At 34.2% G+C, this 144,179-nt stretch overlaps 1 protein-coding gene across 2 annotated transcripts; it reads left to right on the top strand.

The window, feature by feature from the left end:
* Nucleotides 1-34,497: 34,497 nt before the first annotated feature.
* On the top strand, nt 34,498-118,054 carry LOC118197227 (clavesin-2-like). Of its 2 annotated transcripts, XM_085827116.1 has the most exons (6): nt 34,501-34,823; nt 39,944-40,106; nt 53,335-53,577; nt 60,403-60,593; nt 75,383-75,493; nt 117,243-118,054. In XM_085827116.1, the coding sequence occupies exons 2-6, from the start codon at nt 39,953-39,955 to the stop codon at nt 117,438-117,440; spliced, it is 897 nt and encodes a 298-aa protein (XP_085683242.1). In that variant the 5' UTR covers nt 34,501-34,823; nt 39,944-39,952; the 3' UTR covers nt 117,441-118,054. The 2 variants fall into 2 exon arrangements, with proteins under 2 accessions (XP_085683252.1, XP_085683242.1); XM_085827126.1 differs by lacking the exon at nt 75,383-75,493 and having other exon boundaries at nt 34,498-34,823.
* The last annotated feature ends 26,125 nt before the right edge of the window (nt 118,055-144,179 follow it).

The raw sequence follows: 144,179 nt of genomic DNA on the forward strand, positions 1-144,179 counted from the left end.
TGTAGTGATTTTACAGGTGATATATTTATTTTAGAGTTCGATTTCCGCGTGACTCCGAATTATCCTTAATTTATGAACATGAGTGTAATATCTAATGCATACATTTCTTCGAGTATATATGACATTTAATTTGTTATAAACATCATACATAGTAGGTAAACCTAATTCTTTTAACACAGCATAAAATTCATTTTGTCCAACAAGTGGTTTTTCTTATTTCTTAAAAAATGATTGATGAGTGTCACAACATGAGTCCCTGGAACGACTTGATCCCGATAAATGAGTTGACCTCCAGGTGCTTCTTCACATGATGATAAATGTCGTTTGCTTGAGACTTGTATTTTAAAGGAGCCACATTCACAACTTTTTTCTCAAATGGATCTTCCTTAGGAATTTCTTCTTTCTTCACCAAAGTGTCTTCTTTCTTTTCCATAGGTTTCTCTGTTTTTTCAACGGATGGTAGGTAATATATTTCTGGAGTACTTGCAGATACAAAGCTGCTTTTTCACTTCATCAAGGTCTTTTTTTTTTAAAATTCGATCCATTTTCTCATCCAGTTCGGTAAGATGTTCCACCGTTTGTCGTCTTTCTTCTGGTACGATGAGAAGTTTTTTACTGAACTCCATGAATAAGAGAACCAATGACAGAAATAGCCGCAGGTAAGAGAACACTTAGAAAACCTTCCCCTTTTTGTACAAGTAGTCTTCTTTTCTTATAAAGAGGTACTTTTTTATTGCCGAGTTTTCGTAAACTTCGTTTATAAGGCGCTAATTGAGCCTTTCGCTTGGGGGAAATGGCAAGATGACCTCGAAGCAAATTTAACGCACACTCACACACAGTTTTTATGACACTATTGGGGCACTTGCGAAGCAAATCACTTGAAAATTTACTTTTCGAGATGAGTTTCAGTTGCTCTAATTGGTGCTGCTAACAGTTTGACATTTTATACACGAATGACAGGAAAGAAAAAAGTGTTTGGCTTTTATAGAGTCTCTATGAAGCGTGCATAAGCGGCGGCTTTTTGCACAGCACAGTGTGAAAAGTTCTTCACATGCAAATAAAGGCAGACTATTTCTCTTGGAGGTAAGTCACAAAAACGGGGACAGTTTACATTATCCAAATTAATCACTTCTTTTCTGGTATGATTTTGAAAAAATTTCTTTTTTCCAGACCTTTGACATATATTTTTTTAAATGAACGAAACAGCATCTGAAGGACTAAATTTAAATCTATATATGACATTTCTCCATATGTCCAGTCCATATGATGCATATTCCGAGATACCCACGAAAACGTGAGTTGTGTTTTCTTGCTGAAATCTACAAAGGGACATAGGAGTTGAAAAGTCCATCTGCCGCGGTACGTTGGGTCCACTACCGCAAAAGCTGCAAGTTCTTTAATAACAAACTGTCTTGAAGAGTGTTGGAAGCCTTCAAAGTCGATCACCACAGACATCTTCACTCGTTGACAGCTCACCAGCAAATGACTAGCGAGGTTGATAGACGTAGTATTTATAGTTTGGAAAAAGCCCCGTTCTCAGACGCATGGAGTCAGATGTTTCAAGTTTGAGATCAACCAGTAAATAACTGTAAGGTTTAGATGTAGCATCCTGATACACTTCTTGAAAAAACTTGTTCTTTCCTGGCCTTCCCAGATGCATAATTTGAGACATGTTTCTTGTATTTTTAAAGAGCGCTAAATAATTAGCATTCAAAGACATTTCCCGAATACCTTTATGAAATAAATTTTGTACAATGAAAATAACACTAAGATTTCGGTGATGAGATCCTTTGGTAAATAACTTAGTTAATGTTACATCATTTCTGAGTTCCGACATAATATCATTAATAATAATCACAGAATTTGATAAAGTGTGGATGTTTTCAGGCAAACCATCACAAAATTCAATATGATTCATCTCATCGTAAAGACTTTGATAAGCACCATAGCACCAAATAATTTTAGGAGGAAAAGGAGTGATTATTTGGTGGTCCATTAATTTTTTAATAAACATGGTTTTTCCGCTACCACTAGGACCAGCAGCTAACATCGTAAAAGGATGCTTTATTTTCAACAGTTCCACCTTAACTAAGTTCTTATTCGAAAAGCAATTCTATTTATAGCTTTTGCAGTACATTTTTAATTTTTCTAACTTTCCATTTTTTGATGAAACTAAAATTAATGTTTCTAACTTGTCAGATTAATTATTGTAACTTGACTAAAATATTCTAACGTGTTAAATATTTTTCTTAAAAACCTTCAGAGAACTCTCTCTTTACTAAAGACTTAGTTTTTTAAAGTGCAAAACAAGAAATAATATATTTAAATAAACATTTATTAAAGTTTGAAGACATATCATTACACTTATTTACATCAAACATTTCCACAATAAAATACTTTTAGAATTTTGATTGAATGTACAGAGAATTTTGAAATAAAATTATTCAAACTAAAAATTATATGGCATAATGTCCGTATGCATAGGACGATATCCCATCGTCTAAAAGATACCGTTTCGTATCGAAGGGACACAAAGTAGCTTTCGTATAGGCCACAGTCTTTATCTGATGACTGTGGCTAGCAATATGTTGCGCATGGGCAAGGCCGCATTGTTGTTGTAAAAGACAGTTAACGTAGTCCACATGACGAATCTGTCTTCTAAGGATGGTTTTCGATACGACTTAGCAGTTTTTTTCTCAGTAGAGTTACTCAGTAGGCTGTACATTTTTGGCTTGAGTTCAACAAATTCCTGGGCAATTTGTCCAGATAATTCAACTTTCATTTTACTGATCGTCTTTTTATTGGTAAGGCTGTAGAGGGGATGATTTTCTGGGTATCTAATAAGTTCAGATTGTTGCCCATGTCTTGAAAAATATCATCAGTTTCTATTTCGTAACAAAGACTGTCGGTGTCTGTGAATAATAAACGGGCCTTTGATGCATATGTTTTCTTGATATATCCATAATGAAATCAATACATCAACGTTTTTGATAAATCCAAGATGCTGAGGCCTACATAGATAGGACGATTCAGAACTAAACTGGTTTTCCGTCGCTCAATGGCTGCCATATCGTCAGTGGTGATCTTGAAGGAATGAAATGCTGGAGCAGCGACTAACTTCTTGGCTCTTTTCTCTCGATGAACAAGATCAATGCAGGTGCGTTTTCTGAGATTTTCCATTGTCTTTCCGAAAACTGAATTGTTTAAGAGTTTAAAGAAATCTTTTTCGAATGAAGATTTAGCCAGTTTACGTTGCCTAGTGTTGAATTCAATGTATGTTGAAAGCCAAGGAGATTGTTTGAACGTCATCACTCGATGGATCTTGGTCACGTGAAGCCCCAGTGAAACATACTGCTTCAGATTTCGGTAATATATCAGGTACCGATGCTTAGGTCGCCGATTTGGCACCAGTCTGGTAGAACTGCTCGATGGGATTTGGAATTTAGTTGCCAGGTCTCGAGTGTAAGGTGACCACATATCAGGAGTCACGACGACTTGTTCGGAAGCAAGAGGATAGTCCGAATGATCATCGTGAAGTTCCCTTGGATACTCCAGATCAACTTCTAGGATACATCCTTTCCGCATCGTCAGCTATCTCCATGAAGTTAAGAGGTTCGTCATGCCACCTGAAGTCATGGGTTGGTAAAGCTTGGCTCATGGCCCATCTAAAAAGATAGAATAAAAATAATGAATATCACAAGTAAATAATAGAGAAAATATTACATCTAAACACTTGAAAGGTTACTTACCCGTAAAGGTTATTGGCATCCAAATACAGAATATAAGATGACGGCTTCGTTGGGTCATAATTTTCCATATATTTATTATTGGCTTGGCTGAAGCGATGTAAAATCATAGCGATGCCACCTCGAATTCCCTTTTCTATAAAGAGATACATATCAGGATCGGTGAGTAACTCCAGTTCGATACCGGACATGCGCAGAGGAGCTTGCCAAGCCAGACCAGGGGCTGTGTAAACGTGTGCCGGATCCAGTTTGTAAAAATCAAGGCACATTCGTCTGAAATTTTGAAAAATATCCGCCAGAAGCAAAACATAACTTTTTACATAGAGGTCGTGGTAGTCTTCTAGATGATGTAATCCGAATTCTTTCCAGACTCTGTTCGCATGTTGGTAATCCTCATTGCTGATATTACTCTCTGTTAAATGGTTGTAGAAGGCAGAGAGAGGTGGAAGGTACGGCTCATCAAATCGCTCAAATGAATCTAGGTAATTATGATAAGGAATCTAGGTAAGAATAAGGGTAGGCACCTGGAAAAAAAATTTTAATATTGAGATAAAAAACCTATATAAAAAAGTAATAACACATTATCATATATAAAATGTTATAATATAGAAGTTATCATTACCTTTTCGAAGCATCAGATCTGTTTCTTCCCGAAAATAGGTTCTTGTCAGTTGGAGTTGTTGTGGCTCCCAATTAGCCGTGAGCTTGTCTAAAGAAGCATTCAGAAATTGTAGAGAATCGATGAAGCGTAGACAACTCAAGGAAACAGAAATGAATTTTTCTGAGTTCTGCGGAATACATTCTGTCTCCTCGTCTTTGAATTTTCCCACAGCTTGCATCAGGTGGTGAGAATCATATCCCTTCAGATTATGGAAGACCACAGGTAGAAAATTTCCAAATTTGAAATTGATGTTGCATGCATTATGAGCTGCTCCTCTGTAGACTCCCATAAGATGGCAATGGACCCCCACCTGGGGAGAAAAATTAAAAATTAGTTTTAAAAACACATTATTATAAATGCATATTACTGAGTGAAATTATAATATTCAAATAATGCTTACCTTATCTCCATTCAATGGCTTCTCATAAATATGACATTCAGAGGCAGATTCGTAGGGCCACTGATTTTCTTGGGTGAAAATCATGGGTTCTACACTTTTCAAAATTTCGAAAATGCCCCTTTCTTCTTCCAATAAAGCTGCTAGAAAGTGGCTGACGGCATCTTTTCTTCTATAGACTTGAGGTTCACGTTAAAATGAACCGTCGGGTCCCACGATCACGTAACAGTATCCGCAAGAAAGATGGTCCACTACAGGGGTGTTTGAGGACTTCGAAGGATCCGGTAGGCAGGTAGCTTGCTTCATTAAAATGTATTCGAAGTCGGCTTAGATAACATAAGGCACTGGAAGCTGAAACTGGTGCTTGTCAAATTTTAACTATTTATTTTCTGGCATTTTAATTTTTTGTGCTCCATGCACTTGACAGTCTTCTACATGCGCGTCGAGAGTCTCTTTCTTCATGAATCGGTGAAGGCAATAGTCACAATAAAATGTTTCATTGCTATGTTTCGTGAGTCTGGCAAGAAGACGAGACATGTTCTTAATGAGACAATAATGTCTTTTCTCGTCATCGGAAATGAACAGCAGATTGATATGGCGATCACCTAAAAAGAAAAATATCATTCCATAAAATACTTTTCAAACTTAAAACATGTCTATTAAAGTTTACAAAATAAGAATAAATTTCCTTTTTGACTCCTGGTGATCCGAAGAGGTAAAATCTCATTGTTTTCCCAATCGAACACGTTGATCAATAGGTTGTTCATTTTCTCGAACTTGTCCAGCTGGTAAATGGGGGTGGGAAAAGACAAGCCATCCACATTGATTCTCTTTCATATTTCTTGTAATGAGATACTCTGTATGCATGTTCTCGATGATCTTCAATGGGAACAAGGACTGCTAACACACTCCAAAAGAGACATTTGTGGTCCTCATTCTGTATATTGAGAACAGCCATTTTACTGGCTAAGGCTTTACGTAGAGGTATGTAAGAAGAGGCCGCCAGGGGTTTGTAGACAGCGGTCTTGAGCTCGAGGTATTGCACGGAGTCTAAAACCCATCCTGAACCTTTTTTCAGAAATTTGTGCAAGGAATTCAGCACCCGTAAAACATTTCATGAGTGATACTAATTTTACACACATTTTAAAATAAATTAAAGTTCAAATAAAATCAACTTTCTTACCTTTTTAATAGCTGCTTGCACTTCGGGCATTTCTCCCGTGAGCGTAGTGCTGCATCTGGACCGAAAGTAAGGGGTGCATGTCTCCTCCTCGGTCTCTAACACTTTTTTGACCATCTTCACACAAACATTCAAGTACCATTTGATCCCCTGGTGCTGTGCGGCAGCTTCTTGAATCTTGCTCACGACTTCGGTTTTTGACAACTCTAAAAACACTTGTAAGTCATTCTTGGTGTCTTCACTAGGAGAAATGATTTCCGTAGCAAACGTACCAAGGCAGGGTGGACGCTCTTGCCTCGGTCGTTTAGGGGCAGGCATGGTGGCGGGAGGAGCTGATCGTTTCACTGAGCGAGATGGCGTGGATTTCGGTGGTTTAACATGAATCATCATATGATTATTCAGCTTATCGGAGCGTCGAAACTCCTTTTTGCATATGGCGCAAATGTTTCTTGGAATTGAATGCTGCACTTTAATATGTCTTGTCAAGCTTCTCTGGTGTGCAAAGGTTTTATTACACTCCGAGCAAGTTAAATTTGGGGTATCAACGAAAGGCGAATCCAACTGTGATGATGTAAGATCACTAAAATCCGTAATAGCAATCATTTAATCATCCAAAGGCATGTCTTCATGTTCGAAAACATATTCAGGATCCATCTAAAAAATATAAGAGAACAAAAACAAGTATTATAACTCAAAAAATTCTCAAACATATCATTTTTAAAAAAGAAAGATACTTACACTGCCTTGTGATTTAAAAACATAGCCTCAGATGTATGTTCCATCTGAAAAAAAAAAGTAGAGAAAGAATTCAATTGTTTATGAAATAAATATGACTAGGAAAGTTAATAATATAAAATAAAAACAAACTCATTTAAAGATATATTGTAGCGTTAAATAGAAAGAATGCAAAGGGCAAATCATCAGTCCTTTGAAAAAAAAAGGAAGGAAAAAAATAATATTTAAACAAAGTAGAAAAGGAGTTGAATATTTTTTTTTTAATTTGCCTCAGACCGGCAAATCAAAACTGTATCCACGGGTCGGATAGAAACTTCCGGCGGGCCGTAGTTGGCCCATCCCTGGTTGTAGGAAAAAATGTTACCCTGAAAAAAGGAACGGAAAGAGAGGCACCGGAAAATAAGGAAACGGAAAATAAGTCATCGTTCGTCTGCTATTGGGAATGTAAGGAATGTTTCGAAAGATCGCCAAGCTGGGAGATGAATGTTTTATCACAGCAACCGTAGCTTCGGATAACCAGAAACTTCTAAGAATGATTGAAAGAAGATGTGCGTGCTACTTCTTCTCCCTTATAGCAAAAATAAAGTGGTGTCCAGCGGGCACTAGCGGCGGGTGTCATTGTCAGGTCATTAGTAATTGCTCCCCTCGCACCCCACGTAGTTATAGCCTTAAGCTGCGGTTTAGTGAAAATTGATTGTCGCATAATTGAATTCATCTGAGCTTTGGTATGAAACAGTATTATAACAAACAGTTGTAGATGCTATTTAAATTCACGGTTTGCGATAAGAATAGTACTCAATTTTTTAGCTAATTAATTGTCGCATATTTTTTTCTCATTTGATTTTAATTAAAAGTAACGTATTTGCACAGGAAACAATTGTTTAATTTCGCATTTACGGCTGAATAGGAAAAACAAGAAAATCATAGTTATTAAAAATTAAGAGGTTTATTTCAAAATTATATTAAAATTTCAAAATATAATTAAAATGGATCCTATAATCATCTGATCTGGATTTAAACATTTAATATACAATGAACGCTCTTGTGGCGACCTCTTCCAAAAGAATTTCCCAGAGTAGAAATAAACGCTTGTACTGAGCATTATCTCTCTAAGACGACCACCTCCACCGAAGACCAAAATAATTGGAAATGTGGATGATGGTCTAACAGAGGATTTTTACAATGCACCAGTGCATGATCCACCTAGATCTGAACCATCTATTAGCCCATAAACGATTGGCGACCACCTCCCTAAGACGATCACTTCCAAAAGTGACCAGCATTTCTAAAGATATAAATAAACACCTGCATTGAACATCATCTTTCTGAGGTGATCACCCCCACAGAATACCAAAAATCGACTAGAAACTTGGATAATTATTAGATTTTTATTCATAGTAGTTACATTCATTACAATTACGTGTAAAGCTTAAGGAAATTTATATGCGGCCGAGCGGTTAGTTAGACCTGGACTCGATTCCTAACAAAGCGGCTTTTCATGGTTTTTCCCGCATATAACGTGGTTACGATCGAGTTTTCTTTAAAAAGCCCTCCCTCCACGAAGACAACTCTTCTCTTAGGCAGATAGCTTAGCTTTCGTGCGCTTTGTTATAATTCAACCCAAATTAAAGAAACTTATTCATTTTACTCCCTAAATCGCGCCCCAAATAAATCATACGTGGGAGCTTTTCGTATTCAGAACCTAAAACGTATCAGAACGGAAAATTAAATAAATTTAACTATTTAACTTGGTTATGCAGAATTCCAGTTTTTAATTTATCCCTAGTTTCCAAAAATCTGAGCATGAATAATCATGTAACAAACATAATCGATAACATGTAATAAAACATAGATAGAAATTCAGAGAATAACTTTGATAACCTTCGACCACTAGCAACCGAGAGGTAAAAATCTTTGAATATTGGTAGTTCGACTGACGTTCAAACCATGGCGGATAGGCTGCTTACAAGGAAATTTTCGTGGTTTTCTCCATGTGTAACATAAATACGAGTCAGTTTCTATCAGACGTATGAAATAATTTTTGTATCAACTCCACACTGTAAAGAGTCCTCCATAAAGGCATCCATTTCCTCTCGGCAGATAATCTTAGGGTACTTTGACATAACCTAAATAATCTGATTTGATGATCATGCTAATCTACTTTCATACTGAAGCTTGTGATGCTTTAATTAATGTTTTGTTTATCATAGACTGTGTTAACTACTTTAAATTAACCATTTCAGCAACTTTTCTATTAGATTTCCTTTTTTTAAATTTTGACATCATTTTAGAAGCCTAAATATGTCTGATCGTTTTAGTAAGCCATATTGTTTGTAACTGTTTTACATATAAGTACAGAGACTCTCATGACGACGAACTCTAAAAGTGTTTCCTGCAACATAAATCAACAGGCTTTTGTACATTTCCTCTCTAATGCAACCATCTATATAAGTGGCCAAACTCGCTTGAAGTCGTTAGTGGTCGCATCAGAAAAGTCTCATTATATTGTTATGGTATTGAACTATTGAACAATATAGAACAATATAACATAAGATATTACTAATATTACTACCAACTATCATCACTGTATAATTGAATAATCATGTTAATACCTATATTGTAGTAGGTAAATATGTAAATATGTGCAACATTAAAAAAAAAAAAAATTTCTAGCAAGAGTACTCAAGGTGAACATACATCATTATAATCAGACAATATAGATTGCGTTGTGAAAAAAAACATTGCAGGTAACCCATTCTATGACCAAGGTCCAGTGTAAAATTAATTAGAATAAATTACAATACACGGTAGGTAAAATCAAACTAACGTTTATTTATGGTGATAAAGAGGTTTGGTTACATTGGCTGATAATGTCAAGATAATCACAATTTTCACTACAATTATTAAGAGGTGGCTGGTTAACAACTTTAGCTGAAGAACACAATAAAATAAAACATACCTTTAAAAACATGGTCAGAGGGGACCCCCACAACCTCAATAGAGTAAAATAGAACTATTCACACAAAATCTTGAAAATACATATGCAGTTAGTTCTTAGACATCTTTACAAGGCTTTCAGCATATCTGTTGAAAAGAAAAGAAAGGAAAGAGGTAAGCGAAATAAATAAAATCAACCAAAGATAACATCAACGACGAGGTCTGTCTCCAATTTTCCGTCCAAGGCAGACTTTCCGACAGGATGGTTCAGTTCGTCTAACGCTCCGGAGGCCATCTCCAACGTGGAACAAGGATCCGGACTTCTATTTTTGCTCGACTCCAATTATGTGTCCATCCGTTCACCCTGAAGCTCTCGGGGTTCCGCCATGCAGAAAATAGAAGTAGGTATCATTTTGTCGCTGCAGCTCCGTCAAAAAAGGTCTATTTTTTAAAACATTTTCTCCGTCGTCAATCCACTACGCAGCCACTTTAATAGCTGGCGCGCTTTTCAAAAATTTGGCGAAGAAGGTGATCAGCAATGATGCCAAGCACAGCAACCCAAGCAGAAAAATAATCACGGGAAGGGGTTACCCGACTACCAAAAGCAGCCAACAAGCGCAGTTCAACCATTCGGCCTCCAAGGCCACTCCGCTGGGTCAACAACTCTCTGCAGATAAATCAAGGAGAGAGGAGCTAGCCTCGCTCGAGGTGCAATCCAACATGTAGAGCTTCCTATCTAATGACTTTTCCCCTCTCTCAAATAAATCGCTGTAGAACCTTTCCCTGCTAGAGAGGTCACCAAAACCGAGGTCCCGGTTATGCAAAACTGACGAGGCGCTGATAACAGAACATGTGTTCTATCGTTTGAGCGAAAGAATTTCGGGGTGAAGTAATCCTCTGATAAGGGATTCTGAGAATGAATTCTAAGCCGACGGTTGGGGTGAGAAAATTCTTCAGAACCAGTGAATGTTACGAATTTAGGACATTAAAAATTAAACTACTACATAACAATATAATTCATTAAAAAATGTCAGCACAATATAAATTGTTTCTTCAGCAAAAATTTAAGTATACACACTCATTATCCAGATTGAGTTTCAATTATTATTGATTTACCTTACCACCTGTTAAGTCCCTCTGAAGCCAGATGGCGCTGCCATCGTAACTGTTTACAAAAAGAATGTGAATTACTTTGGAGTTGGCTTCAATGGCGAAGCGGAGAGTGATTGTGGGAGCTTGAGCATCTTCCAAAAATTAGTATAATAAAGATAAAGATATGTTACAGAGTAGTTTGTTAATTAATTTAATTGAGAGTTACAGTCCATTTAGAATTCGCCGGACCATATGAGTGGTCCAGTAGAGCCGCAGGGTTATCAGGCTAAATAAATAATCTAGTGTAAAACAGTGAGTTTGCCATTTGTTTCTATGGGATTTGTGTTTGTGAATTATAGCCAGTTGCTGAAAGAAAGGGTAAGTAAAAAACCCTTGACACTCTATTTATTATTAACTGTTGCATTTAGTAAATTCTGAATTAAGTTTGTGTGATAATTTGTTATTGATAAGTGTAGCGAAAGTGGCTACGAAACTGAAAGATGTTCTCACTAAAAAGAGAACTCAAAAAAACTATCTTATCGAAGTTGCAAAAGAAACTTTGTGAGCCAGATTTAAGTGTTGGTGATTTAGAATTGTTAAAAACTAAATTTAACAATCTGCAAAATGAATTTGATAATATTTTTGATTCTATAATCAATTTAAGTAGTGAAGAAAATATCGAAAAAATCTTCAGTGAGCAAGATGAAATCGATAGTAGTATTATTGATATAGAATTTGAAATAAATAATAGATTGTCGAACGTTGTTAAAGAAAATAAAGTAGAAAATGCAGTAATTTCTGAAACTACTGTTGTTCGTTTACCTAAGATTTCATTACCAATATTTTCAGGAGAAATGCATTCTTGGCTTTCCTTTAAGGATATTGTTAAAGCAAGTATTGATCAAAACCCAAATTTATCAGATGCTGTAAAATTGCAATATTTGAAATCAGCACTTAAAGGAGTTAAAGGAGATGCCTTCAGAATTATCCAAACAATAGCTATAACGGATAATAATTATAAGTTAGCGTGGTCTCTCCTTGAAGAAAGATACTCGAATCCTAGAGAATACGTGTATGCTCATCTTAAGAGATTTATGAGTATTCCCGTTATTCAAAACGAGTCAGCTTCTGCGATTGTAAATTTAATTGATGTTACAAGTGAAGTTGTAAGATCGTTAAAATGTTTAGAACAAAAGTTAGATGGGGTTTCATCCGCTATATTTGCCTTTATTCTTAGCCAGAAACTTGATCAGAATACTAAGTTATGGTGGGAAAGGAATTTAAAGAAAGGAAAAATACCGAACATTACAGAGTTATTAGAATTTCTAAAGGATCGCGCGAGGACATTAAACGCTTCTAGAATTCCAGTAATGTCTAAATCAAAAGCTTCAGTAAGTCAATCAAAAGTTTCTTCAATGGTTTCATGTGTGACGGAGAAACGTGCTTTAATTTGTAAACTGTGTAATGTGGAACATAAATTATTTAAATGCCCTAAATTTCAAAAATTCAGCTTAAAGGATAGAGTCGAGTATGTTAAAAAGCACAACTTATGTTTCTGCTGTTTTCGAAATCATGGAGTGAGAAATTGCCCTTCAAATTACTCTTGTAGGCTATGCAGAAAAAAGCACAATTCCTTACTGTGTTGTGAGCGAGAAAAAGTTTCGATTACCCCAAATAGAGAGAGTTGCGAAATCGCGTCTCTGTCGGATCAAAAGTCAGACGCCAGTTCGTCTACGGAAGTAGCGAAACTGAACTGTCACGCAAAGCCATTTATAAATAAGGATAGCGAGTGTTTTATGACAGCTAATGTAAATAAAAATTTTAATGCAGTTAATAGAGTCCTGCTATCGACAGCGATTGTTTATATTGAGGGAAATGGAGGAGAAATATTTCCAGCCAGAACTTTGCTTGACAGTGGAAGTATGATTCATTTTTGTTCATCGGAATTAGCTGAAAAGCTTCGTTTGCAAAGAGAAAATGTAAACGTATCAGTAGGATGTTTATCTGGGATTTCAACAACGGTGAAATCAAAAATAAGTGCAGTTATTTTAAATAGAGAAACCACATACAGTCTTAAACTAGATTTTTTCGTAATTCCGAAAATTACTCATTTGATGCCTTCTAGACAAATTGATGTCTGTAATATTCAGATTCCACAAGGAGTTACGTTAGCTGATCCAGACTTTAACAAACCGGGTAAAATTCAATTACTTCTAGGGTCTGAAATATTTTTCGATTTGATAAGATCCGGGCAAATTTATGTACCAAATACAAATTTAGTGTTACAAAACTCAGCATTTGGGTATTTGGTAAGCGGTAGCATTGAAGATTTACCACATGAGAAACAATTAATGCATTGTGGATTAATTTATGACAATGTCGAAGCACAGTTGAAGAAGTTTTTTGATTTGGAATCAATTGGTATTAGAGATGATCCCAATTCTTACGATGAAGATAAAGCATTAGAGATATTCAACAAAACTGTTAGTTTCAAAGATGGTCGGTATATTGTTAGCCTGCCTTGGAAGAAAAATTGGGAACATCTAGGCGACAATTTTGGTGTCGCAGAAAAAAAGAATAAAGATCCTGATGAGGAAAATGCAGCATGATAATGCATTATACTTAAAATATAGAGAAACTTTAGATGAGTACCTAAATCAAGAGATAATAGAAAGAGTATTAGATTCTACAAAACCAGTAAACAAGCCAGTTTTTTATATGCCGCATCAGGCAGTTTATGGAGAAGAAAGCATTACGACAAAAATGCGTATTGTATTTGATGCGAGCTCACATGAAATAGGTAGTTTGTCCCTAAATGATTGTTTGTGGCCAGGTATTAATCTGAATCAAAATATATTTCACTTGCTGATATATTTTAGACTTAATAGAGTTGCAATCTTAGGAGATATCGAAAAAGCATTTTTACAGATCGTGTTAGCTGAGGAAGATCGAGATGCAGTTAGATTTTTATTTGTTAAGAATATTGATACACCTTTGAAGAATACCGAGGATCAGCTAGAGGTGTATAGATTTAAGCATTATCAGGTTCAATGTTCCTTCTAACCTTCTTCGGGAACATACAAGGACCTGACTAGGAACAGAGAGCTTACTAAAGCTATGTTCACTAATTGTAGTAAGTAGACAGGATACAGACGAAGGGTATACAAAACCCTTTATTTTTCTCTATATACAATAACTTCCGTACTTCGGAATACAATGACCCGCCACTCGGGGTCTAACGTAAAAGTAAAAAAATAAAACTAAACTCTAATTTAACTTTAGAATAACACACGTGGAAGATTGGCCTTATAATAACAGGAAGCGTATGTAGCACAGAGACTGTGAACACTACAATACGTTTAATTTATCAAGAGGATTAAAACCTCTGGCCTGGAAGGCAAATAGCAACTGCGTAACTTCTAAGGTAAGCGGCCTGCTTCGAACTCACTGCTTCCTCTCTCTCGCTTGGCAAAAAGGCCACACTTAAATACTTGGCGTTCGCCAGACAAACTTTGCATAAAAACCTTCACGCTTATAATTCTGGCTGGAAGTAGAAAATAAGAAGTGAGAGTAAAGATTTAAAATAAAATAAACGTTAGTAAAACTTAAGATCCTTACATACTTCCCGCCAGAGTTAATTAGTTTGAAACTGAGGTCTAAAACGACCTTGTTGAAAACTTTTAGCTCTAGAATCTAACGCGAGGCCAACCTTTTACAAACATAACTTTGTTAGAAACTAGAAAATTTAAAAGAAAGAAATTTGTTACAATAGCAGCTCCCAGGATATACAACAATCTTTTTTTCATCTGTACTGCATCTAAACAGGAGCTTTATTCAATTCTGGTTCCTTCCAGAGATCTGGAAGGAAAACTAGTTTAATGAAATGTTACACAATGACATGGCAAGTAACATATAGAATTATACTGCTCTTAACATTCTTATTTCATTCATGACTATTTTAATTATCTCTCCCCGTGCTCTCTGACATGTGTTGTAAAAGAACACCAAACACGAATGTGTTTCTGTCTACGTGTGCCACACTTCCTCCTACAATCCAAACACTAACGTGTTAAAATTCAACATAACGAGACCTCTTAACACACCCTAATTTCAACTCTAAACCCTGATGTACTATTCTAAAAGTGGCTAACTCTAAAGTGTAGCGTCAGAGAGCCTAACTACATCATTCAACCTCTAACACATATTCGCCATGATTTAATCTTTACAGTCACACGAATAACAAATTTTTAACATTACTTTCACTTTTACCATATCACGGTATTTCTTAACATTTAAAATAACAGTTCACATGTATATAAGAACATATCAACATGACGTTAATTTTACACATTTGAAAACATACATTAGTAGTACATTCTTAACTTCTATTCTTTTCAAAGCAAGTGCCAATTCCTTCTACATTGAAATAATACTACATTTCAAAAAGTCTTTCAGACTAAAACTTCTTTCTTGCTAGAATGTTTTAAATAAAATTTATACAATAATTTTTACAATATTTAAGTCTTTACACAACGCTATTATATATCAACTTTAGTTTTACGCAAGAGTAATTTAAAAACATAATAAGAAAATCAGTCACAACTCATTTCTCGCCCTTTTGGCGATAAAGGTAGACCTCGCATGAGGTAAAACTTCTTGAAATCTGCCACTTGCAGTAAGAATGAAAGATTAACTTAAGTTTGCAAAGTAACATAAAATTTTACTTATCTTTGTAATATTCGGACATCCTTTTCTGGGCCCAGTCTTTAAAGGTACTGCAGATAGTAGCTTGGTTTATCCTCCTTCTTGCACGGGCTCGCCCTTCAGTGCTTTCCTCTGGAAGCTTCCTTTTTTCACCAGTACGGCCACCCTTGAATACTTTCCTTTTCTCCTCTGCTTGTGGTCTTTGCCACTTTGATGGCAGCTGGTCTTGGCGGAACCTGGAAATTTCTTCCGTGTTCTTGCTTGGACCTCGTTGCTGGCCGTTCAAACTTTCCTTGAGCTTTTTCCTCCGCCGCTGATGGCCCTTCCGCAGTTCGGCGACTTTTGCTGCGGAGAGTTCTGTCGGATGAGTAGATCTTCCGTTTTAAAGCCGGGTTATAGTTGCCGTCATTTCTCCTGGTCCTCTTCACATACGTCGTCCTTCTCCCTTCTTCATTCTGGGGGTGTTCGTGAACTCTGTTTTCTGGACGGTGGAACGGCTTCTTTTTCTTGTTACCTTCCATTTTTCCGCGGGGCAATTTTCTTTTCACTTGCTTCTGTCTCTCATTGGCTTGCCCTTGTACTTGTCGTTTTTTCACCTCTGGAACTTGTACCTGCGGTGTCTGCCGTGCCGGATCCTGCAAAAGATCTGAAAAGATTTGCATTTTATTACGATCGAAGTAGGGCTTGATTTGATCAATGTTTGCGGAACAGGTTTCACCATTTCTGGCTTTTAACACTACAACAGCGTGAGTTATTTTTTCTATAACATATGGTCCTTCAAATCGTGGAAAAAATTTGGCAGTTTTATCTTCTGGTGCTGAAGAAAGTGAATGCTTAATTTTTAAAACTTCATCCCCTACTTTATAAGTTACTCCCCGTCGTTTCAAATCATAATATAATTTCTGTTTTCTTTGTGCTACTTCCGTATTCTTTTTTGCTTCTTTTATTAGTTTTTCTATATCACCCATTTTAAATTCTGGGGCTCTTTGTTGCACATAAAATAGTTTATCTAACGGTGTTATAATCTTTCTGCCTAGAAATAACTCAGCAGGAGTTTTGCCCGTTGTATCATGTTTTGCGGTCCTAAGGGCGAAAGCAAATTCATTGACATAGTTATCCCAGCTTTTATGAAAATTTTTATCATAACTACGGATAATTTTCACTATATTTCTGTTGACCCGTTCCGCTATATTTGATTGCGGCCGATACGGGACCATTTTTAAATGACGTATGCCCAGTTTTTGGCACATGTCTTCAAATATATTACTTACAAATTGAGGACCATTATCCGATATAACTTTTAGGGGCGCCCCGTATTTTAAAATATATTTATTTAAAATAGAATCGGTAACCGATTTCGCGGAGGCTCGTTTTAAGGGAACAATTTCGGTCCATTTACTAAAATGATCAACCATAATAAGGAGATAGCGACTTTTATTTAACTGACTTTTTGGAAAAGGGCCCAATAAATCGATGCCAATTATTTCATTTGGAAATTCGGATTTAATACTATTTAGAAACCCGGCCGGGCGGAAATTAATATAATTAACGGCTTGACATGTTGGGCAGGACTGGACATACGCCCTTGTTAACTTTTGCAGTTCAGGAAAGTAGACTGCCTCGCGTACGCGTTGGATAGTTTTTCGAATACCAGCATGAGAAGCTAAAGGGCTGTCATGGAGCTCCTGCAGGATATTTAATCTAAGACTAGCTGGGATAACAGGTCGAAATTCGTTGTTGGAATTCGTAGTTTTTGTGTAGAATAATAGACCATCTATTAGTTCGTTATGGGCCGCCCTATTTCTTATCGCCACAATATCTTGGTGGCTAAAATTTTCAGGATCCTTCAAATACTCATAAATACTTCCAAACTCAGGATCCTTACCCAGTTCTGTTATTACAGTTTCTCGGAAATTTATTGTACACGCTGTAAGCATTGCAACTTTTACGGTATTACCCTGTTGGTCTAATTTAATTCGTGATAGGGCATCTGCTACGATATTTTCCTTTCCGGGGGTATGCTTGATTACCAGATTATATTCTTGCAGCTTGAGTGCCCATCTTATTAACCTTGGGGATAAATTTTTCCCTGAGTACAATCTAGTTACCGCCGCATGATCAGAGTATACTGTTATCGGCGCCTTTCCAAAATAGACTCGGAACTTTTGCACTGCTAACAGAACTGCAAGTGCCTCTCTCTCGGTCGCGGAATAGTTTCTTTGTGTTTGATTTAAAGTTCGGCTAAAAAATGCCACGGGCTGCTGATTTTGCGAAAGTACCGCTCCTACCGCATAATCCGAAGCATCCGCTGAAATTTCTAAATTTTCATCCTTTTCAGGAAATTTTAACACAGGGGCTTGCGTTAATGCTTGTTTTAATTTTTCAAAAGCACTATTGGCTTCGGCGTCCACGAGAATCTTGCCTTTTTCCTTTTTAATTTTAACAATGGCTCAGCGATAGCTGCAAAATCTTTTATAAAGGACCTATAATATGAACAAAGTCCTAGAAAAGAAGAGAGCTTCTTTGCCGTGTTTGGAGTCGGATACTTTTGTACAGCGATTATTTTTGCTTCATCTGTCTCGATCCCTTTTTGAGATATTTTGTAACCTAAATATTTTAATTCAGGGGCTGCAAATTTGCACTTTTCGACATTAACTTTTAGACCGGCCTCATTTAATAAAGAAAACACCTGTCTTAAATCCTGTACATGTTGGTCTAGATTATCACTAGTAATAATGATATCGTCTAAATAGATAAATGTGGACTTTCCAAGAACAGGTCTTAACACAATGTCCATGCATCGCTGAAATGTTGCTGGGGCCCCTGAAAGGCCAAACGGCATACGCAAAAATGCATAAGTGCCAGACTTGGTTATAAAAGCAGTCTTAGGCACGTCCTCAGGCCTCACCCCTATTTGAAAATAACCAGTCGTTAAGTCTAAAGTCGTCATAAATTTGGTTGGTTTCATGTTCCTTAAAATTTCTTCTATGATCGGCAACGGATATACCGGATATTTCGTTATGGAATTTAATTTACGGTAATCAATAGCGAATCTCCACCTTTTTGGATGCTCCAAAGGATAATCATTATTTTTCTTACATAAAACCACCGGGCTAGCATAACTACTTGAGATGGGCGTTATGATCTTTTTACGTAGCATATCGGTAATATGCCATTCTATAATTTTTTCCTTATTCTTATCATACCGGTATGGTTTTTGACGAACTGGCAATGCATCTCCGGTGTCAATACTATGGTTAGTAACCTGAGTAAATCCTGGAATATCACTAAATAACGAAGCAAATTCACTTACCACTTGTCGGATTCTATCTTGCTCGTCATTAGGCAGGTGGTCAAGATTTAACCTTGGCGGTTCAACCTTTTCTACACGCACTGGTTTCATTGTCAGCTTAAGGGACGCTTCATTAAAATCCAGTGTAGCTTGTACGCCTGAAAGAAAGTCTATTCCTAAGATCAAATGTGCTTGCAGATTCTTTACTATCAAAAACATCACCTTTACTTGTTCGTCCTTGATACGGATATACAAAGTACTTTACCTACGCACTTACATTTTTCTCCTTGCGCCGCTAATACTGTCGTATTATCCGCATTATATATGCGGTATTTGCGAAAATACTTTCTAAAAAAGACTTCTGCCACACAGGAACACTGCGCGCCGGTATCCAGGAGTGCGGTGGCCGGGATATTATTCACCAAGACTTCAATCTTCGGAAGAGTCAAATTTTTCACCATTACTGTATTTAACTTGTAGGAAGAGGGGTTTTCGTGGCCTTCGGATTTCCGCACCCTCTCGTCCGCAGAAATCCGTTTTAGTTTAAATTATTTTTCCTTTCCGTGCTTTCCTTCTTTTTCCCCTGGCCTTGAGACTTTTTTCCTGGGTTGCTATTGAACTGTCGACGTTCGCCGGCTGTTTTTGAATGCTCGGGTTTCCTTGCCCACTGATTCGCTTTTTCTCCGTAGCCGTATGCTAGAGTTTGCTGTAGTCTTGGCGTACCAAATTGGTTTCGCTGTTGATATTGGCGTCTTCTTTCGACGTCCGCCGTTCTTCTACTTTCAAACTGGATTGCTAGCTCAAATAACTTTTCCAGTGTAGTCGGATTTCTTAATTCAATAAAGTCTTGCACTTGGGGCAGTAACCTCGGCAAAATCACTTGAATTATTTCAGGATCCGGACGGTTTCCATACAAGAGCTTGAAAACGTGAATTTTTCTTAAAATAAAGCTCGAGATGTTTTCGATTCTTTGTTGATATATACTAAAAAGTTCCGTTTCTAATTTCGCACGATCCCTTACAACAGGGAAGGCTTTTAGTAGGGCAGTCTTGAAATTTTCGTAAGTATAGGTGGGACTTCCTGCTTGACCCAAGAGACTTCTGCCGATACATTTGAACCAGTTAAGAGCTTGGCCCCTCAAAGCGCTGGTAGCTAAGGTAACTTTTTGAAACTCGTGCACGGGGTAGAGCATGAAGTGGTCATCCAATTTTTCCAAAAAACTGGTTACCGGTGAGTTTCCGTTAAACGTTGCTTCTGGTTTCATCGAAGCGCGCATGGTCTGGACGATGTAACCGAATCCTTCCAGGGCGGCAGCTGGCATTTCTGGATTCTGAGCCGTTTCTGCAGGCAGCACAGGTTCTTCTTGAAACTCGGCCATGGTTATTCTTCTTCGTTGGGCGCCACTATCAAGTTCAATGTTCCTTCTAACCTTCTTCGGGAACATACAAGGACCTGACTAGGAACAGAGAGCTTACTAAAGCTATGTTCACTAATTGTAGTAAGTAGACAGGATACAGACGAAGGGTATACAAAACCCTTTATTTTTCTCTATATACAATGACTTCCGTACTTCGGAATACAATGACCCTCCACTTGGGGTCTAACGTAAAAGGTATAAAAATAAAACTAAACTCTAATTTAACTTTAGAATAACACACGTGGAAGATTGGCCTTATAATAACAGGAAGCGTATGTAGCACAGAGACTGTGAACACTACAATACGTTTAATTTATCAAGAGGATTAAAACCTCTGGCCTGGAAGGCAAATAGCAACTGCGTAACTTCTAAGGTAAGCGGCCTGCTTCGAACTCACTGCTTCCTCTCTCTCGCTTGGCAAAAAGGCCACACTTAAATACTTGGCGTTCGCCAGACAAACTTTGCATAAAAACCTTCACGCTTATAATTCTGGCCGGAAGTAGAAAATAAGAAGTGATAGTAAAGATTTAAAATAAAATAAACGTTAGTAAAACTTAAGATCCTTACAGCATGTGCTCTTTGGTGTTAATTCCATTCCTTTTTCGTTAGCTGCAACTATAAAGCTGCATATCCAAAAGTACAGAAATGTGTATCCCGATACCTTTCAAATTCTTGATATATGCATGTATGTTGATGAACTTGTTACAGGAGTAGATGATGTATCAGAAGCCTTAAAAACTTCAAGGGAAGCAAAGGAAATTATGCGTGGAGCTAGGATGAATTTACGCAAATGGGTGACGAATGATTATCGTTTAGCTAAAAAATGGGAAGAAGAAAATTTCCACATTCATCCCCTAAGCTCAAATGAAAGGATACTGAAGGTATTAGGAATTCAATGGAACATTCAGGAAGATAGTTTGTGGTGTGGTGTATTTAATTATGGCAAAGCACACCAGGGCTATTTGCCTAACAGGAGGGATGCCTTCGGGGAGGACTTTCTAAGGGAAACTGGCTCGTATACACGTTACACATGGGGAAAACCACGAAAACACCCATGCAGCCAGCCCGTTCGCGGGATTCGAACCTCGGACCGAACTACCAGTGTTCAGCGACTTTACCGCTCGGCCGCTGGTGGGCGAAGATAGTTTGAGTATAGAGACTTTATGTTTGAAGGAAATTTCGAGGAGAAAGAAAAGTACCAAACGCTTCATCCTCCAAACAGCTGGAAAAATATATGATCCTCTTGGACACATCACACCATTCACTGTTAGAATAAAACTTTTACTACAAAAGCTATGGTTACGTAAATTACCATGGGATGACGAGCTTCCTTCTGATTTGAACGACGAGTGGTCTCAGTGGTGTAGCGAGCTTTCAGAACTTAGTAACATTAGTGTTCCAAGATTTGCTTTGGATTCATGTGATGCAAAATATAGAGATCCATGTTTTTTTCTGACGCAAGTCAAAAGTTGTATGGTGCAGCCGTTTACATAAAGGTACAGAATCAAGAAAAAATTTCTGTGAATTTGCTGGCTTCCAAGAACAGAGTTTCACCTGTCAAAAAAGTTTCCTTGCCTCGACTTGAATTGCTGGGTGCACTGATTGCTGCAAGATTGGGAACGGAAGTTAAAAAAGTTTTAGATCGTAAAGGTTCATCTAATATCTTTTTTTGGAGTGATTCTAAAGTTACACTGTATTGGATCAAAGGATCAAGCAGAAGATGGAAGTCTTTCGTTCAAAATCGCGTTGACGAGATTCAGAAGTTGACTAATCCAGATTCGTGGTTTTATTGTTCAACCAAGGACAATCCAGCCGATCTTCTAACGCGTGGAGTTAGTGCCTCTTCTCTAGTGAACAATTCTAAGTGGTGGACTTGTGCAGAATTTTTTACAGAGCCGAATCTTCCCTACAAGTGCTTACAACCAATAGTTCCAGAGGTTGAGAACCTAACACCAAGTGAAAGGGAATCCTTTGTGCAAGAAAGCAAAAGTTCTAGTGACATTAATGACATTTCTCAGAGAACTATGTTGATTGAGATGAACTCTAACGTTTTAGACGAACTCTTGAATATTAGTAACAATTATTATAGAATGATTAATGTTCTTTCTTATATTTTTAGGTTTATTTGTAATTGCAGGAAAGGTGGATCAAGAAAGGTAGGCCCTCTTCAACTATAGGAGGTAAGAATAGCTGAGGAAATGCTTATTAAGCATGAGCAGAGAGTTCTATTTTGTAAAAAGAATATAACAGGTAATTTAAAAAATTTACATCCCCTTGTTGATCGTAAAGGAATAATTCGTGTTGGTGGCCGGCTTGAAGAAGCTTCTTTACCATTTTCTCAGAAATATCCTGCAATCGTACCAAAAAATTCTAAGCTAAATAAGATTTATTTTTCTAGTGTGCACGGAAGATTATTGCATGTTGGCCCCCAAGGATTATTGAATGCAGTACGTTTAAAATTTTGGCCATTAGGTGGTAGAGATTTGGCGCGAAAAACAGTACATCTTTGTGTGACATGCTTTAAATGCAAACCGATTTTGTCTTCACAGATTATGGGCAATTTGCCATACGAGAGAGTTAATAGATAACCCCCATTTAGTGTTTCAGGTTTGGATCTATGCGGTCCCTTTTATGTGACTTACAAGCATCAGAGAAAGGGCGTGCTAAATAAAATTTACACTTGTGTATGTATATGTTTTGTGACACGAGCTATTCATCTTCAGCCTTTGTCAGATTTAACTTCTAGTGCTTTAATTGCCACTCTTAAGCGTTTCATGGCCAGACGTGGCAAATGTGCGAAAATATTCACTGATAATGCCCCTAATTTTGTAGGAGCAAATTCTCTGTTGAAGAAATTTTACAATGTGATTAATTTTCCTGATAAAACTTTGGCCTCATAATTCACGTCCGAAAGAATAGACTGGAACTTTATACCTCCCAAGTCCCCTCATTTCGGAGGGCTATGGGAAGCCGGTGTAAAATCCGTAAAGTATCACCTAAAGAGAACGATAGGAAATTTGCGTTTTACATATGAGGAGTTTGAAACTATAATTGTGCAGGTAGAGGGAACACTAAATTCGAGACCTCTTACACCTATTTCCAATGATTTTGATTGTTATGACGTATTTAACCCCAGGTCATTTCTTAATAGGGAGATCAACACAGATGATTCCGGAGCCAATGATAATAGACGTAAATGAAAATCGGTTAAGCCGGTGGCAGAGAACAACGAAAGTAGTTCAGATTATTTGGAAGAAATGGTCAAATGACTATTTAGAAACACTGCAGCAGAGAAACAAGTGGATGATAGAGAAGGAAAATATTTCTGTTGGTACAATGGTACTCGTCAAGGAGGATTATCTGCCAATTTGCAAATGGATATTAGGTCGAGTTATTAAAGTCTATCATGGATCTGACAATAAAGAACGGTTAAAATTAAAACAAAATCAGGAGAATTAAAAGGAGCGATAACAAAGATCGTGGTTCTTCCGATAGAAAACTGAACTGATATTATTGCATATTGTTATAGTATTGTAATAGCTGTAGTTATAGTAATAATATATTATGTTGTTTATAAGTATATTAACTTTGTTTAAGAATGTTTGTATAATTTCTTGAAATTTTGTAATTTCAATCCGGGGGAGTGTTAAGTCCCTCTGAAGCCAGATGGCGCTGCATCGTAACTGTTTACAAAAAGAATGTGAATTACTTTGGAGTTGGCTTCAATGGCGAAGCGCAGAGTGATTGTGGGAGCCTGAGCGTCTTCCAAAAATTAGTATAATAAAGATATGTTACAGAGTAGTTTGTTAATTAATTTACTTGAGAGTTACAGTCCATTTAGAATTCGCCGGAGCACCACCAGTCAGAAAATATGTATTCGATAACTTTGATAGAAAGAGGGTAAAAAAATTAAGTTACCTTAAGTTTAAAAAAAATTAACACACCAAAAGTGCAGCAAAAAAACTTTAAAATAATTAAGTTAAAAGTTAAACAACCTTAAGGGTCAGAAACAAAAGTACAAAAACAAGTTAAACTTAAGTCCCTAAACTCAAATTAAAAACTAAACAACTTCAACTTAAGAAAACTTTTAAAGCAACCAAACCTAAATTTAAAGTTTACAAAAGTTACAGTTTCACCTTACAACTAACTTTAAACAAGCAAAAAATTAATAGCTTCAATTAGTGAACAAAACTGAATTAAGTAAGCAAAATTTAAGCTTGAAAATAATAACAATTAATACATAGCAAATCCTCAATTGTTATGTAGAAAAAAAATTAATTATTTATTACCTTTTCTCATTTAACTAACTTTTAAACTGCTTTTTTCCTTTAATTGCCGCGACAAAAAAACAAATAAACTAAAACTAAAACTAAACGTAGTACTTACTTCTCTCAGACTCAAAATCTTAACACTTCAAAATCAAAGGAAAATATCCTCCCTGGTGTTTTGGTAAAATAACGATTATTTGTCAAAACCAAAATGCGAAAAATGCACTTCGGCAACAAAATCTTCAATCTCTTCAAAACACCGGGGTAAGATACATTTCACATTTAAGAAGTCTACTCATCAAATCCAAAATAAATTAAGTAAATGATCGTATAGTCACAACTCATAAAACTGATTTTTCTACTACAACAAATATGGTTATCCAAGTTCGATAGAATAACCATGTTCCGTAAGGATCACATGGGGTGACTTACAGTAGACCACAATTAACTCAAAGGAACATACAATAATAAACACCTTTATTGAATATTCCCACACATTATAATTTAAGATAGCTGGCTCAAAAGAAAAATACCCTAATAAAAATAATAAACACATGTATTGAAGATTCCCACACATTATAATTTAAGATAGCTGGCCAGACTATCCCTACAAAAATCTTTTAAAAGTTACTCATAGATTTTTTTTTTTCATATCAATCTCATTTTAAACATTATTCCATTAATACAAAAATCATAGTGAAACACCTCATATTAATTCTTTAAATATGTACTCAATTTAAACTCATGACAATTAATTAAACATTTCAAACATAGCTAATACTTTCTCAACTATTTATTTGATCTATTAACAGCAAAATACAAATTTTAATCTAAATAAAAAGTCGGCCAAGGCGTTAGAATTTAACTCTTTCCAAATCCTAACGATTACTTATAAAAGAAAAGCAAAATAAAATAGAAATGTACACTTACGAATTCAGCGTAACACAAGTCTGAGCGACTCGAGGAGCAGCGATCCAGTCATAAAACGTCGAAACAATTACTGCCAAAACTTCGTCGTTGTCAGGAAAACCGATACTGAAGTCAGTTCAACGGGAAATTTTCTCCAGTTCAAAATAGTTCCAGCACTACTCTGTCCGATAGCATTTTAACTCTGAAATCATCCTTTGAAATATTCGTGCTGACGCTGTGGATAAAAACAGACAAGAGGAGATGACGACTGTCAATAATCTGCATCTTTAGCGTGAAAGCTTCGATAAAATACTTGAAAAACGAAGCCATTCCCTTTATTCAATATTATCATCACACTCTAACGACTCTACAAAGCGGCACATTCGTGTTTGATTCGCTTTGTATAAAAATGAGGTCAGTGCTACGAAATCTACTTGTTGGGATTTGTTCCATTGATCAGTAAGATTTGACACGAATAATGCTTTATAACTGAAAATATTCCACTATGAATGGGTAAAATTTTAAAGCAGGAAATATGACTCGGATATCTTCAGCTAAGTTTCGCATCATGAATCCTGAATTACCAGTTGACGTTGTTAGTGATGCAATATGTTATCCTTAAAGCATATAATTCAATTATTTCATAGAATAATTAGGTATTTCATGAATTAACTAGTTAAGTCAAATAAAGTGTATAATACATTAATAAGTCACCCAACCGGGATAGTGGTTAGTGAAGCTGACTACCGTATCGAAGAACCTGTGTTCGAATCCCGGGGAAGGCATGGATGTTTGTAAATGTATAGTGTCTGTGCGGCATGGGAGCACTCTAAATGTGAGGCGAGCCGAAAGGCCTCTTGAGAGGCTGGTTGCAGAGGGGAAGCGGTGGAAAACCCGCGGACCTGTCCCCCCCCCTCAGGATGCCTTCCTTCAAAATTTAGGGTGGAATTGAGCAAAAGTCGTACTGTCAACAGTAGAGCAAGGCTTTTGCCAACGACAGACGCAATCTTGCATTCCATCCAACAATGAATTTCGTGGGCTTGCTCTCATGTTACTGCCAGACAAGGGAAATACGTCACGACAAAAACAACAACAACAATGGATTAATAATTTCACATTTTCTAATTGTTCTATAAAATAAATAGCTATTCTGTAGATTAACTAAAGATAGATTGTTAAAGTAAAAAATGGATTAAAATCAAATCCTTTGTTTTATAAAACAACTGATAATAACTGATAATGATATTCTCTCGAAAAATGCATTTCATATTACGGATAGATTAACTGATAAATAATAAAATAAAACAGAATACATAAAAAGAAAATCTGAAAGATTTCAGATTTTAAATTACGTCCAAAGGGGCGTTTTTTTAACATTTTACCTTTATTTATTAAATATATGCTCTTCGCTCTTAAACACTAAAATTCAATTCAACAGAAATATCGCAAAATAATTTTAAAATGAGCCTATCTTTAGAATTTCCGATACACAGTCTCGCGCTCTGGAGGCAAATTCCCTCCCCCCGTACGGTGTTGCCATTCCTCGTTTTAAAGTTGTTGAGTTTGTTAATCAAAAATTCTTCAATATCTCACAAAATATTAAGTACATAATAAAACAAATTCGAAATTAGAGCTTCCAGATGCTCATATTCGGTGGAGGATTACGCTGTTCAAAATTGGATGGCTCTATGTACCGTTGTTTTAGCACAATGCGAGGAACATACATACATTTATGCAGATTCTTCATTATTTAATTTCTTTAAATATAACACAAAGCGATAATATTTGGTGGCCACGGTTTGGAAAGAGAAACGGACATTCAGAGCGATTCGACGCAAAATCGCAAAACGAGAACAATAGTCCCTCAGGGACAAAGCCCCTTTGAACTAATAATAAATATTGTTGCTATATTAATTAAACAGCAATAAAAAATAACAGACTATACACTGCACCAATAGTTATATTTATATTTTTGCAACTTATAAAAATAATTAGGCTACTTCAATAAAGCAGCTTACGCGTGCCATCTTTTCTAACGTTCAAGCATTTTCTAATACAATAACGAAGGTATTTACTAATACTTCATAACGATTAGGCTATCATTATTCTATAAAATAACTAGTTATATCGCAGAATCCAATAATTTTATATACTTTAACTGATTCATTAAGGTAATTCATGAAATATAGTTATTTTATGAAACAGTGATTTCCAGGCCTTTAACGGCAACGTAAATTAAGGGACTAAATCAAGCTTTGAACAAACTGATAGTTTTCAGTCCAGTGGCGTAGCTAGGGTGGGGCAAGGGGGGGACATTTGTTCCCGGGCGCAGCATCCGGGGGGCGCCAAATTGATGTTACGGAATTTTTTAATGGAATGTTTTCCCATTTGGCACACATTAAAGGGGCGCAAATTCTTCAGTTGTCCCCGGGCGCTGGAATCGTAGCTACGCCACTGTTTCAGTCAGTGACAGATGAAATCTTTTAGTTCCACAGACGGTAATCATTAATACCTTAGAGTAGAAAATTGTTTCCCCATTGATTCTTTTCTTCCGGAGGACCTACCCTGAAACTGGATCTCTTTCCAGAACGGTGTGAAACAAAGTGTGGGAGAAGTGGAAAAAATGAGATCTTCCCAGAGGGCATCTTGAAAAAAAACCTCTTTTCTAAGTGACTTTGGTAAGGTGCAGCTAGCTCAGCGTTTTACACTTAGCACTCCCTCAAGACAACCCGCTATAACCCTCCTGGTTAAAAGAGAATTTGGCTGTTTTTCCCAACTCGGATTGGCGATATTATTTGGCGAGATTTTAGAGTTCCTTTTTTTTCCGTTCCTTATTTTCCGGGGACATTGTTTCCCTTTCCCTTTTTTCAGAGTGACATTTTTTCCGCACACCGGACCACCACATCTGGCCTTAGGAGTGGCTGATACCGGCATAGGTAAGTGCCCGCCATTGGAGGAAAAATGTTCAAGTTTTTTTACTGTAAATGTTATGTTAATAAAGTGATTGTATGAAAAAGGATCGTAATATGACTCATGATTCAGAACAACGCCGGCGGAAACGAAAGACCTGTCAGGTAATGAGATTTATTATTTGTTTATTTAAATAAACGAATACATAAATTAGGAGTTTTGGAATTTCCTCACGGGACACTTAGTTTCTTAACCGCTGATAGTACGTCATTGAGTTAATTGGTCATTTTGATTATAATCTTTTCCTTTTATCATGTTTTTAAAAGCTAAAGATATTACTCTGTTTATTTCATATCATAAATGAATTTTTTATACTGATTATGGATAAAACACAGCTTTTTTCCCCATTCCTGCTTTGAAGTATCACATGCAGTATTTACCAAGAAATGTCGGAATGTACACAATTTCTGAAATCGATTTCAATGAGGACTGACATGTGAGCGACCTGAGGTCGCTGTCTCTTTTCAAATTACAATGCCTGAAAATGTTAGAATAATTAACATAGCTGCAATTAATATCCATTTTATAGAAAGTAAAATAATAGTTCTTTACAAAGGCGGCTTTTGATTCAGCATGGTATTAAATACATAGAGACGGATTTCTAACAAAACTAAGGACATTCAAAATGCTGACAATCATCTTATTTTTTAAAACTTGCAGTTTGTGCTTATTTTTATCACTTGTCATTGTTCAAACAGAGGAAGCATTATTAGTATTGAGACGGATGGATGGAGCAATAGAGAGTCTTCTAGCATTCAAATTCAGTGCGTAATCACTGTATATAGGTGTTATAGGTGTTTGAAAGAACACGCTGGGTATGCGCATCCTAAAAGAATACAGAGTGAAGATTACACAGACATAATTTACTTTGCTGGTTCTGTTCTGAAACTTTTTTCGTGTGGAAACCACTTTAATAACTTAGAATATTCTGCAGACCACCTATACTTATCCCCTCCAAAAACAATTTTTTGGTGTATATTATTACCAGTGTACTTATATTTTTAAAATATTATTAACTTAACAAAAACATTAAAGGTATTCGCAACGAAATGATGAGTCTTCCGATTCATGCACAGCTGTTCTATGCTCGTATATATAATCGTATGCTGCTATGCTCACGTTTGAGATCAGCACATACGCCAATTGATTTCAGTACTTTGTTTCTATTTAAAATGGTGATAGAAACCTTCTCTTGGATAGATAGATAGAAGTAAACAACATAATTATAAATCCCTATTTGATTGCTAAGACTAGAGTTGGAAGTCTCTAGAAAAGAATTAACCGATAATAAATATCACTAAATGTCGGTCTTGGGAGGAAAAGTGTTAGATGATTGTCATATGTAATTTCTAGTCTCTAAGATTTTCCACTATTAGTTTCATATAAGCATTTTAATATACGAATAATGTGATATACTCAATTTGAATTTTACTGTTTTGAAAAATCTAAAAGGACTGCAAAGGCAGGCTTCGAGGACCAATCGCGGTCAGGGAAACACAATTTCAGAAAAGTTGATCTATCTAATTATTTATTTGCAGCTTGTACACATAACAATAAATGACATGCAGTTTGGATTTGCTAGGTAAAAAGAAGTCGTCTAGAGCAAGCACCAGTTCTTAGCATTGAAGTCCTGAAGGCGAATGACGCATAAGTGGAATACAGACAACCCAGCACCAAAACAAATTTGTTTAAAAGCCTAAGAAGTCGTTGGTTTTAATTTCAAGCGTTGGAAAATCTATGAAGTCCTATTTGGTCTGTTGTTCCACCTTTTTATTTGGCAGATATGAAGGTGGTAATGCATAGGCTTCAAGACGGAGTCTTTGAGATATACCAATCCTTACATTCTCTACGTCTAACTAAATTTTCCCTCGTCTATGGGCAAAGCATATGGTGGTAAGGAAATATCTTATACTAAGAATTAAGCTTATATATAAAGCTGTTTCTTTCAGATGCTCGAGAACTTTTGTCAAATCAAGCAAGGGAGTATCAGCGTATTATTGATACAGGGTATCATCCACTAAACAAACAACACCCAACTCGTCTGCCGATAACTAAACAGGAAGATGTAGGAAAACTTTTAAAGAACATGGTAAGAAAACAACGTTATAGAGCCTTCAGCAAGTTCATAATTTCATTCCTCCCATCGTCCTGGCCAGAAGGAAAGGCGGTTCAACTAGATTTTGCGTTGACTATCACCGATTGAACGAGGTTACGAACAAAGGCAGCTACCCTTTTTCTAGAAAGTATACATTCAGGACACTTTTTCTAGAAGCAATTAGTTTTCGAAGCTTGATTTAGAGAGTGAATATATGCAGGTACAGATACATCTTGGTGATAGAAAAAAGATGATATTTACTACAAGTACTTTGGCAGTTCGAGGTGATGGCGTTTGGATTACGTAATGGACCAGCAACATTCGAACGCCTCATGGAGACCGTGTTGGGAGATTTTTCCTTTGAAGCCTGTCTGATATACCTGGATGACATCATTATCGTTGAGAAGAATTATGAAAGTATACAAGAAATATTGGCAGGGTACTTCAGAAATTGAAGGAATCCAATCTAAAATTAAGTCTCTCCAGATGTAAATTGTTCAGACAAGAAGTGATCCGAGGTATACCTCGGACATACCATCTGCTAAAGCTGTGCGTATGGATCCAGAAAAAGTGTCAAAAGTTAAAACCTAGAGATGACCCGAAAATGTCCATCATCTGAGAAGTTTCCTGACGCTTTGTACCTACTTCTGGAGATTTTTGAAGGACTTTTCTTTCACAGCAAGACCCACTTCACAAGTAGGCAGGCACAGCAAGCAAAAGCTCTTGTGGACAGGAGAACGTGAGGTTGTTTTTAACAGAATGAAGGAAACTTTAACATGTATGACAATCCTGAACGTATCCTCTCAGCTGGACAAACCATTTATTCTCGACCCAGGTGTGAGCAATGAGACTATCTGTGCTGTATTGTCCCAAGAAATAAACGTTTGAGAACAAATCTTAGTATACTGGAGCCGGTGTCTTTCCTCTCCACCAATCAATGGTGGGTAATAGTTCGTTATAAAACCTTGATTGGTAGACTGAGGGTCGTTGACTTCCGTTGCGTTTGAATCGAAAGATGCACAAAGGGGCTTTATGACAGAAGTCAAATTTTCAAGAAGCAACAAAAAACAATCCCATTCCTCAGAAGAATATCAGAAGTCAACAACAAAAAATGAGATCAATGTAAATAAGTTCCGTGTAATTCATTCTTTTGACGAACGGGTTAGTTTTTTATTGCATGCCTTTTGTCATAGCCCCTTTTTTTTACATTTTCCGATTCAGTTGCTTTCAGATAATTTATTACGCGAGAAATTCTTCTCACGTACTTGTGAAGCAAATATTAAAAACAAAATCGAACTGTATTTCGTATATCTCAAGTTCAACTTTAGACAAGGACACAGTCTACATTTGATTGATTCCTCCCGCTCAAACTCCTTTCGTTTGCACCACTTGTTTAATTGTATAAAAAGAAAATGATGAAAAACATGATCTAAATTACAAAATTTTGCCCTTATAAAATACTCACTTTGTGGCGGAAAAATAATTTCTAATTCTTCTCTTTCCCCACTTTTTTCTCTTGAGATTAAACAAAATCTTCCCATTTATTAACTGATCAGTCTATGGCACCTCACATGAATGATAACTGTGTTGTCCAAGATAACGTATTATTCTGATCAAACAGTGAGATGTATCACTTCTTAGACAGCACATTTTTCATATCTTTAAAGACATATTCACAGATGACATTCCAGTACATTCCGGGCCATAAGAAATTCAAACGACGCATACAAATCCAGCAGCATTCCTCATTCTACTATAATGAATCTTCACTAACAGGTTTGAACTTTGAAAATATAGAAAAAGCATTAGCACTACATAAAATTACTCGGCAGGACATACAGATAATTGCATTAAACCATACGTATCTTTTCCTCCTGCTTCTGCCCTTCCTCAATCAAATAGGAAGAGCTGGTATATTTTTCCAAAGCATTTAAAACGGCAGAGATGATCTTTTTTCTCAAAATGAAAGATTTTTTTTTAATTCTTCCTATTTCAGGCCGATTTGCCTTTTATTTGCTTTAAGTTAAGTCTTAGACAGCATAATAATGCGGATTCTAAATCACCAAATCTATAAAAACCATTTATTAAACGAGCATCATTTAAGGGTTTAGGATAGGTCTGTCTGTCGAACATGCATTAAAACGATTGCATGGTTGCATATTGTTATTACCGACAGTAAATAAACGAGCTTTGATGCTTTCATTAAGGCGGAAGACAAACAGGACAATAATGTAAATCTTTGTCCAGGCAGAATGTTTAAAAATAAACTAATTGATATCAAATTATCCAAATCCATCCATACTGCAGCATTCAAGCTACCGTAGGTAGAGGAAATCCTCTCAGGTTTTGTCAGTTCTCAACCTTATTACGGAACGTTCTTCCAGATTCTGCTTTATTAGTTTTCGACGAAAATAAACACCAGCATATCCTCGCATAAGCCGATGACTTCTTAATTATTGCTAGTGATCAAAGCCGCAGTTCTTACTACAGGCTTGTTCATTAGGCAATATACTATGTTATTATAGACTGGGCATCTGTCCACAAGCTCACGTGTCCAGCCAACATTATGCGTACATTAAACAACATACGCGCTATAGAGTAGAGAACAATCCTTTAATTTGGCAACGGTCCTAGCAGAGCAGTGGTTAACATGGGCATTGTTGTTACATGTTTGCTTAATATTTTGTTCAAAACATCGAGCAATGCATATTGCAGTTTGGGAAATGCTATGAAACTTAGTGCACATAACGTAAATTGTTTCTAAACATATAACTGTACACCATGATTTTTAACGTGCATATGATTTATGAATAATATCTATTTCAGCCTAATAAATGATGTAGAATGTTTATTTATTTATTGGAGATATTTAATTCTTTTAAATATATGCAAATGTTCAACACTGTACATATTGTTGTGTGCGTACGTGTTCGTAATAAATTAAATGCACAAGTCCGATGAAAAGTGAATAAAATTTATTATTATCACAACAAATAAAACAAAACGTTTAAAGTTCCTCAGATATTTGTACAATATGACAATATCTCAGAGTAGTTATATTTTAAACTACTAATGCGTTCAACAGAACTTAATTTAAGATAGAGAAAGCTAATCCGATTTCACCGCGAATTCGCTACAATCATACAATAAGAAAACAACTAAATTGAGATGTTTTGCTCCAGCTTTTATATGGTTTTTAAACATGCACGAGAAACTTCTCGTATTTTCTCGGTTTTTCTGGGTAAGCAAAAGCGTACAATTACGAGATATCTATTTATTGAATGCGCGTGCTCCGGTATTTTTAATTTTTCGGCATAGCTTTCTCTTCAAATAAGTCTCGTGCTGCATTGCATGGGAATATAAAACAATTTTAATTACAAATTCTACTAAAAAAAGCTAAGTAAATACAAAAACCGTAACAATATTATATCCTTAAATATTATAATATTTCTTAAGTATTCACCAATTATGTAACCGCATAGTACTATTAAATATTGAAATATTTGTCAGGAATTTTTAGCATATAAAGCATGTAATTGTGAGGTATATTTAACTAAAGAGTATCTACTACTACGTATAACTGCACAATATTTAAGTATTTGAAACTTATACTGCATGTAATTATCAAGTAAAGTTGCAAAATATTATATAAATACTGTTGCAAAATATTATATATATATTACTGCTTCATAAAATATTATCTCGAATACGTAGCTCCTCGGCATATGTTCCCATTACGTGCAGTGCAAGAGTTTTCTGCTAGCCATCTTTATCGCGCTATCTTGTTATAATAGAAAGCACGTAGACTTCTTCTGTTAGCTGGACATAATGGCTAAATATGAACATGTGTAATACAGCCCTTTACGTTCAGTCAATACCAGCTGTACTGTCAAGTACGCAAAGTGGAAAAAGCTAAGAACTAAAAAGAACTAGTTTTTGTCCCGCGCCAAAAATAAAATTTTTGTGTATCATACAACGCAGTTCTCTTATATCTTATATTTTCTCAAAAAGGCTTTTTTTAAAAGGAAGAGAATTGAGAAAGTCCCCTCCGCCCCTAATTTTTTTTTTTATTAGCTTGTACTAGAGTTCGTCTTTGACACGATAATTAGATATGTAAATGAGAAGTAAAAAAAAATAAATAAATAAAGATTTGAGCAAACAAAATCCAAACAAGAATTTTTTAAACAGCTCGAAGTTTATTACCTTTTTTCCCTATTGCATCATTACATCTGTCCTGGCTAAAGGATTACTGAAAATTTCCTCAAGGTTAAACAGAATTTTTTACATAAACAGAACGCAGTAACATAATTTTCTCTTCGCTATTCGTCAAAACAATATTTAACATTATTTCCCCCCCATTGTTATTAAACGCTCCTTTGGCGAAACTCCGTGAAGCTGAGGTTCGTTGTCTATTAAAGAAGTAAGTTGATTAATACTTTTTTTAAAACTAATTAATATTCTGCCGCTAACTTTTGATACGCACCTACATAATGAAGAATGCTTAAAATAATGCATGAATTTCAAATAAAAGAAATTAATTAATTATCCTGAAATGCAAAATTTTGTTTAATTAAAATTGAAAGCCTAGATAGTGTTCCGTAATGAGAAAAAAGTAGCAGCTGAAATAACACCTTGTAAAAATTTATTCATAATTTAAAGCTTTGTTATTAATTATCTTTTCTGTTTTGACTAATTACAAAAAATCGTACTTTTAAATAATTAAGGTTCTGGAGAAGTCGGTCTTTGTGCTAATATTGTCAGATTTATGTATCTTTTCCAATAGAAATCATAAAACTTTTAATAAATATGAAGCTTCTATTAAAAGTAAATGAACGTGTTTTACATATTTCATTAGTATACTTTATTCTGATTTACAGAAAGTTAAAATATAATTTTTTATTCATGATTTATTAATTAAAGGCAATTTAAAATAAGTTATTTTCATTAAATCCTAGGTCCATTAAATTCTTAATTAACCAAAATAAAACAATATAAATTAAAATAATATAAATTAAAACAACAACTTTTTTTGCTGAAAATATACCTTATAAGGTTTTTCGTAATAGAATCTGTGAAGTATCTTCACTTGATGGAAAACAAGCCAGCATCTTTTAAAACCCTATCAGCAAATATAATATGAAAATTTTAAGATCAGTTCCAAAGATGTTATGTTCAATTAACAACAAATATTTACTGCATTCTTATTAGTCTTATATTTGTAAATGTGCATATGGAAATAATTTTGATGTGAATGTAAGGTTTTCTGTAGAGCATGTTGGTGGGACGCAAACTATGCATTCAATAATATTTTAAGAGCTGGAAATTTAAATTTTCTGACATTTCAATCCTGTCAAAGCATTCGATTGCGAACTTATGGGACTAAAATTTTGAATTGTTACATCCGACAGGAAAGTTCCTGTTCTTCTTCAAAATCCTTTGCTATAACAGAGTACTGAAAATAATATCTAATCGTCTAATATCTAATATAAGAAGTCGCCAAACTTTTTCTAGCGCTTTTATTGCATCAAAAACTGAAACATTAACAAAACAAAGAAGACGTTAACAAGTCTTTGTTACCCTTTTCCAAATTTCTTAAAACAAGAAATTTTCTATAACGGTACTTGAAGCTCCTAATCATCCCGTGGTCCATACATTAAGATGCAAGGAAACATTCTTAATCCGTTCTAAAGTTTCGACCTCTGTGTGCGCAGTACAGTTGCCATTCGAGAATATAACGTTTAGCTTTTTGACTAAAAGTCTTCATCCTCTTTCGTAAATCTTCAGCTCAGACGATATCCATACCTTATGATTAGCTTTCTCGAAAACAGGAAGAATTTTCATATTTTTTAAGAATATTGACTTTTAAGATATTCCATTCAACAAAAACCTTCGATTCACTTCAGACTGGCATACACAAGTATATGATTCGCAGTTTTGACAATTTTTCGTCTGCGAATATTTTATCTTAAAATTTTAATGTTTTTTTTTTATTCTAAACCAAGGGGATGAGCAATAACAACAACTTTATTTTTCATTTAATTTGTCACAGATATACCGTATTTACTCGCATACTTTTCCCTTTCGCCTATCGCCCCCATAATTTTTTCAGCAAGTGACTTAAATTTCTGATTTATTGTAAGAATGTAAATTGTAGGCACGAAAACAAAATTATTTCGTGTGCTTGTAAAAAGAATATTATTGAAATTGGTAAGATTTTGAAATATATAAAACAATACTATTAATGTTCCTTTATGTGTGTTCTTTAACGTTCTGTATTTATCACAGAATCTGTCTCTTTAAAGATACTCTATAATTGCGTATTTTTCCCTTGCCGGTTAAAAGAAATCCTGAAACAAGAAGACTTAAAAATATATATAGTAGTTTGCATTGTTTTGTGTGTACCCTATAGCTTAGTTAAATGCAATGCAGTTATAAAATGTTTAATATCGATAGCGTTAAATTTAAATATGCTTTTGTGCATGTTTTCCTTTTATCAGTTTCTGTTACATTATGCACAATATTTTGTCCCAAATTGCGTCTAATTCAAAATTTTTTGCTGTTGCTATTTTACAAGGAATTTCAAACAAGAAAGGGCAGAATGCATAAATTTTTACATCACTTTATTATTATGCAGTTGAACAACTAATTGTTTAACAGCAAGTAATTGAGTTTGAAGAGCAATTAAGCAACTGAGTTTAAGGATAAAATAACGGCATTGATATATTTGAGTAATTAAGAAGATGCCAATTCTGGTAAGTAAAAACCTGCTCAGGACAGCTAAGTATTTAAATAAATGAAAGGAAGTATTACTTTGTTTCGATAAGAAGAAAAGTGCATTTGATGCTGCAGCTGTACGTAAGGTTATTCGTGTTAATGGTATAGAGTCATTAGGATAATTGGAAGCAGAAAAGATGAAAAATATGCAACCGCCTTCGGCGGGAATCGAACCACGGACCTCTGGAATACCGGCCCAGCGTGCTACCGTTACACCACGAAGGCCGCTTGGAAAGTGGAAGAAATACCTTATATACTCCCCTTTTTAAAGGGCGACTACCGTTTTAGGGGACCTAGTCGCCAAATCCTGAGTGCGGAGAATCATCATCCACAACCCTTTCAGTTCGGGCGCCACTTGTAGAGTCATTAGGATAATTGGAAGCAGAAAAGATGAAAAATATGCAACCGCCTTCGCCGGGAATCGAACCACGGACCTCTGGAATACCGGCCCAGCGTGCTACCGTTACACCACGAAGGCCGCTTGGAAAGTGGGAGAAATACCTTATAATGGAATACCTGTAAATGACACTGAATAGAATAACGTTGCGTGATACATGATAATAGATAAAGTATTTTTCGTTCTTGTTATATGAACGTAAATTTCATTTAAACACGGTAAGGAATTCATTTAAAAAAGGAAGGATTCTCGGAATGTTTTCTGCGAAAGATCTGATGAAAGAATATGGATGAGTATTATTCACAGATGCTTTGATAAATTACAAAATAGGCATAATTTCCAACGTATATAAAGAAAATAACATTGACATTAATGGAATTGTAAAAGAATGCAAGGATATTATGAAAATATGAAGAATATTTCCTCTCAAGAATGAAATGTTTCAAAAGTAGTTAAAGGCTGAGAATGTGTATGAAACGTTTGCTGACATCAGATACGAAATCATGCGTGTGTAATTCATTGGGTATTATTGAGGGATATTTCAAAAGTAAGGCATTCATAAAATCCTAATCTGAAATTAAAACAACATGGCTAAGCAGTGCTTGCAGTGGATTCCGTCTCATGTGAGTGTTTATGGAAAAGATATTGCTGATCTCCTTGCTAGAAAGGGTAGTAAACTCCTCACCGCCCCTTCCTCCAAATTAAGAGCCTCTGACGTCCATTCTCTGTTTTTGACCAATGTTAATAACACTGGGATGATGAACTATGATAACAAATATTTTGTTTTTTCAGACAATGTAATAAATTACGAAAGAATAATGATTTTCTTTGTTCCTCAAGCAAATTAAATCTCGATTAGATCATTGAATGGATAAAAGATATAAATTTTTTCCAGTTTTAGTTTAAACGGCATTCACTAAATAAATATAGCCTTCAAAACTAATCTCCATCAAGTAATAATCGCTATACACGGGTGAAAAATTATGCAAACTCTGAGTGCATGACACATAAACGTATTAGAAACATAATTTCGTTTAACTTTCTACACAAACAATAAATAATGGTCAAGTCTGATTTGGTCAGGTTTGACTTTGAATAATAATGTTAGTTGTTCGGTGGCAAATTGGCAATAAGTCTCTAACATTATGCATTTGACGTGTTTACTGAAAGGGATTTTACTTACCTTTATTGTAGCAGAAAGATCAATTTCTGCAGTCTCTTTAAAAAGTTGAAAAGATTTGACATCACATAGTCGAAAAGATTCTCTTCAAAGTCCAAAAGGTTCGTTGGAAAGACCAATGCCCTTAATTAAAAGAACTAAATGTTTATGGGTTTTTTTTTTTTTTTTTTTTTTTAATTTGCCATTAAAATTCACATTTCGAATGTTACAAATTTAGTACTTAAATGTTTTTTAATTTTCTCAGTTTTCCATAAACAAATTTATTTTAGACGGAAAAAGAGAAATATCAGTCTCATTTTCTCCTTTAAAATGATTCATTTTTAATTTTTTTATTACACGCGGTCACTTTCTAAAATCAACTCTACCTTCGTATAGTCACACAACTGTAAAATTTTGGAGAAATTTAAGGAGTCATACTCTAAAATTAAAATCATAAATAAATAAGTAATGAAATACAGCCTGGAGCTTCAGATTACAGTCACTTTTTAATTTCATTTTTTAAATATTTTTAAAAAGTAAAAAATATCAAAATAGTAAGATTAAAATGCAAATGTTATCTGATCTTGGTATGAGGATTTTAATTTAATCTGAAACAATTTTAAACTGAGTAGTTAAGATAGACCTCTCTACTGTAGTTTAAAAATTAGTCTGCCAAAAATTAAAGTTGTAGAACATAAAATCTTATATTTAAAAGGAGGTATTAAAAATGGTAAAAAACAAAAGTTAGAAAAAATTGCTATTTTTTCCTTGTTATTCAACGCCACGTAGACACGTGTGTTTATTTAATAAGGGAAGAAGCTAAGTGTTGAAAAAATTCTTTCCTTGTTATTCAACGCCACGTAGACACGTGTGTTTATTTAATAAGGGGAGAAGCTAAGTGTTGAAGAAACAAGCATTTCTATGGTTAACTTAAATGTGGAATAATGGTCTTTCTGCATTATTAGGCACAGCTGGGAATCATGATTTTAATTTAACATTAAATTAGTTAAGTATATGGAATAAAATGCATCAGAAAGTTAAAAATAGAAAAGATTAGTTAATCATAATTTATAAAATTCTGCCTTTAAACTCCAGATATAAATATTAAAATTAAGCATTTTTATTATGAAGTATGCAGGCTGCGTAATATTTTGCAATACTGCAAATTTCTGATTTTGTGTACTGCAAATTCAATTTTGTTTTATAAAAGTTTAGTGAAATGGATAAAGAAACTAAAGCCGCAAAAGAAAGTTTCTTAGCATATCCTTCAACAGACCTCACTCCAGCATTACAAGATTACGCAGCAACTCATCTCAACGAGACTGAGGAAGCAAAAGTCAAAGGTCTGCAAGCATTTAATGAAATATTACAAAGTTAGTTTCTTATTTTTCTTATTAGAATAATGTTATTTTTCATTCTAGTAATTTTTCATTGAAGTCATTTTACTTTACTTCCTTGTACGAAGTAAAAAGGAAGTATTATAATCGCAAAAAATTTCAGGTATCATATTTCAAAGAAAATATCCATTTTGACGGCTATCGAATGCAATTTAACGATGTTTTTGGGTGACATCTGCACTAAGAACAGAATAAAGGACTCTTTTCTCCCCAAAAAATTATAAAACTGATTCAAAATGAAATCTGAAAAGAATTTTTCGTGGCGTCTGTGCGTACGTACGTACGAACGTATCTCGCATAACTCAAAAACGAGTAGCCTCAGAACGTTGAAATTTTGCATGTAGGACTGCTATAACATGTAGATGTGCACCTCGTATTTTTGGTTGCAATCGGCCGCACTAAAAGTATATAAATATATGTACATATATCTCCACTCCGTTACTCGGCTCAGTGAGCTCAGTTTCTTCATACTTATATGTTTGTAAATTTTGCATTTTTTGATTTAAAAATGATTGAATTATGTTGTTCTGGTTAAGATTTTTATGCCTTTCGTAAACCTGAATGCAATAATTGTGCAATTATCAACAATATAAAAGTTTTAAGTGCGACTAAGCCTACTTTTTGATTACCAAGAAGGCCATGTTTGTTTACATTTGAAATTTAGCAGAATAGTAGATTTGTTGTCAATCTCGAGAAACTAAGCATCGCACAAACAAAGATAACGCCTTCATTTATTATTGCGAATTAAATCATGCTTAATCCATTCTGAAATTTATTCGAGATATTTTGAGTTTTTATGTATTTTTCCTTAAATACTGAATCGTCTATGAAAAACTATTTTCTTTTCTTTTATACATCGTTTTAGATTTATTATAGTATTTGAATAGAACATGCGGAAACGATTAGATAATTCTTCAGATGATATAAATTTTGTGCATTTTGAGTTATAAAATGAATGAAATGTAACGCTGTTAATTGAACCTAGCGCCAGATTGTCGCTATGATAAACTAATATAGTGAATTTTAAAGAATGCATTTATTCTATTGTGGTTAATGCGCTATCGACGAAATATATTTAATTCAATCCAATAAGTTTAAATGAAATGCAAGAAAAAATGCTTATAATTGAATATTCCTTATAAGGAAGCCATGTGGTGTACACATCAGATTTTTTCATTTTGACAGAGTATGATTTTTTGTAGTTCTTTTTCTTTCTGCTTATACCGTATTTCCTCACGTGTTTTTCCCCTTGTGTAGTTCCCCTTAGTTTTTAGAGCCAGTTTCTAATAATTTAAGAAATATTCGCGTAGTTTTCCCCTTCCTCAAATCATTCAGAGAACAAGTTGCTCTAAATTTTAAAATAGATTTGCCCATGTAGTGATTATTTTCGTTATACTAACAAACAAACTTTCGCAAACTACCTACGAAAGTCATGCCGAAATAAGAAAACATGATCTGAATTGTCTACGATTTCGCTGAGTCTGCTGCACATTCAGCATCTCTAATTATTTATAGATGATTTAAGGCCTAAAGAGTAGTAAAGATAAGAATAAGAAGACAGATTCAAACTGCAGGGGAGTAGAATTGAAGGTATTAGATATTGTAATGTTAATATAACTGTGTAATTTTACTAAAATGTAGGTTTATTTTAAAGAAATAATATTGTGATAGCTACCTGTAGTTTATCCATGACACTTTATGTTCTTATGTAAGCGTGTCCTTCGGAAATTAAATAATTCGCATAATTTTCCGATGATAAAATTATTAGGGGAAAAATACGCAAGGAAATATGGTATACATAGAATAGTTCTGCACTATTGCTTGGTTTTGGGTGAGACCAAGATTTTTAGCTTTTTTTCAGTAAATAGATATATTTGCATTTAAATTTTATGTTTTTATAGTTCTGTGCTGCACAACATTCTACGTCAAGGATTTATATGAAGTTTTAGGGTACACTTTGCTAAAAAAAAAAAAAATGTGGTTTAGAAAGAGTGGTATATTTGCGCCCACTTGGTATCTTAAAAGTGCAGCTGTTACGTTTAGAGCTGTTTAAACACGTTTATAAAAACGAAACTATCAAATTACAGATTTACTACCAGGAAAACATGCAGTAGGCAGCAAATCGGTGTTTAAGATCAAATATGATGAAACTGATAAAAAGATAAAATACAAAGAACGAAAGTTTGAAAATTGCAGAAGTCGATTTATAGTCTGAAACCAGCAGCTATGTGCTGGAATGCAGAAATTGAAAATACATCTTGGGTTCAGTTAAAGCAAAGCAGATCCGTGTCTTTTCACAAAAGAGGATCGTCATCAAAGAATTAATTTATTGTGTATGTTGATGATATCCTAATAAGTTCTACAGAAGAAGTACTACCCAGGCAGCATGAATTCGTAAATTGAACGAGAAAAATACGTGCAATTTACGAATGGGCTTTCGTATAAAAAACGTTCAAGTTGAACGTAAAAATATCATAAAAAGTGTCCAGTGGCAATTACTATATATTTACGTATATTTTTACGTTATACAATACGTAAATTTTACGTAAAATTTAGGTATATTTACGAGAGATACTGCTGTTCATTCGAAACTTTTACGTATAATATACGTAAATTTCAGGGATTTACGTATATTTTTAGTAAAAATGTACATATATTTATCGCATATACGTAAATCTCAATTTTTTGCTTCACGTATTACGTATATATTTAGTAAAAATTTACGTAAATTTCCCCGATTTTTTACTGTATATAAACGTATATATTAGGTAAAAATTAAGGTATATATTCTCCGTATTTTACGGTACAAAAACGAATATATTTGATAGAAATTAACGTATATATTTCCCGTATTTTACGGTACAAAAACGTATATATTTGATAGTAATTAACCTAAATCTTCCCTATGTTTTCTTTGCATATGCGAATGATTGGTAAAAATTTAATCCGATGTCTTCTCCACTTTACTGTGTATAAACGCACATTTTTTGGTAAAAAATTTGCATAAATCTCCAGTTACCTTTTCACTGCATTTTTCGTAAAATGTACTTATTTTAATCTCATATTTGTTATATAAATCTATGCAAAAACTTTCTGCATGCTATGATTAAAAGGTAAAATGTCATTTTTATATCAAATTCTTTTGTACAGCAATATGGAATATATATAACTGGAAAATTTAAATGTACTAATAAATGCCAAAAGAAAAAATTAAATTTCTGTTCAAAAATTATGCAACACTTAAAGGCTGAAAATCACTTAATATTTCATTTCAAAGTGACTACAAAATATGCAATAAATATCGTAAACATCAATTCTATGTTTTAAATCAATTAATGCTATCGTTCATTTACATTTTTGTTTACTAAATTCATTTCATAAATTTAAATTTAGTAAACAACTGTAGCAAACAGTTGTTTACTAAATAACACTTCAAATAAATTATTTGCTTTTCCGAAGGACATTTTCTTATGCCATGTAAATGAACAATAGCATTGATTTAAAACATAGAACTCAGGTTTACAAAATTTATTGCATATTTTGTAGTCACTTTGAAATGAAATATTAAGTGATTTTCAGCCTTTAAGTGTTACATAATTTTTGAATAGAAATTAATTTTTTTGCATTTAAATTTTCCAGTTATATATATTCCATATTGCTGTACATACCTAAAAGGTGGATATGTAAAAATTTGATATCAAATTAACATTTTATCTTTTAATCATAATATGAAGAACATTTTTGCATAGATTTATATAAAAAATATGAGATTAAAATAAGCACATTTTATGAAAAATGCAGTAAATAGGTAATTGGAGATTTATGCAAATTTTTTACCAAAAATGTGCACTTATACACAGTAAAGAGGAGAAGACATCGGACTAAATTTTTACCAGTTATTCACATATGCAAAGAAAACATAGGAAAGATTTAGGTAAATTATTATCAAATATATAAGTTTTTGTACCGTAAAATACGGGGAATATCTACGTTAATTTCTATCTAAAGTACAATATAGTTAATTACCAAATTCAGTAACCATCATACATTTGGATTATTTGAATGAGTGTGCTAAATTTTAAAATTGTTAAATATAGATCAGGAAATTGTAGAAAACTTACCTTTTCCAATAGTTATGAAGTTGACTTTATTTTCCTTGAAGATGAATGTTTAATGTCACAAATATTGCATTCATATCTTCAGATAATACACAAATATATACATATTTATTTATTAAAATTAAGTTTATCCAAAACATGTTAAAGAAAATATTAATTTGGATGTAAGTTAATCGAGTAACTTCTGTTTTAATTATACACATAATTATGATATGTAAAAATTTTACATTTATCAGCCAATCTTGCAATGTATTGTTGCGTGCGTACGGGTTCGTTATGAAATGAATGCACAAGTCCGATGAAAAATGAACAAAAATTTATTATTATCACAACAAAAATGCTTAAATTTTCTCAAATTATCATGCAGTATTACAATATCTCACAGTAGTTTTCTTTTAACTACTCAAATGTCAATAGAACGTAATTCAAAACAGCTAAAGAACGCTAATCCGCGAATTCGCTACAATCAACAACAGTAGTTTTCTAAACAACAACAAACTAAGCAACTACTACAAACTGAGATGTTTTCCTCCTTTTATAAGATTTTAAAATCACGCGCTAGAATTTTCCAGTACTTTCTCGAAATCAAAAAGAGATATTTATTTATTTAATGCACGCGCTCTTGTATTTTCAATTTTCCGGCTTAGCTTTCTTTTAATATTCGTCACGCGCTGCACTGCGCGAGAAATAAAACCATTTAATTTCTAATTGAACTAACATTAGCTTTTTAAATACCAAATTCGTAACACTGCCCCCTTCCCAAGGACTGCACGTCCCGGGCAGTACAATCCCTGGACAGGAAGCAAAACTTACAACTGTGGCATAAATGCATTAATAAGTATTACATTACAATAATAAACAACATGAACAATAAATGCAATACATAAAACAAATCAAATGCTATCAAATACAAATCAAATACACATTTAAAAACAAAAATGGACCATGGTCTTATACTATTTACAATTATTTACATTATGTACTATGGCCATAGTAATGAGCTAACCTGTCGTAATGAACGACTTTAGGTTTAGAGTTCGAAGACTTACGAATCCGAACCACGACGTCATTCAGCCTGTTTAGGACTGTGTACGGCCCATCCCAAGGTGACTGTAATTTCGGACAAAGTCCTTTCCGTCGAGTCGGATTCCACAACCACACCTTGTCTCCTTCGTGGAATTGATGTTCAGTAGCTCTTGTGTCGTATCGGGTCTTCATCTTCTCCGTCGCCAAGTTGACTCGCTCTCGTGCAAAATTGTGCATCACTTCAAACCGGGCCTGGAGATCTTGAATATATTCCTCAGACGATGAAGGAGCATCCGAAGGGCGGCCAAACAATAGATCACAAGGCAGACGAAGGTCAAGACCGAAGAGCATCTGTGATGGAGAATAGCCGGTAGTCTCGTGGACAGCACTGCGGTAAGCCAGTAAAAAGAGTGGTAATTTCTTGTCCCAGTCCTGTTGGTTTCTGGAAACCACTAATGAGAGGTTATTAAGGATGGTTCGATTGAACCTCTCTACCATGCCGTCCGACTGGGGATGCAATGGCGTCGTTTGAGTTTTGTCAATGCCAAGTAGTTTGCATAGTTCTTTGATTACTGCCGAGGCAAAATTCCTTCCCTGATCGGAATGTAACTGAAGAGGCACTCCGAACCTGGAAATCCAGTGCTGTATCATTACCTCAGCTACTGTGACTGCCTCTTGATCAGGAATAGGATAAGCTTCAGGCCACTTGGTGAAGTAATCAATGACAACGAGTATGTATTTGTTGCCATCAGCAGTTCGTGGCAGAGGTCCCAGGATGTCAAAGGCGATACGTTCAAAAGGCGCACCTACGTTGTAACGTTGCAGTCTGCCTCGGCTGCGTTTCCTCGGTCCTTTCCGACCTGCACAGGCATCGCAAGATCGGCACCACTTTTGCACGTCATTCTTTGCATTATTCCAGTAAAAGCGCTCACGAACTCTCTGTAAGGTCTTCATAATTCCAAAGTGACCTCCTGTAGGGCTGTTATGTAGTTCTTTGAGGACATCAGGAATCCGGGATCTCGGAAGTATCAGTTGCCATCGGAACGTCTTCCCATCATCCGACTCGAATTTCCGGTATAAGACGCCGTTTCGAATGTGAAGTGAATCCCAGAGTGCCCAGTATTGTTTTGTTGTAGGACTACAGATAGAAATGTCCTGCCATGTAGGTTTTCTGTTTGATGACTCTATTAAATCAAGTATGGGTTTAATGTCGCGGTCTTCCAGCTGGTCTTTCCTGACTTCATCATCACTCCACGAGTCTCGAGCAGCCGATGTTGATGTTGTAATTTGTCTTGCGACCGGAGTCAGCAGTTCGTATTTCGCTTCCACCCTGGAACAATATCGGCAGTTTCCTTGGCAAGGTCTTCTAGACAGGGCGTCGGCGTTTCCGTGTGATGATCCCTTACGATGACGGATAGTGATGTCATATTCTTGGAGTCTCTGTATCCACCTGGCTATTTGACCCTCAGGATTTTTGAAATTTAAAAGCCACGCCAATGAGGCATGGTCCGTGCGGAGGAGGAATTTTCTCCCGTATAGATAATGATGGAAATGTTCTACAGCTTTGACTATGGCGAGCAACTCTTTCCTTGTGACACAGTAATTCCTCTCCGGTTTAGACAGGCACTTGCTCCAGTAAGCTACTACACGTTCTTGGCCGTCTATTTCTTGGGACAAAACAGCACCGACACTTTCATTGCTCGCGTCGGTGTCGAGAATAAATGGTCTGTCGAGCTGAGGATACGTCAGGATTGGAGCAGATGTTAAAGCTTCCTTTAAGTTGTTAAATGCATCCTCGCATTCCTTTGTCAACAAGAATCTTTGCTTGCTCTCTGTCAGCTTGTGAAGTGGTCTTGCGATGGAAGAAAAGTTCTTCACGAATCTCCTATAGTAGGTGCAAAGCCCTAGGAAGCTTCTCAGCTGATGGACATTTTCGGGACGCGTCCAGGATTTAACCGCTGATACCTTTTCAGGATCCGTGCGCACACCTTCTGCAGAGATGACATGTCCCAGGTAAGTCACTTCCTTTCGAAACAATTTGCATTTAGCGGGAGTCAGCTTCAGATTGGCCTCTTTCAGTTTCTGAAGCACCTTTCTAAGATTTTCTAGATGCTCTTCAAAACTCTTTCCGACGATGATGATATCGTCCAGGTATATCAGACAGGCTTCGTAAGAAAGGCCTTTCAAAACAGTCTCCATAAGACGTTCGAATGTTGCCGGCGCATTACACAGTCCAAACGGCATCACTTTGAACTGCCAAAGTCCTTGTCCCGTAGTAAATGCCGTCTTTTCTCGGTCATCAGGATGGATTTCTACCTGCCAATACCCACTCTTTAAATCAAGTGTTGAGAACCACTTGCTTCCAGAAAGAGTGTCTAGAATGTCATCAATTCTAGGAAGAGGGTAACTGTCTTTCTTCGTAACCTCATTCAACCGGCGATAGTCAACGCAAAATCTTGTTGAGCCGTCTTTCTTTCTGACGAGAACGATGGGAGATGCCCATGGACTCGCTGAAGGCTCGATGACATCGCCTTCTTCCATGTCTTTTAACAGTGTTCGCACCTCTTCCTGTTTAGCAAACGGTAGACGTCTTGGATGTTGCTTGATCGGGGGATGATCGCCAGTATCTATTCTATGTTGTGTCAAACTAGTTCGACCCACGTCAGAAGACGAGCGGGAGAAAACAACTTGAAGATCTTTAATGACGCGATCGGCAGCATTTTTCTCTTTATCGTTTAATTGTGCATTCTGCAATAACTCCGATGTAATGCTCTCTGAGGACACGGATTCTGGGATGTTACTCTTTTTTTCAACGCTGGTTACTGGAGTACATGTTGCAATCACTTCACCTTTCTTAATAACTCTCGACTTTTCAGTTACATTGGCGACTCTCACCGGGATAACCGTTCTGGATAGGTCGACGAGTGTTGAGGCTACTAATACTCCTTTTGGGATATTACAGTTATTGGGATATTCTATGATGCCGTAGCGGAAATTTCTATTTTCGGCTATGGATCCAGGAAGTAAAATTTCTGTTCTTGCCGGTATTGTAATATAGTCTTGTGCTATGATTTTATGGACAGATTTAACTTCTTCATCATTAACGAGAAATAACGCTATGTCCTCAGATGTAGAATGCAATTCGTTATTTTTAAAATCCAAGGAAAAATTGTATTTCCTTAGAAAGTCCAATCCGAGTATGCAAGAATCAGTGATCTCTGCTACATATGCCGTGTGATGGTAAGCGGCACTTCCAAACGTGATGTTAACATTTACTTTTCCATCGATGTTGATCTTCTCACCGGACACAGTCTGTAGGGTAACGCAGGGCGGCGTCCAGATAAGTTTGCTTTCCAGTTGTTGAGCCAAATCTTTTCGGATGATGGTAACGTTGGCTCCTGTATCTATCGTCATATTGCAGGGAACTCCATTAATATGTCCTATTATGAAAAGTCCATTACTGCCGCCTCTCACTGCAGAAATCTGAAGCGCTTTAAACTGGGGCCTTTCATGATCTGGCAACCTCCGCCCCGCGAGATGGCCACTAATAAATATTAAAACGTTTGAGTAAAAATAATATAACTATAAAAAGGTGTGACACAAACAGTAAGAAACAGACTAGTGCAAATTTTTTTCAATTTATTGTTTTGGTATTCTATGTCATTAACAGTTCCAAATCCTGAAAATGAATCATTAGGCTCGTACACAAGAGAACAACACATGGAAAATCACATTTCCTACACAGACGCTATTTATAAAATTTCATATAGGTGAAGAAAGTACGAGTATTAAACACTGAAAATATAAAATATTCACTTACTTTCTTCAAATAATTAGTAACTTCGATGGATTCAGTCACAAATGCCAATCCACGAACAAACAGTATTCTTTGCGACTTTACCATTCTTTTCGACCGCCATTGCTGAGTGCTGACTTCACAAATATCCCGCCACAACCGGAAGTAGAAAGTGTCTGCTTTGCCATTGGTCAGTGAACAAGAATTGAATGCTTTTTTTTTTCTTTATAATTAAACATATTAAGAAAGCCTCTAAATTAGCATATGAAATAAACTTACTTTTGCATTATATAAATTTATATTCACAGCATCTCTGTATTAAGGTAATAATTAAATTTTTCTACGAAAAATAGAAATGTCTGTGTATGAGCATGCTCAGTGTAAAATCGTAAATCCGGTTAATTTTTATAAGTTAGCGTAAAATTAAATATGCAAATTTTGAGTTCATTTAACTGGACCCTTGTACTTATTCTGTAGATCTCCATATTAAGAATGCCTTAACTGTTTCAGGAAAAATATAAAATTATTTATTTACATTATTTATTAATTTTTTCCTCATATAAAAATTATTAAAATCGCTATATCATTTTTTCCGTACATTAAACAAAATTTTAAAAAGTTAGCCTCATATGATTTTTATAACAAAGATTAAAGGAACTGAAATATATGTAAAATATCAGGATTCAGCTTGCAATTTCGTAGAGTTATTATTATTATTATTAAATAAAAATATTAGTATATCTTTGATTATAATTAATGATCCTTTGGTCTACATTAAACTATTGTTCAAGAAGTTAAACATTTTCGAGCATCTTTTGCTGTATTTATTATTCTATTCCTCGACATGAAAGATTTGCTAGTCTTATTCCAATTTAATTGCCCACATTTGCTAAATAAAATAAGGAGAGTATTGTACCAAACTCAGTAAGTACACAAATTTAATATACAGCTTATTCCAGTTAAATGGGTAATAGGATTTTCATAAAAGAAATTAAATTGTGTAAATTAATGTAAGTGTTGATATGAATAAAAATAACAAATTTGATATATGAAAATAAATAAGTTATTTTGAAGTTGTTTGAATTAAGAAAATATAATTTTTTGCAAAAATGCTCGTAAAGATTTAGCTCACATGTTAAAATTTATAGAAAAATTTTAGCCTCATATATGAATATGAATGCCCCTTTTTTCATGTTCGTGGACAAGGAAAACAAAGTGAAATGCCAGAAATACACTAAATATTTTGAATTAATAAACTTCATTTTCAATCTTTTTAGACTTCGTATAATATCCGTAAAAGTGACGAATGAAATATACCATAAAGGCAGTAGTTTCTTTCAGAACATTCGGATTCGTATAATATGCGTAAAAGTGACGAATAAAGTATACCATCATGGCGGTAGTTTTATCAGTACATTCGGATTCGTATAATTTTCGTAAAAATGACGTGGAAAATAACGATCAAGAGTCAACAGTAACTTCAGCCTTTTTCAATCGTATAAATTTCGTAAAAGTAACGTGCAAAAAATACCATACCCTTATTTCACCAAAATTATACGTATATTTTTGGAGACGTGCTGCCTGGGTAATTCTTCAAGTAATTAATAATTTAAAGAAACGTTATCAAATAACACATCTTGGCAAAGTAAATATTTCTTAGGCATGGAAATAAATCGAAAGGAAGATGGAAGTTATCTCTTATCTCAGAAAAGTAAAATAAATCAACTGTTCCAGCAATTTCAACTTGAAGAAGCGAAATCCGGTAGTACACCAATGGAACCAAATTATCATAGTCTAAACAAGGAAGAAAATCTCCTAAATTCAAGTGATAAATTTCGCCAAACTATTGGAAGTTTTTTGTATATATCGTCTATCACAAGACCAAATATCACAGCTCCAACTCACATACTTAGCAGAGAGTGTAATAATTCACGTCAAAAAGACTGGAATGCTGGAAAAAGAGTCATTAGATATTTAAAAACAACAAAGCATTTATCTCTACAAATTTCGTTGAGTGAAGAACCTAATCTTACAGTTTATTCAGATGCTGACTGGGAACAAGATACTGAAGATAGAAAATCTACATCAGGAAGTGTAATTTTATTAGGCAAAAATTGTATTTCATGGCTTTCAAGAAAACAAACGTGCGTCTCATTATCCTCAGCAGAAACTAATATGTTGCACTATCGCAAGTTACGCAAGAATTACTATGGCTATTTAAATTAACAGAAGATTTTAATCTACCCCAAACTCTACCGATTAAGGTTTTCGAAGATAATCAATCAACGAGAAAACTTGTAGAATATGAAAGTTTAGTTCGAGCAAAAAACATATTGATCCTTAACCGGAAGATAAGAACAACATAATTCAATCATTTTTAAAACAAAAAAATGCACAATTTACAAACATATAAGAGTAAAGAAACTAAGATCACTGAGCCGGGTAACAGAGTGGATATATATATAAATATATTTATAAACGTTTGCTGCGGCCGATTGGAACCAAAATACGAGGGGCACATCTACATGTTATAGCAGTCCTATACACAAAATTTCAATGTTCTGCGGTTACTTGTGGAACTACTCTTATATGCGCCCTCAGGTCGCGAAATTTCTCGCCAAACATCTAAATGTTTTGTCTACATTTCGAACTTTAAACCTAAAATTTCTCCAAAAACGTGGTTTTCGTACATGCAAAAACCACGTTTTGAGCACACAATTTAAGCTAAAAATCCGAAACAAAAAATTTAGATAGCGAAAACGTAAAGTTTCTAATCAAAAATATTTGTCGCCATGCACACAGCGATATGTTTTAACTTAAAAAAATATCTACGAATGGCACGATCTAGGCAACGAACGAATCTACGAACTACGCACCCCTCGCTTTAATAAATTAACATAACAACAATAAATTTCAAAGAATACCATGTACTCTTTCAACTTTAAAAAACATCTACGAATTGCACAATCTAGGCACTACGCACTAATCAACAAATAAACTAAAATAACTAAAATAAATTTCAAACAATTAAAAAAAAACAATAACGACAGAAATTCATGCTAAAAAAACAACGAACATAACATTCTACAAAATAAGTACAGGAATAAAATAAAATGCACTTATCATGAATGAATGCTTTTTCGAACAGCAGAAATACCAATTTCATACCGCCTTTAACATGCGGTCACGTAATCACTATCCTATTTATATGACAGCCAGACACACTATCCAGAAAATTCTTACTATGGTTCACAAATAAATATTCAAAACCTTCTTTTCCTAAATCCTTGTCAGATTTCCATTCATCCGAAAAAATAGTTGTACCGGGCTCAATCCACTTTTTAATACACTGCAACAGCGTTTCCTTACTTCTATCATGCATAGCCACTAAAAATAATCTCCCAGACCCTCTTTCCACACCTTCAAATATCCACTGCCCCTCAACAGGATGGCCACGATGATATTTCCTTTTGCCGAACTTCGATTCATCAACTTCCACCACTTTATCTTCCCCCCCCTATCTTCTCAGACACAGAGCATTATACAGAGCAGACTCGTTAACAACTCCAACAACCCTACCTTTTAATACTAAATTTCCTTTGCACACAATCTAAAATACGCGACTGAAATCTTGCCACCACGTCTCTCATTGCAACATTGGCCATTTCAAAACACGCAGAACACGAACCAACGAGCAATTAAACTACTCCAGCAAAAGATCTTTCAACGTCAACAGGGTTGCCATACAACACGCAATCGCGCCAAAACCAGCGCAGAACACATATAGCCACATTTGGTGATATTAGGGCGCATATAAGAGCAGAGCCCTACTCGTTTTTGAGTTATGCGAGATACGTATGTACGTACAGACGCCACAAAAAAAATCTCTTCAGAATTCATTTTAAAGCAGTTTTATAATTTTTTTGGAGAAAAAGAGCCTTTTATTCTGTCCTCATGCACAGTTGTCACGCAAAAACATCGTTAAATTGCATTCGATTGCGGTCAAAATGGATATTTTCGTTGAAATACGCTGCCTGAAACTTTTCGCGCAATACAATACTTCCTTTTTACTTCGTACAAGGAAGTAAAAATGAAAGCTATTTGCTTTTCTCTGCACAATTTTTGGTTGCTTTGATTTGATCTCTTTGATTTTTACCAAAATTGAATCTTCTCAGTAAAATTTTAATTTTTTAAATGTTATATCATTTAATGCATTGCTTAAAGAGCATATTCTTTTGTTTAAGATTATTCATTTATTTTTTAGAAGACTTCGAAGTACCTTTCTGCGAAGATATCTATATTCTTTGCTTTCTGAGATCGAAAAAGTTTGATGTCAAGAAAGCTGCTGAACTTTTCTATAGGGGTACGAAATTCGTTGATTCACATCGAAATTTTTTTGAGAGGCCAAATTCATCTGAAGTCGTGCGACGGTTTCTCCAGGCTAATGTGATAGGCTTTCTCTCCTACAGAGACAACAAAAGCAGAGCCATTCTCTACCTCAGAGCTGGTAAAGTTTATTATTAGCTGTATCAAAATTTTGACAATATGCTTTACTTGTTTAACATAATCAGAACAAGTCCACGAAATTTATTGAATGGCAAGGAAAACAAGATTGCGTCTTTCGTTGGAAAGGCACTACATAGATAACAGTATGACTTTATTCTAAAACTGTGATGAAACGTACCCCGCAGAAGGGGTCCAAAGGTCTCCCACCCCTCTTCCTTTACCACCAAATCACTCGATTGGATTTTCGGCTCACCGTGTATTTACAGTGATCTTACCCTGCACAGACTCTATACATGTACAAACATCCATGTCTTCTTCGAGGCTTGGACCTGAACCCAACGGACAATACAGCAGCCACGAACACTAATAATAGTATCAATTCGGGGGGGGGCATGCCAGTATGTATTCAGTATGACGGCTTGATTTATTGCTTTTCAAAAGGACGATTTTATTCACACTAAAGGCAAGTATAAGAAAACGAAGCAATTTGTCTGGTTAACCAAAATGATTCACATCACTTTGCTAACCAGTTGTAAAATAATTCATACTTAGGAAGCTGGCATCTTCAGCCATCAACAAAAACGTTGCGACACTCTTAAACATCTTTTCGGGTAAAATGCAGTGTAGGTGTCCGGAAAGTTGATAGTATATTAATGAAATTTCTTAAGCAGGTCAAGAAATCTATATCTTCATGGGCTTATTTTTTAACACTGTTTCATCACCTTTTGTAGAATCTACTAAGCTTTTCCAAGCAGGAAATACTAAATTCAACTCTGCCCTTCCGTGGGTCCGAAATCCGAATCGTCTGATTACCAGCCGGATGTGTTGCCATTTACGTCTCAAGAACATGCACAGGAGAATCAAGTATTCCTTACATTATGCTTCCCCTCCATATTAAGCTTTTCGAAGCAGGGAACACGAAAAATCATCATGCCCTCGCCAGTATTCATATATCTGGATCTTCCGACAGTCAGCCAGACGGGCTATTAGTTACATCATATAAAATTCTCTACCTCAGAGCTGAGACTGAGACTGACATCATATAAAATTCTCTACCTCAGAGTGGGAGAGGCAAAAATCCTTTATAAATTTTATTCAAGTACTATATTTCATTAGTAGAGCATCTTGTTCATTTTCCACCGTTTACTGTTTTAGGCATAGTTTCTCATCAATTTCCTTCACGTTTAAGCAATATACAATGTATTCGTATTATTGGTACATAATGACCACACGGAGAGGAAGAACTAGATGACTAAACCTTTTTAACTATGCGGTGGTCAACACAAAAATGGCTTAGATTTTAAAAAAATATCTCATATATTTCTAGTAAAACTTACCGCTCTAATATATTAGTCTTGCATAAAATTGCAGCTTCTTTTGTAACTTTGTATTTTGTAGAATACATTTAGCTTGGATACTTTTGCAAATTTACATTGGTCTACTTTCACGAATTAAAGCAGTTATATAACGCAAATAGAAGACGGTCTTATAATCAATTGTTTGCAAATTCAAGCTCAAAAACTTAAGGTCATTTTGAAGTAATATAACATCGGAAAATTATTTCATTTTTCTCTATTATGCTATTCATATACATAAGTATGAATTAACATCATTTAAGGACGCATTTCATGCAGAATGAATACATTTTTAAAATCAAGAATACTTTTTTTTTTCTTTTACCAATAACGAAAGCAGTTTTATTTGTACATTGTTCGAGATTCCAAATATTAGACTGTATTTTGTAACATCATATTCTTTCACGATTTGAGAAAAAGAAGATTGCACTTTAAAAATGCATCGCAGAACAAATAACATGGGAAGCATTTAAAAAGACTAAATAAGACTAACTGAAGCCTCTGTTTTATGCCCGTTTGGCGAGGTAAATTACTAAATAAGGCGGTTAGGAGGCATAATTTTAAAAAGTAAATAACAAAAACATTCAAAGGCTTATTCTCAACCTAAACACAGAAACTGACAAGGCATACTGGCAATGCCCCCCTTCCAGCGGGCCCCATAACATCCTTACTCTTCGATGGCGAGCATTTATCGATCCCTCCTTGAGTGCGCCTCACCATGTCTTTCCTTTCAGATACTCTTTCCCCTCATTCTTTCATTCCTGCAACGTCGTACACCAGTGAGATATGTAAATTAATCTGTTTCCCCACTTTTAAATTGATACTTGAAGTTAATTACAGCGTGAAATCACGGTAGCATAGCGGCAATGAACCCAAACAAAAATTTTTTCATCTAACACCGGACCTTGCTCGAAAACTTAAAATTAATCCTAGCTTAAACTACTAATTCTTCCCTCACAGTCACTTTCAACTTAATAATTTTCAGTAATTTTAATTTCAGTTTTTTGGGGGATGGGAAGGGGTGAATTTCATATTACGATATTTACAGTATTTTAATTTAAATGCCGATTTCAGAAATTTATAACTTTTTAATGATAATTTATTTATTGTTATTCGAGCTGTTTGATCTTCCTGAGCGTCCAATTTTACTATAGTAAAAATCAATACATTAATGAATAATAAGAACTTTCATTTCCTTTTGTAATGAGAAAAAGTGGCTATTTGCTTCTTATTTTTGTGTCTAATTTTCTGAATTTTGTTTTTTAAAAGAGGTATAATATATTTTGAGAGCCGCTAGCAAAACCTGTTATGTTCTAACGAAGATACTCAACACTTATTATAAACATTTCTTTCCTCGGCAGTTTAACTGCTCGCTAATTCGTGTAGAAGAGAAGGAACTGCCGAAGTATTACTTACAAAATCAATTTTTGATTCTAACATGTTTCGTTTCTCAGATTTCTTAAGAGCCTCAAAAGTACTTACAAAAGCATAATTTTGATACAGTAAATTTCTGCCTATAAAAGTATAACGATATAGCTTGTAAAGGATATAAATCTTGTTTAGTTTAATAAGTTAATTGTAGATTTCTTTTAGTTTTTTAAAGCCGGGAGACGCGAGAAAATCAATTTTGCTTTCTCCGGATTTGGAATCACAGATTTTTCAACGTTGGCTGGACGTGTCAACCATAAAAAGCCTGAGAACACGCAAGAAAGAATGTGATAATTCCTTTTAAACTTGTTAATAAATGATTTTGCACAAAGGAAGCAGTTCTGTCTCCATATTATTAAATGTTAAAGAACCTATAGGTTTGCGTACCGCAGGGAAAAGATTGCGCTACAAAATACACGTAATTATGCAGCCTAGTATTTGCACTTCGAAGGTTGAATTTTTTTTTTAATTGTTTTTCATGTTTAATGGAAACTTAATGAATTTTTTACTAACAAGTTCAGCGATTTAAAAGAAATCTAGTGCCTTAAATAAAATACGTTTATATTTCACGCGCCAATTTATTGAAATTCGGAAAAGCGAACAATATTTTGTTCTCCAAATTAAATAAAAAAAAAACTCAGATATTTTATCAAATTTATTCCAATAACTCAAATTTCTCAAATTTATTCCAACAATTCATAGCATTAATTAAATTTATGTTCCTTGGAGATGATATATAAAAATCTGATGTGTACACCACATGGCTTCCTTTTACGGAATATTAAATTGTACGCATTTTTTCTTCCATTTCATTTAAACTTATTGGGTTGAATTAAATCTACTTCGCGGACAGCGCATAAAGCACAATAGAATAAATGCATTCTTTAAAATTCACTCTCTTTGTTTACCCTAGCGACACTCTGGCGCTAGGTTCACTTAACAGTATTATATTTCGTTCATATTATAACTCATAATGCACAAAATGTATATCATTTAAAGAATTATCTAATCGTTGCCACATGTTCTATTCAAATACTATAATAAAACTAGAACGATGTATAAAAGAAATTAAGCAAACAAAACAAAAAAGAAACAGTTTTTCACAGACGATTGAGTACTTCTCATTCAATTAATTCAGTTCTCACTTCGCGACAAGGCAAAAATACATAAAAACTCAAAATATCTGTATTAAAAATTACGAAGTAAATCTTAAACACTTATTTCCTCGAAAAAATTCGAGAAAGGATTAAGCATGATTTAATTCGCAATAATAAATGAAGGCGTTATCTTTGTTGTTGCGAAGCTAAGTTTCTCTAGATTGGCAACAAACCCACTATTCTGCTGTTTCAAATGTAAACAAGCAATGGCCGCTATCAAAAACATTATTAGGCTTAGCGGCACTTAAACAACTTTAAAATTGTTGATAATTCTAAAAATATCGCATACAGATTTACTAAAAGCATAAACACCTTAACCGGAAGATAAGACCAACATAATTTAATCATTTTTAAAACAAAAAAATGTACAATTTACAAACATATAAGAGTAAAGAAACTGAGATCACTGAGCCGGGTAACAGAGTGGATATACTCGTATATATAAATATATTTATATACGTTTGGTGCGGCCAATTGCAACCAAAATACGAGGTGCATATCTACATGTTATAGCAGTCCTATATACAAAATTTCAACGTTCTGAGGCTACTTGTTCTTGAGTTATGCGAGATACGTACGTACGTCACGTACATACGTTTGTACAGACGTCACGAAAAATTCTCTTCAGAATTCATTTTAAAGCAATTTTATAATTTTTTTTGAGGAAAAAAGTCTTTTATTCTGTCCTTACGTACAGATATCATGCAAAAACATCGTTACATTTCATTCTATAGCGGTAAAAATGGATATTTTCGTTGAAATATGCTGCCTGAAACTTTTCGTGATTACAATACTTCCTTTTTACTTCGTACAAGGAAGTAAAAAAGCTTTCTAATAATATATCATATAAAGTAAAAATTTTAATTAATCGCAATAAACTGAGTAATACTTTAGCAAAAGCTGCAAAGTTAATAAAATAATAACTTATTTACTAATGGATTATTTAGTATATTATCTCCTTTGATAAAGTTAGTTAGAATTCTACTGAAATGAATTAACTTATAAACATATTTAACACTAGATTGCCCAAATAAGTCATTTTGACTGCTTTTTAATTTCAATTAGAAAAACAATTATGTATACAATGACACAATTTCTTAGAATTGTGTGACTTTTTATACAACATATAAATGCTTTTATTAATAATTGTAGTTAGCCCCCTCCCTTCCTTCATTTCCGGTATATACTATATATGTGTTATACTTACATTGCCCAAAAGCAGTCATTTTGACCGCTTGGGAAATTTTAAATAATCAAATGACTCTTATTATTGAACTGAGTAAATTTCTTATATGACCAGTTCGGCTCTGTATTGAAATAACAGTTTTCATTTTTTTTTTTTTTTTTTTCGATTACCGTCACATGATAACGTACACGTACATGATAAATTGTCGATTTTGGCGTATACTTGATACGTTGCAGTTTCTCAATAAGCTAAAGTAGTACTTGTTATTCAAATCTCAGTGAACACGTTGTTTTGAAACTTGTCGAGCCATATACAAGCTATGGAAGAAATATCACGACCGATAACTTTTCCACTAGCATGTCACTCGCGACAAATAAAAACAACTCTAGTTGGTACTATTAGAGGAAACAAAAGAGAACTAACCAAATCAGCCAAACAAACGAAGGATAACATGCCTCGTTTTTTCACTCTGCTATATAAATCAGAGAATTGTGTTCTTACAATATATAAAAGCAAACCAAATAAAAGAGTAGCTGTTCTGAGTTGTAAGTATAAATTTGTGAAAATTGATAAAAGTAATAAAAAAATGTTACTGGAATCTACAAAATTTGGATCAAATGGCCAGAAAAAATACAGTAAAAGCTAATTCTCGTAGATGGCTCCTCCACATATTTTTCAATATTTTAGGTTTGGCTGCTATAAATGCTTGGATTCTTTACAAAGAAATGACAGGAATACAAATACAACGAAAAGAGTTCTTGTTTCAATTAGCAGAACAGCTTTCCACCGAATACAGAGCTGCAAGACAGAAAAAGTCATCAGAACATGAAGACTCACAAAGATTAACTGCAACATCATCAAATGCAACCATTTTTAACAAACACAAAATTTGTCAAGTACGACTTTGCCACAACAACAAAACAAATAATATATGTGAAAAATGCCAAAAATCTGTTTGGGGAAGACGTACACATAAAAAGGTTTTTCACTTTCATTAGCAAAAAGTAGACTTAGCTATATTAATTTAATTTAATAATTCTATTAATGAACTTCCGATTTCTGTCTCAATTGTTTTCGTTTGAAAAAACGTGCTTATGGTATTAGCTAAATTCGAGTTTCTCACGATTTTCCCTGTATAAGTTTGTATGAAACCTCGAGTTGGGCTAATTTACCATTTATTGCAATTCTTTGTATATAATTTCTTTGAAATGTTTTTGATTGTTTGCCTACATTATATGAAAATGTTTTATTTCAAAATTTTTTAGTCTTTCCTAATCCCTTTTTTATTTTGGGGAAGTTTATTATCGTTTTGTAGTTTTTACTGTAGGCTTCTTCGCGATAACTTTTACTGCTTTAGTATTATATTATTGTTTATAACTTGGTATAACTTTTTTACTCTGTAACTGTAGTATCAAATTTGCTTTACAGCATTAGTTATTTTTAACTTTCCTCTTCTGTGCAAATATATATATATATATATATATATATATATATATATGTATGTATGTATTATTTTATTCGAACGTCTTGTTTGATTATTTAAAACAAAACTAAAATTAACATTCAGTTCAAATATCTAGATTTTTTATCAAATCTTAACTGTAATTAGAGTGATATACAGGTACAATGAAACAGAAATGGCATCATATTAACTTAATATAATGATTTCCAAATTTTTAATTTAATATTTTTTTAAACAGAAGCCTGGGATCCAGATCAAATTTCTGCAGATGAAGCTGTCTTTGGAGCAGCAATATCTATTTTTTCAGCCATCGAAAATCCAGTTAATCAAATGGCAGGAATGATTATAATAACAGACCTGAAGCATCTAAAACTACAACAGATTATAGCTTTTAGCAGCTGGATCGTATTAGGAACACAAGCTCTACAGGTAAGTTTTTTTTTAAGTATTGTTCCTTTTTTCTGCTGATAAGATCTGCATAACTTTCAGAGCAGTGCCGATTAAAATTGAGAATTTAATGTAAATATTTGACATAAATGGTAAAACTATTGATCTAATTTTTTAGTAATTGTATATTTTATTAAGTCTGGCGCAGACTGCAGTTTAAAGCTTTTAAAACAGCTCTGTTATATAAAGAAGAAAAGTTTCTCTTTCTTTTATGCAGACTAATGAACAAATAAATGCTTAAATTACAAATTCTCAGAAAGTACAAAATTTTTTGAATTTCCTTATAATTGCTGCTGCTACGAACAGAATAGTAACTAATCTATTTACTTAATAATAAAAATTGAATTTAAGAGATTTATGCATAAAAATTCTTTTATCCTTTGTAAAAAGAAAACGCTCATGCTAAAATAGTCTCGTCAGAATGGATTGTTTTGAGTTAATAATGGATTATTTTGAGTTAATAATTTAGCATTTAATAACTCTTCTTTGCTATTTCTTTCTTTTAAAATTAGAAGTATGTAAAAAAGTATGAGAATTATTTCTTATTGAAAGAAAAATAAATGCTTTAATTTACACTTTAATTTTATTTTATTTTTATTTACAAGATGACAGCTGTTGTGAATTAGCCTTCGGTATACATGCTGTTGCCAAAAGATGCAAAATTTGCAATTTTTTCATTTGTAATATATTTATTACATGGCTATATATTTGTAACATTCCATTTTAACTTTCTTGTACGAAGTAAAGAAAGTATTGTAATCACGAAAAATTCCGGGTATCGTATTTCAACGAAAATATCCATTTTGACCGCTATTGAATGCAATTAAACGATAACTCTTTTCCCTAAACGAATTATAAAACTGATTTAAAATGGATTCAGAAGAGATGTTTTCGTGTGTTCGTAGCGTTTTACGTACATATGTATATGTAGTGGGGGAGTTGAAGATGCTAAATAACAATTCCAACGTGTTTTCTACACCACAGAACATTTAATAAAGACAAACAGAAGAAGGTACAGATTAGATTAATCACAAGTGCCGTTTGATCCAAACAACGATTCTGTATAGCTTTTGCCAGTCTTATCACATAACCGATTAGTGCCTACTCGCACTTGCTGATGTATTATACAGTCAATTTACCACCTTCGCGTGGAAAACTACAGTTTCCTTATTCTATACCTTCACGTGGAGACAGACATCTCACCACCTTCGCGTTGGATAGCAGAAGAAGTCTCTGTCATACTCCTCTTCACCTCGCTGCTGGCGCATCGGTGAGGCCCTCTGGTGGTTGTGTTGCCTTTACAGATACTACAGCTCGTCCGTCCTGACATTTTTTCGTCCTCGAAAACACGGATCAGCAACACTGGAACATCAAGACAGCACCTGAAAATAAATAAATAAATAAAAGGAAAAAAAAAGAAAGAAGTGCGGAATAACCACACATAGTCCTATATAGTAGAAGTCCACGGCTTCATGAGATCAGCTGCTGTAGTGGTACATCCAGGACCTTCATGGTGTCCCACTTTTTCCACTTGGTAGCGATCTTTGCCTTTCCTCGCTGTTACACGATATGGAACGAAGAACTTTGGCCTTAACTTTAGACCACCTCCATACTGTGTTCTTTGTATTGTAACTAGGTCGTTTACATTGTATATTTGGTGGTCGTGTGTGCTTAATGCATGATATAATTAAAGAAAATAAGAGTAGACAATATCCTATAACAAAAGAATATATTAAGTACTAAATTACAATTTAAATTACATTGCAGAGATCAACGCTGAGCTAGGAACACAGTTCATGCTACCGTCGCTTACAGTTGTCTCACGAGAAGTCTGAGTGAGTAATGACGTCGCTTTGCTGCTCCGATTAAGAACTGGATTTTACACGTGGCGCCATCTCATGAATAGAAGTTGAAGTATCTGTCGGAACGCCACAGTACTCCCCCCCCAAGTACCATCGGTACGTTATAAGTACTTTGGGTTAAATTTAACCTTTCTTCCAGATCTAGTAGTTTTAGGTTGCTCTTTAACGGGATGTAAGCTTTCTTCCGGGAGTGATGTTGATGAGGAAGTTGTTGGATCTTGCATTAGAAATGCTGGTTTGAGACGATCGATTCCAATCACTGATTGTTTACCATTGCAGATTATGGTGAAATGTTTCGGTGTTCGTTTGACAACTTTGAATGGACCATCATATGAAGGTGTTAAAGCTGGCTTAATTGCATCGTTGCGCACGAATACGTGCGAAGATGTCTCAAGCGCAGGATGTACAAAATAACTTGGCTGGTTATGCGAAGATGCTGGGGTTGGCGAGATATTGCTCATGGTCTCACGTAAACGTTGAAGGAATGTTGGAGGGTCGATAACTGGAGTAGATTCTGGGTGAAAGAATTCACCTGGCAGGCGGAGGGTTGCACCATATAACATTTCAGCACAAGTGCTACCAATGTCTTCTTTGAATGCTGTGCGAAGACCAAGCAAGACTAGGGGTAAGGCTTCTGTCCAGTGTGTGCTACTGTGGCACTTCAGACCTTGTTTGAGAGATCGGTGAAAGCGTTCCACCATCCCATTTCCAGATGGATGGTATGGTGTTGTACGAATATGGCGAATGCCAAGAAGAGAGGTGAAGGATGCAAATAAGTGACATTGAAATTGTCGGCCTTAGTCAGTAGTGATGGTGGTAGGTATGCCAAATCTTGAAAGCCACTGGGAGATGAATGCTCGAGCTACAGTTTCAGCGGATATATTTTCAATAGGAATGGCTTCAGGCCATCTTGTGTACCGATCAATACAAGTGAGGAGGTAAGTGTAACCATTTGAAGTAGGCAATGGGCCAACCAAGTCTAAGTGCACATGATCAAAGCGTCTTGCTGGAAGGTTAAATTGTTGGATGGGGCTGTGAGTGTGACGGGATACTTTACACCGTTGACATCTAATACATGAACGAGTCCATTCTGTGATGTCTTGATTCATTGCTGGCCAGACAAATCTGTCTGCGATCAGCTTTTTGGTGGCACGGATTCCAGGATGTGCCAAATTGTGCAAGGCATTAAACACTTCACGTCTAAAATTGACAGGAATATAGGGACGTATTCTATTGTTCTCTATGTCACAGTAAATTTTAAGCGTTGGATCAATGTGCAGCGGTTGTAACTGAAGGGAGGTTTGTGGATTTGAGATTAGGTTCTTGAGTTCCTCATCATGCAATTGAGCTTTTGCAATTTCAGGGAAATCTGGGGTAGTGAGGTTGATATTGTTTACCCGAGACAAGGCATCAGCGACACAGTTATCAGTACCAGAGACATATCTGTACTAAACTGGGCGATGAAATCCAGATGTCGAAGCTGACGAGGAGAACATGAGTCAGAGTTTTTTCTAAAAGCGAAGGTTAATGGTCGATGATCGGTGAAAATGATGAAGTCGTGTCCTTCCAAGTTGTGCCGGAAGTATTTAACAGCACAGTACACAGCAAGTAGGTCCCTGTCATATGTGCTGTATTTCCTTTCTGCAGTAGTAAGTTTTCTGGAGAAGAATGCCATTGGGGAAAGTCCTTTAGTGGTATGGGCTTGAAGCACTGCTCCTATGGCCGTGTCAGATGCATCTACCATTATAGAGAGCTGATCGCTAGGTGAGTGATAAGAAAGTGTGGCTGCATTTGCCAGATCGTGTTTGCATTGCACGAATGCTGCAGATGCAGATTCAGTCCAAGGGACAGCTCGTTGATCGGTTTTTTTTTTTTTTTTTTTTTTTTTTTTTTTTTTTCATAAACTCATGTAGGCGGGCTTGTGTTTTTGCGGCATTTGGCAGAAAGCGTCGGTAGAAATTTAACATTGCTAGAAAACGCTTCAGTTCAGAGATGGTTTTGGGCTGAGGTAGGTCGTTAATTGCTTTGACTCTTTCCGGTAAAGGTTTAACTCCATTCTGGGTGATAAGACATCCAAGAAATGAAACTGAGGGTTGACCAAGTACACATTTGGATGGATTTAGTTTTAATCCATGATCTTTAAGGAGAGTGAAAATCTGACGCAGATGTTGAAAATGTTCTTCCGCATCTGTAGATGCAACCAGGATATCATCAAAATATGGGATGCAGAAATCGAGGCCAGACAGTACTTGGTGTATGAAACGCTGAAATAATTGGCCAGCATTGCGAAGGCCAAATGGCATATATAAGTACTCAAAGAGACCAAATGGTGTAGTCACTGCGGTCTTGGGCACATCTTCAGCATGCACTGGGATCTGATGATATGCTCTGGCAAGATCGAGGGTAGAAAATATGTTTGTTCCATGAAAAAGATGGGTACAGTCTTGGATATGTGGGACTGGATATCTGTCAGGGACTGCGACGGCATTAAGTCGACGATAATCTCCACAAGGCCGCCAGTCACCATGTAACGTTGCGCGCCTTCAACTTGCACGCAACCAAGGGGTGACTGTGAAAACTGTATAAAAGATAGAGTCTTGTGAAGGGTTTAAGTCCCTTTTTATTCAACGTAATAAATTACAATTGCGTGCTCTTGACGCTCACAGACTGCGCCAACTCGGCGGTCAAATAAAAATAATAACCTGAAAAGAAACTAAAGACAAGACTCTAACTACGAGGCTCTCTAAAATAACTAACTCACCGCGTTTTACAATACCGCTGCTAATTCAGCAGACTTGAAGCTCACTTGAACGATTAACACTACTTCCCGGCAAGCACATAGGCCGAAACGCGGGGTTCTTCAATTTCTCGCTAACTACCACCGCGCTCGTGAAGTAAGAATATCACACACCGAACTTGTTTCCTTTCTATTTAAATCATAATACTTCCGCTGATAATTTGAATCCTTGGGCGTTCTACTCAAATTTACATATTCTGGCATTGGCAGTTCCAGGGGAAAGTAAGGCTTGACAGGAAAGATAGTTTAAACTTAAAATAAATGTTAGTTGAAATAAATATAAACCCTACAACCATTAGACATTTAACCATGTGAAGTGGACTGGCCCATGGACTTTTAGATGGGCGAATGGTTCCCTGTGCTAGCATGAATTCAAATTCTTTGCGAGCAGCTTTTAGCATCTCTGGAGAAATACGACGAGGCTTGGAAAATACAGGTGGGCCATGTGTTTCAATGTGATGATACACTTCTGGCTGATGAGTATGCTGCCCTGATTTTGATGGGTTTAAAATGTCAGGGAATTCTGCTAATAACCAATGAAACCGTGTGCTGCCCGATACAACACTTATGTTGGTAGGTACGTTCGATATGTGAGAAGCTTGGCCCTGTGATGTCAGCTGAGTTGTAGCATCAATTAAGCAATTATTCTTGACATCCACTAGAAGGTGGAAATGTGTCAAGAAGTCGACACCAATAATTGCTTGAGTTACATCCGCAATAGTAAATGGCCAGTTGAAAGTCCGGCGCAAGTTTAAATCAAGTGTCAATAGTTTGGTGCCGTAGGTTGCAATTTGGGTACCATTGGCTGCATACAGTACAAGTTTATTAAGTTGGTGAGCATTTGTTTTAGTTCTCGGGAGCACTGATATGTCAGCTCCAGTATCTACTAGAAAACATAACTGAGTTGAACGATCAGCCAGTACTATTCTGTCGATGTGGCGGACATTCTGTTGGCCAGCAGAAGACCGCCCATTTAGTTTCCCGCTTGTTCAAAAGTGCATGGAGAGGCACACTTGCGAGCTTACACGCCAAAATTCATATGATAAAAACATATGCCACTTGTGGGTTCTTTGTACTGCGTTCGAGTATTGTGACGAGATCGATTCCTGCTTCGAGCACGAAATTTATTACGTGGGCCCTGATTTGATCGATTGTATCTCCGTGAAGCATGAAGACTTGTAGAGAGTTCAGATACTTTTTTGGTCAATTCAGCCACTTTTTGTTCGAGGGATGAACTAGAAGGTGCAGCATTAGCAGCACTGACATAAGCTGGGGTAACAAGTTCATTAATTTTGTCAGCCATTGCTGCTAAACAGGTTAGATCTTCATTGGAAGCAGCAAGAATTATTTGTATGTTATTAGGGAGACGTGAAAGCCATAGTGACTTCAACAAGTCGTCACTAAAATGGCTTCCTGCCAGATCACGCATTCGTGACAGCAAGTATGAAGGTCGCTGATCTCCAAGTTCAAGTCCTTGTAGTAAAGTACGTATTTTTGAAGATTCACTTTATGAATAGATTTCAATGAGCCGCTGTTTCAGTTTGGAGTATTTATCACAATCAGGTGGTTTGAGAATTAAATCATGCACTGAATTCAGAATATCAGACTCAATTGCTGCAACTACATGGTTGAATTTTGTAGAATCCTCACTAATGCGAGAGATAGAAAATTGTGCTTCGATCTGAGCGAACCACAATGAAGGATTACTTTTCCAGAAAGGCGGTGGCTTCACCACAACGCGTGTGATTTGTGGCTCTGGTGGAATATCGTCGGGCATACTGATAGATAATTTTCACTTTAATTAATAAACACTTAACAGCACAAATATTGTAGCATGAGGATACACTATTGATATTTTACCATGATAACAATAAATATTTTAACCATGTAGAAAAAATTTACGCAACGATACACACACAAATAAGATAGGGTCAGCAATTACACACACAAATAATATTTTACCGAAATGCATTTGAAAAGAAACCCTTATTTGAGAAAAAAAATGATGCGTTCATTTTGTATTGCGCACACACAAAATCACCACTTCACACTGCTAAGGCACTTTCGAAGGAGAATGGAAATCACTCCTGTAGCACATGGGAAAAAAATTCACTACTTTCGAACACTGAGGGAAGAATTTTGCCGTAGCACGTTGCACAAAAGTTACTGATGTAGCACATTCAGCGAAAATCACTGTTGTAGCACATTTGTCACAAAAGTTGAATGATCGAAGAATTACTGCACGACTGGCGAAGTCAGCGGAACGGAACAGATCACATTGATGATTTGCTGAAGCTCCTTGCGATGATATGCACGACTTTGAAAAAAACACAAGCAATATATATCAATACTTCTAGAAATAATTGAAAGGGTACGTTGTAGCATACGTTTAATGTCCATATTCGTTGTTATTTTTAGTCAGTTCTTCAGAATGCCTTGGATGCACGTGGCTTAGGGTCGTTGAAAATCAGTAGCGTGCTCAGTCAAAAGGTCACCACTTTTGGTGGTCGTGTGTTCTTAATGCATGATATAATTAAAGAAAATAAGAGTAGACAATATCCTATAACAAAAGAATATATTAAGTACTAAATTACAATTTAAATTACATTGCAGAGATCAACGCTGAGCTAGGAACACAGTTCATGCTACCGTCGCGTACAGTTGTCTCACGAGAAGTCTGAGTGAGTAATGACGTCGCTTTGCTGCTCCGATTAAGAACTGGATTTTACACGTGGGGCCATCTCATGAATAGAAGTTGAAGTATCTGTCGGAACGCCACATATACTTGTGCCTCTTTTCTCTTCTTCTTGTATGTTTTTCTGTTCTCTTTCTGAATTTTTAGAATGTTTTTCCTTGCTTCCTCTCTCATATCTTCTCGATCTTTCATCATAATATTTCTTTCTTCTTCTTCAAGAATTTCCATAATCTTTAAGTCCTCTCGATTTTTCATTTTAACACCAGTGAGAAGCTCAAATGGAGAACTCTTTGTGCTTCTGCTCTTAGTGCTGTTCAAGATCCTTTGTACATCTCCAACATATTTGTACCACTTGGTTGGATCATCTATGGGTAATTTGGATAGGACTGGAATCAGAGTGAGATGAATCCTTTCCACTTGTCCATTTCCTCTAGAAACGCCTGTAGTTGTAAATATGTGCTGTATCTTCTCTTGACTACAGTAATCTTCAAAGTCTTTAGAGGTAAACGCCGTACCTTTATCACTTATAATTCTCAAAGGATTACCGAAAGTTGATTGTTGCAGTTTCAGCTTCTGCAATGCCTCTTGAGCTGATGTACAGACTTTACTGAATAGAGCCACACGAACTTTGTGAATGCATCAACCATGGTTAAGATGTGATTGTAGTTCTTATTTATCGACGGTAATGGTCCTATAAAATCGATATGAAAAGTGCTCAAAGGGATACTATCTTTTGGTATGGGATTCAGCAACCCTTCGCTCTTACCTCGTTTTCTGTAGCACAAAATACAATCTACACAATTTGAAATAACTTGTTCAATTCGTTTTCTAAGGTTGTAGGGTTTATATTTATTTTAACTAACATTTATTTTAAGCTATCTTTCCTGTTAAGCCTTTAATTTCCCCTAGAATTGCCAATGCCAGAATATGTAAATCGTAGTAGAACGCGCAGAGTATTCAAATTTTTAGCAGAAGTAAATTGAGTTAAATAGAAGGGAAACGAGATTGTATGTGTGCTTCTTGAATCACGAGCGTGAAGGTTGCTAGGTAGAAATTTTAAGAACCGCGCGTTTCGGCCTGTGTGCCTATTTCGGCAGTTCGTTGAATCTTTCAAATTCTTAATCAGAAAGTTTGCTGAATATCAGCTGTATCTTAGAACGCGGTTAAGTTAGTTATGATTATAGAGCCTCGTAGGTAGTGACTTCGTTATTTATGCATCCTGTCATTTATTTTTAGTTGTACTTTTCTATTTTTGTTACACTGCCGGGTCGGCGTAGTTTGGGAGCGTCAAGTGAACGCATCTGTGATTTCTAAAGTGGAATAAAAAGGGATTTAAACCCTTCTTACGAGTTTGTATAATTTGCAGTTTATAGCAGTCACTACTACTGTTGCTGACCAGTTGGGGCCACGCAACATCATAAGGTTAGGAATATAAAAGTCGGTTTTCAGCAGATCTTCTGTTTTAGACACTGCGAAATGTCCCTTGTTGTGGATACTACGTATGATTTCTAGTTCTAATGCTTCAGGTACCACAAATAACTCACGACCACTGTCGAACTTGTATAATACTCCATTTTTCACTAGGAAATCTTTCTTTAGTCCTTGCTCGACTAAGGATTTTAGCAACTGGAGACGCTCATCACTTCTTTGCGCAGCTGCAATTTTGACTGTAACTTCTCCCTGAGAACAAGTAACCATCATAACAGCGTTTCTACTTAATGAATCCACATGCTTCATTTGTTGCCCAGATCTGTGAACAATTTCATAGTCAAATTCTTCTAGAAGTAACGCCCATCTCGCCACTTTAGGGGTTAGATCTTTCTTAAACATAGTCTTCTGGAAAGCATCGCAATCCGTAACTATCCTGACCTTAGATCCGAAAAGGTAATTCCTGAATTTCTTTAGAGCTTCTACTATAGCTAAAACTTCAAGCTCATAACTAGATAGCTTCTCTTGTTGGAGACTCGTTTTTCTTACTCATTAAGTAAATGGGGTGTAACTGTCCATCATCTGACTTTTGTAGCAATACAGTGCCGAAACCATGACTGCTTGCGTCTGTATGCAATTCTAATGGTGCTACTTGTTTAAAAATATGAAAAACCGGACTTGTCGATAAAAGTTCTTTCAATTTATTAAATGCATCTTTTTTCTCAGGCCCAAATTTGAATTCTGCTCCGTTACGAAGAAGATCACTTAGTGGTTTCGCTATTTTTGAATAATTGGCAATAAATTTCCTAAAATACCCAGTAAGGCCCAAGAAACTTTGAATCTGCTTAAGGTTTTTGGGTTCCGGGAAATTTTGAACAGCCCTGCTTTTTACAGTAGAGGGGCGAATTGTACCATCCTCAATAACATACCCGAGAAATTCTATTTTTCTTTTCAAAAATTGGCATTTCTTAAAATTAATCTCCAAACCATATTCTTTGGCTACTTCTAAAACGCGTTTCAACTTTTCTAAACCTTCTTTCTCGTTTCGTGCTGGAATAATAAAATCGTCCATGTAAGTAACAACAGTGTCATCCCGAATTAAATCTCTAAACACATTATAAATAAACCTTTGGAACACACTAGGGGAGGTGCGCAAACCAAAAGGTGCTTTTAGGAATTCGTACAAGCCTGCATGAGTAGTAAATGCCAAATATTTAGTGCAGTTTTGCTCCAATGGAACATGAAAAAACACATTTTTTAAGTCTAGAACATGAAAAAACACATTTTTTAAGTCTAATGTCGAAAAAAGCCTTTGCTTCACCCAAACGATCTAAAACCTCTTCTACTTGTGCCATGGGAAAAGAATCCTTAATTATTTTTTTATTTAACTGCCGGAAGTCAACACAAATCCGTGTCTTCCCACATTTTTCCCTACACAAAACAATTGGCGAAGCATATTCTAAACACGACGGCTTTATAATCCCATCCTTTAACCATTCATCTATTTGATTATCAACAATTTTTTTATCAGCAAAAGGAATTCTCCTCGAACGCTGAGAAACTAGAATATCATCTTTTAATATTACTTTCATTTTTAAGTCTGTACTGCGCGGCTTTTCTAACGGTTTATACTCATTAATAAGAGAGGAAACAGTATTGCGTAATTCTTCATCTTTAATGTGCCATAAATCTATTTTGCTGTCTGCCTCAATGGCTGCAGAAATAAAAGACAAAAAATTCCTTTCCGAAGAGACGGAATCATTTTCATATTGCGTAATCATCACCTGGTCACAACAGATCATTTTTAGACAGGAAGGAGGGAAAATACAGTTTGTTATCAAGTCATCAACCATCGCTGCTTCTATCTCTTTTTGTTTTTTGCTTTCGCATAAAGAAAATATAAACTTAGCCGTTTCGGCTTTAACCACGAGACCAAACGAACTTTTGAGCTCTATACACCCATTTGATAATTTATTCGGAAAAAAGAGATTGCTTTACAACTATCAATTCACTTTCAGAATCTATTAAACATTTTACTTTCTTACCATCAATCAACAGTTCAATAAATTCTAACTTATTTCTAGCTGCATTATTCGATTCAATCTTTAACCCAGATACCTTTTTTGGAGACGAAATCTCCTACTTTTCTAACCGTTTGGGACAATATCTCGTAAAGTGAAATAATTCCTCTTTACTCTCACATACATAGCAAATACGTTCTGGTTTACTACTACCTTGATTTACAAACTTCCCTGAATCCTTGAAATTGTTCTGAGCTTTTCTAAAATTGTTTTTGGAAAAATTAAGCTTTTTGTTTTCTGGAGTTTCGATTCGCGTGTTACTGGTATCAACTAAAGATTTACCCCTGGATGAATAAAATAAATCACATTCTCTTCCCAACTGATTTGGTTGGAACCAACTTTGGCCCTCCCGAACACTAATATGTTCCTTTGTTTTAGAATCAAGAGTTTCATACAACTTATCAGATACAATAAGATCACACAATTTCTTAAAGTCATCTACCTCTCTTAACTTGCAATAATAATTGAAAGTTGCAGAGAGTCGAGACGCAAACTGAACATGTGATTCAGATGAATGTCTCTGCGCATTTTTAAAACTGTTCAAACATTCAAGCGGTGTCGGCTGAAATTCTGTCAAGATTAGAGTTTTTAATTTATCATAATCCGCGATTTCTTGTTCATAAACATACGTTAAAACATTATTACATTTATCACTTAATATATTAATCAACACTTTTGATTTTAACTCCACTGGTACACTTTTAGTAGTAAAAGCTTTCTCAAGTGACTGAAAAAAACAAATGCATAGCTTCCGGTTTCTGAGGTACAGCTATAGTTAATGTTTTGACGCTTTTAATAATATCTTCAACACTAGTCTGCGCGTTTCTTCTATCATTTAATAATGATTGTGATTTTAAACTTTCTAGCTCAATCTGCTTCTCAATTAGAGCTAATTTAAGACGTTCGATCTCTAACAGATAGTGTTCATTACTTGTTTTAGGCGTCCGATCCTCTGCGATCGATTTGACGAGGCCACGAACAAATTCAAAGTTCGTTTTGAAAAACATCAGAATTTTCGATAATTTTTCTAATGTCAGCTTTTTTAGCATTTTCTGGAACAGTCTGTCCAATTTGTTCCGCAAGTACTATTAAATCACTTTTCTTTAAATTATTTAAGAAACTCATTTTAAAAACGAAACAAAAGTATCACTATCTTCAAGCTAGAAATAAAACAAAGTTTTCACAGTACCTTTTCTGAATATCCAAGTATGAGGTATCCAAATATCGCGGTCAGAGCCCCCAGATTTTCTGTAGTGAGGGAGTTGAAGATGCTAAATAACAATTCCAACGTGTTTTCCACACCACAGAACATTTAATAAAGACAAACAGAAGAAGAAGGTACAGATTAGATTAATCACAAGTGCCGTTTGATCCAAACAACGATTCTGTATAGCTTTTGCCAGTCTTATCACATAACCGATTAGTGCCTACTCGCACTTGCTGATGTATTTATACAGTCAATTTACCACCTTCACGTGGAAAACTACAGTTTCCTTATTCTATACCTTCACGTATAGACAGACATCTCACCACCTTCGCGTTGGATAGCAGAAGAAGTCTCTGTCATACTCCTCTTTCACCTCGCTTCTGGCGCATCGGTGAGGCCCTCTGGTGGTTGTGTCGCCCTTACAGATACTACATATATACATCTCGCATAACTCAGAAACGAGTAGTCTAAGAACGTTCAAATTTTGTATATCGGGCTGCTATAACATGTAATCCTGCACCTCCCTTTTTGGGTGCAATCGGCAGCATCAATCTGCATGCAATAATTGTGGAATTATCAACAATTTAAAAGTTACTTAAGAGCGGCTAAGCCTAATTTTTTAACCACACTAGCTATATTTGTTTACATTTGAAACTTAGCAGAATCATGAATTAATTCGTTTTGCACCTTCAATGTCTTTTTTTCCGAGGGGGACCAAAACGAAACTTTTAGTTTTCCGCCCCGAAAAATCTGCCTTCTTGCAAATATAGCAAAATTATCAGCAAATATTTTAGCCAGTCTGTCTCGGACAGAGGAGAATGTTTATTAGTAGCGTATGCGCATTAGGTAAGCGCGCTGAATCGTCTGTGAAAATTTGTTTCTTTTTTATTTGTTTAATTTCTTTTATACATCCTTTTAGATTTATTACAGTATTTGAATAGAACATGTGGCAAAGATTAGATAATTCTTCAGATGATATAATTCTTGTGCATTCTGAGTTATAAAATGAATGAGGTGTAACGTTATTAAGTGAACCTAGCGCCAGAGTGTCGCTGTGGTAAACAAATATAGTGAATTTTAAAGAGTGTATTTGTTCTATTGTGGTTTATGCGCTATCGACGAAGTAGATTTAATTCAATTCAATAAGTTGTTTATATGAAATTCAGGAATAAATGCGTACAATTTAATATTCCGTACAAGGAAATCACATGATGTACAGATCAGATTTTTTTTACTCTAAATTTTAGGCCAAATATGCGTGCATAGAATTTAGAATAGCTACCTATAGAAATTCCTGTCCAAATACTGACAACATGGATTATGAAACTTTCTCTCCGAAAACTGTTGCCAGATTATAAACCTCAAATTGTCTATGAACGATAAACGTTGACTACAGTTGACAGGCTTTTTTCATAACTTAATTGGTTATTCTGATCTGATAATTAAAAAGCAGTAATAAATCTTCTTACTTCCTTATATATGAGGTTTTCTTGAAATAGTAGCAGATATTCTTTCAAAATTTGCTACAAAACAGTTGGTTACAAACAGAATGTTATTTCTCCAAGCAATGTTGTTTCTTTCCTTTAAAAACAAGAGCATCTTCAACAATTGTTGTAGTAAATTGTAAATCTAACTGTAATCTCTGTAAAGTAGATCGACAAGGCTAAGTGAAGAAAACTGATGAAATATGGTAGGTATATTGGGATTCGAAGCCTGGCGAATGCGCTGATTGGGTGTTCGGTTTATTGGTTTTCTCTGTATTTAAGGTGAAAACAACAGATTTTCCATTAAAAAGTCCCCCTAATGCTTGCAAGATTGATCTTCGCTTACAGATTTCACTAAACTTGGCTTAGAGGTTTTGCTTAGTAATTGATTTCGCGACCTAAGACATCGAACTTCCTAAGACTTCTGCAAACATCTACTGTGATCGACATCTCCACAAACATTTATTTATGCAATAGCACTATGATAAGCTAAATTATCTACCTTTCATGAGCAGTAAACAGTAGCTTTCATTTATATAATTTGCACCTTCATTATTAAATCATTAATCTTTCTCTAAATCATATTTGAAATGCTTAGTTTTATTTTCTGAAATATATTAGAGAAAATTTGTTTTCTTCCTAACTTTTAAGGACAATAAATGTGAAGTAATTATTTAACCCTCTGAGCGTTACAGGATTTTAAATCTGTCATGAAGACCGGTATTTAAACAGCATTTATTAATTGAGTTTGCATAATTACTTATTTTGGTCTGTATTTTCACAAACTTACATTCATTAAGATGATATTTGCATTATTAAAGAAAGTAAGAAATAAAAATATCTTAAATTATAAGCTAAGATATGGCAAGTAGCAAAACTTCTGATGACCGGATAAAGCCGGCCATAACGCTCAGAGGGGAGCTTCTTTCGAATAATAAAGCAGCATCTTATAGCATTACAGAATTGTAATAATACAGTGCGCTGAGTTCGCAAAAAAATGGATTTAAAATATTATGTATCTGTCTTTTACAAATATGTTTCCATATCTTGAATTTATTGAGAGCTACAAGAAACTTTCCTATGATACTTAAAACAAGTGGTAACAGCTTATCTGCCTTATATTTTCATTTATTACAATTATTCGGATGTGGATCGAGAGGTTTGAATAACAAATATTTTGTTCTAAAGCGAGTTTTTTTTATTATTTTTATATTTAGAATTGCTGTCCTTTTATGATGAAAGAAGTTCATTTTATAAATGTGCAACCCGTTTTTAAAGCAGTTTGGAAACTTATGAAGCCTGTCATCAGCGATAAAATTCGGGAAAGAGTAAGTTAAATTAGTTTGAGTTTTGAAAGATAATGAATATTTTACCTATGCGTTTCAGGATTCGCATTTTAACAGTATGCTGTAATAACTCAGTACACACGTACAGTATTAAAAGAAATTCGACGTCAAGCAGAGATGAAAATTCAACGGTGTTAAATAAGCTCCAAACAATTTTTAAATCTCGAATAAATATAAATAAATAATAATACTTTCAAATAAATGATAACACTTTCGTTACTCAAAAATCCGAAAATGATTCGCTGCACAACACTACTGTGAACTTCTACACCAACATGCTAATTATAATTAGCAGGTACTACTGACGAGACCAAACATATATAATGTTGCCTAATGAGCCACAATTATATTTATTTTTTATAAGGACCGAGAATGAAAATTTCTTTTTATATTTGAATGCCCCTCGTAATTCGCATATTTCAAAATTCCTTATTGTGTTTTTATTACAAAAATAATAATCAACGTAGATTTGTACTTATGTTTCTGCTCTAAAATATAGAATTCGGTTATGATATACTGGCAGTTTCATTTTTGTTTTATTATATTTAATATAAATATATTTTGGCAAGATAATACGGACTTAAAAATTATATTTTTCAATGTAATTTAAGTAGGAAAATATTACATGATTTATTTAGTTTGATGAATGAGCTATGATATGGGTGGTCACCCTTCAAAATGCGCAAATGCCAGAAGTTTAACCTGATTAATTAATATAATATGGAGTACTGGGAGCTTTTGAGGATTCTATCATACAGTATAAGAATCATGGTTTCCAGCTCTCCGTGAATGTCGTCCCTGATATATTTAAACTAATATATATATCGTTAAAAATCTTTTACTTTGTTTATTACTTTGCAGCTTTAGCGCAGGTCATAGGCATTTTAATTTATTTTTATTTAGAACAGCGGTTCTCAACCTTTCGACTAACGTGTACCATCTAAACAAAAACTGAAAAACTTTAGTACCAACATTACATTTTACAGTGATTATTTTTCAATTTTTTTCGATAAAAATACTTAAAAAATATTTTTCCATTTGAGCAACCTATTGGCTATTCGTATTACATATGCACACATAAAAAACTATTAGATTAAAAATTGGTTACCGTTTTAATTATCTAAATTTAAGTTATACTTTAATTCTAAAATTTGGTGTGAGATTTGGGGCTGTTTAAGAGAGATCGATTTCTTTATGTCTGGTCTTATTTCATTTAGCTTTAACCGTAAATTAGGATCCACTTTTAGTTTTGGTCTGTATTTATTTTACAAACGTAACATTGGAAAAAATCCTTCTTCTGACAAACAGGTTGTGCAAAAAGACAATACAAATTTGATAGTTTTATTTGAAATTCCTTTTTTCGGTTCAGCCAAAAGTTAACAAGCGTTATTTTTGTAATCTTCAGTTAGACTTCGATCACAAGAAATTTCTATCAAATGTTCTTTTTTTTTTCACGAGATTTTTGAATTTAATAGTTAAAAATACTTTGTTTCTTTGCGTACCGCCTATTTTGCTTTTGCGTACCACCAGTGGTACGCGTACCACCTACCTTTTTAATTAACAACGAACTATTATTTAGCATTCTAAATATAACAAAAAATTGCATGCTTTATCACGCTCAAAGTAATATATAACAAAACATCACTGTTGCCACAAAAACTACATTATAATGAACATATTAAATTATTGTGTATTAACTGAGTTCGTGCAAGTTCCTGAACATCCTCACACCTTGCAATTTTAGGAAATTGCAACATATTCTCTACTCAGTTCATCAGTTTCTAGTTCTGATTCTTCAGAGAGAGGCCATTTACCCGACTCCTTTCTAAGCCAATCCGGCCATTTCCACCATCTGCTCTGTAGCAACATTTTGGCATCGCACCCTCTAGAGGGAAGATCAGCTGGATTGCTTGAGTTTGGTACATAATGCCAGTCGTCCGGATTTGTGCATCTCCTTATTTCAGCTACATGATTTGTCACCAAAACACTCCAGTGGGAGACTTTTTTGACCCATGTCAGAACTTCAGACGTGTCACTCCAAAGGTACACTTGGCACTTTGTCAATTTAAGAACGTCAGTGAGTTGACGATACAGCCGAGTAGCTATAAGTGCTCCAAGCAACTCTAATCTAGGAATAGTCACTTCTTTAGCAGGCGCTACTCTTGATTTACATAATACCAATTGTATCAAAAGTTCTGGAAGAATTTCTATTAAATTCGGCCTTTTTTCGAGGCAAGCATTCAAGGAATTCCCATTTTCATCCTTCAATGATGCATCCAATACAGGTCGCACTTTCGTAGTCAGACTGGAATCCTTGATTACTGCTTGATGAGACAAATAGTGACCAGTATCACTATTATTCGGAGCTATTTCAATTATACCTTCCTCGTGCCAGCCTTTAATAAAACCATCATATTCTTCGAAAAATCCCATCTTCTACAGTCTTCCTGTATTGGCGAAAAGTCTTTTTTCCGCTTTATTATCTTCAAGAATCCGATGACTATCCTTCCAAGGCAAACAGACTTCATACCTATTGCCCTCGATTACTTTAATGTTCTCTAGGAAAAATTTGATCGTTTCATTGTCTAAATTCTCCTTAGTCTTCCCTTCCGCCGGATCTTTTGTGCCAATTGTCTCTAAATTCCATAGTTCTGTGAGATCCAAATAACAAAGTCCGACGGTATCAAGCAAGGTATTTTGACTTTTCACTGGGCCTTGTAGGGTCCAACCCAATTTTATTTCAATGGCAATAAAATTTTTGTCAATTGGAATGATATTATTCGTCATCAACAGTCCGGAATAGTCGGCTCCTATTAACAATCCGATATCTGGTGTATCTCTACCAGAATCACTGATTTTGATTTTATGTTCTCAAAGTGAGGAACATATATGTTTGAGTTTCACTCTAGGTATGTATCCACAAATTTTGTCTTTATCTAAAACCGATAATTCGTACTTTAATTTATTTTCCGTTCCTTGTATTTCGATATCAAAAATACCATGGACCTGAGATTCAGTTTCAACTCCATCAAACAAATTGTGGCTCAAAATCTCTTGATCTAATGGGACTAAATCTAGTCTCTTTATTATGTCTTTCGGTAAGTAAGATCTTTGTGACCCGCTGTTAAAAAGCGTTCTCACAAATTCCTTTTTTCCATTATGGACAATCTTCACCATAATAGTTTGGAGAAGAGTTGTTTGCAGTTTTTGGTTAGACAATAAAGTCTCACTCGTTTCATTAGTTACTTTAGGTGCTTCCTTTTTTGAACTTCTCAAACCTTTTAGTTCTCTGCACATCACCGTTACATGACGTTTGTTGCAAAATAAGCACTTCACAGAACTTTTACACTTTTCGGCAGCATGCCCAATTTTTCGGCAGTTAAAACAAGCTTTTATCTTTCTTAGTAAATTTTTCTTATCTTCCAATGAAAGGCTGTGCAGCTTAAAGCACTCATAAGAATTATGTGTTTCCTTGTCACACCAAACACAAAAATTAAGCTGTTTCTTCTTTGAATCTCCTGCATAAATACAAGTTGCTGTGGCTGGAACCGAGTTATATTTGTCTGGAGCAGAAAAATTTGTACGGGCCAACTGAAGACGCTCTTCACTTTCAACTTCAATTCGGAGAAAATGCAATAAATTTTTCAAATTTTCAGTGTGTGCAACACTTTCCTTACGCTGGCGAGATCGCTTCCATCCCCTTAGAATTTCTTCAGGTAGTGAAGACTCTACAAGGGGATATAGCATAGCTGCATAAATCTCACTTTGGTGCTACTTTGGTAGACGGTTGCACGGATTTTTGGCGATTTACGTTGGCCGAATTGTTGGCGCGATTTTTACAAACGTCAGCCATCTCGAAAAACGCTGTTTTTACGCATAGTAAAGTATTCGAAACTTAAAAAAAAAAAAAATAAATAAAAATAAATAAAAATAAATATCGTTAAAAGTACTGGATTAATTTTTTGTTAAAAATGTCGTTTTTTAAGATGGCAGGCAAGTGTAAATAAATACATTTACTATGAGTGTAAATTTCAGTAATATTTTAATCTAATTAAACGTTGGCCCAATGTTTTTATAGCGGTGTTTTTATTCTCTTCTTTGCTATATGAAAGTACTAAAGTAAGGTTTAGATTAAAATATTACTGAAATTGAACATCGAATTAAAAACCATCATACCAACATTTAAAAGAATTAGAATATTATTAAATTCAAATACTTTAAAATACGTTATATAGAATATAATTAACATTAAAACATATGGACAATAATTATCTCAGCAATTTCTGAAAATAGTGTATTAATTTTTTTAACAAAAATTGAAGTATACAATTATAAAATAAAAGAAAAATATGAACTTACATTTTTTTGAGTATTTAACCTGTTGTTTACTGATAAGTACCACAATAAAAAATCAGAATCATAATTTAGATAACATCTTTGAAGACATCTTTGAAGGAATTCGAAGAATGAAATTTTTGAAGATATAAATTAAATTTTAAAACGGCGCGGAAATGCACAAATTGTCAGTAACCAATCAGGGAGCTGATTACAGCTCGTTAATGCACAAATATTCTATAACCAATCAGAGAGCTTATTACATCACGGCTAGAATTAAAATTATTTAAAAATTCATACATAATAAAATCATTTTTTAAAAAAATGCAAAATTAAATTGTATTTTAATATTTAAGAGCCATAAATCATGTTTAAAACATTAGATTAAATTTATACATATTAAAACGAATTACTTTTAAAATAAGGTGACGTCATTGATTACATCATCCACAACATAAAATTTCATAAAATATGATAAACAATAAAATTTTTATTTCAAATAAAAATGCAAAATTAAAATGATTTTTAATATTTAAAAGCCATAAATAATATTTTAAACACGGAATTTATGCACAATAAAACGCATTATTTTTTAAATAAAATGACAACAAAATATCGGTTACCATAAATAACTTATCCAGCAATGGGTTTACCATAAGATGTATAACTCGCCAAAGGAAAATCGCCAAAATCCGTGCAACCGTCTACCAAAGTAGCACCCTCACTTTTTACCCACAACGTCTCCAGAGCTTTGAGTTGCGTCTCTAACTTATCATATAAGTTGGATAGAGTCATATTTCCTTTTTTGCTAGCTTGAGCCAAAACCAACTTTAATAATTCGCGAACATAGATTTCTACCAGTAACTCGTCTCGTGCAAATCGAGATTTTAGTTGCTTGATAGCGTCTTTATAATTCGCGCCAGAGGGAGGATAACTATCTATGAGCTCTCCAACGACCGTTGCCTGCAATAGGTATTGAAATTTGTCATCGTCATCTACGTATATTTACATCTTCGTCGATCTTCTTAAACTGTCCCCAAAATCCTAACCAATTTCCGGTCTCCCCATTGAATTTTTGAAGCTCCAACTTTTGGTAATTTAAAGTTCCTTTACGTGGAATTTTCTAAAGTCCCAGGTGTAATTACAGGAGTGGAATTCACCATTCTATTTTCTACTTTTGTTTTAAACTGATATATTTATCACGATATGTTTCATTCGTGTCAAAATCAGCTAAATATTCACTTTCGTTTTCACTTTCCAACAAAAGTTCGGAAATTAGTGATTGAACTTCATCTAATCTATTGAATTTTCCTTCCAACTGTGGGTTCAATACTTGGGAGTTGATTAACCTCCACGTCAGGCTTTAGAATTTCAGCATCTAAAGCACTGGCAGTAATCGTAAACGATTGCCTTAGAGGCTTACGCTTTCGTAATAAAATTTCCATGATTTTAAATTCAATATGTCCAATATATTCAAATAACAAAGGATATAATCAAATAAATATTAAACTCACTTGATAAATTCCAATACGAAATCGATGTTTCGTTTTCTTCAAATAGCCATTCCGTTCTGTCACGGACGCCAGTTGTTTGAAATTAATCAATTTCTTGACTTATTTAATAACTTCGGACGAATGGTAATATATTTAACAGAGAAAACCTTTTTAATTAACAACGAACTATTTTATTTAGCATTCTAAACGTAACAAAAAAAATAACATTCCATGCGTTACCACGCTCAAAGTAATATATAACAAAACATCACTGTTGCCACAAAAAATCTACATTATAATGAACATATTAAATTATTGTGTATTAACTGAGTTCGTGCAAGTTCCTGAACAATATATATGTAATAATAAAAGCACAAGGAAAATGACGGAACACTATAGATGCGTGATTAGATCCATATTGAAGAAGAATTTTGATTGCGTAGTATTAAAAGTGGCAGTCGAGGCAGTTTTAATTCCATTTCTATTTCCAATTGATATTTGCGGCCACAATCACTTGGCACTTTTTGATATTTTTGAGATAGAAAGCAAGCCAGCGAAATTACATCTTAGCAGAGTAGAGGGCAAAAGCTGAAGTGCGTCGTTATGAAAGATGGAAGCACGGGAAGAGAAAAATTTTGGTTTACAACGACAGTTTCAGTTCTTAATTATTACGTCATCGGAGTTGCGCGGGCCACAGAGTGATCTAGAAATGACGCAATGCAGAGAAGTTATTACGATTTTAGAATAGAGAGGAAGAATTAATGTTTATAGTTATAATTCTGATTCATACATTTTTATCTTACATATTCCCCTCTTCAAAAAGAAAAAGGCGTAGTGACAGAGAAGCCTTTTTAAAGAAAAAGAGTTAAAACACTAGCAAATTTAGAAAAAATATAAATAAATAATAAAATTTTGATCCTGTAATGTATTATTTAAAAATATCAATTTTTTTTAAAATAAATTCTTAATTTTTAGAGTCCTATTGAATTTTTCAACATTTCAGTCCAAAAGTTTTTTTGTTTGAGAGTTCACATAATCATAATTCATCAGGGAAGGTTCTTGTTATTACAGAATATCACAAAAACTTTTACATAATCATTTCTTATAATTAAATGTAATGCACATAAATATTTATGATACTTATTTCCATACTGATAAATTATAATTTAACATCATAAATAATAGGATTAAGATTTTCAGAATTTATGGTTTCACCGTTATCATCTTTCATTTACAATTCCTGATTTTACCAAACTGGAAGCCTTGCAGTACTAAACAAACATATCCATCAAAAGGGCTGTCCTCTTGAGCTAACCAGTGTGTTCTATGCACTGGTGGCTCAGGGTGCCTAGACAGTTAATTGAAAAGGCCTCCGTTCCTTACATTAAGGTAACTGGCCTTTGAGAACTGCACTAATACATTCCATAATAAAAAAATATAATAATAATAATATAAAAAATTTACATGCATTCATAAAATGAGAGCCTCCAACATTATCTTGCATGAAGAGGGTAAAAGAAAAAACTGCTACAGAGGTAATTACAGGCCTCTGTTGAAGGAACCAGTACACCCTCATCATACTATACTTAACACACAATAACCAACAAATTTTAACATGCATTTACCATAATTTCATATTACTTATCTGTACTAATTTCACTTATTTTTTACACCTTTATTTTTAGAATAATTATAAAATTCGTATTCAAAATTCTCAACAAACTTTCAAAAACATAAAAACTTATCTTAATATCCTTCTCTATGAATAATTTAAATACCTTAAAATTCGTTACTTAATTTGCTCACACATAATTATGAAAATTTAGAAAACTTAATGAACAAGAATTTCAGATTTTCTCAAAACAAATTGCAGAAATTTTAACCAAAGTTGAAATGAAAACTATAGAATTCGCAGCACATTAAATAATTTAGTTCCTGAGCTAGGTTCACACGAATGTAATAATTTTTGAGCTGTTGAAAAAGCGGAAGTGCAAATAATTTTCTGTCGCACATACTTGCAAACACTAACTCAGATCGACCTTGAACTCGCTGTAATGCTGAATTCCTAAACGGGAATTCACTGATGATTTAAAGCACTTTTTTTTCTAAATATTGCAGGCATCGGCGAAGCAAATTCAATATTCCTTTTTACTAGGCATTCGAACTTCTCAATTTATCGAGAGATTACTTTCAATCTGTAAACACTACGCGTGATTATTTTTTTTTGAAGCACTTGCAAAACACGACAGCAGAAGAATGATCTGTTATTTTTTAAACACTGAAAAAACAAATTTGATGATTCACTTCTTTCACATTATCTTGGATTTATCACAAAACGATGATTTGAAGAGCTGAATTAAATTTTCCATTGAGGTTTCAGGCTGCAGGAAACTATCCTACCGGCTTAATTGTCATATTAAAAGCGCAAGGAAAACCCGGAGCAGTGTCGATGCGTGATGAGATAAAAGCACAAGGAAAGACGGAACACTGTAGATGCGTGATGAGACCCATATTGAAGAAGATTTTGATTGCGTAGTATTTAAAGAACTTGGCAGTCGAGGCAGTTTTAATTCCATTTTTATTTCCAATTGATATTTCACTAAACATTCGAACTTCTCAATTTATCGAGAGATTACTTTCAATCTGTAAACACTACACGACATTATTTTTTGAAGCACTTGCAAAACACCACAGCAGAAGAATGATCTGTTATTTTTTAAACACTGAAAAAACAAATTTAATGATTCACTTCTTTCACATTATCTTGGATTTATCACAAAACGATGATTTGAAGAGGAGCTGAAATAAATTTTCCATTGAGGTTTCAGGCTGCAGGAAACTATCCTTACCGGCTTAATTGTAATATTAAAGCACAAAGGAAAAAACGATGAAAAAATCTACATTATAATGAACATATTAAATTATTGTGTATTAACTGAGTTCGTGCAAGTTCCTGAAGAATATATATATAGTTGCGTGAGTACGGGTTAGTAATAGATTGAATGCACAAGTCAGATAAAAGGTTAACAAAATTTATTCTTATCACAAGAAATACAACAAAACGTTGGAATTTTCCTCAAAGATATTCGTACTATATCACGCAATATAATCAGTAGCTATACTTTAAACTACTAAACCGTTAAATAGAATGCAATCCACGGCGCAGAGAAAAATAATCCTATCAACAAAAAAAAAAAAAAAAAATACAGCAGCGAAGTAAACAATTGAGCTGAGCCGTTCTCTCTCTGGCGTTTTATAGCTTTTAAATCGGCCGCGCGAGATCGCTCCAGCAATTTCTTGAATGCAAAAAGAGTAGAACTGCGGTTATAGCTAACATAGTAGTCAATTACATTTATTCAATTTAAATATTAATTACGAGATATCTATTTATTAAATGTTAAATGCACGTGTTCCTGTATTTTAGAAAATAAAACAATTTTAATTATAATTCAACTAAATACAAATTTTGTAACACTGCCCCCTTCCCAAGGACAACACGTTCCGGGCAGTACAATCCCTCGACAGGAAGGCATACACCAATGGTGTCAATCTAGCAACCCAAGGGCTGCATTCAGCACCAAAAGCAATTTTGTACGGTCTTCGAATATATTTCAATATTGCTACGAATTCTGTATTTAGTTAGGCATTTTTTTTTTAATTATAATTAAAATGGTTTTATTTTCTCGTGCAATGCAGCGCGAGACGAGTTTTAAAAGAATGCTATGCCGGAAAATTACAAATTTAAAAACACGTACATTTAACAATAATTTGAATAAATGTAATTGACTACTATGTTAGCTGTAACCGTAATTCTGCTCTTTTGGTTTCCAGAAATCTCGAGAAGCAAAGGAAATTACTAAAACTTTCTCGCGACAGAATGAAAGCTTTAAAAAGCCGGAGAGAAACATCTCACCTCAGTTGTAGTTTAACTAGCTGTTGTTATTTTATTATTACTATTATTTATTTATTTATTTATTTCCGAATTCGCGGTGAGATCGGATTGACTTCCACTTTGCATTGCTTTGTATTTTAACGTTTTGAATGGTTTAAAGTAAATCTACATATAGCTACTTATCACGTGATATTGTACGAATATCTCTGAGGAAAATATCAGCGTTTTGTGATACTTCTTGCGATAAGAATAAATTTTATAAACCCTTTATCAGACTTCTGCATTCAATCTATTATAATCCCGTACGCACACAACAATATGTATTTGTTTCAAATGTTTCAAGATTTTAATTATTTGAAATCCGAGTTTACATTATTTTCGTTACGATTAATAAGTAAGCGTGGATAAAGCACCAAAAAATAAAGAGTTAATTAATTTACCATGTGAAATAATTCTTATTCAAAGAGCTGATGATACAGATTTCACTAAACTATATTCATATTTGTCAAAAAATAAGTATGATCAGTTACGAATTTTTGCGCTAAGAATAATCGCGTTGATTGGAAATATATTTGCATGCTAGCCTTTCTTTCTCACAGTTAAAGTTAATTAGAAAACAACCTGATTGACCGATAAGCATCTATAATTCGCAATGAAGATAATTTCTGAAAATAAACTAACTTTTACTTTACTATAACTTTAAAATTTTTTTTAATTCATTAAACACTATAAACTTTATCAGAATCGTAAAGCCAAAAGTAAATGCAAAGCTGTATTGAGAAATGAAAAAGTATATAATTATTTGCATACAAATAAAGCATTTATGCTTCGAATAAAAATTTAATTAATGAGAGACAGAATTATTATTTATTCTCAATTTTTCTCCTACTTGGGAAGTTACCTCTGAAAACTTATAAAGTTTTCATAATTTGTTTATTTTTAGTTTGTATTACACTAAGTTATCTAAAGATTGATTAAACATGTTACAGTTATTTGAAATAAATATCAGCCTGAAAATGTAATACTTAGCTGTCAATATATTTGAGTTACAAACTTTAGCGAACAAAAATGAGTTGCATGTACCAAACATAAGATATTAGATAGAAAACAAATGCAAGTTTAATTTTTTCTTCCATTGTTATTACTATTATCATTATTATTACTAGAGGGCTACGAACAAAGCAATATTTATAAGTTCTATGTATTGAAAAACTGAAAATAAAATGAAATATTAATTTAATGTACTGTGTACAAAGTTGCTAGCTGCGACCAAGCAAAATTTATAAGTTCTATATACACCTGAAAAGAAGGTGCATGAAAAACATTTCCTTCCAAACATTTCTTTTCAAACAATATTCTTTCCAAGCAACAACCAATTCGTAAATAATTTTTTGTTGCCAAATCAGGAAACAAAACTTTGGAAAGTTTAGGTTAATACGTATACGTATGACGCCATGATTTAAATTTTATATAATATAGCATTTTTTTTCTCAATATCAATGAAAAAATTAGCGTTGCAATAACATACCGTGTCAGGTTTCTTAACCTGAAACGAAAAAATTTGCCAACAGCAGTTATTTATTTGAAATGCTGACATTAACGAAACATTTTCAACATATAATGACGTCACATGAAATCACGTGCCTTCTTCACAGAAGAATATGACCTTATATAATAACTAGAAAGCCCGGCGGTCATACTAAATGACCGCTGTTCTATATATTATAAATTGTAATTAAAAAGATTTGTGCAAAGGTGTCTGCTAATTCAAACTGAATTACCCAGGGCAGGCGGCGAGGACGCCCCTTTGCTTATTGCCCCACGGGGTTTTCCCCTGCTTCACAAGCGCCTAGACATTGGGTTCTCATCTATCCCAGAGCTCCCCACTCTCGGTTGCTCGCCAGACGTCACTTCCGTTTGAGAAGATGTAAATAAGTTGGGAGGAGGGGGTTGAACCAAAGCTAACGTGGTTGTCGTCTTACTCAAAGCGGTATTATTCCATGCAGCTCTTAAATATCGTGTGCCCTCAAAATATACATTTTTAAATGCTTAATGAAGCAGTGTTTTTTACTTCTGTTGTTATAATGTTACCTATAATATTAAGCAGATAAGTTTTTATGAGTAACATTATAATGAAATAATATATTTCGAATGATATATATATTTTTTTTTAATATTTACCTTTCGGAAGATGTTAGGTGTTACATCCAATAAATGATTTCAGTTAAATAAAGATTATTATCATTTTATTGGCTCTGTGAGATGACTGAGAAGTTTTATGCACTCCCAAAGTCACCAAAATTAACAAACTGGTATGGTGTAATCTAAATTCAAATGACTTCAAACGGCATAAAAATAACAAAATATATAATTTTTCTGTTTTATTTATAATGATGTTCTAAGGAATTTAAATGCTATTTAAAATCTGTGGTATTGTTAAGTATGTTATGAATAAGGACAGGCAGTTGTGTCAAACTAAAATGCTGAAAGCGGTAGGTAAATAGATAAAGAAAAATGTCTTTAAAATATAGTTTGGGAAAAATGAATATGTTAACTGTGTTAAGTTGTGAATTCATTAACGCACTTCATGTACTATAACTAGCACTGATAAAGATAAAGTTTTCTTAATATCGATAAACAAAGTACATAAAAACATATTCCTACATATCATTAAAATATTAGTATTTTTCATGAATTCCAGAGAAAATATGCTAATGAATAATAAATACCATGGTCAAGAATTACCTAAACAAACAGAAAAAAAAAAAAAAAAAAAAGATTCCTTACCTTGATACATAAGAAAGGAATATCACCATGTAACACATTGTTCACTTGTGTGAATATCACAGGCATTTTCTTCAGATTCTCCATTGACAAGTTGTATCTGTTAAAATGCCCCTGAGGCAGGAAAACAATCATCTGCTGATGGGACAGGTGCATATTAAAACATAGAGATTCACAGGATTCGTAACGATATCAAACATGTTTTCACAATGCTTGAACCTACACCTTTTTCAACGTAAATATTGAGACACATTTTTCATCACGTCAAATTCATACAAAGAGGCTACTAAATTTAGATTCTGTTTCTCCAGGGAAGCTTGTATTTGAGAGAAATATGAAGCTATAAATGTGAGACTCTTATTTAGAGACGCCTTTTTAAATAACACCTAAGCATTTTAATTGAAGAACATAAAAAATATTGACAGCATCTGAGGTTTTGACAAAATACTAGTCATTAGGGCCAACTTTACTGTATTTTCTGCCCACGAAAGCATACAGAAAGTAAAAATCTGTTAATCATCCTTCACTGAAACCAGAAATAACTGAATAAAGATAGAACATTTCACAAAGAAATCTATAAAAAAACTTCAGTATTTGGCATTCTGTGCAATCACCCTACCTCCACCTCTTAAAAACGCTACTACTCGCCAAAATAGCAAGCTCACGCTACCATATTCCTCACTTTTTCCAAACTGGATTTAAAGGCAACAATATATCAACTGCAATCTCTCTAAAGACTTTTGCTCTAGCAGGTAATTCTAAAAACATCCTTTTTACATTAGAAATAAGTTTGCAATTGTCTGTGAACAATTCATGAAACTTTTCGGCAAGGTGTACAGGATGTGCATTTTAGATACAGTATTTTGAGAAACGACCCTGTAAATGCCTCACCTTTTTTATACATCTCATCATTCAGGAAAAGAATGGCATAGTCATGTTTACTTCTATTAAGACGAAATAAATTCTATTGATGAAACTTGAGATATACCGAAACTGTTAGTTTCTTTCTACATCTGCTATCAGGAGGAATATATCTGTTATTTTAGGATGTAAGGTTTTAGTTGCAATGTTACATATGAATTTTACCACAGCATTCATTCATGAAAATGAATTGCTGTCCAAAATCACACTTTGGATATCCTAAACTGCACCAATGTAAGCAGTATGTCAGTATGTTCTTCTTAAAATAGATTTATAGGGAATTTATCACTTTCAAAATATCTTTTTGCAGATGAACTTTTAACTTTCCAAAATGTCATTCAATTCAAATCATTCATGAACTACTTGTGACATGACATGCAGCTGTAAACACTAGTAAATGTTTTCTTGTTTCATTGGCATTACACTTCCTCTTAATTGTATGTTTGTGCTATGCTACAAAATAAAATTTTTGAGCACTAAGTGGTTTTTCTGGTGCTTATGTATCAATAAAAGTGTCCATTCCAAATTCTTTTGAAAAATTGTTCATTTTCCCTATCATTGAAAGCTCTTTCTTAAGCTTGGCAGTATAGCACATAAGGCAAAGCAAAGAAACAAATGAAACTGAGAGAAGAAATTTTGACAGAACCTAGTCATCACTCTGGCATTCATGCTGCTAAGTTCGTCAACAATAACCTTCCTGAAAAGGAGCATTTCATCCATTTATTTTTTTAGGTAATTTCTAATTATTACACCCCACCACCACCAAAAATTATAAATTTGTTGCCAACTTTGGAGAGAGATGTTTAGTTGAGTACTTTCGTGTCTATTTTAATAATGCATCCAGTGCCACCTATTTCTTTTTTTCTACAATACACACATACTCCTTTTTTTTTTTTTTTGTGTGTGTGTGTGTGTGTGTGCTACTGTTTGATTTCTTGGACACAGCATTGAAATCAAAATTTTAAAATAAGAAGGTAAAAAAGAAAGAGGTCCATAAAGCCTTTAACCCTTTGATGGGCAGCGGGACGGCTTTTTTTATCTCCAAGATGACAGCTGCAAAATTCTGTTTAAAATACATACAATAATACCTTTCAGTTTCCTAAATATATAACAGATGGTGGCACTAGTAATTCATAGAAGTCATGTAGGAAAAAATTCTTTGCAGGTCTAAATTTGAAGCATTTTTTTGTTTTAATTTCTTATGCAATTTAAATCATTTGGACAACTTTTGGTATTAGAATGAATATTTTTTTTCTTGCAGATAAAAAGTATTATTTGAATTCATATATATATATTAATTAAAAATGGTTGAAATGAAAAGGTGGGACAAATTTGTCCCATCACGCATGTAGGAAATACTGCTTGTAGCGAATAGTTTATCCAACAGATGGCAGTATCTGCCAAGCTCCTTTGGTAATTGTCATTGCGCATGCGCAAGCGGAGTGTAAAAAAGAAGTATGTTATTAGGAGAATGAGCTTTCGTTAATAATGTTGCTGCGCGTTTTCGCTGTGTAAATAAAAGTATATTTTTATATCATAGATGTTCTTTACTCTCTAATGCGAAGCACTAGGTTAGTGCACGAATCTCTTCTGATTCAGAAACCATTTTCAAACCGTGGATCACCACAATAAAAAGTGGCGTCCGTGACAGGACGCATTAGTTAGGTAAAGGACACTTTTGATGGTTTAACAGCAGAAATGGAAGCCTTGAAAGTAAGAAGAATACCACTGCGTGCAGCCTTCACGAAAGCATATAATAGCCTACATGGACATTTGAATGAGTCAGAATTGAACAGTGATGTTCTATTATCGTCCCTGGAAATTCTGGAAGATAACAACAGAAAACGTGCTTTTTGAAACCTGGCGCGTGTCATAAAGCTGCTACCTGGTCGTGATGGACAAATAAGACTTGCTGTCATAAAAACAGAGACTTCTGAGTTTCTGAGACCAGTGCAAAGACTGTACAGACTTGAGCTGGATAACCCAGTCCAAAAGGATATGACTGAAAATATTCCTATGACTACCAGCAGTAGTAGAACTGTGAAACCAGTGATACGTCTGTGAAATGTTTTGTACTTGTTTCAATACTTTTTAATAATTTGATTTATTTTTATTTTTCTAGGTTTAGTATTATCTGTTAATATGTCTAGAAAATTATGGAATGCTGCATCTCCAGGTAAATTTGTATTTCAATTTAATTAGAACATCTTGGTAGGCATAATTTTATACTTCAATATTGTATACTGTACTATTATGCATATATTATACTTAACAGATGTGTGAATTTACCTCCCAGTAAATTCAGGTGGGAGGAATATGTAGCGAATAGTTTATCCAACAGATGGCAGTATCTGCCAAGCTCCTTTGGTGTGTGCCGAAGCATCAAAAACTGGCCTTACTCGCGTAGTTTCACTAGATTCTTTAAAAACTATGAGGCAAATAGTGCTCTCTATCTACTTCGCCTTCATTTACCTCTTCAATAATTCGTTCCTTCAACCACGTATCAAATACTTCCTGATAAACTTTAATTTGATTCGAATCTAATAATTTCCTTCGCGTATTAGTCAGGCGTTTTTCTGCCAACGTTTTATTATTAGACAAGCGAGAGGGGTCCAATACCCAAGGTAATGCAGTTTCATATCTCCCGTCTGAATCCAAATTCAAATTTTCCTCAAAATATTGCATGGTCTCCTCATGAGTTTCAGCTTTCTTTTTAGACTCAACTGGGTCATTTATACCAATAACGTCTAACTTCCACAAGTTTTCTGCTGATCTTTCGTTTAGCAATAAAGAAACACATGCAAGAGAATCATTTATACCCGAAGATTCCTTCGCTGGAATTTTACCCATTAAAATCCATCCCAAACTTGTTTCCATCGCGACCGGACCACTTTGTAAACATTTAATATTTCCGGTGAATAATTTTCCAGCAATATCAGAACCTATCAACAATTTAATGTCACTTTCGTTTTCGAGAGCATTACCCTCTACATCTGACACTTGAATATTTAATTTACGAAGTTCTTTCAACCAAGGACCCTTAGGTATTTTCTTAACATCAGAACAGATAACAGATTCACTTAAACAATGCACACTACATACATATTTATTATCAAGGCTACTCAAATTAACCATAAATTCAGAAAGGCGTAAATCAGTATTGACAACTCTTAACAAAGATTCTAAACCTGACAATTGGTATTACGGGTACTTTTCATCCATAAAGAAAATTGTACGCATGTTAGGTTAGATTCTTAGGTTTTACTTTAAATTACGAAGAATTACAAACGAAACCTCCAAAATTTTGTCAGTTTCGGAAATTGAAAGAGCTGAGATAACTCTTATGTTATTGGTTCAAAGAGAATCATTTAAGAGTGTGAACGATGATAAAATTAAAGACCTCAGACCTATAGTTGATCGTGATGGTTTGATCAGAGCTAAAACCAATATTTCTTATCGCGACGATACTGATGACTTTAAGTTTCCTGTCATTTTGCCATCTGATCATGCAGTAGTAAACTTACTAATAATGAATGCACATAATGAGCTGCTGCATGCTGGTACTTCTATGGTGATGTCTCATTTGCGGGAAAAGTACTGGATCCTCAAAACTCGTAAGACAGTACGAAACTGCATTAGAAAATGTGTTAAATGTCAAAGATTTAAATCCAAAGGTTGTGATGTAACTCCAGGAATTTTGCCGAAAGATAGAGTACGTGATGCAAATGTTTTTGAGATAGTGGGTGTCGATCTGGCAGGACCCCTCTACCTTAAGGATGGTCGAAAAGCTTATATTGTTCTTTACACATGTGCGGTCTATAGGGCCATTCATCTGGAGTCAGTAACATCCTTGACAACTGAAGCTTTTTTCCAGTCATTGAGACGTTTCATTTCTCGTCGCGGAAGACCATCTATAATATACTCAGACAATGGCAGTAATTTTAAAGGAGCGGAGAGCAATTGATTGGGAGAGTCTGCGATCAAAAGCCGCTGAGCAAAGAATTCAGTGGAAATTTATTCCTCCTTCCGCACCTTGGTGGGGCGGTTGGTGGGAACGTTTATCTTCACTCTTAGGAAAATACAGGTAGCATAGGCATGCGTGCTGGCATCGCTGAAAACATGAAGACTTACATATCCGTTAACCAATCTGTCAATATTAAGCCATCTAGGAATTTTGACATCAGACAGCAGTTTCATTTCCTTTACCCATTGCATGGACTTCTTTTCTAAATGTTCTGGCAATTTTTGATCCCAATTTAATCGTAATTTCCAACACTCTTGCAATATCACCTTTCGGAACAGGGTAACGGGAGAAAGGAAGCCTACTGGGTCAAATAACTTTTGCGCGCAAGAAAGGAGTGTTCGTTTACTCGCGACAATCTCCTCTTTCTTTAGTGACTCAATTTTACAAGAAAGAGTATCATCCTTCAAATCCCAACCAATCTGTCAATATTAAGCCATCTAGGAATTTTGACATGAATTTTGACATTTTGACATCTAGGAATTTGAACATGCCAAATTTAAGAACATTCTTCTGGACTGACTCAACAACCGCTTTGTGCTGGATCCAGCGAGACGTACGGTGGGGAACTTTCGTTTGGAATCGTGTCCAAGAAATCAGAACACTTACAAAAATAGAAGATTGGCATTACATCCCTTCGGAGCTGAATGCCGCCGATCTCCTTTCTAGAGGCTGTTCAGTTAAACAGTTTTTGCTGTCGAAATGGTGGGAGGGCCCATCATGGCTGTTAGAACCAGAATCGTCATGGTCAAGAGGCACCGATTTGCCGGACGAAGAGATCATAAATTCAGGTGGAAGGAATATGTAGCGAATAGTTTATCCAACAGATGGCAGTATCTGCCATCTGTTGGATAAACTATTCGCTACACTGCTACTAGGGGACAGGACTATCGAAAATGTTTTCCGAACATTTGTTCCATTGTGATTTTGTACTTTCGGTTTAATATTCTGAAATTTTTTTGGTAGGTTTATGGTTATTTCTAAGGTGACACAAACTATAATAATCATATGAGATATGTTGATTAATTTGACCACTTAAAAATGTCTACATCAGACTGAGAGAAAAAGTGTCAAATGGTGGCACAGAATTTTTTTTCATTTCCTTGATGTTTGTGTAGTTAATTCATTCATATTGTGTAAACAGTTACCTGCAGAGTGAGAACATTTAAAATCTCTAAAATTGTTTAAAATGTATATAGCTGGAAATTTACTGAATATGAGTTAAATAAAATATAAGAAAAAAAGAGAAAAAAATACCAGAGTCCTGTACATGTAAAGTAATAGTAAAATTAATATAAGTTAATTTTACTAAGACATAGGTCATCAAATGAATTTTCAATATAATGTAATTTTTAAACAATGAAAATTTTAAGAAGAATGTTGCCCCTGAATATTTGTCTTGTTATTTATCATAACTGTGAGAGGAAAATTTTGTACAGATGTCCGAATTAAATTTTTCATTATTTTTCTTCTTTTTGTTTGTTTAAAGGTTTTTATTAGCTGGTATGTTTACAGTTGGAGGTTCAAAGTGTGGTATACTCGTATTTATTGCAGATTTATAAATTTTCTCCATTTTAGTTGCTTCATTAGGTGTTGTTATTGAGTTTAGTAAGCTTGTAAATTTATTCAGCAGTGCTATTTTTCTTTCTGCTAATGTCAAAGTTTGTGATGTACTTTGCATTAATTCATTTACTATTACTATATCATTTGTGTCGTCTATTATCAATGAAGGATCATTACAGAAATCATGAACTGTATCTGCTGGACTGTTTTTCTGCATCTGGCATAAATAATGAATATGCTTACACATATTCCACTTAATTGAAGTATCTATACATGTGCACATATATGTGTGTATGCATAGATTACATTCAGTACACTTCAATTCACAGTTACCCTCACTGATCACTTTTTCTATGGTATACAAATCTAAATTGTTTTCTGATGAAATAATCCAGCCACTTTCATTTTGTATAATTTGTGATGACAGTGTTAAGCTGGTTTTATATCTGTTTCTCAAGTCTCTAATTTTACTTGTCAATTTTTCTTTATTTGATGTAATGATTCTATCAAACATTTTATCCCTAATAAATTTCATAATTGCATGCACAGCCTTATCAAATCTTTTAACATTTTTTCCATGTAAATAAATATATGTACTTTAATGTTCGATGCATTCTTTCAATATGTATATTTGTATTTAATCCACAATGAACTCTGTGACAATAAGCCCAAGTAGTTGCATCTTCTAAATAATGTGTCAAAAATTAATTAGCAAAATCAAGTGTATCGGGATCAGTTTTCAAGTAATTTAACACAGCTTCTGCTGCAGTATTAAAACTCTGTATACACATTCTTGTAAAGAAGTGCGGAGAACTTGATATTCTTGGGCTTGTTTTTCTCTACCACTGATTTTTTTAAAATTCTTTCGCCATGCACGGTCAACATGCCATGCACAAAAGAGGCGTTTTTCACGTGTGCCCATCTCTGAAACCTATACATTAAAAAAAGGATCAGCCATATCTGACATGAAAACTTTTGGTTGTAATGTGCCAATGCTTTGCTTGATTATTGAGAAGAATATAGACAAAACTGATTGGTCACTTCGATTCAAAATTAAAAATGCACAAGGAAATCCTTCTCTTAAATTGTTGACAGTTAATAAAACTATAAGCTCAAAGCCATATGCATTCATGCCATGAGTGCCATCTATACATACAGTTAGTCAATAAAGTCTGTGTACATCAAGAAAAGTAATATCAAATTCAAATTTATGGTGCGAAAAGGGTAGTTTCTTAAAGTTTTTTTTTTTTAATATTTAGTTTCAATAAGGGACTTTGAAATTATTTAACTGTAATGTTTTCATATCTAATAATTTATGCAGACTAAATTTTAAAAGATAAGTGGTCAGAAATCAAAGCCAATAAAGTTTGCGTACAACACAAAGGAGGCGGGGTATTTCTTATCTAACATTTAAACTTCAAACTTGAGAATGCAAAGAAGGTTACACTTTCAAGGTCATTGACTTCCGAAGCAAATTTCATGTTGATTGGAAGTTGTTATTTCTATTTTCTTTGACGAAAATGACAACCAATAAAGAAATTCCTTTAGTTACGAGACAACTAATTATCAAATTGAGAGATGAAGATAAAACTCTTCGTTATATTGGTAAAACCATTGGAAAAACATTTTCTAATGGGCAAAGAGTTATTCAAAACTATCTTGACACTGATAGTCTTGATGTAAAACCAAGATGTGGGAGACCGAAGAAGCTAACGCAGAGGGAAAAAAGAAAAATTCTTTTACGAATTAAACAAAATCCTAAACTTTCTGCTGCAAGCATTGCAAAAGACATTTTTTTAACTAGCAACAAGGAAATTTCTCCTGAAACTGTACGAAAAGTGCTGCCAAAGGCCGCGATTATCATGGACGCAAACCTAGGTCTAAGCCATACATTTCCGAGACAAATAGAAAGAAAAGAATTGCTTTTGCCAAAACATATTTAAACTCTTCGCAGGACTTCTAGAACAATGTAATTTGGTCAGATGAAAGTAAATTTACAATATTTAAAGTTAATGGCCACCCTATTGCATGGAGAAAACCAGGAACAGAACTGAATCTGAGAAATTTAAATCCAACTGTCAAACATGGAGCTGGCGGTGTAATGGTATGGGGGTGTATGTCGTCGAAAGGAGATGGAAATTTTCACATTATTGATAAAGTCATGGATAAGTATGTTTATCTGGATATTCTGAAGAAAAATCTGCGAGACAGTGCCCGAAATTTAAACCTTTCTAATACCTTTATTTTCCAACAAGACAACGATCCGAAACATAGAGCTAAAATTGTGAAGGAATATCTCCTCTATCACACTCCAAGACAATTGCGTACTCCTCCACAGTCACCAGACCTCAATCCAATCGAACATTTGTGGGCAAAATTGGAGAAACGAATTCAAAAACACAATAATACATTGCGAAATGAGCTAATTAGTAAATTGCAGAAAGAATGGACGAAATTTATGTCGGATGACACTTAAAAACTAGTTCAGTCAATGCCCAGACGTCTGCAGGCTGTTTTGTAGAATAAAGGATATCCTACAAAGTATTGAAGTAATGTAAAAAACTTATATTTTACTTTTTTTTTTGAAAGCGTACGCAGACTTAGTGGATGGAATTTCTGAGTTTTTTGAAAAAATTTAAAAAGTATTACACTGATATTATATACATTTTATTTAAGCTTACAATTTTAGCTAATAGAAGAAAAATATGCAATGATTAAAAAACATTTTTCTATGCTTTAAGTGCTTTTTTTAATTTAAAATTTAGTCTGTACACAGACTTTTGTAGCTAACTGTATGCAGTCTGAACTAAATTTTTTTTAGCATTTCACTTTGTGATTATTGTCATCATATTTGTCATTATGATGAGAATAAAATCTTAATCGTTAAGGAATGTATGTGTTGGGGATATTACACTTTGTACCTTATAATATAACACGCATGAAATCTGTGAACTAAGCATTTCATTCACCCAATGTCAACCCTCACATAGTCATTACTATGCTTTAGCCGACCAGCGGTCGAGCAGTAAAGTCGCTGAACACTGGTAGTTTGGTCCGAGGTTCGAATCCCGCGAATGAGCTGGCTGCATGGGCATTTTCGTGGTTTTTCCCATGTGTAACGTGTATACGAGCCAGTTCCCTTAGAAAGTCCTCCACAAAGGCATCTCTTAGGCAGATAGCCCTCGTGTGCTTTGCCATAATTAAATACACCAACACCATTACTATGCTTTACTGCACTGGAAGCTAACTCAAAACTTCGTTCAATGTTTTGCAGATCTTTTTTCGTTATTAGATGCAATCGTTCGAGGCCAGAATCAGATATGGAATCGTGAATTTCATCCAAAATTGCATCAAATGATACTTTAGCAGCTATTTTTGATGCAATAAAGGTTCTATCCTTACTTGAAAGGAAAAGATGACCCATATCATTTTCATGGCCTACGTGTGTTTTCTGGAAATATGCACAGTAATCCTCTCGTTTTGATTTGACCAATTTTATTTTCGAAGGACAATAAGCATTATTTTCTTTACTGCCCAGTAGAACTCTGTGAATGAAAATGCCCTGAACGGTGACATGTAAAATATGTAACTGTACCAGTGGCATTTGGTTTTCAGATACATGTATTATAAATTTCGACTTTATTTTCTAAATCATCTTTCCATTCAAGAAAACGTTCATAGGATTCAAATTTTAATTCTGATGTTTCAAGTTTTACATCATGAACTTGTAAAAAGTGTTCATTTATCAACTCATTTTCAAAATCCCCTTTACACAAAGGACATTTATACTGTCTCTTAGTTGAAATGTGATCACCATTACAACAAGAGTCACATATTTTGAGTTTGGATGTTTCACATACTTTTAAATTTAGAGACTGCAATATGTGTTCATCCGTTGGATGGCATTTTATTACATGCCTTTTCAAATTAAATTTGGAAAAAAAGAATTTCCCACGTCCGCATGGAAACTTGTTTGATGTAATCATATCCGTAGAAATATCCGAATTAGTTTGATTTTTTTCATCAGATTGAACATTTGGCTCTGAAAAGGGCCCTTTATTAAAGTGATCATTTGGTCCTGAAAAGGACCGTTTTGTTTTAAAATGATCAGAGATGTTTGATCAAATTAGCTTGTAAACACTCGACTACGAAAATTGCAATACGAGGATTTCCGTTCACTAGCTATTCTATCATTTGAGATCCCTCCCCACAACCGGAAATGACATACTGCGAGCGAAGAGAGTGTAGAACTCTGGGATAGATGAGAACCCAATATCTAGGCGCTTGTTTTAATAGTGGTATATAAATGTACGAGTAACATTGTTTACATTCATACATGCTGTTTAATAGGGGTATATACATTTTACTTAAAGGTATAATTATTAATTCTATAATACTGTATTGTGAATAAAATCGAAATAACAACAAATTCAACTTCATCTTTTCCCTCCCCCCTGACCTCTCATATAATTATGGCTTACCTTGCCAAAGCACGAAAAGAGGATTTAAAAACTCTCGCTGCAGAACTGGGTTTCACTGTAAACGACACTATGCGAGTAATAGATCTTAAAGATCTTATTGTCAATTCTGACACTTATGATGAGGCTTTTACCAGGAATCTTCTGGAAACTTTAATCGAAACTAGACAACAAAAACAACGTGAAAGCAACGATCTGGAGACACGTCAAAGAAAAGAACAAGAACTTTTATTAGAATTGGAACGTTTAAAATTAAACCTGGCAGCTGCTAGCTCAAACCCTAACTATACCGCCTTTGCTTCAAATGCAGCTATTGGAACAAATATTCAACACCTAATCCCTAAATTTACAGTAACGTCTGACATTGCAACCTACCTGCAAATTTTTGAAAGACAATGTGAGAAAGTTAATATAAAACAAATAGATTACATCACTCATCTCCTACCTCTTCTGCCTATAGACATTTCGCAAATTATTTTAAGAGAACCAAAAGACAAATTCGAAGATTATTCTTACATCAAGAAGATTCTGCTACAAAGATTCAAATTAAATGCTGAATCATTTCGAATTAAACTTACTACACACCAAAAACACCCTGGGTCTTTATGGAAAGATTTTACTTACGAATTAAACAATTATCTCGAAGAGTGGCTCCATAGTCTCGATGTTACAGACTTTGAATCACTCAAAGACTTAGTCCTGACGGATCAGCTTAAAAGAAGAGTCAGTAGTGACGTTAAGGAGCATTTTATTGATACTTGGGGAAAAATAAAGAGTTCATCTGAATAAGTACAGAAATTGGATGATTATGAAGCTGTACGTGTTAAAAATACGAACTATAAAACTAAACTTCCTGGCAGGCGGGACTATTCTTACAAACCGACTAATCCATCCAAACACAAAGTAGAAAATCGAACAAGTGACATACAGGGAACTCATAAAACCTTTTCAAATCGTGTTCAGCAACAAACAGAGGAAAAGCGACCTCCTTTAACATGCTATGGGTGCGGAAAAACTGGTTTTATCAAGTCTAAATGTTCAGACTGTAACCCCTCAAAGAGTTCAAATTCATCAAATTTTGGCACTATCCAAATCCGATCCTGTTTATCTTCCACTCGGACTGCTGTATTTCCAATTAGTATTGGTGGTGTTTCCGGTACAGCTTTCGCCGACACTGGTGCTAGTCACTCAATTGCAAGTGAATCCCTCTATCATATTCTACAAAAACAAGATGCAGTATTTGAAAAGACAACACTACAGGTGTCTTTCGCTGATGGTTTGGTATCTGAAAAAGAGGTACTTCGCACCGAACAAATCATTCTTCTCGAAGGCAGAGCGTTCAAAACTCCGCTCCTTGTGTTGCCTGATGCCAAGAATAACTCGACTTTGTTAGGAACTGACTTTCTTCAAAAAGCTAAATTTGTTTTAAATCTTGCTGAAAATAAGTGGAACTTTTCTGATGAACCTCGAAGAAAATATAGCTTCGTGAAACCTCATCAATCCCAAGTACTGGAAGAAACCCCAGTTGTTGTAAACAACTGCCGACTACGAGAAAATGAAGAACAGCAATTAACTACAGCCCAACGGCTTGCAACTGATGCATTGCTTAACAAATATCACACTGTCTTCAAAGTAAGGGGAGAAGCCACTAATCAAAAGCCATCTGGCTTACTTCAAACTCCAGTCTATGCTCAACGTTTTGAGACCTTGTCAATTGATCTTTTCGGTCCCCTTCATGAAACACCGTCTGGTGAAAAATGGATTTTTATTGTGCAGGACTGTGCCATGAAGTGGACAGAACTATTTGCTTTAAAGGAAGCCACGGCCAGAGAATGTGCCACTATTCTTATGGAGGAAGTCGCCCTTCGATTTGGGTTACCCAAGAAAATAATAAGGGATAATGGTACCCAGTTTACTAGTGCTGTTATGCAATAACTATGCTATATCTTGAACATTGATCAAAGTCTTACTCCTGTCTATCACCCACAATCTAACCCAGTTGAAATGAAGAATAGAGATCTGAAACCACGTTTAGCAATTCTTGTTGGTAACGACCATCAGTCATGGAAGGATAAACTGCCATTAATAAGGTTTGCTTTGAATACAGCCAAATGTGATTCAACTGGACATTCTGCTGCTTTTCTTCAATTTGCACAAGAGTTACGAACCTTAGATGATGTAAAGCATGATATAAAAGCCGTAATTGAGAACGATAATTTTGTTCCAGAAATTACTCCATATTTGAAACGTTTTGCAAGAAATGTACAACAGGTACGAGAAAGAGTCGAAATGCATCAAGATAAGCAGAAACGTTATGCTGACAGAAAACGAAGAGAAACACCGAAATTCGTTCCTGGAGATAAAGTTTGGGTCACCCTCCATCCAATCAGCAAAGGTCCACTGAAGAAAACTGCTAAATTCATGCCCAAGAGAGATGGTCCTTATGTGATAGTGACTACAAGATCTCCAACCACTTATGATATTGCCGATCCTCATGAACCAGACAAAATTCTCGGCAAGTATCATGTTTCAGCCTTGAAACCATATCAAGATCGAAATAAGCAAAACTCAGCTCGTGTAATTCCAGTGGTTCCCTTAAAGAAAAGAGGACGCCCGAAACGTGTAATACCATCCGAATCTGCACCTGTTGCACAAGGTGCTGGTGACGCAAAATCTACTCCTCGTCAAACTGGAGCCCGTCTATCTGATTCTCCGCCCGCTGCACAAAGTAGACAAATGTCAGTTCCTGACTTCTTGCCGAGACGTCTACGAAGTCAGAGGGGGAGGATGTAACAAACCTATTTAAGTGTAATTGAACTATTTTATTCACGCCATGAACTCATGAACTGTAACCGAACTATTTTATTTAAACGCCATCTCGTGGCGATATGAAAAAACATCAGTCGACCTCCAGCCGCCATGATGATAGCTTACTATGTTATGTTATTCTCAATGTTTGATGTTCCATTTCGTTTATGTTTCATTTTTATATATATTTCTTTTGTTTGTAACCGTTCCTGTGTGCTCTGTTAATAAATCCTTTTAAAGCTAGCCGGCATTAGTGTCTATTGAGGAACGGCTACATCACAACTGTTAATAAAATTAACACAATCCTTACAATTCTTTCGCGTAAAGAGTTAAAAATTTTGCCCGATTTTATTCCGACATTATATTTTAAACTGAATTTTCAGCTGAACGCAAATTGAGCGTGTCAGGGGAAACGTGAACATTAGTTTGCATAAAATGGTTTACAACTGAACGCAAGAATTCGTGAGTTCCTGTTCAAGAGTTCGTGAAAGAACGGACGTAAAAGTAAAAATAATAGATGGTCCTCTGCAAGGGCAAGCTTAAAAATGATGGGAAGATCTACACAAGAAATGTTGTGTACAAAGAGATCTTTGACATGTGAATTAACATTTTATTTTTTAAATCACCTTTATTTATTGAGCTAGCGGTGGCTCTTAAGAAATGTATCGCCAGTGGTTTCCTTCATTGCACTCTACTTTAAAACCTTTTGAAGACGGGATGGCCATTATAGTGGCCCAGGGGGGGCCCAAGAGCGATGCGCAGTGCAGGAAGAAAGTTATGCCACATACGCATGACGTCATGTGGGTGACAGCGTTAGTTCTTGGCGTTTGTTTACTTTCGTTGCATCAACAGTTTAATTTGATTTGTGTTGTTAATTTGCTATTATACCTAGGCGGAAGTGGCAAATTATGCTATAGCGTTGTGTCAGAATTATACATGTTAATACGTTTTTTTGGCAGAAAACACTCTTTACAACCAGATAAAATAACTATTTTTTTAATTAATTTATGTAGTTTTCATACATAACTGTGATGTAATTTTACATTTTTCATTTTAATGCTATTTTACATTTAAATTGAAAAATTTCTCATTTTAAATCATTTTTTTATCATAATCTTCATTTTGTGTATGAGACTTATATCGTGAGATATTTAAACTCAGTGTCATGTTTACCAATACTGAGTACCTGAATGATTAGTTAAATTCGCGTATCCAACTTCATTCACATGTTTTGGTTACTTTCTTTACATCCCAAACGTAATTCTATGTATTGAAGCAGCGTCTGGGTTAAGCTTTGCGAACTAAGTAAACTGATACATGCCTCACCGTGAGGAAAGAACAATTTCTCGACCACACTATGATGCAAACATCGAATGAGTGAGTGACATATTTCCTTCAGTGTTATTTAACTGATGCATACAGGTATGTGTGATGTAATTTAATTGACATAACTTACACATGCTTGAACCTGAAGAAAAACAAATCTGTGTATAATGCTAGAATACGAATAGCGAAAGAGTAAGTAAGATATTCTGTTCAGTGTTATTTAACTGCTGCATTTGTTTTAATTTTGATTCCATATAACTTGTTTCTAATTATAAGAGAAAGAAAAATAATTCAATATTGAACACATATTTCGAGTATAACAAAAGTATTTTAAGAAACAACCGGATAAAAATACATTAGTAATTAAAAATATTTAATTTGTGTACAGGCTGAATTGAAATTAAGATGTGGTGGTGTATTTCATTATGGCAAAGCACACTAGGGCTATCTGCGTAATAAGTGTGATGCCTTCGTGGAGGACTTTCTCAGGGAAACAGGCTCGTATACACGGTACGCATGAGGAAAACCACGAAAACACCCATGAAGCCAGCCCGTTCGCGGGATTCGGACCGAACTACCAGTGTTCAGCGACTTTACCGCTCGGCCGCGGGTGGGCCGAAACTAAGATGTAGGGCAAGTTTATTATTATTATTATTGTGCGCATATGTGTAAGAAAATGTATTTTAATTGTTCCATTTTTAATGTATGGAAGGAAGAATAGGATGCCAATATCGAAGATTATTTACTATAGCAAATAATCACGTCAGGATAAATGTTATATAGAAATCTTGGGAGTGTAAGAGATTATAAGAGTACTTTTAGATTATACTGAAAATATACGCACTTCTGCTAAAATCTGAAGTGAATCAGTATGAAGTGACTTTTCACTTTAAAAAGAATGTGATAAGTATACTATTTAAAAGTATAATGACGGATATTAAGAAATTTGTAGAATTTTATAGTATTTAAATATGAATTTGTTAAGTCAAATCTTTTTATATATATTTTTGCTTGAGATATGTAATTTAAACTGAAATTCACGATCATATATTTCTCATGGAATGTCAAAGTTCATTTGTATTAAAAAAAGTGCATGAGCAATGAAAATAAATAGAATAATACTTTTTGATTATGTTTTTACTATGGTCTTAGCATTTATGCCATCATGTGTTCTGTTCAACAAGATTTATTTAGTGCAAACAATACTATGAAAAAATATTGAAAAATACCTTGTTTTACAATATTTATTTCCCTTAATTAACTTAAATATCGTTTTTCATTTTCTAATGCTTTCCTTTACGAAAAGAATTTAATGTTTACAATTATTTTCAGCATTCGTACGAATTCTGTGCATAAAATAAACATTTTCTTTAACAAAATACTTAATCGGAAAGTATATACCCGGTATTTCCGGTGTATCTACCACATATAAAATGATCATTTTGCTTTAGTTTAAATTTTTTCCATTACCAAAATCATGTAGCAGATGCGTCGGCCGATGCGTCTTGTCTCCCGGGTGACGTCACTACCAGCAACCAATGGCACGCTTTTTCCGTTCCTGGCCTAACCTTAGTATATTAACTCTTTCGCATCGAGAGAGGGCAAAATCTCAATTTCCCAAACATCGAAAACGCCCGTAACTAAGAATTTCTCTTTGAATGCTTTTCCTTCCCCCATGACAAGTTGAATACTACAGCGCTTACTTAATTAAAGCGAGAACTTCTTTCGTCGACGCCTTGACACTGTGTGAAGTTCCCCCTTGGGACGAGATTGCAACTTTGGGCATCAAAAGCTAAACATTGACAGTAAACAAAGGAAAGGAAGGAACAAAGGAAACAAGGAAGCTACTTCAAAAGAATGACTGACATGTGATTTAACAACACCTGAAAGCAATGAATAATGCAGTAACGTAATGGGGGAAAGCACTGAGTAGGAAATTATTCAGGCGTTTCGGGCGTCCAGCCGATGTCTGAATGCTCGGGCGTTTGGGGCGACTTCAATGCGAAAGAGTTAAAGAACCTTGATAGTGGCCATAGAGTTCTCTCTTTGAAAAGACGGGGTTGTCCACTTTAGTGGCCATGTCTTTTTCCCCCATTTTCCAGGCTGAAAGTGGGGTGAAATGTCAAATTTGACGTCCCTGGGGTTTTAACCACTTATCTCTTTCAAAGGTCTTCCTTTTGCGACATAGATGCACCCCTCTGAGAATCCATTGAACTACCCACAAGAATCTTTGTTGCAAATAGGAGGTGATTTCTTAAAGGGGGGGGAAGGCATTCGGTTCAAGATTTCCCGTCCTTTGGTCATGGAGGTAGGTAGTAACCTACCTCCATGCCTTTGGTAGCTTTTACTGCTACCAAAGTCCCGGCCTCAAAAGGTAGAAGCAGGTACAAGCGCCTAGATATTGGGTTCTCATCTATCCCAGAGTTCTACACTCTCTTCGCTCGCAGTATGTCATTTCCGGTTGTGGGGAGGGATCTCAAATGATAGAATAGCTAGTGAACGGAAATCCTCGTATTGCAATTTTCGTAGTCGAGTGTTTACAAGCTAATTTGATCAAACATCTCTGATCATTTTAAAACAAAACGGTCCTTTTCAGGACCAAATGATCACTTTAATAAAGGGCCCTTTTCAGAGCCAAATGTTCAATCTGATGAAAAAAATCAAACTAATTCGGATATTTCTACGGATATGATTACATCAAACAAGTTTCCATGCGGACGTGGGAAATTCTTTTTTTCCAAATTTAATTTGAAAAGGCATGTAATAAAATGCCATCCAACGGATGAACACATATTGCAGTCTCTAAATTTAAAAGTATGTGAAACATCCAAACTCAAAATATGTGACTCTTGTTGTAATGGTGATCACATTTCAACTAAGAGACAGTATAAATGTCCTTTGTGTAAAGGGGATTTTGAAAATGAGTTGATAAATGAACACTTTTTACAAGTTCATGATGTAAAACTTGAAACATCAGAATTAAAATTTGAATCCTATGAACGTTTTCTTGAATGGAAAGATGATTTAGAAAATAAAGTCGAAATTTATAATACATGTATCTGAAAACCAAATGCCACTGGTACAGTTACATATTTTACATGTCACCGTTCAGGGCATTTTCATTCACAGAGTTCTACTGGGCAGTAAAGAAAATAATGCTTATTGTCCTTCGAAAATAAAATTGGTCAAATCAAAACGAGAGGATTACTGTGCATATTTCCAGAAAACACACGTAGGCCATGAAAATGATATGGGTCATCTTTTCCTTTCAAGTAAGGATAGAACCTTTATTGCATCAAAAATAGCTGCTAAAGTATCATTTGATGCAATTTTGGATGAAATTCACGATTCCATATCTGATTCTGGCCTCGAACGATTGCATCTAATAACGAAAAAAGATCTGCAAAACATTGAACGAAGTTTTGAGTTAGCTTCCAGTGCAGTAAAGCATAGTAATGGTGTTGGTGTATTTAATTATGGCAAAGCACACGAGGGCTATCTGCCTAAGGGATGCCTTTGTGGAGGACTTTCTAAGGGAACTGGCTCGTATACACGTTACACATGGGGAAAACCACGAAAATGCCCATGCAGCCAGCTCATTCGCGGGATTCGAACCTCGGACCAAACTACCAGTGTTCAGCGACTTTACTGCTCGACCGCTGGTCGGCTAAAGCATAGTAATGACTATGTGAGGGTTGACATTGGGTGAATGAAATGCTTAGTTCACAGATTTCATGCGTGTTATATTATAAGGCACAAAGTGTAATATCCCCAACACATACATTCCTTAACGATTAAGATTTTATTCTCATCATAATGACAAATATGATGACAATAATCACAAAGTGAAATGCTAAAAAAAATTTAGTTCAGACTGCATACAGTTAGCTACAAAAGTCTGTGTACAGACTAAATTTTAAATTAAAAAAAGCACTTAAAGCATAGAAAAATGTTTTTTAATCATTGCATATTTTTCTTCTATTAGCTAAAATTGTAAGCTTAAATAAAAAGTATATAATATCAGTGTAATACTTTTTAAATTTTTTCAAAAAACTCAGAAATTCCATCCACTAAGTCTGCGTACACTTTCAAAAAAAAAAGTAAAATATAAGTTTTTTACATTACTTCAATACTTTGTAGGATATCCTTTATTCTACAAAACAGCCTGCAGACGTCTGGGCATTGACTGAACTAGTTTTTAAGTGTCATCCGACATAAATTTCGTCTATTCTTTCTGCAATTTACTAATTAGCTCATTTCGCAATGTATTATTGTGTTTTTGAATTCGTTTCTCCAATTTTGCCCACAAATGTTCGATTGGATTGAGGTCTGGTGACTGTGGAGGAGTACGCAATTGTCTTGGAGTGTGATAGAGGAGATATTCCTTCACAATTTTAGCTCTATGTTTCGGGTCGTTGTCTTGTTGGAAAATAAAGGTATTAGAAAGGTTTAAATTTCGGGCACTGTCTCGCAGATTTTTCTTCAGAATATCCAGATAAACATACTTATCCATGACTTTATGTTTTGGCAAAAGCAATTCTTTTCTTTCTATTTGTCTCGGAAATGTATGGCTTAGACCTAGGTTTGCGTCCATGATAATCGCGGCCTTTGGCAGCACTTTTCGTACAGTTTCAGGAGAAATTTCCTTGTTGCTAGTTAAAAAAATGTCTTTTGCAATGCTTGCAGCAGAAAGTTTAGGATTTTGTTTAATTCGTAAAAGAATTTTTCTTTTTTCCCTCTGCGTTAGCTTCTTCGGTCTCCCACATCTTGGTTTTACAGCAAGACTATCAGTGTCAAGATAGTTTTGAATAACTCTTTGCCCATTAGAAAATGTTTTTCCAATGGTTTTACCAATATAACGAAGAGTTTTATCTTCATCTCTCAATTTGATAATTAGTTGTCTCGTAACTAAAGGAATTTCTTTATTGGTTGTCATTTTCGTCAAAGAAAATAGAAATAACAACTTCCAATCAACATGAAATTTGCTTCGGAAGTCAATGACCTTGAAAGTGTAACCTTCTTTGCATTCTCAAGTTTGAAGTTTAAATGTTAGATAAGAAATACCCCGCCTCCTTTGTGTTGTATGCAAACTTTATTGGCTTTGATTTCTGACCACTTATCTTTTAAAATTTAGTCTGCATAAATTATTAGATATGAAAACATTACAGTTAAATAATTTCAAAGTCCCTTATTGAAACTAAATATTAAAAAAAAAAAAACTTTAAGAAACTACCCTTTTCGCACCATAAATTTGAATTTGATATTACTTTTCTTGATGTACACAGACTTTATTGACTAACTGTATGTATAGATGGCACTCATGGCATGAATGCATATGGCTTTGAGCTTATAGTTTTATTAACTGTCAACAATTTAAGAGAAGGATTTCCTTGTGCATTTTTAATTTTGAATCGAAGTGACCAATCAGTTTTGTCTATATTCTTCTCAATAATCAAGCAAAGCATTGGCACATTACAACCAAAAGTTTTCATGTCAGATATGGCTGATCCTTTTTTTAATGTATAGGTTTCAGAGATGGGCACACGTGAAAAACGCCTCTTTTGTGCATGGCATGTTGACCGTGCATGGCGAAAGAATTTTAAAAAAATCAGTGGTAGAGAAAAACAAGCCCAAGAATATCAAGTTCTCCGCACTTCTTTACAAGAATGTGTATACAGAGTTTTAATACTGCAGCAGAAGCTGTGTTAAATTACTTGAAAACTGATCCCGATACACTTGATTTTGCTAATTAATTTTTGACACATTATTTAGAAGATGCAACTACTTGGGCTTATTGTCACAGAGTTCATTGTGGATTAAATACAAATATACATATTGAAAGAATGCATCGAACATTAAAGTACATATATTTATTTACATGGAAAAAATGTTAAAAGATTTGATAAGGCTGTGCATGCAATTATGAAATTTATTAGGGATAAAATGTTTGATAGAATCATTACATCAAATAAAGAAAAATTGACAAGTAAAATTAGAGACTTGAGAAACAGATATAAAACCAGCTTAACACTGTCATCACAAATTATACAAAATGAAAGTGGCTGGATTATTTCATCAGAAAACAATTTAGATTTGTATACCATAGAAAAAGTGATCAGTGAGGGTAACTGTGAATTGAAGTGTACTGAATGTAATCTATGCATACACACATATATGTGCACATGTATAGATACTTCAATTAAGTGGAATATGTGTAAGCATATTCATTATTTATGCCAGATGCAGAAAAACAGTCCAGCAGATACAGTTCATGATTTCTGTAATGATCCTTCATTGATAATAGACGACACAAATGATATAGTAATAGTAAATGAATTAATGCAAAGTACATCACAAACTTTGACATTAGCAGAAAGAAAAATAGCACTGCTGAATAAATTTACAAGCTTACTAAACTCAATAACAACACCTAATGAAGCAACTAAAATGGAGAAAATTTATAAATCTGCAATAAATACGAGTATACCACACTTTGAACCTCCAACTGTAAACATACCAGCTAATAAAAACCTTTAAACAAACAAAAAGAAGAAAAATAATGAAAAATTTAATTCGGACATCTGTACAAAATTTTCCTCTCACAGTTATGATAAATAACAAGACAAATATTCAGGGGCAACATTCTTCTTAAAATTTTCATTGTTTAAAAATTACATTATATTGAAAATTCATTTGATGACCTATGTCTTAGTAAAATTAACTTATATTAATTTTACTATTACTTTACATGTACAGGACTCTGGTATTTTTTTCTCTTTTTTTCTTATATTTTATTTAACTCATATTCAGTAAATTTCCAGCTATATACATTTTAAACAATTTTAGAGATTTTAAATGTTCTCACTCTGCAGGTAACTGTTTACACAATATGAATGAATTAACTACACAAACATCAAGGAAATGAAAAAAAATTCTGTGCCACCATTTGACACTTTTTCTCTCAGTCTGATGTAGACATTTTTAAGTGGTCAAATTAATCAACATATCTCATATGATTATTATAGTTTGTGTCACCTTAGAAATAACCATAAACCTACCAAAAAAATTTCAGAATATTAAACCGAAAGTACAAAATCACAATGGAACAAATGTTCGGAAAACATTTTCGATAGTATTGTCCCCTAGTAGCAGTATTTCCTACATGCGTGATGGGACAAATTTGTCCCACCTTTTCATTTCAACCATTTTTAATTAATATATATATATGAATTCAAATAATACTTTTTATCTGCAAGAAAAAAAATATTCATTCTAATACCAAAAGTTGTCCAAATGATTTAAATTGCATAAGAAATTAAAACAAAAAATGCTTCAAATTTAGACCTGCAAAGAATTTTTTCCTACATGATTTCTATGAATTACTAGTGCCACCATCTGTTATATATTTAGGAAACTGAAAGGTATTATTGTATGTATTTTAAACAGAATTTTGCAGCTGTCATCTTGGAGATAAAAAAAGCCGTCCCGCTGCCCATCAAAGGGTTAAAGGCTTTATGGACCTCTTTCTTTTTTACCTTCTTATTTTAAAATTTTGATTTCAATGCTGTGTCCAAGAAATCAAACAGTAGCACACACACACACACACACAAAAAAAAAAAAAAAAAAAAAAAAAAAGGAGTATGTGTGTATTGTAGAAAAAAAGAAATAGGTGGCACTGGATGCATTATTAAAATAGACACGAAAGTACTCAACTAAACATCTCTCTCCAAAGTTGGCAACAAATTTATAATTTTTGGTGGTGGTGGGGTGTAATAATTAGAAATTACCTAAAAAAATAAATGGATGAAATGCTCCTTTTCAGGAAGGTTATTGTTGACGAACTTAGCAGCATGAATGCCAGAGTGATGACTAGGTTCTGTCAAAATTTCTTCTCTCAGTTTCATTTGTTTCTTTGCTTTGCCTTATGTGCTATACTGCCAAGCTTAAGAAAGAGCTTTCAATGATAGGGAAAATGAACAATTTTTCAAAAGAATTTGGAATGGACACTTTTATTGATACATAAGCACCAGAAAAACCACTTAGTGCTCAAAAATTTTATTTTGTAGCATAGCACAAACATACAATTAAGAGGAAGTGTAATGCCAATGAAACAAGAAAACATTTACTAGTGTTTACAGCTGCATGTCATGTCACAAGTAGTTCATGAATGATTTGAATTGAATGACATTTTGGAAAGTTAAAAGTTCATCTGCAAAAAGATATTTTGAAAGTGATAAATTCCCTATAAATCTATTTTAAGAAGAACATACTGACATACTGCTTACATTGGTGCAGTTTAGGATATCCAAAGTGTGATTTTGGACAGCAATTCATTTTCATGAATGAATGCTGTGGTAAAATTCATATGTAACATTGCAACTAAAACCTTACATCCTAAAATAACAGATATATTCCTCCTGATAGCAGATGTAGAAAGAAACTAACAGTTTCGGTATATCTCAAGTTTCATCAATAGAATTTATTTCGTCTTAATAGAAGTAAACATGACTATGCCATTCTTTTCCTGAATGATGAGATGTATAAAAAAGGTGAGGCATTTACAGGGTCGTTTCTCAAAATACTGTATCTAAAATGCACATCCTGTACACCTTGCCGAAAAGTTTCATGAATTGTTCACAGACAATTGCAAACTTATTTCTAATGTAAAAAGGATGTTTTTAGAATTACCTGCTAGAGCAAAAGTCTTTAGAGAGATTGCAGTTGATATATTGTTGCCTTTATATCCAGTTTGGAAAAAGTGAGGAATATGGTAGCGTGAGCTTGCTATTTTGGCGAGTAGTAGCGTTTTTAAGAGGTGGAGGTAGGGTGTGCACAGAATGCCAAATACTGAAGTTTTTTTATAGATTTCTTTGTGAAATGTTCTATCTTTATTCAGTTATTTCTGGTTTCAGTGAAGGATGATTAACAGATTTTTACTTTCTGTATGCTTTCGTGGGCAGAAAATACAGTAAAGTTGGCCCTAATGACTAGTATTTTGTCAAAACCTCAGATGCTGTCAATATTTTTTATGTTCTTCAATTAAAATGCTTAGGTGTTATTTAAAAAGGCGTCTCTAAATAAGAGTCTCACATTTATAGCTTCATATTTCTCTCAAATACAAGCTTCCCTGGAGAAACAGAATCTAAATTTAGTAGCCTCTTTGTATGAATTTGACGTGATGAAAAATGTGTCTCAATATTTACGTTGAAAAAGGTGTAGGTTCAAGCATTGTGAAAACATGTTTGATATCGTTACGAATCCTGTGAATCTCTATGTTTTAATATGCACCTGTCCCATCAGCAGATGATTGTTTTCCTGCCTCAGGGGCATTTTAACAGATACAACTTGTCAATGGAGAATCTGAAGAAAATGCCTGTGATATTCACACAAGTGAACAATGTGTTACATGGTGATATTCCTTTCTTATGTATCAAGGTAAGGAATCTTTTTTTTTTTTTTTTTTTTTTTTTTTTTTTTTTTCTGTTTGTTTAGGTAATTCTTGACCATGGTATTTATTATTCATTAGCATATTTTCTCTGGAATTCATGAAAAATACTAATATTTTAATGATATGTAGGAATATGTTTTTATGTACTTTGTTTATCGATATTAAGAAAACTTTATCTTTATCAGTGCTAGTTATAGTACATGAAGTGCGTTAATGAATTCACAACTTAACACAGTTAACATATTCATTTTTCCCAAACTATATTTTAAAGACATTTTTCTTTATCTATTTACCTACCGCTTTCAGCATTTTAGTTTGACACAACTGCCTGTCCTTATTCATAACATACTTAACAATACCACAGATTTTAAATAGCATTTAAATTCCTTAGAACATCATTATAAATAAAACAGAAAAATTATATATTTTGTTATTTTTATGCCGTTTGAAGTCATTTGAATTTAGATTACACCATACCAGTTTGTTAATTTTGGTGACTTTGGGAGTGCATAAAACTTCTCAGTCATCTCACAGAGCCAATAAAATGATAATAATCTTTATTTAACTGAAATCATTTATTGGATGTAACACCTAACATCTTCCGAAAGGTAAATATTAAAAATATATATATATATCATTCGAAATATATTATTTCATTATAATGTTACTCATAAAAACTTATCTGCTTAATATTATAGGTAACATTATAACAACAGAAGTAAAAAACACTGCTTCATTAAGCATTTAAAAATGTATATTTTGAGGGCACACGATATTTAAGAGCTGCATGGAATAATACCGCTTTGAGTAAGACGACAACCACGTTAGCTTTGGTTCAACCCCCTCCTCCCAACTTATTTACATCTTCTCAAACGGAAGTGACGTCTGGCGAGCAACCGAGAGTGGGGAGCTCTGGGATAGATGAGAACCCAATGTCTAGGCGCTTGTCTATTAAACAGTATTTATAAATGTAAACAATAATACTCACAAAGTTTATTATTTCGGAGTCGTAAATATATCATAAAATGCCCTCATAAATTCAACTTGTATCAAGAAAATAACATATAATAAATTGCTCAAAAATTGTTTACTACTTAGCAAAACATACAAAACATACATAAATGTCTTACCATAAGCTTTTATATTTAAGCTGAATTCTTCGAAATCTTAATCTTAACAAAATATTAAGCTGATTAAGCAACACACACTTAGTAACTCTTTTACTTTATTTAAATAGTCATTCGATTTTATTCATAATTATTTTCTTTCGCTTCAAGAAATATTAAGACATGCATTCATTAAATTGAAAACAATTATATTTTCTTAAAGTATTATACTATAATCCTTTTCTCAAAATGTTCGTCGAAAGATAAATCAACAAGTACAATATTTTATTTTATGCAGAATAAAACATTTAATAAGGAACAACAGCACTCAAAGGAAATAAAAATAATAAAAGATTTGACGTAAACACATCATAAATCATCGCTAGTCTAAACATTTCCGCGGGGGGAAAACATCTGCTGCTGTAAATCAGAAGCGAAATTCTAATAAATTCTAATGAACAACGTCCATAAATATATTCAAACTTTAACATCAAAACATGTATTCAGTGAAACAATATTATTCACAAATTAATTTACTATGCGCATTAACATTTTAAAATAACAAATTACAATTCAAGAAATAATGTTTGGTTAACAGAAAGCCGTTTGCTTTCGTTTAATACTCTTAGGTAGTATCAATAAATGAGATTTCAGTAAAGAATTTACATTTGCTTTAAGAAGCAGCTTATAATAAATAATCAGTTTAAAAGAACTTTAAACTCAGATTAAACGATAATGTAAACGAAACTTATCTTTTCCATTGAAATTGTCCAGTTGATGATTCGATGTGCTAGCAGCACGGTATGACAATTTTAATTCCAGATTTGGTTTCCAGAATATTTGACCAGTAGTCCACACCTGAAAAGAAACTGAGCCGATCTCCAGCAACTAAAAGTTAAATTCGGGAGTAAGAGCTTGTTAAAGCCAAACAGAAATTCTAAACATTTTGTTGCGCCATTTTGGATTCAAATTTAGTTGGGCGCCAATGTGATGTAGCCGTTCCTCTATAGACACTAATGCCGGCTAGCTTTAAAAGGATTTATTAACAGAGCACACAGGAACGGTTACAAATAAAAGAAATATATATAAAAATGAAACATAAACGAAATGGAACATCAAACATTGAGAATAACATAACATAGTAAGCTATCATCATGGCGGCTGGAGGTCGACTGATGTTTTTTCATATCGCCACGAGATGGCGTTTAAATAAAATAGTTCGGTTATAGTTCATGAGTTCATGGCGTGAATAAAATAGTTCAATTACACTTAAATAGGTTTGTTACACAGTTAAATTTTGAGTTAAACTTCTTTCCTGTCAAATTCTTAACTTCAACTTACTACTTCCGGCTAGAACGTAGTTTTAGAATCACGTCTGAATACATAATGAGAAAAAGCGGTATTCAACCGCGAAGTTCTACTTGCTGAGTTAGAGATAATCAGAGTTTCTGATTAGCGCGCGTCCGCCTTGTTGGCTACTCCCTCTCAAAGCTGTTATTACGCTCGGACGTACTCAGGCCCTTGATAGCTTCGCAGTCAATTAGCGCTAAGGGGCCAACTAGGTTAGAATCTTAATAGCTTCGGCTATACCTCTTTAGTTTAGATTAGTTTTATTTTATTTCTTAGCCTCTTAAATTCAAGTCCAAGTGTCGGTTTGGAGTGTACAATAGTACACTCCAAGACGGAGTTCTGTTAAATCTTATTTGAATAATAAAGGGTTATTTACACTTACATCTTATTGTTTCTTCTCACACGAACTTAAGCGATTATTCCCTTAGCAGTTCTTAAGATCCTTCACGTTCAACTGTAAATTAGCATTTACAAAGTGAGGAACTCTACAGGATATTTAGTATAAGAGTTTGGGTAAACCTACCTGATACTACGCACAACTCGTTAGTTGGTTTCGTCTCCTTAAATCTCTCAATGTTTGCAAGTTTCTAGGTAATTCATATGTGAATATAGTTAAATGCATAATAAGCAACAATTGTATGAATTAAAAATATTTAAATGTTCTTAAATACCATGATAATTTAATTAAAAGAATGATAACTGCATGTATGGTATCAGTGTATATGGACTATTTGAATGCCGTGGCAACGTCACCCCCATTGGCTAGTACAGTTACGCAAGCAACCAATAAAGTATCGGTGACAAACAGACATTTAAGCCGCATATAATAAGGATAATATGCCTAATGTTTGGCAATGCTACTTTTATTTCATATTTTGTAAAACTTACAAATTTTTTATTAACAAACTGTACGATTCGAAAGCGAACACTGGCAACACTTTTCGAAATAAAGCACATTTTTATCTGTAGAGTTCGAGACTGTTGCCACTCGGAAATTGCTTATGCATGTTTCGAAAAATATTCAGTTAGAGAAACTCAAAATTTTTTTAAAACATATTTTACTTTTTAATAAAAATTTTTAATTTTGCTAAAAAAAACTATTAGCTGTCAGCCGTAGATCAGGCATTCAGCCAACATGCAGATTGAGTTTGAGAACACTGACACATACTATATACAAAGAACGCCACATGATGCCGTAAGATTTGCTTATTGTGTCTTCGTTCTCCTAGCTTACTCCTAACTTAACTCCTAGACTGGTTGTCACACATGTTTCGCATAGTCTTTGTTTAATGAACAAAGAAAAATGAGGTTGAACATAAAATAAAAGAGGCGTAAAGATATTTTCTTTTATGATGGAATGGGGATCCTAACATGCAAAACGCGGATGATTTTGAGGGTTAGTAAATTTTTCACTTAAAGTTACAGAAATCCGTTATATTTGATTTTCATACCTTTGGAAAAACGCTAGAGCAGTATGAAATAGCATTAAACGCATGTGAAATTGGAAAGGACTTAAAATCTTGTTCATTATATCCGGAGGTTTATTACAAGCCGGGTTCGACTAACACAAAGCAAGCACCATTGTCCGAATGAAGCACAATCAGAAGGGCACGAGCGTAAGATTTAGGCTTCTGTAGCCTAGATATGTAGCACATGTCGTATCCTCTATTCACTAACTTAGGTACCTCGGACTTAGGTACAGATGTAATCTGCATCACTGTTAAATTGTTCATGCTGATCAATCTGCACCAGACTGGACAATTTGCACTAACTTTTGTCATAAGCAGTGCAGAGTGATTGCTTATTGTTCACTGAACACGAGTGAATCTAACACATCTAATACCAGCCGTAAACTGTTGTCTTTGACGGTCCTATAATTTTTGCCATTTCTGTGGGAAACTAATATGTGTCTTTCTCCGTGATAAAAGTCACTAAGATCATCATATTTATCAAATTTCTTTAACTCTCGTATGTTTTCCTGATAACTGAGGTATTTGTCTATTTACAGTTTGTACTCTATTTGGAATTCTTGTACCTAATAATTAGAAACTCTGTTAATGTTTTGCTTATTTAGTGTTTTCCAATTGAGAGGACACAGTAAAAAGTTCCCTAATAAAGAGTCTTAAAAGATTATCTCTTAAAAGAATTGAATTAATTGAAAACTGCAATTATTGAATAACGCAAAAAATATTTTTGTATATTGCAGATAATATTTCACAAGAGCTTTGAATGGAAGACACTACATAATATTATATCTCCAAAGATTTTGCCGTCAGAATTGGGAGGACTGTTGGGACCTTTCAGCAATGAACACTGGACAAAATATCTTGATTTAGAACATCTGCATTATAAATTTTTGAAATTTTATTTACCAAAGAAACGCATCTCTCACTCTAAAAATTAATATCCGATGTTTTATTTATCTTCGGAACAGGAAATCATTGAACTCTTTTAAAGCCATACCTTCCCCATTTTAATAATCCATATGAATGTTTTAATAACGTTGATGAACTTTTCTCTAATAATTATAATGTTGAAATAAAGAAAGCGCGTTACGCATCTGCTTATACATGATCAACAGAAATCTTAAAATCGTATATTACGCAAAGCAAACTACACAAAGTAGCATAATATTTGTTTTAATTTATCTGAAATGTTGCTTAAAATTCTATGAAATTCTATAAAAAGTGTGTCAGTGACATAAAATGCTTCTGTTGAGCTACTTTAATTTATTTTTTACAAATAATAACCAAAGAATGAGTTATATGTTACGTTTATATGTGCAGTAAAAATGGTGATTTTCTTCTTATGATCTAAGAACGAACGAGACAAAATTTATACAGTAAACCCCCGTTTAACGCGAATCCCAAATGACCGAAACATCAAGAGTTCGTGTTAAAAAATTCTTGCTAACTGGAAACTAAAATTTTAATTTTGGAATAGTTTTTTTCTATAGATTTACAGTATATCGGTACACCTTGCACAAAAAAAAAAAAAAAAAAAAAAAAAAAAGAAGAAGAAGAAGAAGAAGAAGAAGTAGGTACAGTTCTATATCTCCCATTCTACCGGACCGATTATCGAAATTTTGCATTTTCAATGTCTCGAAAGCGCGACTTGGAATATATTAGATTTATATACAGGGTGATTCTAAATTCTTTTTAAAAATTAAGAGAAGTGATAATACTCATCCAGATGAGCAATAATCACCCTAGAATATAGGGTCATAGAGTGGAATACTCTGAGAGGCAGAAAAGAGGAATATTAGAATTCTAACCTGAACTTACAACAGTGTTGGGAGAGCGAATGAACGAAACGGAAAGCTTGACAATCAGTTTAGTGAAAAACTCACAGAGAGTGCACAAAACGGATAAAACTGAAAACTTAACGTTCAAGTGTTAATTCGAGCTCGGACTTTGATGACAAACACTCAAATACATATCTTTGGTTGGCAAGGTCTCAACCTCGCAAACGATTGCAACAAATTAATTATCTAAATTATTAGGGCAAAATTATCTATTGGGGGGGGGAAACTGCTACCTTAATATCGAGTATAAAGATAACAATTTCTTCCCCCCTTCGTCATCTTCTATCCTGTCCTCCTAGACTTACTGTACTGCGCTCATTCTACTTGAAGCGCTCTTCTATGGGACACGAAGTTCTGACAGCCGGAACACAGCATAAACTTTTTGTGCTAATCTCGGCATACAGCGGAAATTGGAGGTTGATAATATTCAGTCCTCGATTAGATAATTAGCTTGTTGCAATTGTTTGCAAGGTTAACCAAAGGTTAATCGTTGCAAGGTTTTCAAGGTTAATCGTTGCAAGGTTTTCAAGGTTAATCGTTGCTTGCTAACCAAAGATGTGCATTTGAGTGTTTGCCATCGAAGTCTGAACTTGAATTAACACTCGAACGCCAAGTTTTCGGGTTTATCTGTTTTGTGCACTCTCTGTGAGTTTTTCACTATGGTCTCGTTCATTTGCTTTCCCAACACTGTTTAACGGATTTATAAGGATTCCGGTCGACAATGATGAAGTGTTCCAATTATATAGATATTTAACAAATGACTGAGCAATAAAGTTTCCTATCCTACACTAAGAAAATGTTCCAGTTTTACAAATATTTAAGAAATGACTGGGTGATAAGGCTTCCTGTCTGACGGTGATTAGGTGTGCCAATTTCACTGACATTTAGGTGATCCTGATTACTGACATTGAAGGGCGAATGTTTCCAGTCTTCATAATTTTGAATTCAGCTTCTGTTTGGGATGTAATAAGCGACGTCCAGTGTGAAAGTTTCTATCAACACAATCGTAATTTCAGAATCCTGTCGGAGTATCTTCTTCCTTTCGATTCGTTAAATTCCATCGAAGTTCAGGTTCTGTGACTATTTGTGACAAAATGTGTAACGACCGTGGGTAATGTTTGGGTATACGGTGTGATATGCAGATATTGTTCAAAACTGATACCTAACTTTTTGGAGAAAATTTTGATTTTCTAGAATGCTTAAGTCTGTTCATGAAAGTATTCTTCAACTTCCCCTCGCATGTACTGATGATTATCTAAAACTAAGTATTAATATATTAACTCATAGTAAGGAGTTTAATTCCAAGGTTAGAATAGTCATTATTTATATGTTTCCTGTGATTTTAGTATGTTAATTTGGTTCTTAAGCACTTATCAAAAAATGAATATTTAAATACACTCTGCAAAAAAATTAAGAGAATTTTCATATTTAATCTACGATCTTCAGAACTACTGGTCAGATTTTAATAAAATTTGGTGTCAAAATTAGTTGATATCACACAAACAAAATAAACATTCAACAGTTATAATAGACACACATGTTCGTGTGTAACACTCATGGCAGAATACACAAAAGAAATGGGTTAATAGGGGGTGTGGTCCTCTTTTACAGTCATACAGGCCTCGCAGCGCGATGTCATACTGGAAATAAGGCAGTTTGTCAGTGCCTGTGGCAATTGGTCCCACTCATTCATCAACGCTGTTTTCAGTTCCTGAATGGTTCTCGAAGGAGGGTTTTGAGTTGCAATTGTCCTCCTCAGAGCGTCCCAGACATGCTCTATAAGCTTGAGATCTGGAGACCTGGCTGGCGAATATCCTCACTCTTGAAAAATTCGTCGATCAGAAGAGTTCTATGTGGCCTAGCGTGATCGTCCTTAAGATGAACTCGGGGCCCACTGCACCCCGGAAAAGGCGAACATAGAGTTCCAAGACCTCATCCCTATACCCTCACACCAGTCACAGAGCCTCTGTCAAAGACGTGGAGAGGCGTGCGGCCATCCAACATGATGCCTGCCCAGACCATTACACCGTCACAATTGTTGATTCCTGGAGGGTAGGTAGCGGGTCCCTGGATCTCTCCATATGAAAGTACGGTGAGAATCGGTGAGGCTAAAACGGGACTCGTCGGTGAACAGAACGGTCGCCTATTGCTCCGTACTTCAATCACTATGATGCCTACACCATGCTAATCGGACTTTCCTGTCCGAGGACGTGAGCGGGATGCAAACAGCCGTTCTTCTGGCAAACAACCCTCTCTTGGATGACCTTGCCCAGGCTCTCTCTCGATGAATCCAGTATCCTGGAATTGTTTCCATAGGTTACACACGACGCTGGGCGTTAAATTAAACTCTCTGTATATCTGGACTTGCGATTGGCCTGCCTTTAGCCTCCCCACAATTCTCCACCTCATTCCATCATCTAAACGTTGGTAGTTACTCATTTTTACTGTTCCGATGTGAATTTAACCGATTGCTGCAAGATAACACCAAGAAACTTGCCGAGGTGTGCTAACAAACGCAATTCCTCTTACCCTCCACGCGCTTATGAAGCCTGTTTTTCTGCTGGCTCCGTCTACACACAGGTGTACGCTTACGTATTTGGCGTACAAGATTTACATTTTTATCTAGAAGCAGTGATTTTTCCTTCAGTTCAGTTCTTTTTCATGCAGTTCGATAAAATGTGCAAATGCTCTTAATTTATTTCACCAGTGTAGATATGATTCTGTGTTTTATCTGTCTACGATTATGTCTTTTTTTATTTATGATTATCTGTCATCATGGTTCAAGAACTTGAAATTGTTTTATTTTTTGAACCTGAGTTAATAATTTGTGTTTGTACTTAATTGTCAAGTTTTTCATTTGGAAGTAAGATTAAAATTTGTATTTTATCAATTTTTGTTCGTGATTATTCAGAGTACCCAACATTATCATCCACACACAACGCATCATCGATTTTGTAAACAAAATCTAATATTTTGTTCCAATAAATAGAAAAGCGCGTATAATGAAATTTTTTATTAGGCAGTTAAATAACATATAATTTAATTGTTTTAAATTAAAAGAAAACCTTTTTAATATATTTAAATAAATAAATACTTTGAAACGAATACCATTATTTAATTTTCTTCTATGTTATTTCTATAGTATTAACAAATCTAATTTTAGTTTGATCTGCAGGTATATCCCTGTGGTATTTAACTATCATTAAGCCTACATTTGGATAGTACATATTCCTTTTCCTCTTTTCTGTCCTTATCACTTGATGTCAATTGCTGTTCTTTCTTTCTTCAAATATTTTACAATTATTTTTAAAAGTACCTACACCATGCTAATTATAACTTAAGAACAGGCTCCTGTTTTGAGCCCGTTTACTGGGTCTATATCAACAATAAAATAAAATATTCAATCACCTATGACTGTTGCTATCATCTTGTTCGCTAAGCTTCGTAATTATCATTCGCATTTACAACGTTCTTAATATCTAAATTATTGCACATTTACATACTTATATACGTATATACACAAGACTGCTAGAATTACAAAACTGTTTAATGGTTTCTCTACTTATTAACTGAAAAAATAAAAAGGGTTAAAAAATACAAAATTTTATGAAAAATTAATGGAATAGCTAGGAACAGCGAATGCTGAATTTAAATATGATACCTGACTGAAGGATTTTAATGCAAATACCTGTGTACTTAAATGAGGTGAAACATATTTTTAAGGCAAAATAGCAACTAACATGATAAAAAGAAATATATCAAGAAAGAGGAGCATTCGAAATTAAATTGGAATTGAGGTAACTGCACACCAAATGCAATAATGATATTCATGTCTCTAAGCGAAGCCTCGTAAGCAGAAAAAAATATGCGCATGGATTGCTATTTTACAGGTTTTTCGATTTGAACGTTCCAAAAAATGCCAAGTGATAAGGAAATGAATGAAAAGAAAACATGGGATTTTAGCAGTTTGCCAAATGCATTAATTGACGATATCATAACGCAAACTACGTTGAATCCGTAGACAGCAAAATAAATGTGACGTAGAAGGAAAGGTTAGTGAAGAGTTTTATATTTGTGAAATTTAAAAAAAAAAAAAAGTAGAAAATATCATAATGGAGAAATAGTAAATGCTACTCATATTGTAGGTTTTTTTTTTTTTTTTTTTTTTTTTTTTAAAGGAGGCATAAGTAGCTTGGAATCTATGAAATAAATTAAATCTATGGAGCATTCCAACTTTCTTTGAAACATATATGTTGTGCATTTAACACATTTAAGTCGTTAAGTACACTATCCTCTATTTATTACAGTTTTATAAAAAAATCATAAGTTAGAATATCTTCATTTAACAAGCTAGAGAGTTTGTTTAAGTCAAGTAGAACACTAATAAAAATTAATGATCTTCACAAACATTTAAACTGAAGTGTTAAAAAAAAAAAAAAAAAAAAAAAAAAACCCTACAAGAGACTCATAAGTTTAAAATATCTTCAGGCTCAGCTACTGGACAATAATATCAGAAGTATATTCTAAAAAAGAAGATAACATGGCTGAAAAAGAAAAGTCTTATGCTCAAGTACAATACAAGTAAACACCTTCGGGTAATGGCAATAATGACAACTTAAAAGAGAAAACTAATCAAATATAATTAAATCATGATTAAATATTTTACTAAAATTTTGTACTCATTAAAATTTAAAACAGTAACTAATTAATAAGTCGCGTTCATTAAATAATAGCATTAACTAATTATTGTGTATCGTAAAATCAGCAAAGCAACAAGCTTGTGTTTGATGTAGAATCAAGATACGCTCATACACAAATCTACGAAGGTTGTTGCTTTCCTAATACTAAGGAAAATTAAATGTTTATAATATATTTAAAATCAATAAATATTTTGAATCAAATACCATTATTTAATTTTCTTCTACGTCATTTCTATAGTATTAATAAATCTAATTTCATTTAGAATCTAATTGAATTTCAGAGTAATTTCACTATTTTGGAGTGCTTTTTCTTATTGTTTCAAGCTTTATTCATTAACTGATAATATTAAATAATTACCCTAGATTTGTAGAATTACTTTATGCAATTAATTTTTATTTTTCGATGCGTTTAAGAAGGTGAGAAAATCGTTTCGCGGCGTAATACAATTTCAGTCCTACAATCCGCCGCATCTGATTATTCAGCATCTCTAAAGTCCTGAATGGGCTGGATCAAGGATGTCAAACTCGCGGCCCATAACAAATATTTTTGCGGCCCGGCCAACATATCGGCAAATAATAATATATAATAATAAAATAACATATCGAAGAAGAAAAAAATGAAATGTTTACTGCTAAGTAATTAACGATAATTTATTCAGTGTTGTTAGATTACTCACAGCGAGCTGACACACACACTACTTAAATTACAAATGCGTGTGAGTAGCTTGCGTTCAGCTACCTTCGGCTTTTGGGGGACACGTGCACTCAGAACTTGTACGCATCCCCCGATAGCCGAATGTGGCCGAACTCATGGTCTCAGTTTTCCAATCATAGTTTTCTACGATATATTGGTGCATGCATGTGCATGCACTTTACTTTATTATTAATTATTACTTAATTCGTATTGTTACGGATTTCATAGTTATTTATTTATTTAGTTTTTTTTTATTTAGAATTGTAATTAGATTTGCTTCATGTTGCCTTAGCAACGCAGACGATTTTTGAAAAGACAGCTGCGTTGGAAGGTGAAAAATAGAACAGCGCGTGCATTTAATACCTAATAAATAAATATCTCGTAATTGCTGTTGCCATCCACAAAAATTCAGATATTTATAGATGTTTCCAGTATATTCGAGAAATTAATTATAAAGTTTATAAAAGCCGAGAACAAACAACTCATCTCAGTAGTAGCTGTAGTTCTAGCGAACTGTTTGTTTACTTAATGCTGTGATTAATTTGTAGCGATTTCGCTGTGAGATAGAATTAGTTTCTCTGTTTTGAATTGATTTTTGCTAAATGTTTGACATTTTGTGATACTGTTAGAATATTTTTGAAGAAATATTTCAGCATTTTGATTTATATCTTGTGGAAAGAATAAATTTTTGTTAACTTTTTAACGTTAACAGTGTTTATTCCAGCCCTTTGTATTCAGTATGTCTATATCAAAACCAAGTGGTAGTAAAATTAAACGAAAAATCGCTGACGAACATAGAATATTCCAAGTAAAATGGGAATTAGAATATTTTTGCTATGAAATAAAAGATAAAATAATCTGCTTGATATGTAATAATACTATTAATGTACCAAAGTTATATAATATTAAACGTCATTACGAACAACACAAATCGAAATATAACAATTACGAAGGATTAATGAGAGAAGAAAAGTTGAAAGAGCTCAAGTTAGGAGTGAAAAAGCAACAGTCCATGTTTAGTAAAGTATTGCAAGAAAGTGAAGCGGCGGTACATGCAAGCTACGTCTTGTCCGAGTTGATAGCTAAACATTCGAAGCCTTTTACTGACGGCGATTTCATCAAGGAATGCCTAATGAAAGCTGGAGAAATTGTTTGTCCTGGAAATGTGAAGGCTTTTCAATCAATTTCATTGTCTCCAAATACAGTTGCGGAACGAATTACTGATTTAGCCGCGAATTTAAGTGATCAGATCAAAGCAAAATCATCTAGTTTCGAAAGTTTCTCCATTGCCTGTGACGAGAGCACGGACATTAGTGGCAAAGCTCAATTAGCAGTGTTTCTTCGTTCTTGTGACAAGAATTTTAACATTTTTGAGGAATTACTGGAACTAATACCGATGCCTGGTACTACCACAGGAGAAGATATATTTACTTGTGTTTTTGGACTTCTGCAGAAATACAATCTAGCTTTGGCAAAATTAAATTCTGTAGCTACAGATGGCGCTCCATCAATGACCGGGAAAAACAAGGGCTTCGTAGCATTACTAGGAAAAAAACTTTGTGAAATTCACGGTTCAAACATTCATCATATGCTTTGTATTATACATCAAGAAGTTCTATGCACGAAAGTAATAAATATGGAGAATGTTTTGTCATATATAAAAAAAAGTTATAAATTTTATAAGATCTCGAGGTTTAAATCAGCGTCAATTCACTGCTTTCTTAAGTGAGTTAGATAGTGAATATTCGGGTTTGTCCTACTATACCGAGGTACGTTGGTTATCTTGCTCCAAGATTCTCAAACAATTCTGGGATTTGAAAGAAGAAATATGTCAATTTTTAAAAACGAAAAATCAAGACGTAAGTTTGTTTTACGATCTAATATGGATACAAGATTTATCTTTCTTGGTTGATATAACCAAACACATAACCGATTTAAATTTATCGTTACAAGGAAAAGATCATATCATTACAAACATGTTTGACATAATTAAAGCATTTAAATGGCAACTAGTTCTTTGGGAAAAACAACTTAAAAATGAAGATTTGACGCACTTCCCGACGTGCAGCATGAACAAATCAAGTTTAGATGATACTTGTTCGTATCAAAAATACGCAGAAAAAATTGCAAATTTAACAACTGAATTTGAAACGAGGTTTAATGATTTTAGTTCCCTCGAAGACAATTTTTTTTTTCCTTCGATTTTTCTCAATACGTATTGACTCAGTACCGAGTCATATGCAAATGGAGGTGATCGAGATTCAATGCAACTCAAATTTGAAAGCAAAATTCATTGAAGTGGGCGTGCCTGAATTTTACAAATATTTAACCAGCCAGGTTTGAAAATACTCGAAAATTCGTTCCATGTTTGGTAGCATTTATCGATGCGAGCTGTTATTTTCAGCCATGAAAGGTAATAAGTCTCCTATTAGAAACCGTATTAATGATGCTCACCTTGGGTCAGCGTTGAAAGTTATCACTGCAAACAAAATTTCTCCCGAAATAGGAAAGATAATAGCAGAGAAGAGATGTCAAGTATCAGGCCGTAAACATTAAATTTTTCTTGTTCTTTTCTATATAAATATATATATATGTTTATTATTGTATTATTCGAAATAAATCTACGTTTCTATAAATATTGATTTTTTTTTTTTTTTTGTTTTTTTTTTTTTTTTTTTTTTTTGTTTTTTGCGGCCCGCCTAAAGTTAAACCTTGTTTGTTTGGCCCAAGTGTACCTATGAGTTTGACATCCCTGGGCTGGATTATCGGACTTTTACTTCATTCGGTAAACGAATTCAAAATGTAAATGATGTGCAATACCAAACAAAAGTTTCAGCTAGCCCACCCACACACGTAAGGAACAGCATATGGACTCAAATTCATATGATGTTTGGCTGTTGGTAAGTTAAATACGAGTAACTAATAATTATTAAAGATCTTAACTTAACATTTTCATAGACTTGATATTTGATACGATAAGACGAGACACTTGATATTTGATACGATAAATAAGGACACAAAATTAAAAAGTATTTCGATCTTATACGCTATCAGATTTTTTCTCGTTTTGGCATTTTCATGGAACATCGAATTCTAGTCATTTTTTGTCATATCAGTTGCGCACACAAACACAAGCCAAAATTCAAAATACATAAGCAGTGAAACATCTCGTGCGATGACAGAGCCACTTATAGAGAAGGATAAAATAAGGCACAAAAGCATTTAGAAACTTAACAGTGTTTAAATAGAAGCCTCTTGATAATTTTCATGAAAGTTTGAAAGCATCAAATCCGTATTTTCAAATATTTTCAGACAGATTTTGAATGAAAAGAACTTTTGAAAATCAACGAGAACATCGTATTTTTACTTCTTTGTAACGAAGTAAAGGAAGTATTGTAATCCGGAAAAATTTCGTGTATTCATATTTCAACCAAAATATCCATTTCAACCGCTCTCGAAACTATTTGAACGATGTTTTTGCGTGACATCCTGTACGTACGGATAGAATAAAGGACCGTTTTTGCCAAAAAAGGATTGTAAATTGGATTTAAAATGGATTCGGGAGAGATTTTTTTTCTGTACGTATGTATGTCGCATAATTCGAGAACGAATAGCCGTAGAATGTTGAAATGTTCTGTATGCGCACTTCCCTTTTTCGTTGGAATTGGATTCATCAATCATATATATGTATTATATATTACCAGTGTGTTATCTGAGTTGATGAGCATACTTTTTTATTCTTATATGTTGGTAAATTGTGCATTTTTTGCTTTAAAAGTGATTAAATTGTGTGGTTTTTAATGTTTTGGTTAAGGCTTTTATGTCTTTAGTTACTCTGTATGCACTCGTTGTAGAATTATCAACAATTTAAAAATGGTGAGTTAAGCCTAACGAACCGTCATTTGGTTACATTTGAAACTCAGTAGAATAGTGAATTAAGTCAATTTCTGCTCCTTCAGTGTCTTTTTACCTAATGGGATCAAAAGTAAACCAAGTTTTGTGCACCGAAAAATTTGCCTTCTTGCACGCTGGCCGAATCGCTTGTTTTTGTGTAGAAACCCTCATTTTAAATGTAAAATTTGTTTTTAACTGTTTTACTCTATTTGATGTTTTATGTTTTTCTGTATTTTACTATTTTTAATAAAGATATTTTGAGGTTTTACGTATGTTTGCTTTGCCGGGAAGTGAGAACTGAATTGATTGAACGAGAAACATATCTCTAATGAAATTCGAGGAAATAAGCTTAAATGAAATGCAGCAAAAAAATGCATATAACTTAATAGGCCATACAAGGAAGTCATGTGCTGTCCATATCAGATGTTTTAAGTAAGTAACATGGTTACAATAATTAAATCTTATTTCTGTACTCTATTTTCAAGTCTACCAGCGGCCGAGCAAGTTGCCGCCGAGCTCTGAATGCTGATAGTTTGACCTTGGTTCAATTGTAGGCTAACAGGCTGGCTGCATAGGCATTTTCATGATTTCCCCCATTTGTAACATGGATACGAGGAAGCTCCCTTAGAAGGTCCTTCACAAAGGCATCTTCCTTAAGTAGGTAGTCCTTACGTCCTACAATTAAATAAACCAAACCAGCTCTGTGTTCAGAAAAGTATGTCTCAAATATAAATTTCAAGTTATTGTACTATGCAACTCAGCGTTCTTCTTTCAGGTAGAAAAATCAAGTATATTTTTGTGGTTTTATCCCTTTCCGTTTATAATTGCTGTCTGGTTTTAGTAGAAACTGAAATCGGAAGAATATGTATTGGTTTTTGAGAATACGATAATGTTAAACGTTTTTAAGTGAAAAATATAACGTTAATTTAAAAAAAAACAAATCCAGTAGGCTTTTATTATTATTATTATTATTTATTTTTAACTTTACGGAGTCATCTCTTGGGAAAGAATAAAATAAATGTAACAGTAAAAATTCCAAAAGGAACTGTTTTTCGAAAAAGAAATATTTGAATATAAACTATTAACGTTTTTATACTTTTGCTTAAAAATTAATAATTTTGTTTTCCCCACAGAATCAACATGAGCACCAACAAACTAATATCATATCTAACGTAAGTTGTATAAATTCAATAGATTTAAACTGAGTTACAAATTGTTTTTTTTTTCGGGGGGGGGGGAGTCTTTCTCCTAAGATTGAGCTGTTAGCATCCTCAGATCTCGAGAATCTTCATAAAAGATTTTAAATTCCGTATCTCGAATCTTAGAGAGTTTTTCAGCATTCACATTTTTTAAATCCTAACCTCAGAGATTGTTTAACATTTTAATTTGATACTTGTCTCCACATAATTAACAAGAGCATCAACAAACTGAGATCAAATCTATCTTTCGTTCAATCAATCTGAATTATCAGTTAATTTTTTTTTTCCAATGCTGAGACATTCTAATCCTGAGATTTCGAGAATCTTCAAAAAGATTTTTAATTCCAAACCTCAAATCTTAACATCAGAGCTTAAATTGCTCCTATACTTCTTTGTTTTGGGGATAAATCGTTACTCTTGCCGGAACGCAACGAAGCCCTAAACAAGAAGGCTCCGGCACAAATGTATGTTATTGAACAACAATTTCAGTAGAAATTTGGAATTTGTTTTATTATTTATTTCATATTTTGTCAGGAATCAAAGAATTTTTGATTGACAAACTCAACGATTTCAAAGCGAGGAATGGCAACACTGTACAGGGGGAATTATTTCCAGCGCGCGAAACTGTGTATTGAAAATTCTAAAGATATGCTCATTTTAAATTTATTTTTTAAAATTTATTTATTTTTTGGTGAATTGACTTTTTTGGTTTAGTGCAAAAAACATATTTAATAAATAAAGGTAACACACAAAACGTTAAAAAAAAGACCCTTTAGGCGCAATGTAAAATCTGAAACTCTCAGATTTTGTTGAATTATTTTAATTATTAATTATTTAATTTTTAAATTATTAATTATGTTATTAGTCATTTTACTTATTTGTTTATTTTTGTTACTGTTTCTTGACGATCTTCCGTAGGACTCCGGCACTTCTAATCTTAGAAATTAAGCCTTGCTTTGAACTCGTTCATCATTCGAATCTCCTGAATTCTAATCTAAGAGACTCCTAACATTTTAATTTCATTCTTTTGAATGACTACTTTTACTGATACCCAGAGTAAAAGAATTCATTAATACAAAAATGCAGTTGCAATTTCAGTGATACCTGAATCTTGCAATTACGGTGATATCTGAATCATAAGTAGCATTTATTACAAGCCTGAATGCTACACACACTACCAGGAAAACCTGCCGAAACTTTATGTAGTATGAGTATACTAGACTTCATTAGAAATTCTCGAAGCCCTCTCTCAAATCTTCCCGATAATTCTGCACATAGATAAGCTATTGCTAATAAATCTAACAGTTTATACTGCGGTGAAGAAACGCTGAGTCGAGTTCATGTTCTGTCTCCAATCGAAGCTTTCAGCTATGGCTGTTGAATTTTGAACTACCTTTTTAAATACAGGGTAAATAAAAAGTAAATGGTATAGCAAGAAAATACATCTGTGACTACTGAAATAAAATTGTTTCACAAATACAGATAAAATAAAAACGTTTAATTCTTTAAATTTCTATGGACATGTACAAATATTTGACTTTGGCAGGGCAGACTTCTACATGATAGTTTAGTTGCGAAGTTCTTGCCGCATAGGTAAGTGGTTCTACACTATTCTAACTGTTAACTGCTGGACACATTAAATTTCGTCTCATCTTAAATTTCGATGTAAAATAGCTCTAACTCAAAAGAAATTTTTAAAATTAACCTTTTTGTTATTTAATCGTCAGTTTGACAGTTACGTAGCCAATGCACAGAAAATAAATCTGAAATTGAGTTTGAAATGGTATCTGTAGGCGTATGGGAGTACTGTGACCTTAGAAAAAATTATCAAACTTAAAAACTGAAAGTTTATTGTAAGTAATGTCCAACAGAATTTCACAATTACATTGCATGAAATTTGTAGTGATCAAACTGTGAATCGTTGTAAAACTTTCCGTTTAGCAGCTGAGTTTTCATGAAGGCCTTGTCTAATGTACACAGCGGGAAAAAAAAAAAAAAAAGATACAGGCCTATATCTCTCGTTCTACTGGGGCCATTGACAAAATTGCGTTTTTCAGGTCTCGAAATCGCAACTTAAGATATATATATTAGATTTATATATAGCACTATTCTAACATAAGTATTTTCACACAAAATCGGACCTTTTCTGAAATGACATGTCAAATATTTTTCATATTTCGATTCTACGACTCAAATTATGCCTAAATATTAAATTTTGTAAAATTTGGTGCGAAATTTACGGAGAAATTAAAAAAATTATCTTGGCGTATTTTTTTTCCCCCAGTTTACTCCAAGAAAAATTGACTTGCCAAATTTATAGCCAAGTATGTATTTTCCTTTCCTGTTTTGCATTGCAGCCGAGCGGGAAAAAGTCACCTTTCATACTTTCAAATAATTTTAACTAAGTGCGTAAACCACATTTGGCGTTATTAACACTCAAAAGAAAGATACAAAATTTCAAAACGCGCCAATATGCAATTTCATGTATATCTTAGAAAATTTAGAATAAAAAACTCTAATTTTTTTGCAAGTATGCCTAGAAATGCGTCGTCTACTTTAAGATGATGTTAAAAATTTCAAAGGTTGTAATACATAAATGTTTTTCGAAACATTTATGAAAATTATTTTTAGATACAAATTTTTAAAATAATCGTAAAAAATGTGCGAATTATAGTTATTAAACCTAAATTTCAAGTTCTGTAAGAAGGAATCGAGTAAGTTTAATAAAAAAAAGAGAGATGAATAAATATATATCCAATTCAATCAACGTTGAGAAGCTAAAATTTTGAGAGCTAATTTTGTAAAAACTACTCGTGCGATTGTTACAAAACTTGGCAGTTTGGCATAATTTGAGTCGTAGAATCGAAATATGTAAAAAAATTGGCATGCCATTTCAGAGAAAGGGGTTCACCAGCGGCCGAGCGGTAAAGACGCTGAACACTGGTAGTTCGGTCCGAAGTTCGAATTCCGCGAACGGGCTGGCTGCATGGGCGTTTTCGTGGTTTTCCCCATATGTAACGTATATACGAGCCAGTTTCCCTTAGAAAGTCCTCCACGAAGGCATCTCTCCCTTTAGGCAGACAACCCTCGTATGCTTTGCCATAATTGAATAATCCAATCCAATCCATTTCAGAGAAAATCTGATTTTGTGTCAAAATGCCTATGTTAGATAAATGCTATATATAAATCTAATATCTACCCTAAATCGCGCTTTCGATGCATGAAAAACGCATGTTGAATTTCATCAAAAGTATCAACAGATTAAAGAAGTGTAATGCTGGCACCAGAGCCGGGAAACAGCTGTAGATCCATAGAGTTGGTAGAACAAAAGGCGAAGTCTCGGGTGGCAGAACGCTTAGCGCTGGCTCTAACTTATTTCAATATTTGTGTGGAGCTAGAAGGAAATAATTCCGTCAAGCAACATATGAGAAAATATCATACGCTAAAGCGATTTCACCAGAATCAGTATGTCGTATTTTGATAGAAGCTTTGTAGAAGAGTTAAGTTTGCGTTCCAGTCGATCCCTCACTGCTTCATGCAACACTTTTGAACTAAGGATGAAGGTGAGATTTTTATCTTGAATAAAGGAATTGACAAAATGTGTATTGAAAACTTTGATCAGAGTTGAAATTGTTATCAATCCAGTGGAGAAGTCTATTCTTGCTAAACCAAAAAATTTCAACATGCTCGACCGGTGAAATAAATGATATTCTCTGTCTAAGATTACCAAGGAATTATTACAAAAGATAGAGTTGCATGTGGAAAGGGAGTTTAAAAGAATCATATTAATGTAAATGTTCGCGAAAGTTATGAAGGCAATTGCATAAAAATAATATGGCTTGCTTATGGATGGAAAATTAATTCTAAAGGACAATCGCACGTGAGAAAGCTGTGACAGGTCTCCTAACCAAGTACGAATGGAAAGGTTCACTTCAGCAATCATAGAATCCTCGGATTTCAAATTCTTTCTCAAACTGAAAAAGAGCTCCTGCATAGGCAGTGATTTTCCTCCTTGAAAGAGGTTTCTTCAGCAGGTGCCCAAGCCAGTTATGAATTGAATAAAAGGTAGTACCTACAAAGAATAGCTTATCTTCCAAGACACTAGATCACGATTTTTGTGAAGCAAGAGGATTACACAGAAGGAATATTAGCAAAAACTGCCTAAAATAACAATAACTCGAGAGAAAAAAAAAATTAGAGCTCATTAATTTTTAAATTACCATCTTAATTTGTATGCTTTGTGCTATTCCGATGTCCATTATCTGCTCTAAAAGTAATATGGCTACGAGATTAATTGCCCGAAATGGAATGTTACCAATCTCGCTTTGTTAATCTGACGATAAATGTGCGGTGGACAGTTTGAAATAAATTATATTGCATGTGTAACGATTTAATAGAAGAAGTTAAATTCATAATTAATAAAGAAGTATGACCCTGCAAGATTTCTATTTCAAAGTGCAAATATAGTTCGAAAATTAAACTACTATTTGTTGCAAGTAAGTTACAATTAAGAGGCCAAAGGGACGCAAGACCCGCCAATAGAAGAACGGTAAAGTCGATAAACACTGGCAATTCGACCTGGGTTCGTATGCAGGCGAACAGGAAGGCTGCATGTGATTTTTCGGGTTTTCCCATGTTTGACGTAGTTACAAGACATTTTCCCTTAAAAAGTTCTCCACGAAGACAGATAACTCTCGAGTTGCTATGCCTTAACATATGAAAATGTTACGCGTGATATCTTACAGGAACATCTAGAAGTTTTAAAAGAAAAAAATAAATAAATGAACATCCTTAGACAGTCAATCTGAACATTTAAACGATATGAACTTAATTAAGGAAGAAGTAAGCACTAGTACTGATTACAAAGAAAAATGTATCAGGCACAGTAGCAAATTTAAACTTTTAAAATTGAAACGGAAAGGTTTTGCAATGCAATGATTCTGGAATGTTCTGTTTACTCGTATATCGCAGAGAAGGAACTTTTAAATCACTGCAAAACCACTTGTGAAAATTTGTCACTCACAGATGTTCTTAAAAAAATTTTAAAAGCTTATAACTTTCCCCATAAAAAAAAGGCTATAAATTTAAAATTTACAGAATAAAAACTGTATTTTATGCATTATGCATAAATATAACAGCACCTAGTGCATTTTAAAACATAAACGAGACTTCTAAAAAATACTGAAGAAATCCCTCGCCCAATGGCAGGCCCTCAGCCGACTTCAGCTTGGCCATTACTAAGGCCAGAAGTGGTGGTCACTTTATTATGGAAGCACCTGATAGGTGGGCCACCTTTGCCTCCTATGAAAGGACGGACTGTTACAAACATGCCCTCGCAGGGATTCGAACCCGGGCCCTTTGATATCGCAGTCGGCTTCGCCAATGACTATACCGTCTGTGCGGTATACAGAATAAATTGATGCTAAAAATGTTGTGTTGCATATTCTTTTATTTCAAATTTACAGTATAAAATTGAGGTTTAAGGAATGATCAGTAAAATTTGATGCTTTTTTCCTCTCAAAATTTGAGCATTTTAAAATATACAGTCTCACTTATTAGTCAAATCGTATACATTGGAAAGCATAGCAAATTCTATATAAGCATAGCAAATGTTACGAACCTTTCATTACAGCTGCTCTGCATTTTTATAGTACCATCTATTCTTAAACAGATTATGTGTTTAACTTTTTTCGTTTGTTTTGCATTAATAGTACTTTTTAGTTTAAATCATGTATTGTTTCATAAATATTTAAGGCTTCTAGAATTTTTTTTAATATTAAGCTTCTATGCAATCATATAGAGCCGTAATATCATTATAATTTACTAATCTAAAAACTGCGAACATGCTTTATTTTCACAATTCATAAGCAGGAATAAAAACTGACCGAAAAAATCGGATTTAAGTGTCTCATTAGTAAGGATCTCTTGAAGTTAAATGCAGAGATATATGGTGGCCATAAAATGCAACTGAGCACTGAACTTCCATAAACGCAGACCCAGTGATGCAGACGCAGTCGTGTGAACGGTCGTCCGTTCCTTTCGAATGAGTTTCTCTCAGTGACACTACGCATTCATACCACAGCAATGGAAACGGGGCTTCAGAATAGCTGAGATTTCGGGCCCACCAGCGGCGAGCGGTAAAGACGCTGAACACTAGTAGTTTGGTCCGAGGTTCGAATCCCGCCAACGGGCTGGCTACATTGGGCGTTTTCGTGGTTTTCACCATGTGTAACGTGTATACGAGCCATTTTGCCTTAGAAAGTCCTCCACGAAGGCATCCCTCCCGTTAGGCAGATAGCCCTCGTGTGCTTTGCCATAATTAAATAATCCAATCCAATCCAATCCTAGCTGAGATTTCAATAAAATGCTCTCGATTTCGAAGGCGATCTGACCTACGTCTATATCGGCAAGAAGACAGATTTATGTTAAATCGTGATGGTTTAATTCAAAGTTTGGACTAATCTAACGTGCTTTTAATTAATTTTAATTTTTAAACTTCTTGACTTGGAAGCTGATATTATCAGATTATGGCTACATTAAGACTGTTTTGCTACAGGGAAGAACGCTTTTATGGAGGCTCATCTGACGGAATCTGGCTCATAGGTGTGTTACACTTCTGGGAAAAATTGGGAAAACGCCGATGCAGCCAGCGCGTTCACCAAGAACTGAGCTCGAGTCAAACTACCAGTGTGCGGTAGTTTTTTCTGTCCCGCCACTGATGGTGAGAAATGGAGAAAACTGTATTTAACACACACAGATAATATTTTTACTATAAATATCTTAAAAGAGATCTACAGTAGAATCCTTCTTTTAACAAAAAATATAGCTAACAATAGTAATATGTGTTACGGTAAAGAATAATAAATCTTGTCGTGGCTACGACCTCCCTAAGAAGATCATCCTGAAAGTAACCAGTATTTCTGACAACATAAATAAATATCTGTGTACAATTGTGGCCAGAATGAAAATTCATTGTTTGCTACTATCCTTATCAGCATCCAGATCGCGTGTAAGTTTACTACCCATTAGAAATCTTTGTTCGTTCATTACTAGAAAGGGATCCTTTTAAGCTAAAATTCTTCAATGAATTCTCACTAGTAAATATGTCAAGAAACGATTAAGACCATCACAAAATAAAAAGCACATCTTTCCAAAAGACCATGTTTATGTATTCGTAAAATTAAACAATGATTCGCCTTTTGTTCCTCTTATTAGTGGAACATCTGAAAGTCCACGAACTCAGAATAGGGGAGAGTCATTTCAAATTTTGCTATGTTCGTTTCAGAAAAAGATTCTGTATCCTGAATGAAAAAATGCATTTTTTAAAATAAATGGAAGGAATTCATCATCTTACCTTTAGATTTCAATATGGTATCAATGAACTAAAATTTCATGTAAACTCGAAATTGCATGAAATAATGCTTACATGGGCAAAATAGCATAGAATTGAATTAAAAAATATAAAACATAATGAAAGTTATTATTGTAAATTTTTTTAAGAAGAGTTTATTACTTAATATTTTATATCACCTTTATAGGGAATGCCATGCAGTATTTTAAAGTATTATTTATCTCTATCTCTTTCCTCAGCCTGACGCTCTTGGAATTTTCTACCATATAAAATAATCCAATGCATTTCTAATTATAAGTAAACATTTTAACTACAAAAGTCAGCCGCTACTGATCTTTTCACATTAGACCTAATTCCACTAAAGAGTTTTGACGTTCTAGTACATTTAATGTTGCATTTGAATACTTCATTCTCTTATTCTTTCACAGTGATAATATAATAAACCAAAATAATTAGACACATGAATTTACACATCACCTTAAGGGCAGTAGAAGGTGAATACACTATCTGCAGAACGGCAACGGAAAGAATATGAAATAGATTTCTATGACCATATTGTTGTAACAGAATAGCATTTTAGAAAATTGGAATTAAAGTACTAGTTAAAATATAAACATAAGCGTTTTAATTTTTTCTCTGTGCATGTTATTTTAATAATTACATTACTCTACGCATTATATATTTTGTACGTCTTTTTTCGGTGTATGGAAGGGATGCCAAACTTAAGGACTGCCCTGGGCGCGACAAAAGTTGTGGCTACGCCACTGCAATAACATGGAAAAAAATTAATATTCCGTACCTACGGTATCTGTACCGATAGCTACGCCGCTAAACTTCTTTTTCAATGTGCATTATTTCGTCAAGGATTTCCAGCATTGCGTTAAAAGTATTACTTTTAACGTTGCCAGTTACTGCTCCTAGTGGTGGAAAAAAGCTTATATAGACTGAAAATGATAAAAAAGTCTTATGACCATCATTTAGCTAAGTAAAACAATGAGAGTATAAAATACGAATCAGATAAGTATTTTTAATACAGCAGATTTTGAAAAATTTATTGGCGACTTTACTCAGTTAAAGACAAGAAATATTAAATTATAAAATAAAAACATTATTTTATAATATTAATTTCACAGTTATTCATACTTTTTCAACATTTTATTTTGACAAAATACTCAAAAAGATATCCAGTCAGCTTGCTTTGTGGCTAGGAAATATGACCTAGGAATTAGCAGTCTTTCGAGACTTTCGCCACTTGGAAAATGGTTGGCAAGTAACTTCCTGTAAGCCCTTCGTAAAATTAACATCAACTAAAGGCTTTGCTAAATAATGAAAGATTTTTATATCATAATTAAACTATACAACAATTTTATCTTCAGAATATTTTTTAAATGAAAAACAGTTTATATTTTTGAAATAGTTTGAAAGAAACGTTTAAAAAAAGGGGGGGGTAGGAAAATGCTACAAAAACTTTCATCTGCATTGAAAACTAAAACGCTTTACTCAGGAATTTCATTATGCTAAGGCATTCCTTTCAATAAATTGAAACAATATGAGATCTCATCAGGAGTGGTCTTCAAGCTGTATTCCACGGGACCAGAGGGTTCCGAAAGTAAACCTAGCGGTTGCACGAGTCAAATAAACTCACTATATGACATACGAGTTACGTGCATTAAGTTGCAAAACTTGACAGTTTTCTATCGGAAAAGGAATTACATTTAGAAAGCAATGTTTAAATATTATACAATGGAGCGCCTTTTTCATTTGAAGAAAAAGGATATTTGCCAGAAAAGAAAATTAAGTACGGCTGGACAAAAATTCGTTCGAATACTACGATTCCGTCATTGGCAAGCCACAATGAACGAAAGGGAGAACTTATTGACATATCAACAGATTCGACGTTAAAATTCAAATTTAAGCAACAGCAACTCGTAAATTTTCGGTTGCAGAATCATGCAGAAGACTAAAAATTTCTCACACAGCTACAAACATTTTCATGCTATTCGAGGAAACGTATTTAAACGGAAAAATCTTTCTCAACGTATGTAGCAACAAATGCAAGTATAGAAACAAATTAAATGCAGACAATTAAATGCGACTGCAGATAATACCAATAGAACTACTGAATTAAATAGTTTGTGCAGAAAAAATTGGAAGCACTCCCCCCAGTCACTAAATGTAATGCTACATTAACTTAAATTACATTAAATTAGCTTCAATTTAAATAAATATAAGTAAATAGCTTAAATTACATTAACTTTATGTTAAATTTCTATAATAAAATATACAATGCATTTCTTTAATTGCGTTTACATAAAATATCTGTAACATACTGGTATACTTTTAATATTAGTTTAAGATATATCTTTCTAAGGGTTCCGTGTGTAAACAAACAACTGTGTCAACAGCTCTACAGCACAGCAATGAAGCAAAACTAACTTTTTAAAGAGAGACTAACTTAGCATTTATTGATGGCACGAATATTGAACATCTTATTAAAGTCATAAAATCCAAAGAAGCTAAATACATATTAAAATAAATCAATGTTTTCAAATACAAATTCTAGAAAAATACACATGTGCTGGAAATAACAGTTGCAAGTAGATTACAACAATTCAATTCATCGAGAATATTTGAATATCCTCAATATGTGGCGTATGATGAGAGTTCGTTATACCTTTAATCTTTAAAAAAAGCAGAAGTGAATATAGAAGCGTTGTTAGAAGACACACTAAATTCTTTCACTGTTTGCACACTAAGTAACTGCAATTCATGGCACCCTCCAGCTCTTCTGAACTTGCCACTTTCGTAAAGATGACGGAACGATTCTGCCATGATACTTGTAGCAATCACTGGGAAAGAATGTTTACCTTGACAATAAAATTTTAGAGAATGCGCTATCAGTCGTGCACACACTTTGAGGAAAGCTGCATGTTCATAATCAGGACTAAGCAAAGCAGCCTCAACAGTTGCATAATTTTTAAATTGCTCTTCGGTGAGAATTTTCTTTTCAAGCTCACTAAAGTCTTCTTTCAATGATTTTGAAGATTCGATGAGACAAACAATTGCTAATCCCACATCATACTTTATTTCACTTAAATCCGAAACATTTCCAACGGGAGAGCTACAATTTTGCGATAAATTTATATTAAAGCTACGTGCCACAAAATGCAGCAAATGCTCCATGAATTCATCATATACGTCCATTTTATTACCACTCTGAAAGCCTCACTCAGAAAAGCAAATTCGATCAGTGCTGGAAACTGGTTACTTCAAACTGTTCTTTTCAAACAGCACAGCAGCAGGAATGGCTTGTCGAAGTAGAAGGAGACTTTTCTGCCCTTTCTTCAGGCTTAATAAAGGAGGCAGACTGTGCACCAATATCCTTTCGGTCTAACATACGTCTAATGCTTAGTTATCTTTCTCTATACGCTATTGGCGATATATCATGAAATTGGCGATCAAAGACATGCTGTTCCTCTAAATTTTGTCTTGCTTCTATAGCGCGATGCAGAAATTAAGTCTGAATTGGCCTTAGTTATTTGTTGCACTCAATATGATTATTAATGGAAGGTAATTTTTTATGCTTGAAATTTTGAAGTCCTGTTCATCCAGATGAAATCTACAAGCACATATTATTATGTGCTATTCTTCGAAATTGGGATAGAAGAATTTTCTCCTACATTAAGAAATTAAGAACTGTTGGAAAATTTGCAAACTTCTCAAAGATCATTTCAATAGAAAAATTAAATAGCCTGGAACTATAAGTGGTCGTCTTAGAGAAAACTCAGTATTCTACGGGTAACTCAGATTTAAAGCACAATGTTTGGTAGTTATAGGATAACAGTGACATGTTAAAGATTATTAATTTTATTATAGAGAGAACTTTTGTAGGACTGGATTTATTTAAATTAAGGCAAAGCACATACGAATATCTGCCTAAGAAGAGGAAGGCCGTTCTAAATGAAAGTAGTTCGTCATTCACGTTACACAAGGGATTTGATGCTTGGTCGGTATACTGGCCTTCAGCAGGTGATAGTGATCCCTACTCTTGCCAGTTATTGAAAGAGTCCTATTAAGGCCTGACTTGTGATTCATCCGTAAAGAATCATCATCATCGGACATCGCTGGTGGTTCTTGAGGCATCAACCGCTAGGAGTTTTGACCTCTAGGTTGGCATTGTGTTCTGAGGCCTTTGGCTGAAAAAATAAGCGCTTTTGCGCAACTTAAATTAGTCTCAAAGTTAAACAAACATGAAATTGTATTTGCTATATGGGAAATGCAAAATAAAGTTGAAACTTAATAAGATAGATGTAGTAGATTATAAAGAAATTGTATTCTTGCGATGAGGACTTGAAAATTATTTGCCAAGTATAAATGCGCTAACACTAGAATAATAAAAATGCGATGAGAGTAATAATATGGGTTGAAGTAAAATACAACAAAGTCCTATTCCCGGTTTGTCTGGGGCAAAGTCCATTTCTTTGCATCCGTAAAGAACATTCTCCAAAACAGATAAGTACCTGACGGGGTACAAGGGTCAGGTACTTATCAGCATAGGTCGAAATTTCAAAGCAGTCAACGATTTTACTGCTCGGCCATTTATGGGCCAAAGCTCTTATCGATGAAAAATCGGTGCTATTAACATTAACGGTATTACTTTCGGATTACTACCAAAAAAAACAAACAAAAAAAAAAAAAAAAAAAAAGTGCCATCGAGAAAGGAAAAGGCCAAAGTCTGTGATTTTTCAGAATGATTATGGGTAGAGGCACTTTAATGACAACAGCAAATATGGGATGAAATATCAAATAAAAATACATTAGGAATAAATGTGAAATAAAGTTAAGTTGACTGATTATTGCCCTTCATAGAAATCCAAAGCATGAATTTTAAGTAAATTTCTACAAATCCAATACAAAATCTGTTTTTTGCAGGTAGAAGGAAATAGCTGTTAAATTTCTGCTCGTCCAACACATCGCTGTACAGTTGATTATGCGGGGCTTAAATCTGTAATCATCGCCGATAATAATGCCAACGTAAAAGTTTACCATGTTTTGATATCCAAAAGGCTACTGCGCAGGAATTAGCACTGATCATGAAAGTAGGAATAGGTAGATGATACATAATTTATCTTCCTGCGCATGCTTACTAGGATACTTTGGCACTCTAGAAAGAATATGGCAAAAACATTGTGTTAATGAAATTTTGCAATAATTTTTTTAAATATTCCTATTCGTTTTTTATGCCTTAATTTATCGTTTAGGTTATCACTATTATTTAAGGCTACATTTAGCGCCAACATTTACGTGTGGCGAAGTCTGCGGCCCCGTCAACGGGAAAGTAAACAATATTTTGTAGTCCTCTTGTTATGTTAAACAATATTTTTGTCAGATTTTATTGTTTTTATTCAAATATTAGCTATATTGAACAATGTACGACGTTTTGATAGCTATATTAAGTTATGTTTTTTTCTGGGTAACGTCTTCAAGCTTATGAAACAAAATGTAAACAAAACAGATACCTAAAAGAAAATCCATTTTCTGTTTCTGCTGAAAAACCAATGTGCGACAAAGAAATGCAGATGGCTTGTCCAATAATAATTAGAATATTGTTATTAGCTATTGGGTAGTATAAATTTGCTCTCCTCTTTCTCTTAAAAAGCTAATAAATCTAATGAGATACACACATCTGAGTCATTTGTTCTGAGATTCATGTTAAGAACCTTTAACTCATTTTCGTTACTATTATTATTATTTTGAGGTATATTTTCCCTCAATCAGCGAAGTGCATTGCTATGAAAAATTCTATAATGCTATGCACGTGAAATTATGACTGTATATATTTTTCTATTTTAGGGCATAAGCTTTCCGTTTTCATATGGTTTTCCGTATTTTCTTCAATCTGAAAAATTTTACTGCATGTAATTTTTTTTATTTTCATAAATCTATTTTTGATAAATTACATTACTTAAAATTTTGACTTCAAATATTTTACATTTCATTTAACATGTTTGGGTTACAAAAATTTTCAGCAATTCTACTTATTCGTTGGCTAGAAATTTATTTAAACTTTGCTTTTAATTACTCAATGCTTTTCCTAATTTCTTAATTGAATGTCCTTTTCGAGTAAAAAAAAGAGTCGAGTTTTGAATTAAAGACAAAGCTGTAGTTTTTATAATATGTTTATTTTTCGATTATTTGTTTTAAAGTTGCTTCGGAACAGACTGTGCCAATGAAGGAATAATAAATTTTCACAGCGAAAAGTCTTAACCAATACATGTGCATGTCTATCCCGGTTTAGTTGCAATACATGCCAAAAATAAAGCATTTCTTATTATTTTATGCTGCAGATATTTACGCAGATATACTCAGTGCACTCTCTCTTATTCAGCAGAAGGAGTGAGTTTCATTACTAACACATATAAACTCTTTTAAACACTTTACAAAAATACCTCAGATTTTCTTCTATCTGTACATATATTTATAACTTAGATTCTTCTGTCTCAGGCATTCTACCTTAAACCACTAAATATCTCCCGTCTCAGGCATTCTACCTTAAACCACTAAAACTTGATTTTTATGACATGAAAAGATAACAAGGATTCTTAAGGTGATGCCACAATCTACCTCAGAGACTAATAACCATTGCTATGTTCGACCTTCAAACAGCCTCGACTTTCCTAGCAAAATACGTAGAAACCGAATTGTTTTAACTACAGAGAAGAATATTCCACACTCTAATGTATTATTTAAATACGAATTATAGGCAGATCTGTGAGAGAGAACTGAAAAAGAAGTCTATGTTTTCTTTCCCCAACTTAGAATAAAAACATTTGTCAACATGAAGTATTTTTTCCATTCATTATTTTTTATGAATCTCAAAGCTTTTTAACATCATCAAAGCTAAAAGATACGCATTTCATATTGACATAATTTTATAAAACTGAACTCGTACAGTTTTTGTTAGAATATCTGCTATTTAATTTATTAAACTTAGCAAATAAAACCTTGCATAAGTATCATACAAAATAAAACGGAAATATTGACATGAATTCCAAATAATTATTCAACATATCGGTTAACTTAAAATGTTTTTATACATTCATTTTAACCTAAAATACGCACTTCAAATGGACATTACTTTATTTAAAATTGAAATCTTTCAGCTTTAGAGGAACATTTGACATTTAACTTATACTTAGTAAGCAAAATTATGCATAAACATCATACATGAAATAATGTTGGCATAAGCTTCCATATAATGATTCAATGTAGAAGGCAACTTAAAAACATTTTAACACATTTTAGTATAAAGAACCACGACCACACTTTCAAAAGACCACACTTGAAAAAAAAAAATAAAAAAAAGACCACACTTTCAAAAAGTATTATTTTAATGAAGCACTGGAGCCATACAATTCTTAGAACATAATTTCTCGTGATCATCATAAACAGTATTTAAATAAGATACATTTCACGCAGTACAGTAGACGTTCGTTTTTACGAACCTCTTTTTTACGAACCTCTTTTTTACGAACACTCTCGATTTAACGAACTAGCGAATGGTCCCGAATACACTCCCATAGATGTAATGTAATTTTGCACTCTTATTTACGAACTACAAATCAGGAAAATCTCTTTTTTGCGAACTCAGTTTTCATACTTCTGCATGTTTCATTGGGACGAAGTGTGAAGGTAAAGAAAAATCCAACTATTTTGAGGCAGCAAGTGCGAAACATTCGAAGTACAGTAAGGAAGGAGGGGCCGAAGAAGAGGGGGAATTAGGACAAATTTATGTTGTTGTTTGTTGTGGGAGGCTCTCAGAAGAGCATCGGCCTGATGTTGTTGGGTGGGGGTGAGACCATTCGTGTTAAAGGGGTTTGGGTTGCTTCTAAAAGAGAGTTGTTGCTTTTTGCAATGTCATAGTCATTTGATCTGGACAACTCAATCAGTGAAGTCTCATAAACAGTAGCATCTCGTTAGTCGAGAGGGAGATTGGGCCAG

This window comes from Stegodyphus dumicola, chromosome 1, assembly GCF_044657685.1.
Source record: "Stegodyphus dumicola isolate Sdum_Otavi_A_Nest chromosome 1, ASM4465768v1".
Taxonomy (NCBI): Eukaryota; Metazoa; Arthropoda; class Arachnida; order Araneae; family Eresidae; genus Stegodyphus; species Stegodyphus dumicola.

Bases quoted from the DNA above. Each gene is read 5' to 3' on its own strand.
- LOC118197227 (XM_085827116.1), top strand. From the start codon at position 39,953: ATGGATAAAGAAACTAAAGCCGCAAAAGAAAGTTTCTTAGCATATCCT. The intron at 40,107-53,334 runs GTTAGTTTCTTA...TTTATTTTTTAG, and splicing joins ATTTAATGAAATATTACAAA to AAGACTTCGAAGTACCTTTC. The intron at 53,578-60,402 runs GTAAAGTTTATT...TTTTTTAAACAG, and splicing joins CATTCTCTACCTCAGAGCTG to AAGCCTGGGATCCAGATCAA.